Below are 138,669 nucleotides of genomic sequence, written 5' to 3'. Positions count from 1 at the left end.
GTTTCGTGTAAATCCATTCAGCCGTTCGAGCTAAAAGTGAGGCCAAACGCCCTATGGAAAAATTAATGGAAAAAACGCGTTTTGGGACCCCCCTTTTTTCTCGGCCCCCCCTTGACGAAACCCCCCCAAATTTTCAGGGGCTGCTCAGAAACAAAATGTGCCATTTTCCTGATAATTTCAGCCGATTCCGTCCACAAACGCCAAAGTTATTAGACATAGAATTTTCAAAAGTTCCATAGAGAAAAAATCCTAACTATATATACCTACTGGCGACCGCCAGTAGGTAATATATATATATATATATATATATATATATATATATATATATATATATATATATATATTTAAATGATAAAAACAAAGGTTAAACCTTTTGTTATAGTTAGGAAAACGTTATTTATTCTTTCTATGCGAACCAAACAAAATACACAAAGATTACAAATTCTAAAGTTATACCTCCTTAAATGTATGATTTTTTTTTGTCTTCATTCTGCAATAGTATGTGTAAGGAGTTGTCGGGGACCCCACCTTTATCTTTCCGACCCTTCACTGCCACATAGTTTCATGGCCCGACAGGGATGTCTCCCTTTGTTTTTGGTAGGTGTCCCTTTGTTTCCATTACCAATTCCAATAAATATTTTGAGGGAGGGGAGCTAGCCATCGTTCGTGGCTACTCAAACAGGCATTTTGCCACTTTATTTATTGCCATTGCATAATCATTGGACTTTGAACAACATGGAACATGCTATCGGGTGGAATACATTTACTGACTAGATCGACTGGACTGTTCCCAAATTTCCCAGAAGTTATATTTTTTACTTGGTTCCCCCTCCTGTCAAATTTGTTTATTCTATGGATTGAAGACATCCATTCCCAGTGCGTGGGGGGTACATGGCTAAGCCATTTGATGCATATTTCCCTTCTTGCCAGTAAAGATAACAGGAAGAGTAAATTCTCTTGTTTCTTAGTTAGCTTAACTAGACACTCCGACTGGTTCACCCCAAATATAACAAGATCAATACTTATATCAATTGGTCTTTCTAGGAAGGTGCCGAGGGTCTTACACACTTCCTGACAGAATTTATTGAACTGGTGCACTGCCGGAACATATGCAGGTTGTCTGCTGTCTCCTTACCACATTTTGGGAAGTACTTAGTTTTTGCCCCGCTGATCTTTCATAGCCTCTTCGGAGTCCAATAGACTCTGAGTGTCGGCAGATCTTTCACCCAGGTCGCTTCATGAATTGAGAAGTCCTCCTCACCAGCTGATGTAAGGGCCCAGTACCATTGTGAAACTTCTTTTTTTTTTAAAGGCGCATTTTCGTCTCCAATGCAATATTTCCTTTTTAGGGCTTGCCTGCTGATGCGCTTGCGCATAGCTGGTGAAGCTCTATAGTGGCTTATCCAGAGTTTAACCAAGCACGATTCCACTGGCGATTTCATGCAGTGCATGTGCTTTTTAGGTCATTGCACAAGCGCAAGCCCTAAAAAGTGCGTGCACAATGCCACCAGCCGCCTGCCTGCCTGCCTCACATTACCACATCAAAGGCAGCCCAGCCTCCCTCCCACAAGCCCCTAATTATTCTTTGATGCTTGTTAAGTCTTCTGTTTGACTTAAACCAATTGTCAAAATATCTAAAAATGTATTTGCATGTTTAATGCAGCTGTATGCTTAGCAAACTTTTAGAATGTTTTACTTTTTTAAAGAACCTGTTAAGCTGGAAGTAGAGGAGAAGTACGTCTCAACGGCAAACCAAAATATCTTGGATTCTTATTTATGTCGTTTCGAGGTTGGGTTTCAGGCCACCTTCCACTCAACTTCCCCGTGGTATCAATAACTCGATGTGGCGGCAGACCACTGGCGTTAGCTGAATGAGGAACCCACAGAGTAAGCTATTTTTAATCTGCTTTCCTCCAAAACAAAAGAAACGTTTTTCACATTTTACATGAGAAAACTGTACTTGGCTCATGAAAACCGAACTGTACAACGGCTAGGCTCTGAATAGTTGAACACTTAGATCTTTAGTTTATAAATCAATTTGCATAAAAATTATCCTGTCGCAGTAGTATCCACAAAAGCTGTTTGCTTGTGACGGATGACGTAACAAGCAGAGCAGTTCTGGTTTGGAGGAGAGGGAGGAGGAGGGGGGGTCCTCATAACAATTTATGTCCTTTAGCTTTCCTTGTGCCAAGGTCCCAGCTGACGTTATAAACGATTATCTTCTAGATTAGATAAAAAAAAACTTTTAAAAACGGTTTATATATTACATGGTCGCCATTCAGTTGTTTCATATCCTCAGCACTATTGCAGAGGATTACCGATGGCGATCCTTAATGGCGTTTTATTTTTAAACGGTGAGGTCATTTCCCCGCCCCTGTGTATATGTTTAATCCAATTAAAGACAATTAAAATATTTGACATTGCTGTGGGCGGGAGGGTTAAGTGAGTGGCATTAATGATGTCACCGTTGCCACGCTTGCAGACAGCGCAGTAATACAAGTGACAGCCTTTGCCTTAGCAGCAGCCCCCTTGCTTTTTATTTTTTTATAATTTAATTCTCTCAATAATCTTCATTGTTTGGCAGGAATCAGCTGTGAGAAATTAATGATTTTAGAAAGCCCCCGTTCTTGCCCTCAGTGTGTAGCCAGAACATGAAGTTCGAGGCTTGCACGCACGAAGCAAGACCAATTCATGTCTTTTATTTCTGTGACATTTCCCATTCATTTTTAGTTATTAAAAAGAATCTGGAATTTACAGCGATTCGTTTCATTCAGCTTAAATACAGTTGGAAATCATTTTGAGCATCTTTTGTTTGATATTTTAGTTGATTATAGACTGTGTGATATGCAGTTATGAATGTGTTAATTATTGGGCAATATATCTTTTTTTTCTGATGGAGGTAGCCAGTCTCGAATTGAAATATCATTTTAGAGTTGCACTGCGTTATTCTACTATTAACTAATGTTTTTCCTTTTTCAGTAATGAAGCACTTTTGCATACATTTTCTTTCTTCGCCCTTGTGAAAGTGAGACTAAAGAAAGCCAGCAGCTCCCATCCAGGAAGATTGAAGCACAATGGGGCCGTTACACACTGAAACTTTGTATGTTCATCATCTGAGATTGCAATGCTTTTCTCATGATGTCATCCTCTTTTGTGGTGTTTTCTAGTGGCATTCCCTTCTTCAGACGGGCCCTGCAGTTTTAATATTCCACTGGTGTCTAGCCACTGCACCCCCAGTTAAAAAACACTTGCCATACGCCTTGCAGTGTCCTCTTAGTGCGTCCGGGAAATATCGTCATTCGTTCCAGTAACCTACTTAAGTCGGTAACTTTCAGACCTAATGGACTACTCTCCCGCAAAAAGTCTTCCATCTCTGCTGTGTGTTGCCTTTATGGGGTGTGGTATCTGTTTGTGTTTTTCCACAGTCTCTAGACGAGATCTTTCTGTGCCTCAACTGAATGATGAACATGGTGTCCTTTTTAAGTGTGATTCCTTGTATTGGAGAAGCATCTGTTTTGTTTAGTTAAGAAACCTCTTTCTTTATTTGATGTCCAGCTTGAACCCTTGCATGCTTGTAATAGTGATCTACTTGCATTTTGCTTGTGACTTTTGCTTGCATTCCAAAGAGCTTTGCAAACAGAAAGTTCTTGTTAGTAAAGGAGAGCTAAATGCTTAGATCCAGATTGTAAATGTATGTGCACAGATCAGATCCCCCTGCTTGGTTTGTTTCTTGTGATATCCACAGAAGCGACATTGTGGTAATACAGGATTTGGAGGATGGTTTTGTTTCTGTTCACGTGCAGTTGGTTCTCACTGGGCCCTGCATTCTTGCAGGGATCTAACCTGTGACTCAAGGATTGCATAAATCCGATTATTAGTGCTTTTGGTACTGGGTCCTTTTCTCTCTTTATAAGTAGCTCTTTACATGTGGATTCCACATTTTGGTTATTTAATGTACTTTATACTATTGACGGGGACATGTTATGAACTGCACTAGAAAAAGCACGCTTTAGTTCCTGCAGACGTGATGTAGAGCCCTGCCATCATTGTAGAGTCTAAAAAGAGTATTGCATCCCTCATTGTGATTATTCTACAGCTATTCTCCTTAGATATTATTGTCACTGAAGTGTCTTGAAGATTTGGCTACACATACATTTAATCCTTTTTAGGGCTCGCCTGCTGATGCGCTTGCGCATAGCTGGCGAAGCTCTATAGTGGCTTATCCAGAGTTTAACCACTGGCGATTCCACTGGCGATTCCATGCAGTGCATGTGCTTTTTAGGTCATTGCGCAAGCGCAATGAGTTAAAATGCGCCTGCACAATATCAAATCGTCAGCTTGGTGCCGCCAGCAACTCTTTCCGCTCCGCTCACTGCTGCTTCACAGGCTTTGCGCTCTGCCTCAGCCCAGCCATTCTCCTCCCCTAATTGCCCCCAGCTGCATCAAAGGCTTTTCCACGGCCGGCTGCGCTTTCAGTTTCACGGCCGCCAGGCCGTGTTATATTGCAGCCTAAGCATCTCACACGCTGCTCTTGAAACAATAACCGTTGTTGGTCATGATATAATTAAACGCTCTAATTATTTTATCAGGGCCACACAGAATTTTATAAAGTCTTTTGCTGGCATTTTCGTTTTATGCTGATTGCTATTTTACACCTTTCACATGCTGGCGATTTGCTTCAAAGGAATACATTCATCCTGAATCCCGTTACTAGAGCTTTCTCCTCTTATGCTATATATGGGTTTAAGTTGAATTTCATTGATCTCTTTTACTAAAAAACACTGAACATAATCTTCACAAAAGTTTAAGCTATTGCCATTACAAATTAAATAAATTATTTAAGTATTAATTATTTTAAAAAATAAAAGCCATTGTTATTTGTAATATCAATACATCTAAGTCACGTAAATACAAAACATGTTGCATTACAAATGCTATAGGTGTCACATTTGCGAAAGTTATAACTATTGGCATTGTAAATGACAAAGCTATTAATTTAGCTATTTAAAAAAAAACACATAAATAAAAATAAATCATTTATAAGACCAATAGCTCAAACTTTCCTAAAGCGAGCCCTATTGCATTTCCAATGCTTGTTTGTTTTCTGTTAAAGTTTTTGCCCAACTAGAAATTTGCTAAAATTTGAATTTTGATAGGGAGTCGATTTTTACTATTGCCAATTGGTCCCAGTTAATAATGTTGTACTCAATCACCAGTTGGCTCCATTTGAGTACTCCAGATGTTCTCAACGGGACAGCAAGCCTGTTTTTGAGACAGTCCGGGGTGCCTGGTGAATCCCACATGGGGTTAAATTCGCTATAATATGGTATCTTCAAAGTGCTTCTAATGTGATACCATAGCTTTGCTGCTGACTTGAGGACCTTCAGTTTTACCTTTTTTTTAAATTTTGGATGACCAAATTTGTATAGAAAGTGTCCTTCTCTTCCAGTCATTATTTGTAGGTACGCAGGATAGAACTCATACCTTTTCAATAGAGCCCTCATATACTTAAATTGAAAGGCTCTATAGTATTCTAGCATGTCTGGACTAGCTATCCCACCTTGTTCTTTCTTCCTTCTTAGTTTTTTCCATGCTATTCTTGTCCCTTTTGATGACCATATAAAACTATTTAGTTCCCCTTGTAGTTTCTTTATTGATTCCCTCTTAAATTCTAATAGAATTGAGCTGAAAATGTAGGTAAATCTGGGTAGAATTGACATTTTAATTATTTTCGATCTCCCCAGAAAGGTCAGTGGTAGACCCATACTTTAAGTAGTTTCCTGACCTCACCAAATATTGTATTAAAATTTATCTGGGCTACTTTGTCCAAGTCTTTGACCAACTCTATGCCTAGATATTGTATCCTTTCCTTAACAAGATGGCTATTGCTATGAGTGTTCCATTCCATAATTTCTGTTTTTGCCTGATTAGTCAGGTATCCCGATACCCTCCCAAAATTTTCCAAGGTTTCTTCTATGGTATTCATAGACCCTGCAAAGTCACTCGTAAAGATCATTATGTTGTCTGCATAAAGAGCGACTTTTTTCTCCCTCCCTTGATAAGAGAAAGGGAAAAATGCCCAAATTATTTCTAAGGTTTTGTGCAAGGGGTTCGATGTATAGATTAAAAAGTAGGGGAGACAGGGGGCAACCCTGTCTCCTACCTCTCTTGATCTTTATATTTTCTGTGAGGTTCCCATTAGATAATATCTTGGCCCTTGGGTCTCTGTATAGTCTCTTAAGCATTTATTGGAAATTTCCCTCCAGTTTATATTTGTTCAAGACACTGTTCAAAAACGACCAGTTCACTCCATCGAGTGCCTTGGCTGCATCAAAGGTGATTATGAAAAGGGGCATTTTTCCTTGTATGGCTAAGTCTATTGCTCCAATTAATTCATGGGTCAGATCTTGAATCGGTCTCCCTTTCACAAACCCCTTCTGGTCAGTGTTGATTAGGGCTCCAGCTACTTTCCCTAGTCTTTTTGCCATGATCTGCATGAATGTCTTGTAGTCGCAGTTCTGTAGGGATATAGGCCGATACGACTCGCATTTGCCCAGATTTTTCCTGGTTTTAGTAAAATGTTGATTACTGCATCATTCCAAGAGTCTGGATATTCTCCTTTCTCCTAAATGTATGATTATGCATGATCTTTAAATTAATATAACTTTATATATCCTTTACCCACAAACCTCACAAAAAATAAAATAGATTTCTAATATTATATTTTTAACTTATTATCTACGCCTTCAAATTATTATAATTTCTCCAAGACGTGCACCACCCTCTTACTGTTATCGACTGTTTGTCGGCCTGGGACAAATCCAGCCTGATCAGCCTCAACTAGGCCCGGAAGATGTAGGGCCAGTCTAGACGCCAGAATTCCTGTGTATAGTTTAAGGTCAACATTCAGGAGGGATATAGGCCTGTACGAACCGCAGAGGGTCCGGTCCTTCCCTGGTTTCGGGATCACTGAGACCGTTGCCCTCAACAGGTCCGGCGGTATGGCCCCGGCGTGGAGAAGGAGTTAAATAGGCGGGTAAGAATAGGAGCCACAACCTGGCAAAAGGTTTTATAAAACAGGGACGTATAACCGTCCGGACCCGGGGCCTTCCCATGTTTGAGCCTGGATATAGCAGATATCACCTCCTCCACATGAATACTGCATTCCAGGTGCTCCGCCTAGGCTGGGTCCAGGGCCGGAAGGGCCACCGACTCCAAATAGTCCGCAGTATCCTGTGGCAAAGGGGGCTCCCCTGTGTAAAGCTCTTCATAGAACCTATGGAACACCTCCGCCACAGCCGCGTCGTCAGAGACTGCCACCCCATCAGAACCGCGCAGCTCCTTTACCACGTTACGCTGATGCGCTATACGAAGTCTATTCGCCAAGAGTTTGCCACACCTATCCCCTCCCGTGTAAAACGCGTGTTTCAGTCGCAGCGCCGCGTATTCCGCCCTATCCATGTCTAACGCCGATAAGAGTTTCCCAGCATGCTTCAGTTGTTTCCACACCCTAGGAGCCCCGGTACGGCGATGTACATGCTCCAGTTCTCGGACTTTGGAAGTCAGCTCCTCCCTCTTGCGTTGTCTCTCCCTATTCTCCGCCGAGGAGATGGAAATGAACTCCCCCCTCAGGACCGCCTTCAACGCCGCCCACTGCGTCGCTAGTGAGGTGTCTGAGTTATCGTTATGTGCTTGGTACTCCCGGATCGATTCCTCAATGTGTTTCACCACTGTTTTTTTATGTAAGAGGGTGCCTCTAAGTCGCCACACACCACGAGAGGGGGGGACCGGTGGAAGCGCAAATGTGCCCACAACCGGTGCATGATCAGATAATGATAGGACCCCAATGTCCGCCGCTGTAGCAGAGGCACACTTCGGTCCGCTGACCAACAAGTGGTCCAACCGCGCATATGTCCGGTGTGCATGTGAGTAGTAAGAATAGTCCCTACTCGTGGGGTGAAGTGTGCGCCAAAGATCATGTAGGTCCATATCAGCGAGTCGGGCCTTTCCTGCCTGTGAGAGCTCTCCAGTTTGCGGGTGTCGCTGCACGGACCTATCAAGTGTGGAGTCGAAAACTATATTCAAATCAACCCCCAGAATGACATGTCTGTCCGGACAGGCAGTCACGTCCACCAGCGCTGAGTCAAGAAAGCGTTCCTGGTGGTCGTTCGGGCTATACAAAGAGCCGATAGTGAACGTTGTGTCCCCCAGCTTGAGGCGATACGCCAACAGCCTCCCCTTTTGTTCTGCTAATTTGTACAGCACCTCCCCCTGAAGGAACTTGCTATCAAAATGGCCACCCCCGCTGTCTTAGATGCAGTAGAGGAGAAAAACTGTGTGGGAAACTTGCTAGAGCGCATCCTGTGACAATCCTGTGTTAGTAAATGGGTCTCCTGCAGGAGACATATGTCTGCTTGTGTCCCTTCCAACAAAGATAAGATTGCTCTCCGTTTAACCGGATTGTTCAGACCCTTAACATTAAGGGTCACTACTTTCAATGTCGCCATATCCCTGAAGGACTGTGTGCACTAAGCCGCGAGTGCCCAATCGGCGGGGGAGGGGCACGGGACGGCAGCGCAGGAGAAGCAAAATAAGACAATGCAATAATATGTAAGACACTGGACGATGTCCCCTCCAACCCCCAACAGTCCCCAACTTCCCTCGAATCAACCCCGTGGCAACTGGCCAACCCCCCACCCAAACCCAAACAACCCATTGTCCCAGTCATGTCCCAAAACGGACAAGTCCGTGGAAAGTACAAAAAGTGGACGTCCGGCCACTCGTTCTTCCCGCCTCCCCCCCGATCCCCTCTCCAACCCCCAAACCGGTCGTTGCAAAAGCTGTGTCCATCTCCCCCCGCAGCGATTCTACGCCGTCATGGCCACACCGTTCGTGGCAGCAGAGTCCATGGCTGCTTCTCTCAGCGCGCTAGCCATTTCTGCTCTGATGGTGGGTGAGTCCGGCCTCCCAGCACTAGCCATCGACCTCCGCCTCGCCGATCGCCGTCGTCCTCCTCGATCAGGGCGCCTCCGGCCCGGTGTCGCTTCACCCTCCTCCGTAGCCGTGAGGCCCAGGACTCCAAAGACATCCTGCAAGGAGCGCAGTTGGTGCAGTACGCCATTCCAGCGAAAAATAAGGCGAAAGGGATGTCCCCAAGAGTATGGTGTTTCATTCTCCCTTAGGAAGTCCGTCGCTATTTTGAAGGCCCTGCGCTTCTGCAGCGTGATGGCAGACAGGTCCTGAAACAGCGCTACGGGCCGTTCACGGAAGGTCAGCGGCTATTTCTTGCGGGCCTCCGCCATTATGCGTTCCTTCACTGGGAAATCCGGGAGATAGGCCAGAATGTCCGGAGGAGGCGCCGTCGATTGTCGCTGTCGGCCGACCCAATGGGCCCTATCGATCCGGATCGGGAAGTCCGCGGGCTCACCCAGGATCTCCCTGAACATGTCCCTCAGGTAGCCGGCCAAATCAGTTCCCTCTTCTGCGGACGGAACTCCCCGGACCCGAATGTTATTTCGTCTCGACCTGTTCTCCAGGTCTTCATTGTGTGCCCGGAGGTCGACATGCTGTTCCCTGAGGCGGAGTACATCTTGCTGTAGATGGACAATCTCCTCGTCCCTCCGCTGAGCCGCTGCCTCCACCGTTTCCATCCGTTCACCAAGGCCCTCCACCTCTCTGCGGACCTCACGCACCTCGCTGGCCACTTCTTGCTTTAGCGTCTGAAAGTCAGCCTTGAGTGAGCTGAACAGGTCCTCCATGAAGGATCTCGTGACTGGGGGCTCACCCCCAGCCGGTTCTCCTGTGTTTTTGGAAGAGCTCGGGGATGGTTGCGCCCTTTCGCGTTGCTGCTGGGCCCTGCTGAGCATGTCCGGGAGGGTGCGGTCACCTCTCTTCGTGCCCCTGTTCCCCGACATTTGTACACTATAGACCGCAGCACGCCGCTCAGCCAAAGAGGCGATACTGGGCTACTGGCAGCAGGTCTCGGTGTCGTTGAATCCCCACTTACGGGCAGGCACCTCCGAGGGTAGAGTCCGATGCAGCAGGCCCGCTGCGCGTTCCGTGCTTCCGAGAACAAAATGGTGGCCAGGCCCTGCCGCGCAGGCCGTCCCTCACCTCCAGTTGATGTCCAAACCGCTGACCACTACGAGGACCTCCCGGCCCGTGGTATCTCCTATGTCGGGAGTTCTGCTCAGGGCCGAGGGCGCAGGAGGTGCTCCAGGACGGCACCGCAGGGGATCTTCGCCACCGTCGCTGTGGGGACAAGATGGCGGCTGGGTGTAGCCAGGCCGACCCTCCGAGTCCGATGGTCACTGCCCGAACCGTGCAGAGAGTCAGGGCCGCAGCAATGAGTCCCCTCCGGGCCCTTCGAGCCGTAGGAGGGCCGAGTGTCCTGGCTCTCTAGTCTGAACTCCTTCCCAAACTGGCTACGGGGCCGAGGCATACGCAGTGTATCAGGCCACCGCCGTAGACCCGAGCGTCTCCGTGCTCAGGCAACAGCCGCCTCTCCTAGTGGCATCTCTCGGTAGCTAGTCATCCGGCGCATCAGCTTCCAAGGCACAGGCCGATGCGAGTAGGCAAGCAGACGCCACACCAAGCAGCCAGGCTCTGGCGCCGGGGCCCGCCCAGGCCTTCCGTCCAGCGGTCCGCTCCGATTCAATGGTGCTCCGCAGCCAGATCGTCGACGCCTGAGTGTGCTCCTGCAGAAGCGCTCGGGCCAAAGTTTAACACCGGTGTATGCACCAAGGTCTCCGCCACCTTTCCCTCGGCCGCTGAACTCCAGCGGGGGGAGAGAAGCTATCTAAAAAGGGCTCGGGCCTAGTCGAGCCGGAGGAGCTGCGGGAAGAAGCGTCCGCTCACCCCGCCATCTTGGCCACGCCCCCAATACGGCCTCTTTAGACCTATTCATAACTATTGACCGATCTTTCTGCTTCCTCTTTCTTTGGGAAAGATTACAGAACCAGTGGTGTTAACAGCTGAGCGAATTCCTGGGGAAAAAATAATTGTCTCTATATAGCTCAGTCTGGTATTAGAAAGGGTCTCAGCACAAAGACATTTCTTGTAAAAGCAAAAAAAGACACCCATACCGTGCTGGATGCGAGAAGTACAGTATACGTAACAAGGACAATCCTATATGCCCAAGGGACCAGGGTCAAAATTTGTTCACAAAATATTTGTCCTGCGAGACTCATTTAGAACAAGAAACCTCATCTATGTGTTAGAGGGATCCGCAACCTATTCAACCTAATATATTTTCAAACAATAGCAAATTTATATATAATCACGGGACAACCATAGTTACTGTGAGAACTGCACTATGCCGATTCATGTGCAGAAAAAAGTGACCGTAGTGAATATAGTGAACACAACGCAGTGTTCAAAAAGTGAATATTTTTACTAAATGTACATTACAAGACACCATACAATGCACACTTGTTCTATATATTATTCCATTCATTGAAAGCATGGGTAATTGTACAGATTCACAGTCCCATCCTATTATTTATGTATGGCAACCAAATGGGAAGGTTTGTCGCCATTTCGATCCCATTCAGCTTAAGAGATCGCCTAGGGGCGTAGTCATCAGACTATCACACCAGCACATGTAGGAAACAAAAGATATCCTAAGTCATCATGCTACATAAACATTCTATACTACCAGTGTCCAAAAGTTCATTATTACTCACCACCTTGAATGTGATCGGATCAATTGCAATGAATTTAACAATGTACCGCCAAACAATCTACAATAGACCAAATGATCCTAATTACTAGACCTATCTGTTCCAACAGTCAGTGTTAATCTTCATGCCTTCTTAATGCAAAAAGAATAAACGACAACTGCACCTCCTTGCAGGCAAGAATGAATGGTGGGTAGTAATCGTATCTCTACTGATAAGGTTCACTAAGTTACTTTAGTCCAAACAATGCACATCAATATATTGCGGCCCCACACCATGACAGTCAAAATATATCCATTCACCACCCCACCATCGTATAGGGAAGCTGCTTGAAAAAACTGTTCTAAGTGGACGATTTTGGTACTGCTGCCTGTTATTTGCAAGGCCCCTGCGCCAAAACCCCCTTCTCTGGGTAAATCGAGCACAATAACAGTGACCTGACAAATTAGACCTCTTATGTCTCCAAGTGTCCACAATATTTCAAATACAACCATTCTGTGTAACGGTGATATTCATAAGCTGCTAATCTTGTATATAGTCTTGTCCTATAACCGCTCGACAGATCCAAAAGTTGAAACAAAAAGGGGTTGATATCTTATCGAACTGTAGAATCCTCACCTTGTGAATATCCCTAGATACCAGACTGGATAAAGAAACCCAAAAAGCGGTGCTCCTGCACCGGCAGGTGGCTCAGTGCTGCTCTATGCTAACTTAGTTCCACAATGGAAACGACAAATGGAGATGCATATAAATTCCATCATTTGCACAGACTTCCGTTTCTTTCAGAAACCTGTCGACTCCCTGCGACACAGAGCCCGTCAGCAGTTTGGAATAACCACTGTGCATATTCCTAAATTGGGAAATGTTTCGATGAAAAGGAGTCCATTCCACAGAAAGGGGAGGTGGGAGGGCAGTGAGGAATCTTGGGTTAGATTTGAGTATCCACCAGAAAAAGTGTTACCAAAAGGAATTAGCTTGTTCTTCTGATGGATACTTCTAACCGTGCATTCCTCACCTTGTGAATAGATACCAAAGCAGTACCTCCCAAAGTGGTGGGTCTGTTGAATCGCTCAGATCAAAATGTCCTTCAGGACTGAACAAGAGAAATATCGTTCCCATCAGTCCTGTCAGGTAAGTAGTGTTTCTTAAATGTGTGCATTGATACCCACTTAGCAGTTTCAGAGATATCTAGGCAAGGCACTCTGCATGCCAACACAGTGGCAGCAGTCTTGGCTCTGGCAGAATGAGCCCTCTGTCCTTCTGGAAGCTGCTTCTTAGCCAATGTGTAGCAGATTTTAATGCAGAGAGCTTTTCATTGGGTGATGGTCCATTTTTAAACCGGCTTGCCCTTCTTTGCAACAGAGAACGCCACAGTGACAATATGTCACACTGACCTTCCTTGGTATGATCAGTGTAGAAGCTCCGTGCTCTCTTGAGGTCCAAGCAAATGTGTCACTGTTCCTCTTTTGACGGATGAGGTGGTGTAAAGAAGGCCACAAGAGGGTTGCCTTGCCCAATGTGAAAGGCAACACCACCTTCTGTAGGAATGCTGCTCAAGCCTGTAACACCAATTTGTCCAGAAAAACGGTGTTCGGAGGAGGCTGGACAGAGTAGGTCTGAAGCTCACGTTCTCAGCATTCCAATGTTATTGCATCCAGAAAAGGGGTCAGATTTATGAGTTCTGGCGCATCTCTGCAAATCAGCAGGGATGCGCCAGAACTGATGCGTCACACAATTCCCTCCTTGCAGCACCACAGATGCGCCGCATTTACAATGCGGCGCACCATGGTGCAAGGAAAGGCAGATGTGTGACGCATCTTGTGGTGTACGGGTGGCGCATTGCTGGATTAGCGTCGCAAATGCGACGCAACTCCTGTAATGTACAGAGGCCACCCATACATAACGTGGTGCGTCACTCCTTACGCCTGCTTCAAGCAGGCGTAAGGATTTGACCCAGCAGCGTCGTAAAACTGACTCAGTGAAATCTTGTAGATTTCACTGCGTCAGTTTTACGGGGCTTTCCTACGAGGGAACGCCCACCCTGCAACAGAACGCCCACATGAAACCTGACGCAGGTTTCATGTTGCGCAGGGCTTTACAACGTGACGCATCTGCCTAAGATGCGTCATGTTGTAAATAGGTCGCAGGGATGCGCCACGTTTCCGTGCCGTTGCGTGACCCACCTTTGAACCTACCCCATTCATGTATTGATACATTATTATCTACATTGTGGGATATAAAGTAGAGCCCTCTTTTCAATAACACCATGGGTTCTCTATTTATATAGAGGTAAAACACCCTGGAAAACTATGTAGAGCCTCCTAGTAATGTTAATACTTTGGTAATAATCTCTGATCCCATTTAATTTCTAGATAGGGATCCTAGATAGAGACGACTAATACAGTGACTCGCTGAATGGTATAGCCCCAATATTTCGAGGAATTTTAAATCATTGCGAGAGTCTAGTTACTAGTAGCGCTATCTACACCATTAACATTGCCTACATACTGCTCTAAGATGGCCGCGGTTGTCATACTACTTCCGCGTCCGTTCCGAAAGCCAGATAATTTTTCAGAACTACTATCATAATGAAATAGATGAAATGGGCCGTTACCTTTTTTAAAAAAAATACTGAGGCAAAACCGAATAATGTTCACATAATGGACATATAAATCATTTTAGACTCTAAGTTGAGAAATTGCCGAATCAAAAATACATCGCGCGACCATCGCCATATCCCCATAAAATATACATATCACACTCGTGACATTTAACATTTAGGCTTTAGAAATTGCCAAGCCTAAATAAACATCGTGAGAGTGCCGAGAGACTTCCATAAAACAGATACATTCTATGGGTTCGGGACTGTTTACAAATGGCTGCGATTGTCACATGACTACCGCAGCCAATCAGGGTCCTCGAAAATCGGCAAGTGAAAATCTAAATAGATCGGCTCAGCATTCTTCCGGTGTTCGAGTGCTGAGAAGACGCAGAACGACTATTCTCCACCTGTAACCCTTTGATGGACCAATTTGGTTGTGTTTTTAAGTAAAACAAGCAAGGTATAAGGACGCCCCTCGAGTATATAACTTTTGTTTGTTTGGCGTTTTCTTGTAGTAACAGAACCGAAGGGAGATAGGATCACGCTCACCTATGGGGGCTGCATTCCTGTTTTAATATTCCTCTTGGCTGGTATGAGAGGCAAGGCTAATTAAAGGGTAACTATTATCTAAAACAACATGGTTGTTTGACAGTGCAAAATGATTTATGTATATAATACAGGGGTGGACAGCAGGTAACCTCGTATATGTTTGTTTTTATTACAGCACGCAAAGCTCAGTGTCTTTGGCAGTGGCATTTAATTGAGTTGCCCTGAGGAAATTGCCTGATAGAAACCAAGGCAATGAAACATGTCGGCTGTAAGTAGGGTGTGAATCGATGGGTAGTATTCACACTCTCCTTTTTTATGTTTATGTGTATACTGATTGCAACAAAGAAAGGAACATGAGTAAAGTTTATTGTCCTGGTTGCACAGTAGCTTGTATGTTAAATGTTTAATGTTGTAAGTTTTTGTCACATATAAGTTGTGTCCACTGCACCACTCACTGTCCTTTCACTTTGGGTTTAAGACACGTTTCCGTTAAGGCTTGATGGCACCAATGATGAGAACAGGCCATCCTGGTGAGTACCAGCCAGGGGTCCCATTGGTGGTGCGCCCGTGAGGTGCCATCTCGCTCTCCACACTTTTTCTGTTGTCTTCTAAGGTGATTGTGGGTTTTGTGTTGTTCTAAATGTGTAGATCAGAGCTTGGCTGTTTTTTATAAAGGCAATAGACTGAGACAGCTTGATAATCTCTATAATAAGAGATTTCCTGGGGTGATTGATGCTTAACCAGTGATGTCTGCAGATCAATAGACGAGAATTGCCTCGAAAACTAGGTCCTTTGTTGCTTGATGACTTACTGAGTGGAGGGCGTCCTAGTTTGGTCTTTCCCTCTAGACTCCTATTCTGCTTTCGCGTCACTCCTTACGCCTGCTTCAAGCAGGCGTAAGGATTTGACCCAGCAGCGTCGTAAAACTGACTCAGTGAAATCTTGTAGATTTCACTGCGTCATTTTTACGGGGCTTTCCTATGAGGGAACGCCCACCCTGCGACAGAACGCCCACATGAAACCTGACGCAGGTTTCATGTGGCGCAGGGCTTTACAACGTGAAGCATCTGCCTAGATGCGTCATGTTGTAAATAGGTTGCAGGGATGCGCCACGTTTCCGTGCCGTTGCGTGACGCAACGGCGGCGTAAACGTGGCGCAAGTCCGACATAAATCTGCCCCAAATCATTTTAAAGGTGAGGTGGCGCAATTGACAACTGTGCATTGGCACAAAGGGGTTACACTTGCAGAAAGTGAGGATTACATTAAATTCCCACAGTGGCATCAAAACGGGCTTTGGCAGAAACAAATGCTGCAAACCTTTTAGAAAATGCATCCCAACTGGGGATTAGAACATGGAAAGTTCAGCCAGCAAGCGTAAAAAGGCTGACAAATAACCTTTAACAGTGCCCATAGCAAGTCCTTTGTGGGCCAAAAAAAGAACAAACCGCAATATGTCTGTCAGTTGGCTTCAATGAGTCCAAATGTTGGGCGAAGCACCAAGACATAAACTTATCCCAGCATTGAGCAAAAACTGATTTTGTGGATGGATGCCTGGCGGCCATGATCACATCAAGGACTTCATGTGGAAGATCAAATCAACTGCTGCTGCTCACTTTCCATGCATAGAGGTGCTTCATGCAAGATCCTGCCCTATTGCTACGGCCGAAGATCACCCTGAAGTGGCAGCCTCATCTAAGGAGAGATGGTCTGTCCAGGAGGTTCCGGGTACCACACTTTCTTGGCCAAATTCAAAGCCACTAAGATGAAGCTGGCCTAATGGTTCCAGGTCTTCTTCAGAACTCAGGGCAGAAGAGGTAGCTGCTAGAAGGTATACAGTAGACCTGTGTTCCACTACAAAGGCAGCACCTTCTCGGGACCTCCAGCACTAAGATTTCTTGACACTGTGTGTTCTCTGTGGTGGCAAAAATATCTGTGCCACCTTTAGGTGTAACCACCATTTGTGATCTGCTAGGTGTCGGCAGCTGTGCTTGTCTGTCCTAGCATTTAAAGTTCCTGTCAGGTAGTGTGTCACCAAGGAAATGTCCTGATGGCTCAGCACGTTCCATAGGTTAATGGTCTCTTGGCACAGTTACCAAAGCCCCACACCTCCCTGCTTGTTGCTGTACCACATGATGGTGGTGTTGTCAAAGAGAATCTGAAGCAGCCTGCTCTTGATGTTGGACAGAAAGCCCTTTAATAGCAAGCGAATAGCTTGCAGTACCAACAGATCTATGTTGAGGCAGGACTCAGAAATCAGAGTCCCCTTATTCCTACCTCTCCTATATGGCATGTCCAGCAATTATGTGTCCAACACATTCTGGCCTTTGCCTCCAAATTAAATTCCTCTGGACTGAGGCAATGCCCAGATCTCAATGTGGTGCAGCCAGTTCTCAATCTCTCAGACTAAAATACTTCTACCTCGCAGTAGCACACAGACAATACACCAACTTGTTGGCTCAGACTCCAAATAGAGGCAGCCATATGGAGACGACAATGAAGACAGCTCGTATATGGACCTACAGGATGCCAGTGGGTTGGATACCTCACCCGATACTGGGTTGTTTTCCCCCCTTGCACCAGCTAAGAATGAAACGCCATCTTTTGCCACTGTGATTCGAAGTGCTTCTGAGGTCTTTGATCTTCACCTCCCACTAGTCGGTGAAAACAGATGTCCTCACAAAGGTCCTTAAACATGGCCAGGCACTGACCAAACCTCTTCTGTTCTTCAAGGAGGCCCTCACGGCCACACTAGTGGGCCCTGGGGCAAAAGTGTTTAGGCCCTCTGGTTGTCAGGGTGCCCACCACCATAGACAAGCTCAAAGCGACCCAGACTTTTTAAGTCGACATCCAACCAGCAGGGTCAACCCAAACACCTTTCCAATGAATTCTCCTGACAAATAGTCCAACCGCATGGAAACATTTGTCAAACATATTCTCAGAATACCTACAGGCTTCCTTGGCTCAAACCATTTAGGGTGGCTGAGATACAGCCAAGTTCATCATACTCTTGGGCCAAGACAGCAAAGATTGTCTAGAAGGAGTTATTGGGGTCCTGTGAGCTGCCCTGGCACCACACATGGATGAATACACAGACTTTTCAGGGGATGTCCAGGCATCCTTAATAGACAAAACCCTTTGGCACCACCTGCCTGTCTAGCGAAAAGGCAGACTCAGCACTGTGAACTTTTTAAGAAGAGCCAAGCTCTGGCACGTTCCTTGGACCTTTCAGCACCAGTCCAGACTTCCTCTCAATAGTATTTCCACCCTTCTTGTTGATATGACAGGAGCTTGGCGTAATGACAGCGTCAGGCCCCACTGTCCTCACAACAGGCTTTCCATGTAGGTGCTGTGGGCCCCACAGACAATGGCCAGGCAATCATGGGCAGGGTACTTCCGAGGCCCCCTTGTACTGCAGCAACAAGGCCCAAACCTCTTTAGTAACACACAGCCATACCATAAGTGACAAGATCAGCCACCTCCGTTTGGGGTGGCAGAGTATTCCATTCAACAGTTGGGTCCTCTAAATCATCTAACGGGGCTACCCCTTGTTCTTCCTTTTTGACCCACCAAACATGCCACCATCAGAAGAGCTCTTGGAGGATCATCTGTACATTTTACGTCAGAAGGGTGCAGGCTGTTTTTGCTAAATTAGCTAGAGGGGGGGGGGGGTGGAGGGGGTGGGGGGGGGGGGGGGTTCTGGCCTCTGAAGTAGGGACTGGATGTTATTCCTTCTTCCTCCTGCTGAAGGACAGAGGACTTCATTCTATCTTAGATTTTTGCACTCTTACCGCCAGATTCATCATTCTCCCGTTTTGCGAGGCCCTAATAGCGATTCATAGCGAATCGCTATTAAGGACTCGCAAAACGGGATTCATGTAGGAATCGCAATATTTTTTGCGATTCCTACACATTCTTTATTTGCGATTAGCAAATTGCTAATCGCAAATAAGGAAAAACTCCCCATGCATTCCTATGGGCCAAAAGGCCCATAGGAATGAATGGTGAGTATTCCTTATTTGCGATTAGCAATTTGCTAATCGCAAATAAGATAGCGATTTGAAGGGTGCCAGGGGTGTACAAAGGACACCCTGTAGCACCCCTCAAATGATCTGTGACACAGGTGTTGCACACACACATGTCCAAAGGACATGTGTGTGTGTAACATGCAACTCAGAAAAATGCATTTAAATGCATTTTTCTGAGTTTTCGCAATTTACCGCGAGGTCTGACCTCGCGGTAAATTGCGCCTAGAAATTGCGAATTCGCAAATTTAAATAGGATGTTGAATTGCATTTAAGGAATCTCAAATAGAGCTTCCTTAATTGTCATTCCTCGCAAAATTGCGAGATCGCAATTAGCGATTTTTACATTTGGGATGCTGAATCCCAAATGCAATAATCGCTCTCGCAAAGGGCCGGATTCTCAGAATCTGGCCCTTTGCGAGCGCAAAAAAGCTTGATGAATCAGGCTGTTTATGTCTTCCTGTATCCAGGGTGAATTCAGGATGCTCACACTGGCTCCGGTTCTCTCTGCCCAGAATTCTGGAGACTAGATCCTGAAGCCGTCATTGGTGGTAGTGTGGATTCTAAGGCAGGCTGAAGGGGCACAGACTCCTTCATGACCCCTCGAAAGGTGTCAACCGGATGCGTTGTCGCTAGCAGACCCATGAACTCTCAGTGTATTGGGACCAGAGGTGAAATTAGCTCCTCGGCAGAACGGAAGTGAGACCTGGTGGCATGGTGATGCCCTTGCGCCGTCCCTGGGAAGTGGTGGTAAGGCGCAGAGTCCTGCTAGAGTTTTTTCTTTCTTTTCTCTTATGCATCAACTTTATTGATTTAATTGAAAGACAAACAAATACATACATACAGAGCAGTCTCAACCAGGAGATAACTAGAGGACATTTCACCAAATTCAATACATAATTCACTGACCAAGCCATAATATTCTCACTGTTTAACCCAGCTATTTGTGTTTGACCAGCATCCTCTAGCTTTATAGATGGGTTCTTCAATTGCTGCACATAGTTCCACCAACAGGTGGTGGCTAGGGATTTCTATTGCTGTGCTATGTCTCTTTTAGCCAGTACTGTGGGAATCCCAACCAAGGTGCATTAAACCCCCAACGTTTAAGAGAGGACCTGGCCTGGCAGTTCGGTCTGAACTGTTCCCATGGGGCACAGGGTCAAGACTGATTTGCATATGGCTGGAGGGGGGCTGGATCCAAACTGGGGTGGCATAGTGGGCAAAAGAACAATGGATTTAACCCAGATCTTTTGACTGGGGGAGAATTTTGCATTGTAAGCATTCAGTCCATCATTTGTTTGTTGTAACACTTTTCGCCCTAAGTGGGTTGGGTATGCCCAGACGTGGGTCCCTTGCTCACTGTGCCACTGGATTCAAGCTAGCCTGGCTGAAGAAGGATGACAATCCCTGAAACCGGTCCCAGGATGCTGGATTCCCGTCCAGAGAGGACCTGGCCTGGCAGTTTGGTCTGGACTGTTCCCATGGGGCACAGGGTCAAGACTGATTTGCATATGGCTGGGTCAAAACTGGGGTGGCGTAGTGGGTAAAAGAACGATGGATTTAACCCAGATCTTTTAACTGTGGAAGAATGTTTGCATTGTCAGCATTCCGTCCATCATTTGTTTGTTGTAACACTTCTTGAAGTTAGGTGCATGAGTTTGCAGGGGTTTCTAATTAGGAGTTGGCATACCAGGGCCACATGACAGATGCAGTGACAAGTTCTGCAGTTGGGCAATAATCCACACTGATCCAGATGGATTATCGAGTTTGACACGTAGGATCCTTTTTGCAAGGGCCTTCACATAACTCTTGACCTCAGTATTTATCACAAAAATGGGGTTCATAGGAGGTACACTGGTTCGTAAAACGGTCAGTCTTGTGAATGACCAAGATAGCGGCCAGATCTAGCTTGGGAGGAAAGGAGCTTCTCTCCTTAGATTAATTTTACATATCGTGTAATTGCGGAAATAGGTCCTCTAAACACTTATGGTAGTATTCGAGGAGGAGGACGACGATCCTGGCATTGTACCAGAATTCATCTCTTGCAGCCCCTCTGTGAGCTCTTCCAATGTATGAGGTTGATCCACTTCGACCCTATCTAGGTAGTTAGTAATGGTAGATCTGCAAGAAGGGGTCTACTGCGTTTCTGAGTGGTCTGCTCCATTCAGGTCCAGGAGTCGGCTGTGAATGCGGACGCAGTCTCTACTGTTTTATACACTCAGTGGCCATTTTGGTCCCCAATCTCTGAGATCACCCTGAAAGCTTCTTCCTTGGTGGGCAGCCAGTAAAGAAGCTTCCTTGTTTTGTTGTTCCATTCATAGAGACAAAGTGATGCTCACAGCTCTAATTGGCAATGGATTTTGGCTGACAGCCCTTCTAGGCACTGCCGCACAAGTGCCAGAATATTAGCTTCAAGAGTGTCAACCTAATGTTGTTTGCCATCCTCTTTATGTTTAAGGTAAGCCAATTCCTAGGAGTGTAGGTTTTCCGTCTGGCCATAGGGTACCTGCAGAGGTCACTGTAGCGTGGTTTAATTCAAAGTAGGACTTCAGTTCTGTCAGTAGGAACCCTGAGCATTGTTCACCTACCAGACACTATTCATTGACACGCAGGCACACCCACTAGACAGTTTCCACCTCTAAAGGTCTTTCAGCTACCCCAAATGCCCCACAGACCACTTCCTCCAAACATGTTCTTAATGGCTTCTCTCAAAAAGAGACTGGCAAGAAGTGGGCCGAAGGAGAAGCTATTAGTTGCATCTTATTTTAAATCTGCATTTGCCAACATTTACAAACTGCCTCATTTGATGATTTGTGGCCCCTCCAGTTGGGTCTGAGATTAGATTTAAATTTCTATTTTTACTTAGCTGTTCAATATCAAGTTAGCATGTATCGAATACTAACTCCGTAGAGATAAAAATCACAGATGTTTTGAACCAAAACCAATATCAAAATTGTATTGCTTTTTACAGGTGGAATATCTTCCCTATGCCCCTTTTATCTTCATATGTCACTATATCCTACACACTTAATTTTGTGTCCCTCCTTCCATTCAGATCCTTGCACTTCTATTCACGCCAGATCCCCTGCAATGTGTGTTTCCCAGCCCACTCCCTTGCACTAGTCTTGTTTCCAATCCTCTCCTTTCTCTTTTGACCCATATAGCCTTGCCCTCACAGCTGTTTACCTTCCCATTTCTCCTTGTATGCCTCTTCTCTCATAGTCCACTGCAATCTTTCTGGTGAAAACAGAAGTATGTTATGCATTATAAGCAACTCTTGAAGTAGATTTTCCTTTTTTAGGTTTAAAGTATTTTATTCGACATAACACATTGGGACAAGACATATCCTCAAAGAGCAATACGACAGGGCGGAAAGAACCCACAAAGTGCAAATGCATCTTCAGCCAAGATCAACCTAACGGGTCATGCCCCCATTGAATTATACATCATGTTTCGCCACAATATGAAATGACTTTCCCCACACAACCCCACCCCAAACCCCAACTACCCAACTCCCTCCCCCCCCCCCCACCCTTCGTCCAGTGCACTGTCCCAAAGCAAAAGGAGAATACAGCAAGCTATGCCTCACGTGGAGAAAAAGGGATCAATAGCAAAGCATTAGGCAGGCTCCATTGGGCCCGGAAGCCGCAGAAGACGGAGGTACCTAGGGCAGGTGAGTTCTCTAAATTCCGTGAGCAATAGGGAATGAAATGGCTGCCAGAGCTCTCTGAATTGGTTCACATCCCCCGCTACCGTGAGTGACATCCTCTCCATCCCCAACACATGCCAAAGCCTATGGAGCCAACTTGTGGTCGACGGAATTGTAGCTGTGTGCCAGTGTATTAAAATGTTCTGGACTGCAGAGCCTAGGGCTATCGCAATCTGTCTGCCCTTACTGGATCTGAGGGGGTACATCAAGCCGTTCGGAAGCCCCAACAAGGTGTAAGCAGGGAAGCGTGGTAATTCGATGTCGAAGTGTGTGTCAATATTATCCAGCACTTCTTTCCAGTAAGGCTCCAGCAGCGGGCATTCCCATAAAATGTGCGTGAGTGTCCTCCGGTGCCCGCACCCCCTCCAACATGTGTCTTCCTTGTTATGATCAAATTCGTGGACTCGTTCAGGTGTGTAATACCAGTAGGTGGAGACCTTGGTCAGAGTATCAGTGAGCCCCATGTGGTATGCCGAGTGCCGTGCCCTGTAAGATATGTGTTCCCATTCCTTAGGGCTTAAGGTCCTCCCCAGTTCCCTTTCCCAGCGCTCCCTCCCGGGGTGATAACTGTGTGTTGCAGGTGGTTGCAGAAGCTTGTAGAGATCTGTGATCAATTTGGCATCCGATGTGCGGGATAACAGCCATTTTTCGTAAGGAAGGAAAAGCCTATCAGCCGACTCTCTTACTTGCGGCTGAAGGGCCCAGTGGCGGGCCTGCATATAGTGGTATCTGTCGCTTTCCGGTAATGAAAACTCCTGACGAAATTGGGAGAAGGGGATCACCCCCTCCGGACCGTACAAATGACATAGGGCTCGACACCCCGCCTGCCTCCAATGTGTGAACGACCCCCTTTCTAGCCCTGGCGTGAAATCTGGGTTGTCTACTAGTGGCGTGAGTGGGGACGGGAACGTGGTGAGACCGTATAGGAGGTTAGTGGCGTCCCATACCCGTAGGGGAACTCTCGTAATAAAAGAAGCGTAGAGATTTTTAGGCCTATGGGGACGGCGCAAGAAAGGAATCTCTTGTAGGGGTCTCCCCGCCACCGCCTGGTCCTGGAAGAGCCAATGTTTATCGGACTCCCACCTACTCCATTCCACTAGATAACGGAGTTGCGCAGCCTGAAAATATTTGCGGAAATCCGGTATCCCCAAACCGCCTGCCTCAGGGGCCAGCAGCGAGAGGGCTCTGCGCATTCTGGGCTTCTTGCCTTGCCAAACAAAGCGTGAGACATCCGCCTGTAGTTGCGGTATCCACCCAACCGGCGGTTGGAGCGGCAGGGCCCTGAAAAGATAAAGTACTTGTGGCAAAATCGTCATTTTAACAGCAGCTATCCTGCCAAGCCACGAGAGCGTCCCACGATTCTACTGCCCTAATTCTTCCCTAATTTTTGTTCCAAGTGCTTGGTAGTTGGCCGAAACCATGGCCGGCAGAGTGGGCGCAATCTGAATCCCCAGATAAGGTACCGCACCCGAGGACCAAAGCATAGGAAAACTATGTTGTAAGTAGGCTCTGGTAGCCGGCCTGAGGGAGACATCTAAGGCCACCGACTTGCCCATATTCATTTTGAACCCCGCTACCGCGCCGAAGGAGTCCAGTTCCGCTATACATGCCGGTAGAGCCGTCCGGGGTTTATCAATGGACAGGATGACATCATCCGCGTAGAGGCTAATAGCGTGTGTGAAGCCCCCCATCCGGATACCGGCCACCGCAGGATTATCACGCACCCGTTGAGCGAATGGCTCCATATACAGAGCAAAGAGTAAAGGCGAGAGCGGGCAGCCCTGCCGGGTACCGCGTTCAATGTCAAAGGCCGCAGACGTAAACCCGAACTACCGCTGAAGGTTGCCTGTAACAGTTAAGAATCATGGATCTGAACTTGTCCCCTATCCCGGCTTTCATTAAAACTTGCTCCAGGAAGGGCCAGTGGACTCGATCAAAAGCCTTCTCGGCGTCCACCGCCAGCATCATTCGTTCTCCCAGGATCCGGGAAGCTTTCTCTAAAAGGTGGACAATCCGTTTCGTATTGTCCACTGTCTGTCTCCCATGGACAAACCATGCCTGGTCGGGGTCGATGAGACCGGGCAAGTGAAGAGCAAGGCGTGCGGCCAAAATCCCTGTGTATAGCTTCAAATCGATGTTCAAAAGAGAAATCGGTCGGTAGGACCCACAGAATTTCGGATCTTTCCCGGGCTTAGAGATAACTGTGACTGAGGCCCGGAGCAAATCAGGTGGAATAGCTCCGGAGTCTGCAAAGGAGTTGAAGAGATGTGTGAGCACCGGGGCCAGAGATGTGCAGAAGGTTTTATAATAAAGGGCCGTGAAGCCATCTGGGCCAGGCGCTTTGCCATGTTTAAGTCTAGCAATAGCAGAGATCACCTCCTCTATCCGGATGTCCCTATCCAAATACTCCGCCTGCGAAGAATCCAGGGATGGCAGCGTAACCGAATCCAGATAAGCAGTCGTAGCTGCCTCATCCGGGGGGGGTCTCCAGTGTAAAGATCCTTATAAAACTCACGGAAGACAGCTGCGATCCGAGCGTCCTCCGTCTCTACGTTCCCTGCTGGATCAGAGATTTCCTTGACTAGTTGATTCTGGCGTGTCACCCGAAGCTTGTGGGCCAGCAATTTGCCACAGCGGTCACCTCCAGTATAGAAGGTGTGACGCAACCGGAGTGCCGCATACTCCGCCCGATCAAGATCCAAGGCCGCCAAAAGCTTCCTCGCTTCCTTAAGCTGCCTCCAAATCCGGGGAGCCCCAGTCCTACGATGTATCTGTTCCAATTCTCTAACCCGACCTGTAAGTTCATCCCTCTTGGCCTGCCGTTCTTTGTTATCAGCCTCGGAGATCGCCAAGAATTCCCCTCGAATCACCTTCAGTGCCGCCCATTGCGTGGCCCGGCTAGTGTCGGCGTTGTCATTATGGGACTGATATTCTCGGATCGCCTCTTCAACACGGGCCACCACTTCCTTCCTGTGTAACAGCGTGTCACGTAGACGCCACGTTCTGGGCCGAGAAGCAGCTGGCGGCAAACGCAGCGTAGCCTCAACTGGGGCGTGGTCCGAGAGGGAGATCACACCTATCTCCGACCCCGACGTTAGCGCCTGTACTGGGGAGGTGACCAAAAGATGGTCCAGCCTCGCGTACGTCTTGTGCGCATGGGAATAGTATGAGTAGTCCCTACTCGTAGGGTGCATGTGTCGCCACAAATCCAGGAGGTCGACCTCTTCCAGCTGGGCCTTACGGTCCGCAGAGAGTTCCCCTACCTGCGGGGAGCGTTGCGCCGATCTATCTAATGCAGAGTTAAAGACCATGTCAAAATCACCGCCCAGTATAATGTAGCGGTCTTGGGAGGAAGTGGTGTCCTCGATCGCGGTCTTCAAAAAGCGGTCCTGCCTTTCATTAGGGCTATATAGGGATCCAATCGTAAACAGGAGGCCCCCTATCCTGAACCGATACGCAAGGAGCCTGCCTTTTTGTTCAGTAAACTTGTGGAGGACCTCTCCCCGAAAGTGTCTGGCCACTAGTATCGCCACCCCTGCCGTTTTAGTGGAACAAGAGGGAAAAAAACTGTGAAGGGAACTTATGAGAACGGAGTCTGTGCGTGTCTTACGAGAGGAGGTGCGTCTCCTGGAGGAGACAGATGTCCGCCTGGGTACTCTCCAGAAGGGAGAGCACAGCCCGCCTCTTGACTGGGTTATTCAGCCCCCGAACATTCAGAGTCACTACCTTGCACGTGTTAGGAGGCATGTAAAGGGTAATAGTGAAGAGCAGTGGGGCCCCACAGTACCAGGACAGCAGGGGCACAAGCGCTGTCGTGTGAAAAGGGTGACATAATAGGGAACAGAGCACTATCACGTGTGGTGCAGAAATGAACGTGCAAAACCAGAGGCCCAGCCAATGTCCGGATAGCCATAGGCAACAACAAGCACTGAACAACCCACCCCCTCCTTTTCTTCAGCAATGCAATCAGAAAGTCAAAACTGTAAGTGAGGCATGCAAATCTGAGCAAACCAAGAAGCATATACATTATCAGAATGACAAGGAACCCCATTGTGCACTGGACGACCCCCCCCCCCCACTACCGCCAACACCCGGATCCCTCCCCCTTGCCCATCCGCCCCATCCCAATCCCCCCAAGAACTGTTCCCCCCCCTCCTTCTCCCAAACGGACCCCAGTTCCCACCCGCAACTGGAACTGTCCCAACCACCCCAACTCCACCCCCGGAATTCCCCAACACCCCACCAGAAACCAGTGTCCAAGTCCGGTCCATGACGGACAGGCCTATGGAAAGTCAAAAAAGTGGACGTCCAGCCACTACGCACTCCCCTATCCCCCCCAAACCTGCGTTACTGACACAGCGATGTCAATCTCCCCCCGGAGTTTATTCAGGCAGTCAACGCAACTTCAGTTGGCGCAGCATCGGTAACTGTAGCTCGTGGTGCGTCACCCATGCCCGCGGCTGCAGTAGTGTTGAGGAGGCCGGTGACCGCCGGCCCGGGATCGTCTGCCAGCCATCCCTGGTGATACGGCGCTGGCGAGGAGTGAATGTTCCGTCGTCCGTAGCAGTGATACCCAGTACCCCACACGTATCTTGAAGGGACCGCAGCTGGTGTAGGGTCCCGTTCCACCGAAAGATGAGACGGAAAGGGTGCCCCCAGGAGTACTGAGTGCCATGCTCCCTAAGGAAATCCGTCGCTATTTTAAAGGCCTTGCGTTTTTGCAGGGTGGATGCTGCGAGGTCCTGGTAAAGCGCCACCCGATGACCCCTGAAGTCCATAGATGACCGCTTCCGTGCTTCACGAAGTATCCTTTCCTTCAAGGGATAGTCCGGCAGGAAGGCCAAGATGTCCGGGGGGGGGGCGCCGAGGCCCTGCGCTGTAGGCCGACTCTATGCGCTCTATCAATGCGGATAGGGAAATCATCCGATTCCCCCAGCACCTCTCTAAATAGGTCCCGCAGGTATGCAGCTACATCCTCCCCTTCTTCACGGGATGGAACACCCCGGACTCGGATGTTGTTCCGCCGAGAGCGGTTTTCAAGGTCCTCGGTATGTGACTGAAGATCAAGATTCTGGTCCCGGAGCCGTATAACCTCCTGCTGCAATTGCGTGATCTCCTCGTCCCTTGCATGGCCAGCGCCCTCCACCGTAGCCACTCTCTCTCCCAGGCCATCTACCTCCCGTCGACTTTCCCGGACCTCACCCGCCACCTCCTGTTTAAGGGTCTGGAAATAGTCCCGCACGGTGCCAAAAAGGTACTCAAAGAAAGATCTCGTTACTGGGGGCTCCCCTCCACTCGCTCCTTGGGAGCCGCCCGGGAGACTTGGAGACGGTTGCCCCCTGTCCTGTCTCGCGGCATTCCGGCCCAAAATGTCCAGCAGGGTGCGGTCCCCTTTCTTGGACCCTTTGTTGTTCGCCATCGAGGCTACTGGGGTGTCTTCTGGAATGTTCGGTGCAAGGCCGTCAGTCGAGCCACCGTAGGCCGCTACAGCCACGTGCACACTGCCAACCTCTGTGTGGGCCTCAGCCCGCACCTCCGGCAGGCCACATCCAACAATGGGGCGACTCACGATCCGGTCAACCCAGGAACTGGCGTCCCACCCGGGTCTCCCGGCCCGACCCGTCCGAGCCTGTGCCCCTGCTCTCCACCGCCTACACCACCGGCGGATTCACCGATTCCTCTTCAGATGGCCTCCACAAATCGGTCGGAGAAAGTCCTCTCAAACGTTACAGCGTGGGGCGGATTTCAAGTTTGTGCTGGGAAGTTTACACCCAACGCCTTCTTCCCCAGTCTTTCTAAGGCGATGAAGCGGCGGCAGCCGAGGAGGCAGTCGGGGATACAGGGATCCGATCTCCGCCAAATCTCTCCACCAGTGCGCCTCCGGGGTTCCCGGAGAGGTAGGCCGCAGTTTCGGCGCCACGTGCAAGATCCTCCTGGGCCACAGTATCGGGTCTCCGGCCTTTATCTCAGTGCTTGCAAGCCTGGTAATGCAGATCCACATCCAGAGGGCACCTCCGCTGGGTCGCCGGGCGAGTGTAACGCCTCTCAATTCCCCGCACCTCCGTCGTCCGGGGGACTAGGCCAAAGCCACGGCCTTGCGTAATGTCCATCCCCACGGCGTCCCCTTTCGACGCTCCGCCTCCGGGCACCAAGCTGCTCAGCTCCTCGGGGTGCGCCGCAGGGTAGGATGCTGCAGTGAAGGTCGGGGTCTGACGGGAGGCAGCGGCGGCTCCTCCCCAGTCCCCAAGTCGGGCGGTCTCCCACGCTAAACCGCGGCTCCACCTCCGTTCCGAACCAAAGGCCCTCTCAGCACCCGGCCATGGATCCGGGACCGATCTATGTCAGACGCCTGTGATTTCCGCCTTCACAGCCTCCACACCCATATCCAGCGCCTTTATCTCGCCAAATGCACGGTTCCGGGGGGGAAACCGGTGCTAAATTAGGAGGTTAAGGGCTCAGGTCCAGCGGAGCTCACAGCGAGTGCGACCGCTCAGCCCGCCATCTTGGCCACGCCCCCGATTTTCCTTTTTTAATTGGTATTCCAGTGACTGAATTGAATGCAAATTGTAATTCTTCTCCATTTTATTTATCCGTGGAAGACCTCACCTTCAACATCTCCCCCCGTTTTGAAAAAGGATTTCAAATCATAACTTGGCATGGGTTAGCAAAGAACTGTATTTAGGGTACAGGTTTCACATTTCTTTTGGATACCAGTATTCATCTTTCGAATCCAATCACATTACAATCCTGACACAATCTTGGGTTCAAAAGATTATATTGACTTCCCAATGTGTTAGTCTTTGTACTTCTCATTTAAAATGCACTTTTGGTGATATTAGCCCTGTAATCTGGAGCATAATTCTTCTCCTTACAAGAAAGAATAGACAGAGTAACATTTTTTGTTCACAGCCTTCGCTTATTTAATTAAAAGAGCATTGTCAAAGAACATAAATACTTGGTAGACCAGTCCATAAATTATTTATATGCATCTATTACCCCCCATTCAAATAGTACAGTGCACATATGGTTAAAAAAAGATAACTTATAAAGAAATAAGATTTAAAAAAAATTAAGACAAACCAGTGGTACAGAAGGCAAACCAAGGCAATTATCACCAAACAATGAACTGCATGCATCGCAGAACTTTTTGTACACGCAGGCCTAGAATTGATTTGGAAACTATAAAGACATGGCAGCAGGGTCGTCTGGAAAACCACAGAGGCGAGAAGGAGTGAGCAATAAAGAAAGAATATATTTTCTTCGGAATGTGGTTGTTTGAGTACCAGTGCAGTATAGGAGACATTCTCAAATAGACATGTAGCAACCTCCCCCTTTGGTCCCCTAAACAGAGCCGGAGTCACCGCCAGATAAAGGAGCACGTACTTTCTCAAAGAATCAGGTTCTCAAGTTGTCCCTCGACAGGTGTGACTAGTTCGTCCAATCCTTTTTCCCCCTCTTTGGATCCTTGAAAACTTTGCCCAGTCCAGAATGAAAGTAAAATTACAGATACCAGAAAGCAATGGAAAAAAAATGAGTGGATGAAGATACTCCCATTTGAGATCCTATAGTTTGACCTCTTTTGTCACATTTGCAGTCAAGTCTCCCGTGAAATCTTCCAACTAATGAGTTGCGTGGACAAAAGTTGACTTGTTAGAGAAGTAAATAAGGGCCAGCAGTACAATCAACAGTAGTTTCCCATTTACAGAGAGTAGTATATAAAACTGCACCAAAGCAGAAGAGCGAATTAAATGCATAGCCTTCTTTCCCCTTCCAAAGAGTCTTCTATCTGAGGAAAATGGGAACAAAATTATTTCTCATTACAGAATTATGTAACAGTTAACTGGTATATGCCATAGCTTTGTAAATTAAAGAAGAGATGCCACACACAATTCCAAAAGAATCTTAACATTGGCATAACAGTAGACCTCAGCCAAATATAATACTATTCTGAGTTATCGATTTGATTCCTATGATATACTGTAGGATATTTTTTCTGCCCCCTCCCCCATCCCAATAGAGGCGGTTACTTGATACAAATTAACATGGATATTGGGTGCACTTGGAAATAATGAATCGAAATGTAAGATGTGTTTTAAACAATTCTTCATTACAAACTTGAAGGACCCGTGCGCTTGGTTGCTCTTTTAGAGGTATTCTCAATAAATGGAAAGTTGACTACTGCTAACAAAGTATGCAGCTCCTGGCTTGTGATTGGCTCCTTGAGTAATGGAGACAGACAGAGGGGCGGGAATAAATGCTCAATATCTCGTGTCGAGGTAGACACCCACGAAAGAGTGTTTGCTGTTCCACTGCCAAACTCTGGTCGTCTGTGATGGAGCAAGATTCTTTCACCATCTAGGATGATGCATGCAGGACGCAGCTAGGATGATGCATACAGGACGCAGCAGTTTAGTTTCCTGTTGTGAAATCAAGGGATCCAGGAGAATGTTTAGGTGCTCGAGTTCTTTTTTTTTTTTTTTACAAGTAAGCATATTTCAGCAGCTGAAATGTAATCACATGGAAAGAATTTACATGTCTTCTATCTGTGCCATTTTTAATGGAAAGCGTTCTCAGTCTGTGACTGATGATCGGAGTGTCCGCTAAAACCCTTTTGTACTGAAGCACCCACCAATATTTAACTCTGATTAATAAACACACCTCAACTTCTGCGGTGTCCAGATGTATATCAAATATTGTGTTTGAACAGATACTGGAACAGAGTTCAGTGTAATGCCTTGGCATTTTGTACCTGAAGTTAAACCTCTGACAATAAACAAAATAACAATTCACTGCTAAGCAAAAGGGCAGCAAACATATTCTCCTTTTTTTTTGAGTGGTGAAGCAGGGATCGTCCAGAGGGTCAGCGTCGTCATCGCTTGATGGCATGGGGGTAATTGGCGGAGAGCAAAACCATACTATGTAACAATAGCGAAGCTTCAGGCTCTGAAAAATACAATCATACAATGAAATGAGGCACGTTTTGGGCATTGAGGTGTTCCTAATAGCTAATAAAATCAGAAGCATACTGAACGAAAAAAACAACAGTCTCTAAACAAGTATAAATCCATCATCACCTTTTACATCAAACCCATTACTCCAAATAAAAAACTGTGTTGGATTGCCTCAAAGAAGCTTGTGCTATGCATTTAAAGAACTCCATCTGTGGAAAACAGATAGTGAGCTTTGTCAGGAAAATAAATAAGAAGGGCAGCTGGTCGCTGGCTGGGAAACCAATTATCCGTGGTAAGTCCTACAAATATCTCAGCGTTTGGCTACAAGACCAGCAATCACATCAATTGCATCCGAGTTCACTGAAACCAAGACTCACCTCCCTAATCTCATCGTTCCAGAGAATATATCGGAAATTGCAAAGCCCAACCTTTCAGCCAATACTCGCTGCAATACAAGCCACATTTATTCCAACTCTTTGTTATGGTACTGTAGTATTCCCTGGAAAGTTCAGAACTTTTCTGAATTCAGCACAAAGTAGGTATTTAGACTTTTGTTCCAGCTTCCTCAGAGTGCATCTCCTCAGATCAGACTGGAATTTGGCTTGAAAAATCATTAACACAAACATGCTCATTGATCAAATATATGTTGTTATAAAGATACTCTGGTGAAACTACACTGCGTGCACTGATATGATAAGAAATTAAAAATATTACACATCAAAATGTGAACATCTGGGGGGGGCGTGGCTTGGCGGGCGAAGATGGCGGTCGCAGCCTTGTAGAGCTCCCGCCGGCCCGGACTTAATTCGATCATTTATCCTGACCCCCGAGCCCACTGTTGGTACCCAGTGATTGCTTTCGATCTAGTGAAGTCTCCTGTCTACTTTGGTGTGTCGATCCTGCATTTCTTCCCTTCCTGCGATCGGAGGGAGGCGGCGGCGGAGTGCGGCCTGGTGGCCGGCCTGAGACCGGGGTCCTCGAGTTTCGCGAAGCCTGGTGGCAGTTGCGACCTGGCGGGTGCGGGTGGCATCCGCTACGCCGCCCTTGGCTCATTTCTTTGGCCGCGACCGTCTGGAGATCGGGACGGTGCCAACAGCTCCTACCCATCGGCTCACCCCCCGGGTGACCAACGAGCGGAGGCGGTGAGGCGTGGCCCCGCGACAGTCCGGAGACGGGGTTCCTTGTGCCCCGAGGCGGCCGGTGCCGGACTAGTGGACGGTAGTGGCTGCCCACAGACCACGGACCCACGGATTCTTCCTTTTGTACCTTGGACGGCTGCTTGTGGGGACGAGTGCGGGTGCGGCCTGTCCCTCCGGGGTGACGCCGGGACCTCGATTTTCGCGACACCCGATCACGGCGGCCGGCCCACATTCCTCTCTGGGGCCTCATCTGGGCCGTCCCGCTCAGGACTTGTGACAGTGCCCGAAGGTTCGAGGGTGGTGTCCGCCCTGCCCAGCGCTTGCCATGACCAGGGACAGAGGAGGTGGCCCGCCTAAACATGGCCCCATCGATAAATTCACCGGGCCGAGTGGTGGCGCCGGGGCGGCCGGTGGCAGCGGCGGCCCCGGGCCGGACAATGCAGCTATACTGGCGGCCATCACCCAATCCCGAGACATGCTCGATGCCAAGATTGGAGCGGTTGGGGCGGATGTCACGCTCCTGCGCCAGGACCTCCGCAACGCGGTGGAGCGGATCGCTGGGGCTGAGGCCCGTATCACGGAGACTGAGGCGGACATTGGTGGCCTGAAGAAGCGACTGGCGGAGGTGGAGAGCGTCCAAAAGACACTGGCGGCCCGCGTGGAAGATGCAGAAGGGCGCGCGCGGCGCAACAACCTCCGCTTCATTGGCTTTCCAGAGCGGTGCGAGAAGGACAACATGGAGCGGTTCCTAACCGGGTGGCTGGAGAGCTGGCTCCCCGAAGGGGCACTGTCTACGTGCTTCGTGATTGAGAGGGCCCACAGGGCTCTGACCCAGCGGCCACCGGAGGGTGAGCGCCCACGGCCAGTTATCGCTCGCCTGCTGAACTATCATGACCGAGATGTTATCCTGCGGGAGGCGAGGAACAAGGGCTCGCTCGCCTTCGAGAATCATACTATCATGATTTTCCCGGACTACACGAAGATGGTGCAGCAACAGAGGCAATCCTTCATGGACGCTAAGGCTAAGCTTCGGGGCCTCAAGCTCCAATACTCGCTCCTGTATCCGGCTCGCCTGCGAGTAATATATCAGTCTCGGACCCATTTCTTCGATTCGCCGGAGGAGGTGTTCCGCTGGACCGATGAGGCGGTGCGACTCAGGCCCCATGCCCAGCCAGGGCTGGACCCGGGCAGGTCCCAGGGATCGTCGCCGGAGCAGACGGATCGCCCGAACAGGAAGGGCCGCCATCGGAGGTCTCGCTCCAAGAAAAGATCGGCTTCCGCCAGTGCATCGCAATCGGGTGGTGCCAGGGACTCGGAACACTCAGATGCGGGCAGCTGAACATTGCTGGGCCTACACGCACTTTGTATGCTGCATACTGAACTGCTCTGTTTTGGCTGGTGAGACTGTTTCATTCTGTCCTTGATGTGCCGGTCGGTTCCCATGTGAAGACTTCAGTTATTGCCATGGGGACGCAGTGGGGCTCGGAGGGTACCATTTGTGGGCCTCCGACCCTCACGGATGTGAGTGTTGTTGGGGGGGTGGTGTGTGTGTGTCATTGTGGGGTTGTTGGGATCCATTGGTATGGCGGGCCCTGGGTCCTCTGTTTTGGACCCAGGTCTCTCCATGCCGCGACAGATACTTCAATGTTTTCTGAGGTATAGGGGTGGTGGGTGTGGGGCGTGGGGGGGGGTTCTGGTGTTGCACTTGTTGGGGGGGTTCTGGGTTGGGAAGGGAGCGCTGAGTTTGCGGGCTGGGGGGGTGGGTCCACACATGTCTGAGGCTTTGATTCTTGTCGATTTGCGGGTTGCACCAGGGTGGGAGGGTGGGCCGGACTCTGGACTATGTATTGACAATGGCTGATACTGCGCTTACGTCTCCTTCAAAGACCCTGCGGGTGGTGACATGGAACGTGCGGGGTATCCTGGATAAGATCAAGCGTGGGGCTGTGCTGCGGTGGGGGAAGAGGGAGATGGTGGATGTACTCCTACTCCAGGAAACTCACATGCTGGGCTCCAAGGCCCTTAGCCTTCAGAGGTTCGGTTATCAACAGGTCTACCATGCTGGCTTTACGAGGGGATCACGGGGGGTGGCCATATTGATACATCGTAGGGTGGCCTATGTCCATGAGAAGCAATGGATTGATCCTCAGGGCAGGTTTGTCTTTGTTAAAGGCCTACTGGGTTCCGAGCCGGTGGTCTTTGGAAGTGTTTATGCCCCTCCCCCCCTGCAATGGGCATTGTCTGAGCGGCTGTTTGCGTTGTGGGACGAAATCCCCGAGGTCCTGACCGTAGTGGGGGGTGATTGGAATGAGGTCATGGATGTGGGCCGGGACCGCCTGAGGCGAGCGCATGTAGTGTCTGACCCCCCCCACCCGCGGCTGCTCCCACCCGATTGTGTGCGACTGTGCGTAGTCTGGGCTGGATTGATGTGTGGCGGCATTTTCATCCCGCATTGCAGGCCTTCACGTATGTATCGGCGGTGCATGGGTCCTTCTCGAGACTCGACTATCTGTTTGTACCGGGTGCCTGTCTGAGCCGTGTCAGGGACGCCACGATACTCCCCAGGGGCCTCTCGGATCATTCCCCTGTCCTGGCCACCGTGACCCTCCCCTCTAAACGGCAACCCTTTCGCTGGCGTATGTCCGCCTGGCAGCTGCAGCGGCCGGAGTACGTGACGCATTTGCGCGAAGAGATCGATCACTTCTGGCGCGAGAACTTGGTGGGGGGTGTCGATGCCATTGTTGTGTGGGAGGCGCTGAAGCCTACGATCCGGGGCATTGATATAGCTTGGTGTGCGGCCGCTCGGCGGGAGCGTCGGGAGGCCATTGTGACTGCCGCGGCCCGCGTGGAGGAGCTGGAGCAGCGTGGTCGACTCGGGGGTGACGAGGGCGTCGTGCGACGGCTCCTGCAGGCCCAGCAGACGTATTCCTCGGTCCTGTACGAGGAGGCCCGACAGGCGTGGCTCGCCACGCGCAGCAGGGTGTACCAGTGGGGCGATAAGTCCTGCACCATGTTACATAGGCTTTGCCAGGCGACTTTCCAGCCCCTAGAGCTGCCCGGCCTAACGGCGGAGGACGGCTCGGTCATGACCGACCCGGGTCGGTTGGCGGCTAGCTTTGCCCGCTACTACGAGGCACAATACGCTCCCCGTGACCCCTTGGTGGAGGGCGAGATTGCCTCATACTTGGACGACCTACTCCCGCAGGCAGTCCCGGAGGAGACTAAAACGGCCTTGGAGGCCCCGCTTACGTCCGAGGAACTTGGGGAGGCCCTTGGCCAGTTGAATACTGGGAAGGCGCCCGGCCCGAGCGGTTATCCTGCCGAATTTTATAAAAAGTTCCATGTCCAGCTGGGACCCCACTTTCGCAACGCCCTGGAGGCAGCGCGGACTAGAGGCGAGCTGCCACCTGCCTGGCGTCACGCCGAGATTGTAGTCTTTTTGAAGCCAGGCAGGGCGCCGGACCGGCACGACTCTTACAGGCCGATCTCCCTCCTCAACATCGAGGCCAAGATTTTGGCGAAAGCCCTGGCGAACCGCCTTCTGCCCCACATCGCCGACCTGGTCCACCCGGACCAGGCCGGGTTCATGCCGCGCAGGGCCACCCAGCATAATATCCGGCGGGCGCAGGCAGCGATCGACGCCATGGGTGCTAGGGATGAACAGGCCGCACTCCTCCTCGCGGACATGGACCGGGCCTTTGATTCGGTGAGTTGGGCGTATTTGTTCACCTTGTTGGCCCGCCTCAATCTAGGGCCTGTCTTCTTGTCCTATATCCGTCTCCTATACACCAATGTTACGGCGTCGGTCCGTGTAGCCGGTGCGGTCTCAGGGCGCTTCCAAATCGGTCGTGGTACTCGGCAGGGGTGCCCGCTGTCCCCCTATCTGTTCGCCCTGGCCATGGAGCCCCTGGCGTCGCGGATACGAATGGATGCCCATCTACGTGGCTTTGTCTGGAACGATACCCTAACGGATAGGATTGCACTCTATGCAGACAACGTCCTCCTGTTCCTTACCGATCTGCGGCGCTCGGGCCCTCGAGTTTTGGAGATCATGCGGGGGTTTGGCGAAGTCTCGGGGCTTCACCTTAATCTGTCTAAATCGACCCTGTGGATTTTACATGGCGGAGTGGTTGCCGACCCTTGGGCCGCCGACCTGCGCGTGGCGACGGACGGCCTGAAGTATCTGGGTGTCTTCCTCTCGACCTCGCGAGCCGTGGCCTGGACACGCAGTGTCTTGACGGTGTGGGAACGGGTCCAGGCTGATGTCAAAACATGGTCCAGGATGCCCCTTACAATATTTGGGAGGTCGGCCATCTTTAAGATGGTGGCGCTGCCGAGGCTGTTGTACCAACTCCAACACTTCCCACACCCTATTGGCATGGAGTGGTTCCGCCAGGTGAACTCTGTGCTGAGCCGCTTCCTGTGGGATGGCGGTGCAGCCAGGGTGGCCCTGAGGACGTGCTTTTTGTCCACATACTGTGGTGGTTTGGCCACATCCGACCTCCTCTCCTACTACCAGGCGTCACACCTACTTGTCCTCAATGATTGGTGGTACGGGGACAGGAGTGACCCGGCCTATGCCCTGGAGAGGCATCTCATGGGAGATTGTACGCTCCACACCATTCTTTATTCGGCCCGTATACGCCGTGGGTTGCCGTCGGTAACTAAAGTGGTCTTTGCAGTGTGGCGGCAGTCCCTGCGCCGCATGGGTTGGTGGGGCAAATTAACGGCTGAAACGCCGCTATGGCACAACGGCATGCTCCCGGAACTGGCGGCTCTGGCCGGGTTCGAGGGTTGGGAGGCTATTGGGATTACACAACTGGGCCAGGTCGTATCAGGCGCCACCCTCAAGTCCTTTGAGGAACTCCGTGTGGAGTTCCAGATGCCTCAGTCCCAGTTCTTCCGTTACCTACAGCTGAGGCATGCCCTTGCCCCGAGCATTGCCGGCCTCGACTCCCTGCCGGAGTTCAGTCAGATTGAGGCGAAAGTGTTTATGGGAGACTTGGGAGACAAGAAGGTCTCTAGGATCTATCAGTCACTTGTTACTCACTGCTCATCCACTCTCAGCTCCCTTCGGGAGGCGTGGGAGGTAGACGTGGGCGCCCTGGATGAGGACGATTGGAGGGAGGCGCTGGAGTCCCCGCGCGGCACCGCTATTGCGGTTCGGCTCCGCCTGATACAATTCAAATACCTGCATCGTGCCTATTATACACGTGAACGTCTGTGGAAGGCTGGTTTGATTGCGTCATCGGAGTGCCTGCGCTGTGGGGAAGTGCCTGGCTCCCTGATGCATACGGTGTGGTCGTGTGGTCGCCTGGCTGGATTCTGGAGGGGCGTATGGAGTTGCCTGGCTGAGGTCCTGGGCTGGGATCTTCCTCGAACCCACCGGCTAGGCCTGCTGCACATTATGGAAGGGGTTGGGGGCAACGTATATAAGCGTCATCTGTTGCTCCTGGGCCTGGTGGTTGCTAAGCGTGACCTGGCTCGGGCCTGGAAATCTGTGAGGGCCCCCCCCCTGTCTGCATGGAAGGCGGGGCTGGACTACTTTATGGGTCTTGAAAAACCGGTCTTTGAAGCGCGGGGCTGCCCACGCAAACATTTCAAGATCTGGAAGCGGTGGGCCGACTACCGTGGCCTGTCCTTGGAACCCCCGGCGGAGCAGGAGGAGGACATTTGATCGCAGTGACTCTTCTGGCCCGAATGGCAAATCCCTGGTTGCATTATACCTGCTTCTTCTATGTGTATCGTCTTTGTGTTGCTTCTGTACATGTGTGGCGGGGGGGGGGGTGTTGGGTACGGGTGGGGGTGTAGTTGGGGTTGGGGTGGGCTGTTAGGGCATTTTTAAAGCTGAGCTTCATTGACACTTGCTTCATGGAATACTATGTATGTCACCATTACATTGATACTGTTGTGGGGATCTTGGTGTGTGAAGATACCACATTCTTGATATTCTTTTGCTCAATAAAATTGGTTGTGAAAAAAAAAATGTGAACATCTGGACCTGAGCTTTTGACGCGGTTTAAAAAAAAATCTGAAGGCAAAAGAGCTATGGGATCTCGCACCTTTTTAGAAAGGAGGAACAGGATGTGTATTGTTTCATTTAATTTCTCTCAAGACTAAAGGTGACTTTCCAAGAATTTGATCACACCGTATTATGTCCAAGGCAGGAAAGATTGGATTTTAATGAACCAATAAAACAATTATATAAGACTAGATGAACATTTCAATATGCCAGTATTAGTAATTTTATATAGATAATTGTATGCCATTCTAATGTTAGAAATCAGTGCTTCCACATATTTAACAAACATTGCCCCAAGATCAAAATAAAGGTCAACAGTTGCCCTATAACCTTCATTATAGACAGTGGTGTATCGATTAACATCATGCCTGTCAAAAAGTGCAACAGCGTATCTCCTGTGCCACGTCTCAACCCGTCAAACACAAAAGTATACACACAGGCTGCTTCTAAACCATTGCAGTCAATGGTCATTCATTGCGAAATTAAAACATAAAGCAGTATCTGTGCAAGCGACAATTCACGTGCTTCAAGGAGCTTCGTCCAGTGCTTGCGTACTCAGCTTTGCCACTGCTGCCAACATGGTATTGATATCCCTCAATTACAACCTACACACTCAATTTGAAGTAGTGAGGCAGCTTCTGTCATTATTTCACAGCCTAGGCAGGCTCAAGACGATCAAAGTGCAACTTCACATCAATAAGGACATACGTCCTGTTGCTGAGTGGCACCGCAGAGTACTTTCTACTTACAAGGAGCTGTTGAGAAAGAACTAGAAATGCTATTTAAACACATCATTGAGCACATCACTGATCCCACGCCATGGGTATCGTCCATTGTAGTGGTGCCAAAAAAGGACAGTGAGGGTGCAGTGTGCACCTGCATTGATATGCGCCAGGCCAACAAAACGATTGATGGAGAAAGACATCCTGGTCCACACATAGTGGACAAAATCATGCAGTTGAATGGCAACAAAGTCTTCTCCCGTCTTTACCTGAAGAAGGGATACCATCCACTCGATTTTGTAGAGAATTACAGGTATATCACTACTTTTCAGACTCATATTGGTTTGCTCAGAAAAAAATGTTGAGTTTTGGAGTGTTGTCAGCTGCAGAAATATTTCAGGATGTTATACGTTGAATAATACACTGGTCATGAATGCTTTTAACTACAGTGATGATATACTGGTATTTGGAGCAATGGAAAAGGAGCATGACAAGGCTCTTACACAAGTATGCCAATTACTTGCTGCTGCAGATCTCACTCTGAATGCAGCAAAGTGTGAGTTTCACAAGCCCAGACTTAAATTCTTTGGACAAATATTTTCTGATGGGGGAACGACTCCTGATAAAGTGAAAGCAATATCCGCTACCTGCCCCCCACAAGATCTCACTATGTTGTAATCCTTCTTAGGCATGGCCAGCTATTGTTCAAGATACATTCGTGATTTTGCCACAGTGAGTGCTCCATTGAGAGAACTGACAAAACAAAATGTCCAGTTGAAATGGTCTGATGAATGTGATCAAAGCTTCAAAAGAATAAAACATGCAATTGAGAATGCAAGTGACATGGCCTTCTTAAACCCCAACCTACAGACTGAGATCACTGTAGATGTGAGCCTGGTAGGGCAGGCGGCAACCCTTGCTCCACATAACGGTCATCCGAATGCCCAGAGACACATTGTGGCCTATGCAAGTTGAAGCTGTCTGACCTATGGCTGTGCCTATTCTCAGCTGGATAAGGAGAGCCTAGCTGTAGTGTGGGCCTTTGAACATTTTCATGTTTTTCTATATGGAAAATGGTTCACTATCAAAACAGACCATCAAGCGCTGCTAACCATTTTTGGAAATCCAAAAGCCAAGTTGCCCCCTTGCATCAAGAGGTGGGGTTTAAGACTGCAAGAGTACATCTACATGATTGTACACTAGCTATTATTTTTCACGAGTACTGCTAAATCGTCACTGTTCAACATCCAAAAAGGCTGATGAGTACATTAACTTCATTGTGAGGTTCAGTACGCCAGCAGCCTTATCCACTGAACGGATTATTTCTGCTACCAGGGCTGACAAGAACATGCTTAGCCTCAAAGACCTCATTTCAACTCAAGCCTGGAGACGGGGTATTCGACCTCGAAGGTGATGTATTGGGAGGCTCATACCCGAGTGCCTAAGGCAACAGGTCAGTGAACTAGCCCATGAAGGACATTGTGGACTTGTAGATACCAAAAGAGCCATAATAGACCAAGTGTGGTCCCTGAACTTAGATGAGTGAGTTGAGAAGAAACTAAAGGAGTGCCATCTTTGCTACTGCCGTCCCCCAGAGTGACGCAACATCCATTGACATGGATAGGCCTGGGAAAGAATTGCAGTCGATTTCTTTGGGACCCTAGGAAACAGACATCTCATGGTAGTCATTGATGAGTATTCTCGTTGGTAGAGAGGTTATCATCAACATCCTATGACAAGGTCATTGAGCGGCCGGACAGCTCAGGTGTGGGGTATACCCGCCACCCTTAAATCGGACAATGGTCCGTTGTTTAACAGCAAAGAATTCAGAGAGTTTTTAGTCAGAATGAATATCAAGCATGAAAAGAGTACAACTCTGTGGCCCTAAGCAAATGTTGTTGTGGAACCATTCATGGGTATCCTCAAAAGGGTAATTTAGCAAGCATCAATGGAAAGCAAGCCCTGTGTGAAGCCCTCCATGCTTATCGTTCAACTCCTCACTCCACAACGGCTGAAAGTCACACCACCTTGCTATTTGAACCAAAGTGCCATAATGGAGAGTAGAGCGCTCTGTGAGTGCTGGTAAGGTTTGTGTCACTGACACTTCTCGAAAGTGCAAAATGAAGATGTACACCGATCTGCGTTAGAGGGCCTAAGACACCATCTTCAATAAAAGGTGGCTTAGCCCTGGCCAAGCAGAAGTGAAAGTGGAAACCAGACATTCCGTTTGCTGTTGATCCTCGGAGGTTTGTGACATGCAAAGGACTTACAGTGACATCCCATCATCCTGGATAGTCTATCACATGGAACTCATCACATTTTAAGTACCTACCCTTTTGATTGTCAGCTCCTGCACTTACCAAGGAGGCCGTCCCACCTGACAGTCCAGATCAAGCATTAGAACCTATACCATCGGTGTAGGAAAGTGCCCCTTTTTGACATGGTCACTCCCACTTTTTTGCCTGGAATTTTGACAGAAATGCACTTGGTTCCTGCTATCCAGGTCCCCAGTCCCTTTCCCTAAAACTGTACAATTGTTCCCCCAATTGGCAATACCTTTAGCACCCCCTTTAAGTCCCTAGTAAATGGTACTCCTGGTACCTAGGGCATGAAGTTTGAAGAGGGTCCCAAAGGGCTGCGGCATGTATTGTGGCACCCTAAGGGGTCCCTCACCAGCCATTGCAGGCTGTGTAACATGGTGCAGAGAAAAGTTAAGACACGACGTGGCACACCTCCTGTGTGCCATGCCTGCAGACACTGCAAGCAGTATAGGTAAGTCACCCCTACAACATGCCTTAGAGCCATAGACAGTGTGCACTATATTACATGTGTGGACATATATATGCCCCTGTGATGTCTAAGTCAGGTTCTAGATACAACAGGTGAACAGGGAAGCCAATTTAAGCACACGTGCTGTAGCCAGGGTTCTACAACCTTTTCTGTAACAAGAGCTACTTGTGTTCCTTGAAAATTATCCTGAGCTATTGTAAGTGATGTGATAGTCCATTCAAGACTGTCAGCAGTAATCCCGAGTGCATAAGGCAGGGTAGTCAGCAGAAAAATACAATCAATATGGAATGGATCTACATGGGTAATACTTAACAGCCATAGCTGTTATTTCTCGGCACAAAGGTAATAATATGGGTAATAAATGTCTCAAACTCAAATAATAGCTCTACATTTATTTTTGGAAATTGACCCATTTTTCTCCATACACTAGCATATGAGTTCTGGAAATACACACATTTTCGTCCCAAATACATGCTTTTTAATTTTGACATACAAATAATAATATAACCAAGCAAAGGCTTACATTTTAGTAATCTGAGATGCACACAAGTGAGCTACTCACAGGTTGCTGGAGAGCTACTGGCCGCTCACAAGCTACTCGTTTGAGATGCCACTGGTAATTACAAGTTCCTCAGCTACATGATGGCTTCAATGAAACCAAAGATGTTTGGTATCAAACATCTCACATTAATAAGGCCACACTGATTCCAGTAATGGATTTATTAATACATGATCCCAGAGGGCACCTTAGAGGTGCCTTCTGGGTGCATGTATTAATAAATCCGACTACTAGTGTACTGGCTGAATGGTGTAGACCAGCCTGCCACCACAGACAGGTTTCTGACCCCCTGCAGGTGAAAGCCCAAGCTCTCTTAGAACAAAAACAATTCCTGCTCCAGCTGGGGGTGTTGTCACCTTCTCCACGCAGGATGGCAAGTAATCAGCATATCAAGGCAGGAGGCTTCAAAGGCCTCTGCCGTCTTTGATATGCGACCTAGGCTTCCCCTAGACAGGGGAAAGACAACCCCTCCCATTTGCCACCAGGTCAAGTAGGAAAACTAGCTAATCAGGAGGCGTGTTCCCCATCAGGTTAGGTCCACCACTAAGGTGAGTTACCTGATGCGAACACGAAAACTAGAATTCCACCATCATGGTTTCTGGTGGAATTAGGCTCAATGGGTCAGGGTTATGCCCACTTCTCACAGGACGTAGTCATATAGAGGGTGTAGTCGCCCTAAAGGTAAATAGCCCATTGGCTACTACCTGTCACTCCCCTTAACACCCCAACTTTGAGTGTTTAAGGCCACCTCTGATACAAGGAACTTAGATTTTGATGGATCCAGAAGAAGAGGACAAAGAAGAGCCGTGAGAGAAGGACAATTGAAGACTGCTGTGGACTTTTGGCGCCAAACCCTGCCTGCCTGCACCAGTCTTGACAATCGTGACTGGATGACTCGTCCTGCAGCTGAGCAACTACCCAGAACCCCGAAAGACTGCTAGCCCTATGCAAATTGCCAGCAGTCTCCCTGCAGTCCGCAGGTACTGAAGAAGCAGAGTCTGCTTTACTGTGTTGCCGCTCCCCGGCCACCCTGACCCAGCAGCCCCATAGGAAGAGTTACCTGTGCTCCTGGTGGTCCGATCTGTGTCCCCCCTCCCCTCCCCCCCAATTGAGAGGACATCTTGGTTGACCGGAGTCGCACAGAACCAATACCCGGGGTACCGGATTCCTTGCTGCAAACAAAGCCTGTGAGAGTTTATCTTCTCTCCAACTACACCACGACTGAGCAGCAATCGAGGGACGTCAGCACTGCAGAGACCCACTTTCAGTGTGGACCAGCGGTTCTTTTTCTGCACCCTCAACAGGCAAGACCGACCGCCGCAAAGGGCTTGGATGCACAGAGCCCAGCTGACCTATCCACTCTGCACCAAGCGCCCCCTTGTTCCCAGGATTCTTGGGACTCGAGCCTCCCATTGGAAACTCCTGGACCGGTCCCCTTCTGCAGCCTGTTTTTAGGTGGCCTCCCTTGTTTTTCCATCTGCGAAACACACAAAGCTACCAACCCGACCAGCATCTCTGCACCAGGATGCCCCAGGGCAGGCAACGACTAACTGCTGGTGGTACTTTGGACCTTGGCCCCGTACGACCCTAAGTTTAGAAGGAGACCCCCGGAAACCTATTGTAAATAACTGTGAGCAACATATGCCTTTATTCCCAGTAGAAAAGCATTGCTGCATAAAGACGCATTTAAGTTAACATTTTACTTACCTGTAAAAATGGATTTTTAAAAAAAGTACTTACTTGATAACGAAGTTCTTGGTAACAACGCTTATATAAAAATGTGACTTATTTTTCTAAATTGGTCTCGGATTTATTCATGAGTGTTTGTCTCATTTATTGCCTCTGTGAGTACAACAAATGCTTAGCACTAGCCTCTGATAAGCCTTAACTGCACGCCCACATTACCACAAAAGAGCATTTATTGTTATAATTTCTGCCTCCGTAAACTAATAAGGTGCCTGGACTCTTTACACAGTGTACCTCATTTTGGTCCATTATATAGAGAACCAGCTTCCTGCAGTCAGTGCATGAACAGAGAGCACCTCAATCACTTCATGCCACTCGATCTGGTCAACTAGTGCGAGAGCCTCGACGACTTATCTTAGAAATATAATGTAACTGTTGTTTTTTATTTTTTTTATTTAACAAGGGGGAGATAGAGTGTCATGAGACTGTGTGTGCTAGGACCCTTGGGGTTCTGGGTGGACTCAACAGAGTAAGTAGGTAACTGGTTGGGAGGTGTTAAGGTGTGGTTTTTAACAGAGGAATAAAGACGTACATTCCAGAGCTCCGAGTGTGGAGTATTGATCTGCATGCTCCTGGGCTTGGGATAACGCTACAGCAGGCAAACTGACAAACCAAGAGCCAATAAATAACTCATACACACTAAAAAAACTTTCAACATGATGAGACCCATTTTTAAAAAAAGAAAGGGACACAAATATATAGAATGAATTGCTTACGATATACATATAAGCTGTGAAAAGAGCAGGACTGGGGATAGTTTATGTTTATGCCATGATGACAAAGGAGGTACCTTGCTGTCGACTTTAGTTTTTTTTTTTTTTTGGTAGACCTTTATTGCACATTATTCATATACACAGCGGTGTGCCTACAACCCACTGGCAGGGCCGGCCGCAATCAGTGTACCACAGAATGCATACGAGCTTTAATAACGAATTTCGGCGTCACAAGCGCCTGGTCAGACAATGCTTAGCTCATGAAGGCACAACAAATGAATTAGTCGCCGTGTATTAAGCACATCAGTGATTCCGGCCGTTCAGCCCCCATGTGATCTCGGTCTTTTTTTTCAATTGTTACAGCAACAAGTCAAACAGTAACCAACCCCAACTCCCCCCCACCCCTCCCGGTCCTGGTTCTAGTGAGTACTCCAAGTCCGACATATACATTGTCCAAGAGTTAGACGGTACAGTAGGCAGCTGGTAAAACCTCATTTGGCAGGCATCGTTATATAAATCTTTTATCGTTCAACAACCACAGTGTTACTCCAGAAGACGGGAATGTCTCATCTAGGTCCCAGATCAATGTGAAGACCCCAAAGAGCACCATCGCCCAAGCACACAGCACAGTACAGTCGACCCCTCCGCATTCGAATAGCACTCAAGCGGATTCCTGGCCTCCCCCTGACAAGTCAGCGGACGCACTCCTCTCACTATCAGTATCCGCCAGAGACAACATATAAAGCGTAAACGGCGCCCACACATCTCGCGGGCGGGACCGTTCAGGCAGTTCTTCAAAGTAACAGTTCAGCTGGTCCCTGCAGTAAGCCATATCATTCAGCCACAGCTGCACATCAGGTGCCCTCCTTCCCCCCCATCCTATAGCCACCCTCCTCTTGGCCAACTGTAGCGCTAGCACCACAAGCCGTCGCGATTGCGCCGGTATTCCAGAAGCAATACCCAACAGACATAGGCGCACGTCCAACTTAACATCAACTGACGTCATGACAGTCAGCCTCCCAGTCACTGCCTCCCAGAAGTCATACACACGCGGACAGCCCCAGGCCAGGTGTACAAAGTCGGCATCATCAGCACCACACCGGACACATTGAGCAGCAGCCCGCAGGCCATATCGAACCAGCTGAACCGGGGTGTAATACCACTGATGTAGAAATTTATAATGCAGAAGGCGGAAGTTGCCATTAATCACATACCCCCCAGTCATGTGACAACATTCATTCCATTCGTCATCAGTCAGAGGTTCTGGTAGGCTCCTATCCCATCGTGCTCTAGCCAAGACCGCCCCCCCCTCCCTCATCTTCCTGCGCAGCTTTGTATAGTCTAGAGAGCAATTTAGTCCTGTCTTTAGCTGTGTAAAGAAGCTGCAACGCCCCGAGTGCCAACGGCTCTGCCGGGTACGTTGGGTACAGATCTCTTATCGCTGCCCGCAAACGAGCATAGACAAAGGTAGACATACCTGTATTAGATGAGCGAGCTGTCATGGCCTGCAAAGAGAGAAATGACGCCCCTGGAAAGAGGTCCCCCATTGACTGTATACCAGCTTCCTTTAAAACCTGTAATCCTCCAGTCTCACCAGACACTGAAACATCGGAGTGATAGAGTAGTGGCATAGCCGGTGCATATAATGGCAACCTGGCAGCCCGTCTACCGAGGCCCTCCCAGGCGGTCACCGTGATCCTCACAGTATCAATCTCCCCCTTTTCGAAAACCGAATGTTTATTACCAATCATGGCCCTCAGTGGATATGGCAAAACCGCACTCGCCTCAAGTGCAACGTGTGGAGTATATGGTGGAGCATTCATCCAGTAACTCGCAAAATGCGCTTGTGCGCAGAGATAGTATAGCTTCATGTCCGGCAGGGCGAACCCTCCCAGTGCATACGACTTGATCAATATCTCCCAAGTCACACGTGGTTTCTTGCCGGCCCAGGTGAGAGATATCAAAAGAGACCTCAGTCTCGCAAAGAAATGTGACTTCAACGGGACAGGAATGTTCACAAAAAGATAAAGAAATTTCGGCAACACTACCATTTTAATTAAGGAGATTCGATCCGCCAGTGTCAGAGGAAGAAGAGTCCATCGCGCCACCTGATCTTCCAACTTAGAGATGGCAACGCCATAGTTAGCCCGTATGACTTCCTGACAATCCCTATGTACCCAGATGCCCAGGTATCGAACCGACTCCGTTGCCCATTCCAGAGGGAATTCCAGTGGGACTCGGTTAGTTGCGTCCGTGAGCGGTAACACTATAGACTTGTCCCAATTTATGGTCAGTCCTGAGTGCCGACCAAACTTAATGAATTCGCGGAGAATCTTGTCCAGATGGAGTACCGGGTCCCTGACATACAGGACCATGTCGTCAGCGTACATTGACACAGCCAGAGATCTAAGAGGAAATTTCAACGCCGCTTCTGCATATCTCTGCCTCAGAATACAGGCCAAAGGCTCCATCAAGATGGCAAATAGTAACGGTGACAGAGGGCAGCCCTGCCTCATCCCCCTCTGTATTGGAAATGAGGAAGACACGTGACCGTTAACCCTAACTCTGGCCGTGGGCGCAGTGTACAAGAGGGCAATAAGTGATGTAAAAAAGAATGGCACCCCCATCCGGTGTAGGACAGCCAACATATATTTCCACGCCACCGAATCGAAGGCCTTGGCCGCGTCGAGCAGGACTGCGGCGGCAGCCAGTTCTGGTTTAAGCAGGTGTAGTACAGCAAACAGTGCCCTCAAATTGTGCGTAGTGGATCTGAGGGGAATGAATCCCGATTGATCCGGCAGCACCATGACTGGCAGAAGTAAACGCAGTCTCGTGGCTAAGACTTTGGCAATGATTTTTACATCGGTATTCATAAGCGAAAGGGGACGATACGAATCGCACTTATTCAGTGGTTTCCCTGGTTTAGGCAGTGCCACCAACAGCGCCTCTCTCATAGTCGCAGGAAGTCGTCCACACTCAAACGCTTCCTCCAAGACCTGTGCCAGTTGCGGAATCAGCAAATCTGCATATGTTTTATAGAATTCGGAGGGCAGCCCATCCGTACCAGCCGCCTTTCCATTCGGGAGCGCAGCTATCGCTTCCCTAAATTCCGCTTCCGTAATATGATGCATTAAGAATTCCTGCTGCCCCCTGGACATCCACACCAAGGCGACACTCTCTAAGTACTGATTCACTTCCTCTTCGTCCGCCGTATCCCTATGTTCATAGAGGTGCGCATAATGCTTCGAGAAGCAGGCTAAAATACCCTCTGTATCAGTCACCACACGCCCCTGATCTTCTATCTCTTGCACTGTGCAGTGGCGTGCCCAAGGATCCCTGATTCGATCCGCAAGCCCCTTCCCCGGCCTACCTCCTTCGCCGTAATACCTAGCTGTAGCACGTTTGAACAGGAATTTCACCTCCTGCTCTGCCAATTCGTTATATTCAGTCACCTTTGATCGAATGTCTGCCAGTATCGTGCCCTCCGCACCCCCCTCCAGTCGCCGCTCCAGAGATAACAACTCTCTTTCTAATCTGGTCATAGAGTCCCTGATGGACGTGAGCACCCCTGACCTTAGACCAATACACGCTCCTCTTACCGTCACCTTGAAGGCCTCCCATACCGTACTCATGTTGTCAACGGACCCCACATTTTTCACAAAAAACTCCTCAATTATCTGTCGCAATCGCTCAGACAACACCTGGTCAGTCAGCACCCCAGGTGAGAGTCGCCAGGTGAAAGGGGCGGGGGTATGTGTTGGAAGCTGCAGTACCAGAGTGACAGGTGCATGATCAGAAATAGTACGAGGCAGATGTTCAGCACTCACCACCCAACCACTCACATCTCGAGTTGCCAGCCAGTAATCTAATCTCGACCATGTATCGTGTGCCGACGTGTAGCAAGTACCTTCCCGCTTGGTCGGATTACGTAATCTCCATACATCCAGGAGTTGTAGCCCATTAATACCCTCGCATACCGCATCCAACGCTTTCTTGCGCACTGTAGGTCTGTCTTGTTTCTTGTCTAAGTCTGAATCCAGCGTGACATTCCAGTCCCCCCCACAAAGGATAGCCGATGGTGCAAGCCGGTAAAGTTTGTTCCAGAGCGTAACATAGAAATCAGGATCATCGACATTAGGTCCGTACACATTGAGAAGAGTGAGCAGCGTACCACACAATTTACCCTGCACAATGACATATCTACCATCCTGGTCAATCTCTGCATGTTTCATTTCAAAGGGAATATTTCGTTTTATCAGAATCATCACCCCCCGTGCGTAGGAAGAGTACTTCGTCGCCAGTCGCACCCCCGCCCACTGTTTGCCCACCAGTTCAGCCGCCTTGCCCCGAAGATGCGTTTCTTGAAGAAACACTACCTGCGCACCATGCCTATTCAGAAAAGCAAGCATTAGCCTAGTCTTTTGCGGCCTATTGAGACCCCGCACATTCCAGGTAACACACGTGATCCTACCCCCCCTATCCATATCGCCAGCCCTCCGAGCCTCTCATGCACCAATAGACCTGCCCCTGCTCCCGTCTTATAGACCAACCCGCCGCAGTCCCCAACCCGGCAGTGACATGAAGTCCCCCGGAACAAAGGGTGAACCACAACCTGAAGTTCGAAACACAGTTAGTCAGCAGCTCAGATCCCACAACCTGGACCAGGAATAAGAACATTCTCCCAACAAACCCCAAGGTCCCATCCCCCACCCCTCCACCCACTTCAGCGTCCCCAATTTGCCAAAGCCATCCCGTAACCACCCCCTTCACAGACCCCAACAATTCGAACAACAGTGTGTGGGGATCTCCCATATTGGGGGGCGTAGCGGCACACTACTCTCGCCAGGAATGACGAGAGTGCAGACCAAACTCAAGAGCGACATCCTCGCCCCTGCAGCCCTGATCCCATGACCATGCCATCCAGTATTGAACAATCAAACAGCAGCACATCGCCAGGAGCGCCCCCGACGCTATCATGACCAGTGGAACAAAACATGCGTAGCTGAGAGTGCTACTAAAGAGTAGTGCAGCCCTGGCGCATTTTCCTCCAAGCCCAACTACCCCCTGCCATGTCTTCCACTGCACTCACGGGAGTAATAGTTCAGCAAATAGCAATTCGGCACCAGTCAAAAAGACCCCATCTGCCAACATGTCCCTCCCACCATAGCATACATGGTATGAGTTTAAGGCAATACAGGGACCACAGGTCCCCACAATCAGGCAACAACAACCAAATGTAGAACAGTGTAAGTGACACAGCGCAGTGTTCCGTGACGGCGCCCCTGCCGCGGTCAGCAGCACCTATCAGTTCAAGCAACCTCATCCTGCCTCTCTTCTCCATCATCCCGACGTCCGCTCGGCTCCTTAGCCCGTTTTTTCAGTTTTTTGGCGTAGTCCATAGCCGCCTTGGGGGAAGAAAAAATCTTATTGTCTGCAGGAGGACCGATCCGGAGGCGTGCGGGATACAACATGGCATATGCTACGTTCTCAGCTCTCAGCATCTGTTTTACCGTGGCAAATTCTTTACAAGCTGTCTGCACCGCCATGGTGAAGTCAGGATAGAACTCAAGTTTGTTACCCTGGTATTCAATGGAGCCCTTTTCCCTTGCAAGACGCAGGATAGTATCCCGGTCCCTATAATTCAGAATTCTGGCCACTATTGGACGCGGCGGCGCCCCAGGCGGTGGTCGTTTGGCCAAGGAGCGGTGGGCACGTTCCACTATAAAGACACGGGACAGGTGGTCAGCTCCGAATATGTCAATGAGCATTCGTTCCATGTAGTCCTCCATGCGTCCAACATTCGTGGATTCCGGCAGGCCCGTGACCCTTACGTTGTTCCTTCTGGACCTCCCTTCCAACTCCTCGTTCTTCGCTTGTATGACCGCCAACACCCTTTCCATACTAAACACTTTAGATGAGACTGTGGCTAGACCGTCCTCCGTGGCAGAGACTCTCTGTTCCACTTCCCCCATTCGCTCGTTTTGGCGGTCAAATTGCGTCGCCATCTGGTCGAGGCGGTGATTGACTGATTCCATGGTGCCTTCAATGGATTGTAGGGTCTTTTGCATGGCCACCAATGTGGATTCCAAATTCGGGGCACCCCCCCCCACAGCTCCCCCCTGGTCCGAGTCAGCGGGCGCCTGGGAAGATAGTAGCGCAGTTTTTTTGGCCTCAAATGTTATTTTTGGTTGGTTCCTCTCCGGTCTGCCCATGGTGATGTTCAGGACAACCCATTCAAAGGTGCAGATTTAAATGGCAGGTACACCAGATGCTGTTCTCAGGTTGGCACTAGTGCATATACTAGCTTTTCTACACCAGGTCCAACCGACCGCAGCGCTCTCTATCACAATGCCAGCAGTTCCTCTGCGTTCAGCGGGAAAGAATAAACCACCCCAGGGCGATCTCCAATGGTCTCACAGCTCTCCTCCAGCCCAGCAAGTCGGTTTGCGCTAAATATCAAAAGTTCACAACGCTAGTGACACTTGAGCACCCCTCTCACCAGCTCTCCTATGCAGGTCCGTGGCCGCTAGGCATAGATAGCACCATTCAGGGGTCGATGCATACTGCACCCAGGGCTCCAGCACTGTGAAATGGCGGGCGCCTTGTAGGCCATCAGGCATCTAGTGAAAGCAAAGTCCGCTGCAGCGTGCCAGCGATCAGGGCCACACAGCATTACTGCCCCAGGTGATTGCCCGCTCCACGGTAATTACAGCATCTCCGCTCCACCGCATTGCAGACCCCCTCGACCTGCCCCCACCAGCCTCGGCTCGCGCGGCCCAGCCAGGCCCGGCGCCACCTCCGCAGCCCCGGGCTTGCGTAGCGCCCCGCCCCACTCACCGATACCAGCAGGGCCGGGTCCAGGCCGTTTTCCGCTCCGCCGCTGCCTCAGGGACACGCCGCCAGCAGACTTCGCCGTTGTGGGGACCTCACAGGACCCAGTGTCCACTCCTTCAGGGCCGCTCTCGCGGGGATCAGCCGAGTTCCCAGACCGGGCCGGCTCCTCCAGCAACGGGGTGGCTCCTCCGCGGAGCGCGATATCTCTGCCAGCAGGTGCCCGGCCCAGCGTGGCTCCGTTCCAGGAGCGCTGAATGCAGCCTTATACGTCAGGAACAGAAGGTACCAGCGAGCCCCGGATGTCAGCGGGGCTCCCTCAGGCCAGGTACAGGGCGCAGGTATGCGAGTTTAAAGGATTAATAAGCGGATTTTTGCTGGTCTTTGACAGAGCCTCACGCAAGTGCGGCCATCTTGTCCGGCGCCCTCTAGCGCCCCCTCGCTGTCGACTTTAGTTGATCATATGGCATTGCGCCGAAACTGCAATCACCATAAAGCTCATGAGCAATGAGAGCCACATAGCTACGATCCATCTACTCTCATTGATAACACTGACAGAAAGTGATACATGAAGCAATTAAAACCTAAAAGAATCCAGTGCGATTTCTACTCTTACTGCAGTGCAAAAGCAGGCTCAAAGAACAATTTTAAAAACGGTGCAGATGAAGTACAGCTCGCTAAACACAGACTATATGATGGAAGTTAAAAGAAATGAACCACCACCACTTACCAAAGAAGACATGTTGAATTGCCTCGCTGTCCTGCAAGACACAAATTCTTTGCAGCTCAAAGTAGAAATAGCGTCTGCAGTGAATGATTGGCAAAGGAAATACATGTGACTAGTGAATGAGCAAGCCCAAATAAAGTTGTGATCTTGTTGAATTACAACACTGGATGCAATGCACTCATCCATCACAACGTTAAGTAAAGAAAAAGACAGGTATGATGGTCTTGCAGATCATTCAAGACAACAGAAGAAGAAATGTGGAAGGATCCATGGAAAGGAAAACCATTAAGAACTTTTGTTTCGTAACGACTACTATGCAGGTATAGTAAGAAGCCAAAGAGATAGGGCACTGAGGTCTTCACCAGGAGCTCACCAAGAAATCTTTTGGCAGTACTAGCTTCTTTTCCAATTAAAGAAAGGGCGCTGCAAGCCGCAAGAAGATCTAACACCATCAAGTTTACAGACTTTAAAATACCATGCTCTATCACAGTCTCAGAGTGATATCAAGACATCCCTGCAGGAGGTAATGAGAGAACTTAGAACACAACAGATTTGATACAAATCGGAAACTCCATTTGTTATTTGGTTTCAGTTAGATGGAAAACCTCACACAATCCTTGAGGAAAGAAAAAACACATATTCAGATTAGCTGAAAGATATGCCTCTGATGCTCATCACGAAGAAGAGCAGTAACCCAGAAATAGGGGTAGATGGAAGCAAGTTTGAAACAATTGGAGAAGAAGTGGTCGGAATTTGCCTGCTAGCTAAACCAGCCCTCTGGCACACCAGATTGGTAAATGCTCTAACAAAGAAAGAACCTAAGACTGCCAATTAATTCAAAGTTCCTCATCAGCTGGTCAAGAAGGCTGGCTATGGAAGTGAAGTCACTGTGAGAAGTTGGCCCGATATGCAGCGTTCGCTATTCTAGCGACCGCTATGTATCGTTCCAAACGACCCTTATGATGATTGGTTGTAAGTCAACCTAAAGACCAGCTATCCTAGTAGCGTGGATACGAGCAGTCTAAGGCTAAAGACTCGAGAGGGCGTGTTAAGCCAGCTGTTTACCACACATGTACCCCTTGAACACCAAGTGAAAGGACACCACACAAGTGTTATGAAAATAAACAGGATATTTATTAAGAATCACAACAGCCCTGTACTCTTTATGAGGACAGGGTACTAAGCACAAACCAAATCTCTTAGGAAAATACTTCAAGTGCACAATTAAAACAAGTGTTCGAGGACACGGAAAGTTTAAGGTCTCGGGCGGACCCGATAAGGCAAGTCGGAAGCGAGGGACTCAGGACCCTAGAGTAAAGAGGCTATGCAGGCACCGAAATGCCGAGTTACCTAGCCACGAGGGCTGCGGCTGCACAAGTCTTACAGGCGTCGGGGTCAGTGATGAATAGTTCGTAGAGATCCAAGCCTGGATCAGAGTTCGTTGATACCTGAAAGCAGAGGGGACCAAGTTCGTACTACTAGCCAGTAGTCAGAGGGTACCAGGAGGGCACCGGTTGGCCGTCACCTCGACCAGGTGAGTGGGCGACGCTAGGCTCTGCAGTCTCACGGACCAGGAGGCGTTGTCGGCGACCACGGTGGAGGTGCGAGCTGTCCCACGAAGGATGATGCTGTCGGCGTCGCTGGGCCCAGGATGGGGCAACAAGCCTTGGCAGATCTCAGGGCCACGTGATGGGCCTAAGATGGCGTCTTGAGTGGACCAGGAGGGTCCGGGGTGCTTCTCTCAAAGATGGAAGCAAGGGCCAGTCTGGAGCAACCAGACTAGCAGTGTTGATTGTCGGATGTCGTCACAGAAGGGCACAAGCCAGCGGCTAGTGACCAGACAACGTGCTGAGCAGCGAGCAGAAGGGCCCCACGCAGATCGTGGAGATGCTGGGAGACTGCACTTCGGTGCTGGAGCGGCTCAGGGTCGGGGCTTCTCGGACCCCAGAGCACTCACCAGGGAATTACTTCGATGGTCGTGCTGGTTAAGAAAGCGTGCAGGTTTTGATGATGGCCGGTCCCTCGAGGTCTCGTCGCACCCACAGATCACAGCTGAGCTGATGACGTGGGTAGAGGTCAGAGGTGCCAGGGAAGCCGGTTCTCGTCGAGCTGGGCCGTCGGATCCTTGAGGAAGGACTTGCAGCAAACCGCAGAGTTCTTAGATGGTGCCCGCTGATGCAGGGTGACTACTCCTTAGTCACAAGGGAGAAATCTTGAGAAGAGTCTTGAGTGTCCTTTCGTAGAAAGTAGTTCTTGATTCAAACATGATCTAATTTGGAAGGGTCCCCGCTCCGACCTTTATTCTAAAGAAAGGGGTGGGTACATGACTAGGTCCTGCCCTATGGGTGGGACCCGGAAGGGGGGTAGTTACACCCCTCTCCCCTGCCGGACTTTCCCCAGGCCAGGGCTGGCGCCCCTGGAACTGGTTCTGACCGGCAGATGCGTAGTGAGCACCGGGGTGCCACTCCGCAGTCACCTTCTCGCAAAAAGCCCTACCTACCCAGAATACACAAACCCTGTCTGGGACGGTGCGAACACCGCCCTCGACAGGAAACCCTTTGTCCAAGCGCTCCTCGCTGGAAGGACTCCCAGCAGCAGGAGGTCAGACTCGTGACTGTGGTGGCAGCATCCATTTTGTGGAGCTGAGGCTTTAGTTAACTTTAACCGGGGTTCACAGTTACGTACATGTTGTGTCCCTCTAGAAGGGCGGAATGCTAACCTCGTCGCCAGAGTTGGTGAGAGGGCAGCATCCCGATTCGTATGACACCTTACTCGACATGTCTTGATAACGCGACACCGAAGTTACCGATGTGGTCCGCGTTACCATGGAACAGCCATTGGGTCTTGGTTCCGCAAGCTGCAACCGGGCTCGGCTCGGGCCAGAGCCTAGTTCACACGAGCCCATGCACTCTGCCTTCAGGATTGTCAAGGCCTGCCATAGGAGTGACTGATAGGAACTCGGGTGTCCATTGTATGGTTAGATATAGAGCTACTATATCTAAAGCAAAGTGTGATTACACGACTTCGCCCCAGCTGTCATGCAGCCAGTTGTGTCAAATTTAGGAGGCCAGCCAGGGGTGGCATAATACATGCTGCAGCCCCTGGCGGCCCTGGGTACACCTATGCCCTGAGTTCCAGGGTCTGATAAGGTGGCCCAGTACCAATTGGTAAATGCACCTAGGGTACATGTCGTAATTTAGAAAGAGAACAGCCAGGCTGTGGGTCTGATTAGCAGGCCCACAGCCAGAGAAAGTCGTAAACCAGTGAAACAAAAGCAAAAAATCTGGGTGATCATAGGATTGCAGACCCTACTCTCCTACATGACCCCCCCCCAAACGTCGGAACAATAAGCTAACCTTGACCAGGTGAGTCTTCTTGTTCTAAGTGGAAATATCTGGAGAGCCCATCGGCATTGCCATGATCAGTACCAGGTCTATGTTCCACTGTAAAGTCCATCCCCTGTAGGGAAATGGACCACCTTAGCAGTTTGGGGTTTTCACCCTTCATCTGATTTAGCCACAAGAGGGGCTTATGGTCGGTCTGAATCTTGAAGTGAGTGCCAAACAAGTATGGCCTCAGCTTCTTCAGGGCCCAAACCACAGCAAAGGCCTCCCTCTCAATAGCTGACCAATTCTTCTCTCTAGGGGTCAGCCTTCTGCTTATAAAAGCAATGGGCTGGTCTTGACCATCAAAATTCAGTTGAGAAAGAACAGCTCCCACACCCAACTCAGAAGCATCTGTTTGGACAATGAATGGTTTGGAGTAGTCCGGACTCTTGAGGATAGGCGCCGTGCACATGGCCTGCTTTAGGTCATCGAATGCTTTTTGACAGCTCGCTGTCCACTGAACCTTTTTGGGCATTTTCTTGCTTGTCAGTTCGTTTAATGGTGTCACGATGGAACCATAGTTCCTGACAAACTTCCGGTAGTATCCAGTCAGGCCCAAGAAAGCTCGAACCTGAGTCTGGGTGGTTGGAGGAGCCCAGTCCCTGATTGACTGTATCTTGCTCTCCAGTGGCTGAACCTGGCCTCCACCTACAAGGTGGCCCAGGTATACAACCTGTGTCTGCCCTATCTGGCACTTGGTGGCCTTGATAGTGAGGCCTGCCGCTTGCAGAGCCTCTAACACTTTCCGCAGGTGGACCAGGTGATCCTCCCAGGTGGAGCTAAAGACAGCAATATCGTCAAGATACGCCGCACAGAAGTCATCCAGCCCAGTAAGGACTTGATTCACCAACCTTTGGAAGGTGGCAGGTGCATTTTTCAGACCAAAGGGCATCACCACGAACTGATAATGCCCACCAGGGGTCGAAAATGCGGTCTTAGGCTTGGCGTCCTCAGCTAACCTGATTTGCCAATACCCAGCTGTCAGGTCAAACGTACTTAAGTAGTTGGCCGAAGCCAATCTATCGATAAGCTCGTCTGCCCTTGGTATTGGGTGGGCGTCAGTCTTAGTGACTGCGTTGAGACCCCTGTAGTCTACGCAGAACCTCATCTCTTTCTTACCGCCCGGGGTGTGAGGTTTCGGCACTAGAACTACGGGACTAGCCCAAGGGCTGTCCGAGGGTTCAATGACTCCCAGCTCCAACATTTTCTGCACTTCACTCTTGATGCAGTCTCTAACGTGATCAGGCTGCCGGTAGATTTTACTCTTAACAGGCAAGCTGTCACCAGTGTCGACCTCATGGGTGCACCAATTGGTCTGACTGGGTGTTAGAGAAAACATATGTCTGAACGACTGAAGAACCTGTTTACAGTCGCTCTGTTGATGTTCGGAGAGGCTGCCACAAAAGACAACACCATCTACCGATCCATCGTCAGGATTCTGAGTGAGCAGGTCGGGGAGAGGGTCACTCTCCTCTTCCTGTCCCTCATCTAGGGCCATGAGCAAACTCATGTCCTTCCTGTCGACATATGCCTTGAGCCTGTTGACATGAAGCACCCTGTGGGGGCTCCGGGGAGTTCCCAGGTCGACCAGGTAGGTGACCTCTCCCTTTTTCTCCAGGATGGTGTAGGGCCCGGACCATTTGTCCTTGAGTGCTGCTGGGGCCACTGGCTCCAACACCCACACCTTCTGTCCGGGCTGATAAACAGTCAAGACAGCCTTTTGGTCATGCCAAGCTTTTTGGAGTTCTTGGCTGGCCTTAAGGTTTTCAGATGCCTTCTCCATGTATTCAGCCATCCGCGAGCGGAGGCCAAGCACATAGTCCACTATGTTGGCTGCAGGCTTTTTGAGAGGTCTCTCCCATCCTTCCTTCACCAAACACAGGGGTCCTCTTACAGGATGTCCGTACAAAAGTTCAAAAGGGCTGTAGCCAACCCCCTTCTGTGGGACTTCTCTGTAGGCGAACAAGAGGCAGGGGATCAGGACGTCCCATCTACGCCGAAGCTTTTCCGGTAGTCCATGAATCATCCCTTTCAGGGTCCTGTTGAATCTCTCAACAAGCCCATTGCATTGTGGATGATAGGGTGTAGTGAACTTGTAGTTGACACCACATTCCTTCCACATAGCAGTTAAGTAGCTCGACATAAAGTTTGCACCCCTGTCGGAGACGACCTCCTTAGGGAAGCCCACTCTGGAGAATACTCCAACTAGGGCTCTTGCCACAACAGGTGCTGTAGTGGTCCTAAGGGGAATAGCTTCAGGATACCTGGTGGCATGATCCACTACCACCAGTATAAACTTGTGCCCTGATGCTGTTGGTGGTTCCATGGGACCGACGATGTCGATCCCCACCCGTTCAAAGGGCACCCCCACCACAGGCATTGGTATAAGGGGGGCCTTTGTCGTGCCACCTGACTTACCACTGGCTTGGCAAGTGACACAGGAGCGGCAAAACTCCTTAGTATCTTCGTTCATGTGAGGCCAGTGAAAGTGCGAGACAAGCCTGTCCCACGTCTTCGTCTGGCCTAAGTGACCTGCTAAGGGAATCTCGTGGGCCAAGGTAAGTAGGAAACCTCGCTGAGACAAGGGTACAACCAGCCTCCTGGTCATGCCAGGCTTGGGGTCTCTTGACTCAGTGTACAGGAGTCCGTCTTCCCAGTATACCTTGTGGGTACCTGTGGCGTTCCCAGCAGCCTCAGCAGCAGCCTGCTGTCTGAGGGGTTCAAGAGAAGGGCAGTCTAACTGGTCCTTCCCCAGGTCTTCCCTTGAGGGTCCCCCTGAACCCAAGAATTCAACTTGATCAAGTTCGAACTCCCTAGGCTCAGTTTCCCTCAATTCTTGTAGGTCAGCCTCCTCTGAGACTTGATCCACGACCTGGGGCAAGGGGGAAGGCGCAGCCTTAACCCTACTGCTCTTTTTCTTGGGAGGTGTCTGGTCCGTTGTTCCAGGATCCAGCACCTGTTCAGTGGGGCATTTCCTGACCTGTGACCTGGTCACAGCGAACACATGTGCTGGCAAACCTAACATTTCCATGTGAGTCCGGTGCTCCACTTCTGACCATTGTGATGACTCCAAATCATTGCCCAACAAACAATCCACTGGGAGGTCTGAACTAACTACAACCTTCTTTTGGCCAGTTACCCCTCCCCAGGAGAAAGCTACAATTGCCATACTGTGATTGGTAGTGACATTGCTTGCATTGGTCACCAGGAATTCTGTACCTGGCATGATCTGTCCAGGGTCCACAAAGTTAGGCGTCACCATGGTGACGCTGGCACAAGTGTCCCTATAGGCCTGAGCCATCTTTCCATTTATGAAAGGCGTCTGTCGGTATTTGCCCAAAGTATTGGGACTTACGTCAGGGGACACGTCCACGTCCCCTGTACTGACAAGGACAGCCTGAGTGAGTGTGCCAACTAAGTTGTCACGCCCCTCAGAACCCAGGGTTAACCCTACTAAACCCTTGGGAGGTGCACTACCACTGCTGGCTGTACTAGGGGGCACAGGTGCCTAAGGGGCTGCAGTGGCAGGAGTCTGCCCTCCTCCTTTCTTGGTGCACTCACTAAACCAGTGAGATTTACTTTTGCAGTACTGGCACCATCTTTTGGATTGGCCTTCTTTCTTCTTTTGGGGAGCCTGACCCCCACCCTCTTTGGGTTGTTGGGGACCTGTCGAAGACTTCTGGTCATTTTGTTCCCCCTTAGAATCTTTACCCTTCTGGTCTGCTTTCTTCTGACCACCTTGATTCTGGCCCTGGTTCTGTTTAACTCTCGTGCGAACCCATCTGTCTGCCTTCTTTCCCAATTCTTGGGGAGAGGTCAGATCCGAGTCGACAAGATGCTGATGCAACAACTGGTTCTGACAATTGTTTAAAATTTGTTCTCTCATCATCAAATTATACAATCCTTTGTAATCAGTAACCTTACTGCCCAGCAACCAGCCCTCAAAAGCCTTAGTGGCACAATCGACAAAGTCAGACCAATCTTGAGACTGCGTTTTCTGGGTATCCCTGAACAGCACCCTGTACTGCTCAGTGGTTAGGCCAAACCCTTCAACGAGTGTATTCTTCAAGACGTGGTAATTATTGGCATCCTCTACCCTTGTGGTGAGGAGCTTGTCTCTTCCTTTACCCTCAAAGGAGAGCCACAAGATAGCTGCCCACTGACTCTGGGGAACACCTTGCACAGTGCAGGCCCTCTCCAAAGCAGTAATCCATTTGTGGATGTCGTCCCCTTGTTTAAAGGGGGGGCACTATCTTACCAAGGTGTTTCGTATCAAAACTCCTTTCCCTATTACTAGGTACAATGCTGCCACCAGTGGGGACTACCCCACTTAACTGTTGCTCTCTAGCAAAGGCAAGCCTTTCTTTGTCCAGGGCAAGTTCTTCCCTTTCGATCCTCAGATTAGCTGCCCTTTCCTTAGCTTCGTACACTCTCCGCTGAGGGGACGTCATCCCTCTTTGCGAAGAGTTGTGAGAGCCATTGGTTTGAAGGGATCTGCCAGAGTCTCTTGACAGAGATCTGGCTCGTCCATTCCCAATGTTAAGCTGACCTGATAGTGGCCCCAGGAGTCCCCCAGTACCACTGTCATGTTTGCTTAAGTTGGACCTGCTTAGTCTTACGACTTCTACCTGTCCCTTATCTGCCTCATCCCCAGAGGGATCCTCATTCTCATCGTCCTCTACTTCTTCAGTCTCAGTCGAGAGGTGGATGAGGTCAGGATCGCCTCTGGTTCCCTCGAGGGGAGGCATGTCTCCTTCTGGATTAGAAGAGCTGGGACGGGTCTCAGCTTTTCTGGCATCATAAGTCTCCAAGAGACCAATCAGAAAGGACGTTGTGGGGTTAGACCCCTGCTTGATCTTCCTGGAGTGACACACTTGTCTTAACTCCTTGAAGCTCAGCACAGTATATCTCGAAGGGATGACCTGTGGAGGGTCAACTGACACCAGGGGAGACTCAGAGTTTCCTCCTTTGTCCGACATACTGTTTCTAGTGTGGTGTAAGTGATGCACCTACCTACACTATGTGTTTACCTACTGTTCCCTTGCTAAGAGTTGCAGCCAAGGTGTGCTAAGCCTTGAGGAGCTGCAACAGCTGGTTCAGTAGAACTCAGTATTCTAAGCTTTAGTTATATGTACTAACAGTACTTGTGTGATCTTTCAACAAGATATTCTTAGGATACGTGTGGTAAAACAACAGCAAGCTCAAATCCCACCGCTGCCACCAATGTGAGAAGTTGGCCCGATATGCAGCGTTCGCTATTCTAGCGACCGCTATGTATCGTTCCAAACGACCCTTATGATGATTGGTTGTAAGTCAACCTAAAGACCAGCTATCCTAGTAGCGTGGATACGAGCAGTCTAAGGCTAAAGACTCGAGAGGGCGTGTTAAGCCAGCTGTTTACCACACATGTACCCCTTGAACACCAAGTGAAAGGACACCACACAAGTGTTATGAAAATAAACAGGATATTTATTAAGAATCACAACAGCCCTGTACTCTTTATGAGGACAGGGTACTAAGCACAAACCAAATCTCTTAGGAAAATACTTCAAGTGCACAATTAAAACAAGTGTCCGAGGACACGGAAAGTTTAAGGTCTCGGGCGGACCCGATAAGGCAAGTCGGAAGCGAGGGACTCAGGACCCTAGAGTAAAGAGGCTATGCAGGCACCGAAATGCCGAGTTACCTAGCCACGAGGGCTGCGGCTGCACAAGTCTTACAGGCATCGGGGTCTTCGCTGACGAGCCAGGAGCCGGAAGAAAAGAGTTGCTGGCCGGCGACCAGTGATGAATAGTTCGTAGAGATCCAAGCCTGGATCAGAGTTCGTTGATACCTGAAAGCAGAGGGGACCAAGTTCGTACTACTAGCCAGTAGTCAGAGGGTACCAGGAGGGCACCGGTTGGCCGTCACCTCGACCAGGTGAGTGGGCGACGCTAGGCTCTGCAGTCTCACGGACCAGGAGGTGTTGTCGGCGACCACGGTGGAGGTGCGAGCTGTCCCACGAAGGATGATGCTGTCGGCGTCGCTGGGCCCAGGATGGGGCAACAAGCCTTGGCAGATCTCAGGGCCACGTGATGGGCCTAAGATGGCGTCTTGAGTGGACCAGGAGGGTCCGGGGTGCTTCTCTCAAAGATGGAAGCAAGGGCCAGTCTGGAGCAACCAGACTAGCAGTGTTGATTGTCGGATGTCGTCACAGAAGGGCACAAGCCAGCGGCTAGTGACCAGACAACGTGCTGAGCAGCGAGCAGAAGGGCCCCACGCAGATCGTGGAGATGCTGGGAGACTGCACTTCGGTGCTGGAGCGGCTCAGGGTCGGGGCTTCTCGGACCCCAGAGCACTCACCAGGGAATTACTTCGATGGTCGTGCTGGTTAAGAAAGCGTGCAGGTTTTGATGATGGCCGGTCCCTCGAGGTCTCGTCGCACCCACAGATCACAGCTGAGCTGATGACGTGGGTAGAGGTCAGAGGTGCCAGGGAAGCCGGTTCTCGTCGAGCTGGGCCGTCGGATCCTTGAGGAAGGACTTGCAGCAAACCGCAGAGTTCTTAGATGGTGCCCGCTGATGCAGGGTGACTACTCCTTAGTCACAAGGGAGAAATCTTGAGAAGAGTCTTGAGTGTCCTTTCGTAGAAAGTAGTTCTTGATTCAAAGATGATCTAATTTGGAAGGGTCCCCGCTCCGACCTTTATTCTAAAGAAAGGGGTGGGTACATGACTAGGTCCTGCCCTAAGGGTGGGACCCGGAAGGGGGGTAGTTACACCCCTCTCCCCTGCCGGACTTTCCCCAGGCCAGGGCTGGCGCCCCTGGAACTGGTTCTGACCGGCAGATGCGTAGTGAGCACCGGGGTGCCACTCCGCAGTCACCTTCTCGCAAAAAGCCCTACCTACCCAGAATACACAAACCCTGTCTGGGACGGTGCGAACACCGCCCTCGACAGGAAACCCTTTGTCCAAGCGCTCCTCGCTGGAAGGACTCCCAGCAGCAGGAGGTCAGACTCGTGTCTGTGGTGGCAGCATCCATTTTGTGGAGCTGAGGCTTTAGTTAACTTTAACCGGGGTTCACAGTTACGTACATGTCGTGTCCCTCTAGAAGGGCGGAATGCTAACCTCGTCGCCAGAGTTGGTGAGAGGGCAGCATCCCGATTCGTATGACACCTTACTCGACATGTCTTGATAACGCGACACCGAAGTTACCGATGTGGTCCGCGTTACCATGGAACAGCCATTGGGTCTTGGTTCCGCAAGCTGCAACCGGGCTCGGCTCGGGCCAGAGCCTAGTTCACACGAGCCCATGCACTCTGCCTTCAGGATTGTCAAGGCCTGCCATAGGAGTGACTGATAGGAACTCGGGTGTCCATTGTATGGTTAGATATAGGGCTACTATATCTAAAGCAAAGTGTGATTACACGACTTCGCCCCAGCTGTCATGCAGCCAGTTGTGTCAAATTTAGGAGGCCAGCCAGGGGTGGCATAATACATGCTGCAGCCCCTGGCGGCCCTGGGTACACCTATGCCCTGAGTTACAGGGTCTGATAAGGTGGCCCAGTACCAATTGGTAAATGCACCTAGGGTACATGTCGTTATTTAGAAAGAGAACAGCCAGGCTGTGGGTCTGATTAGCAGGCCCACAGCCAGAGAAAGTCGTAAACCAGTGAAACAAAAGCAAAAAATCTGGGTGATCATAGGATTGCAGACCCTACTCTCCTACAGTCACCACCATGTTTACAGTAATACCAGTCATGTACTGTAAGTTGTTGGAATATATATGTTAATGCAAGCTGAATTTCCATAGAGGGGAATGTCAGGAAAGAGTGGGAGGGTAAAATGACTATCCATGCGAAAAGGAAACAATTAATATCACAATCAACCCCCCTGACCCAATGGTCTATTTTATTAAACAAAATATATGGACGCCAAAGACCTTGATTTAGCACCTTAAGATGTAGGGAGATTGGATGTGAGATACCCCAGATACAATATGTACACAGGGAACCCACCGTCTTTTTAAAGATAGCAGGCTAATGAATAAACTTATATTTGACCCAGTTTTAAAATTCGGCCAAACAAAAAGGTACACAGAGTAATATTTGCAATGCATAAAAAGCTATCCTTCGAAGAGCTAAATGTAATTGGGATAAAAAAGAAAGGAAAATATGCGATGACTGTGGGAAAAATAGAGAGTAAAACCATAACACAAGTTGCTTCCTCTACCCTATACGCAAATCAAGAGCAATTTGAACACTCTAAAACTAACATGATAAGGGAGTGAAAGAATGATGGGTGAACCAATAGGTTTTGGTGTCTTCAATTTAATATATACCCTTCTATTAACAGACATCTAATGGACGAGTACCCAAGTTGTGGAATGTCTCAGATTAATTTGTAACTAACTGTAAAATCAAAAAGAGCATCCCTTCGAATTAAACAAATGTTATATTAAAAAAGCAGGTAAACTTTTAGAGCTAGATAGATATACAAAGCCTTTTAGCTGTCGCAAATCCTAAAATTTGCAAAAATCACACTGTTTGCAAATGAAAAATGGTTTTCCACTCCAAATTGCATTTAGGTATAGGCGTGAAAGTGATTGCAATGACCTGTATCAAACCACTGATCAGTCACCGACAAATGAAAGGAAGTGGTAACTGATTCGCAATGGAGAAGGTGTCCTTTTAGGACACATTTCCCTTTGTGAATTGCATTAGCAGCTTCAGGCAGAGTAGGAAGCGGTACAGGGTGGGGGTTACTGCCTGCTCTCTAACCCTGATGATTTCACAAACAGCCAACGTTTTTGTTTTGAAAGCAGCACCATCCCCTTAAGGAACACATGCTGCTTTAAAAAATAAAAATCCTGTTTGGGAATGGAAACACAAGAACTGTTTTCTGCTGCTACTTGAGGACCACCACCTCTGTGTTTGTAACAAACAATGGGGGTAAATCAGATATAGTCACCTGCCTAATTAATATTAATTAGGCAGGTGGTTCTTGGATAGACCCAGATCAGTCAGGAATCATAGAAAACACAAGCAAACCTTCGGAAATATAAAACCAGTACTCCATTTGATTGACAAATCACACTAGCGGATTATACAAAGCTTATTAGACATATCGGTTTAAAGAAATTTAACAAGATCTTCACAGATTGCAATCTCTTTAAATCCTGGATGAGTAGAAAAACTGTCCTAAAAAGAATATTCTCCAAAGGTTACTGTGTATGTTGCAAGCAGTGTTGGTGTTAACTCCTAGACCAGAAATGTTGAGCGTCCAATCAGCTTGTGATGCATTTGCATTGAAGAGGAAAAAAATAGGTTACCAAGAAAGCTAACACAGCGGGACTAGGGCTACTGAACTCTATTAAACTGTCAATAGAGTAGAATTTGAATGGTCCTTATGTGCCGCAGAGAAACAATGGCCCCCACATACACGCATACTAAAAGGCAAATGGACTTAGGACTTCGCGTTGCTTCCTAAACAACACAAACCAATTACAGCATATGTATCTGAAGTAACACCCATTCATTGACAGACGTGACAAATGATCGAAAAACCCACCATGCATGTCTCCCTTCAACCAAATACATTGAAACCTGGATTTTAGCACAGCACTACTTCATGATATATAAGGCAGGATACTGTCATATGTTGAGGCCCTATTTAATCAAGGACAGTTCAAAAGGTGTGAATCTTTTAGGAGGGACTATACACTTGAGGAAGAGGAAAGGCTTCCATAAATACAACTGGGGCATAGGAAAGTTTTCCTAATTAATAAACAGGTAGGACAGAGGTCTCACGACATTTGAGAATCTGTTCACAATTCAGGAATCTTGTAAGGGCCTTAACCTTAATATATTAGCTATAATTATTACTGTGTAAGGTATTCCTAATTGGCAGATTATGATCATATGGAAAATGTTTTAGGAAGAGTAATTACTCTAGAACAATGGGAACAATTGTGGGGGCACTTGCCAAAAATCATATATAGTGTGTAGAATCAGGAAACTCAGTATAAAATAATGTATGAGTTATATATCACACCTAACAAATTTTTAACATGTATTTTGGTACTGGTGATTGTGTTGGAGGGAATGCAAGATAAAGAAGGGTGAAAGACATATGATGGCCACATACACTATTACAAACATATTGGAATGAAGTGATGAGTCCCATCTAAAAATCTTTAGGATATCTGATACCAAATGAACTCTATAACAATATTGGGCATACGCCCGACAACAATGAGAGGCGTGTCAAGAAGTGATTAGGCACTCAGATTATACATGCTGTTGGCAAGTAAGAAACAGCAACAAATTGGAAAAGGGTATTTTCTCCCTCCATAAATAGTTGGCTGAAGAGAATATAAACAATCACAATGATGGAAATGCAAGCACACAATCTGAGAAACTAACATAACAGATTGAGCACCATGTGGAAATTGGTACAACAAGGAAACCCTAACTTGGCAAGTGCAATAATAATATATCGGGACCCATACTAAGCGGCAAAATTGCAGGGACACTGCTTGCAAACGTAGATGTCTTGAATAGATTTGTACCAAGTAACATTAGGCAAACGGAGATGCATGCATAACAAGATGTAATAAGCTTTTTCATCTCAATCTTTTCGGTTGAATTGGGCGAACGGGGAGGGAAGATGTTGGTTACCAGCTATGAAAAGAAGCTGTCTAAAGTCAATGGGATAACTCTGAAGCGTTATGTTTCTGGATGCTAAATTTATGTTACTGTTAAAATCAATACGTCTTTAAAAAAAGATACCCTTGAAGAAAACGATGACAAGCGAAAATTGGCAGTATGTGGAGTCCTGTAGTATTAAAGAGCCAATCCTCTACACATAGAAATCGTGCGCTTATATGCCATTTTCTCCAAAGCTTCAACTTCTTGGTATCTATGTACAAACCAGAGAAGGCAAACATTCCAGACTTCATATGTAATATCGAACTTTCTTGGGACTCCAAGGACTAATGCAAGTAAAATGGAGTCCAGATTTATGAACAGTTAAAACTTGAAATTTATGCTCCCTATGATGTACATAGTTTTCAAAGGAAAATGCTCTATGAGTATTTTACAACTTTTCCTGTAGAAGAGACAGTAACTCCTACATCTTGGTACTCCCAGCAGAATTATCATGTCAATGGTTAAATACCATTAGAAGAGCAGACTGAATTAGGGGTACATAAGTAAAGCATGTAACATGTTGCCCTGCCAGGAGGAAATCTAAGAGTGCTTAAGTCCATCTCACCTCCTACTCCTCAAACTACCTGTCAAACTCACCACATGCTAAGATTAGATTTAAACATTAAAGTAACTCTGTAACTACTCCCTCCCGTCGGTGCGCCTCAAGGGAGGACTTGTGTGGTTAAGATTATGTAAACTATTAAAAAACAAACTCTGTTGCCTCTGCACTACAACAAGTTAAAGCGAGCTATGTAACAGCAGTGTAAATTTTACTATAAGACAAATAATGTATGCATCATTCTTTAAGCAGGTTAAGAAACTCTTTGAGAAAATCACAGATCATTCCGTCGACTGTGCGACAATTAGGAAAGTCTTTTCTTGAAGTCGCACTTCTGTTTATTTGTTCCAAATGTCAGCCGACATGTGTTTCATCGCAGGGAACACACACACTGCGAATCTTCAGGGCTGAATGTAAAAACAAGTGTATACATGGAACGTTGTGTTTAAATAAACTAATTATATACATCAAAGGTGTGACAATTGTGCTGCCTTTAATATGGTGAGAAGGGCATGCCACTCACGATTAATAAATTCTATGGCATGAGTTAGGAAAAGAAAAAGAAAAATCCCCATCCATGCAAGAAAAACGAACCAAGACTAACCGGTTAAGAAAAAGGTGACTGAATGGACGAACCCGGCTGGGTCGTGTCCTATCATTATCATTATTTTATACCTTTCAGCAACGAGGGTGAGTTCATATTTAGGTGCATTTTAGATTTCGTAGGTTATTTTACCTACGTCGGAGCAATGAGTGATTTTAATTCCATTTCTTCACGCCCTCGATCGAGGTTGATATGGGATTTAGATACGTACTAAATCCACCCTTCCTGTTTTTGTCTTTCTACGTTTTCTCTTACCAAAAACATACAGGCACAAGACCTCACAGTGCCACTAACCGGATGTTATGCAAGTTATCTGGTGTGATCGATAGACAATAGACCTACAAACGATTGAAAGTTAGATACTCATCCTAGAACAAGTTATTTACTTTAAAACCTTGGCGACACTGCAACACTCGAGGGTTGTAAGGTGGTACAAACTGCTGCACATTAATGGCACTGATCCATTAGCAATAAGCCAAAGATACTTTGCATTATCGTGCATTTTGGAGTATGCACGATAATGAGGTACCACCCTTCACCACCTATAAGCCTTTTCCTTCTTCTCAAGAGCACTCTTTATAAGCACTATGGAATCACAAAACGTATTGGACAATTGATTCTTGTCCATTCAGTTACCTTTTTCTTAACCGGTTAGTCTTGGTTCGTTTTTCTTGCATGGATGGGTATTTTTCTTTTTCTTTTCCTCACTCATGCCATAGAATTTATTAATCGTGAGTGGCATGCCCTTCTCACCATATTAAAGGCAGCACAATATCACACCTTTGATGTATATAATTAGTTTATTTAAACACAACGTTCCATGTATACACTTTGTTTTTACATTCAGCCCTGAAGATTCGCAGTGTGTTTGTTCCCTGCGATGAAACACGTGTCGCCTGATATTTGGAAAAAATAAACAGAAGTGGGACTTCAAGAAAAGACTTTCCTAGTTGTCGCACATGTTGACGGAATGATCTGTGATTTTCTCAAAGAGTTTCTTAACCTGCTTAAAGAATGATGCATACATTATTTGTCTTATAGTAAAATTTACACTGCTGTTACATAGCTCTCTTTAACTTGTTGTAGTGCAGAGGCAACAGAGTTTGTTTTTGTCCAGTAGACTACCTTGCTAGTCCATGCTGAGCGGTTCAGAGGTATTTTCCGCTTGCCTCATTGCCCAACTGATTACTATCATTTGTTACTACTCATGCGAATTACAGGATAGTGCTCCCAGTAATTTTGGAACAATCTAAAAAACCTCATAGTCGTATATCTGTAAACTATTCAAAGCTTGTGTATTCTATTCAATGAAAGAGAGCAGCTGGTGGAGGTGTCTAGAGGTGGATCCTGTCTACCTCACGTTTCATGGAGTGACGCTTATAGCATCATCATCTGAAGGGCAAAATCTTTGAATTACTACTCGAGTGCGAACACGGTAAAGAGCTATTAGTTAAAATCAACTTTCTTCACTCAAATACAGAAAATACATTATAGAACATAGGCTCATCATTACTTTTTTAACCCCTTCACTGCGGCGGCTATTCCGCCGCAGTGCTAAGGGGGTGGGGCGGCCGCGCGGCGGCCGCATGCTGGTGACGGAACCGCTCCGTCACCAGCGTCGGTGGCGCTGTGCTTATGACGGAGCGGTTCCGTCATGGCCCGCCCCGCTCAATGGAACGCTCAGCGCAGGCGCGGAATTCGCGCCGTGCAGGCGCTCCGAGCGGGCCATGACGGAACCGCTCCGTCATCAGCACAGCGCCACCGTAGCTGATGACGGAGCGGTTCCGTCATCAGCAGGCAACGGGTTAAGTGATCTGTTCTTGGAATTCAGATTTCGAAGAATAGTCACGTTCCCTTGACTTTTTGGCTAAATTACTGTAACGATGGGAGCCTCTATAAGCCTTTTCCCTTGATCTTAACCACAGTATGCTAATCTAAGATTATTCTTCTGCAAATAATACTATTACAGATAAGCAATTTTACCTTTAAGTTTGTTGGAGAGTTTCAGCCACTGAGTCAACCAAGTTCTGCATTCTGCTGAGCTCATTTCCACTGAGTTCAGTCCACGGATATAACAAGCCTGAGGAGTACATTAAACAAGCAAGTAAGATCATATAAAGAACCATATTTGTTTCACTGCAGTAAACAGATAGCTTTTTTCATCCCCCATCTGTGGCCACAAGTGACCAGTACTTCTGAATTGAAAGCAATTTAACATGTGGTGAGCCTATACTTTTCAAAAGCATTAGTTGTTTTGATATGGTCAATGGTAAGGGACTCCCTGGAAATGGTGTTTCGGAAGATGCCCAGTGAAACATATGCTGCCAATCAAAACATCTCATTCATCTTAAACACTGCAGATCCTCAGCATTGCCATTGTTACAGTGCGAGTCACTGGGTGGGTAACAGCATTAATGGCGAGGGAGAAGCATTCATAGTCGGCCCTGCTGTATTAGCTAGCAGCACTGTGAAAGCTCTGACCGTTAGGATCTTGTGTGTAAGGGTGGTGAAGGTAAACCAATACATCTACATCACTTAGGTGGAGTGATAAAGAACACATAATGGCCTGCAAAAGTCTCTCTCTACAATCTTCCTACCAGTGTCCTTGCATCGGTTTAACTTTTTATATTATGTTCATATGCCTAATCCTACAGTTGGCAGCTTTCTGGAAAAGAGCTTCTAAAAATATAAGTCACATCCTCTGGCTCATAGAAGGGAACGGTTCTGACAAAACTAGAAGGACGCAGAGGAGACTCTTTAAGGAAATTAAAGCTATGGCAAGAAGAAAAGCAGGATCTTCTCACACGCAGTGTTTCCAATTTACACTTTAGAGCTGCCTTTATTATTTCATGTAATTATAAATGTGGGTTTTTGGAAACCAACACTTTCAACTTCAAACCAAGGACTCTCAAAAAGCCTGTGATTTACCCTTAAAATCTGCCTTTTCTCCAACGCAGAGACTCAATACTCATTAATCATGGCAGCATGGGGATGTCAGATCATGATGTGGCACGCGTGCAAGCAAGGTCAACACACCTACCAGATACAACACTGTTGATCCACCATCATCCAATAGTGAACTCATGTATGAGGAAAAATACAGTCAGACTTCACAATGTATCAAATTGGAATGAAGTAATAGGTGGGCATGACATAAGACAATTAGCCACAAGACAATTTCATTTGTAGTACGAAAAACAATTAAAAAGCTACCCGCAAATTTTGCTGACAATGAAGTTAATAAGCAATATGGTTTGAAAACACAGAGGAATCCATAAGAAATTGAATAGGTTATTTAGACAAGCTCTTACATTTCGTAATTCTTCTTCGGATAACTCCTTCACTCCTATTTTCAGCAGAGCCACATCCAGCTGGTGAAGTTCATAGGTATGACTCCGAATCCGCCGTCTTAGAATGAAGCTCGGATAGCGAGGGGTAAGAAACATCACCCGGCTCAAAGCTTTCTAAACTTGCCAAACAAAAAGAGAGGAGTTGATTAGGACAATGAGAAAGGAAAAATCCCTCCACTCAACACTAGCCCACAGCTGTAAAGGATGCTGCCTGCAAAACTGATCATCTCCTTAGGTAGTTTGATTTAAAAAAAAACATTTCCAAGAGAACAGTCACTATGACTCCTAATGAGGAATCAATCCTGGAATATTAGCAGAAAAATATGTCCCATTAAATCTGACAGATCTAGTTATTTTTCAACCACTAAGCAATGATCCACACATGGAAACAAACATGGGCTTCTATGAAATGGTCCTACATGGCTCACTTCCTTCCTCACCAACTGCCATCAGTTCATTTAGATAAGAATATTAAGAAGTTAGAGTCTCGTCTTCAGCTGCAGAATACCCCAAAGATCCCCGTTTGTCACCACAGTATATTCAACTCTACATGCTAGCCCGTGAAACGTTGCTCACTGACAGCAACATTAAGATGCATCAATACTTTGAAGAAACACTCGCTATTCATGACATTGAGTGACTCAAAATCCGCCTCTGGCCCATTTAGAACTTGATGCTTAGCTCCTCCCTAACGCTCAATGAAACTAATAGAGTTCCTTTACTTCACTAACAACAGCAAACTAGAAAACCCAGCCAGGAATTTCAGAATAAAAGAGACATAGTCACCCACTAGTTGACATCCAAAGCAAAAACACCAGTATTCACTTTTGATACAAACTTCTCCATCTTTTAAATCCTAGCTAAAAAACAAACAGCATGGTACTATCTCTACCTACAAAATGATATTCAGAATAAAGTTCTCTGAATGAAGGAAACCCTCTGCTCAGCAAGGTTTACAACACTAAAGTCATGCTGCAGCAAGTCTCATCATAGGGTTGTTGCAGAAGCGAGCCAGAGATTTCACTGGTCACCAAAAGTTGAAGCACAAATTTCTGACTTAGCAGCTCAAACAGCCAACTGTTCAAATATAGTCATAGACAACAATTGTTAAACTCCTGAAGTATATTTGCAGTTTATAGTATCAAAGATAGCTCTACCTGACTAATCCTATTCTGGATCAATAATGTCATGTCTTACGGCTAAACCTAGCCCTTCCTTCACAGAATAGAGATCCAACCTGAAGTACAAGCCTTTAATAGTTTGCTCATCTTTGATGTAAGCTAGGATGCTCTTTTGCTGCATGGCCACAAGCTGGCCACCTGTGGGAGGTTTCAGGCCACATTGAAGTAGCACTTACCATTTGCTGAGTCGTAAGATGTCTCATGCTAAGAGGAGATACTGTAAATGCTGGTGCCACTTCCAGAAGATGTGCAATCTCAGGATGAGAACCCTGCTGAAACTGAAAAGAGAAAGTTTCTTTATTCAAACTAAAAATATTTCCTTTTGTATACACTGTTGTCGCGGATAACAGTGCTGCAGCTCAAAATGGTGGCGGGCTTCAAGTACGTGGAGTCCCCAAAATGCCAGAGACAGCCCAAGTGACTACACACCCCCTTTGAAACTTTTCTAGAGTTGGAGACTCAACAACTTCCCCACGTACATCATAATTGCATAACATTCCAAATCCTATCACCAGCTTTACTACAGCTTTGCACCTTTAAACAGACAACATTACTACATACACTGGAAATGTTCTCCCGGTCTCCTTCACTAGGGGTGCTAGGGAGCAGATTACCACCATTGAAGAATTATCCAAAGAAAAACGAGTTACAACTTAACAGTCTTAAAGGTATGCATAAAAGCAGGCTACCAGAGGGGGAAATTACTCACAGGAGGCTCGTGCCAGTTTGCATACTGATCTTCTATTATGACACATCACACATGAGCAATCCTTACCCCCTTCCATTTCAAGGCATTAGACTACACAAGCTGGTCATAGAAGTGATTGGCACACACTTGGAACCTCCAGCTCATCCATTAAGGAGTGCAACTACAGGAAATGGAAAGTGAAAATCTTACTCACCAGGTCATTCCCCCGCTGCTAATAAACTGAGTGAGTGATTGTCATAATACAGTTATCTGTCCACTAAAAACTCAGTAGTCTGATGAAATCCAAGTAAGGAAATGTGAAGTACCTTTGCCAATAGCTGCTGAAGTCGCTCTTGATCTGTCTTCTCTGTTGCACTGGGCACGGCCTTCAACAAGCCATTCAAGATTTCTGGGTAAGCCTCTACCCGCATACCGTGGTACACCTTGAGGAATTCGGTGAGCTGGTTGGGGTTCCAAAATTGCCGTATCAACATCTGCCGTGGAAAATAGTACCTTTAAAACAGAAACCAGAAAAGAGACTCATGGGTCAGCCCATACTTTTTGGGTTTTGCTCCACTCTTCTTCAAAGCCTGCATTTTCAGCACCGGCCTTAACAAAGGAAGAGCAAAGGGATCGATGTTTTTGGGTATAGCATCGATCCAGAGTTGGCCTTCCTTTTGCCAACAATGGTCATCTGATACTTGGGTAAAATTAGTGCAAACCGAGTGAATGAAAAATACAGACTCCCAGAATGCACAGGATTAAAAAATAAAGCTCCAAGAGTAGAAATGAGCTACTCCTAGTGATATGGATTTATTTCACAATTGCACCAAAAAACATACATGCTAACAATTATTTGATTTATCCCTACACCTGGGTTTACGAAAGTAGCTATTTAACAAAAATCAAGATCTAACACCTGAGAGAAGACAAAAGCAGTCAAGCTTAACACAAAATAGCTTGCTATGTTTTTAAGTGTATGTAAAATCTCTGATATAATTAATAGTGCTGAATAAACAGACTAAGGCATAGAATTATTTATATTTGGAAACAAACTTTTCTGACATTCATGATCCACAAGTGACAGGATTGGAAGATTTTTTATTAAATGCTTTGACAAATGGCGATTACACACACTTTTTCTCCAATTTACTCTTTTCCTCTTTTTTCACTAGAATGTGGAGTATGCATCAGAGATTGAGAGTGGATGATTGTATCAGGAATGCCTGAGCCCTCACCAATCACTTCCTTTTTCTTACTCTTTTTACGCTTCGTTGTACATATCATTATACATACATTGGAGCTCTCCTTGTAATTAAACCCAATCATGTTTTTCATAATTTAACTGTAAAATATATCAAAAAGTTTGAAAAAAGAAGAAACAAATACAAATAAATTCATTTGATGAACCAGTGTAGACTGAACGGCTAGTCTTTGCAGGACAGTATTTTGCTTATTGTTTGCTGCAAAAAACTTTTGAACTAATCAGGCAGAATTGGCAATTGTTTTGTTTAACGAATAAACAGACAAAGGCATAGAATTATTTATAGTTGGAAACAAACTTTTCTGACATTCATGATCCACAAGTGACAGGATTGGAAGATTTTTTATTAAATGCTTTGACAAATGGCGATTCGCGCTGACGTTGAAATCATGGAATGACTAAAAAAATCCCAGCATGGCTGAAAGGTTATAGACCGAATAAAAGCAGATAGCTTATGGGATTTTTTATGGACTAAGGCATAGGGCTGGTTTGAGGACAATGTAGAATGGTTAAAAAATCACTCTTAGTTCCACTGAAGCCATTGGGGGGCTGTAGGTCATGTGAGACGTGTTCACACTTGCAAGCCGAAGACACCACATGCAGGGATGCTCAAATATCAATTTACTGGCTATTCCCACAATCCAAAGTGGCGACGGATGTCATATGTCGGTTCTGATTGATGGCAAGTGCTGGTGCTTGCCGGAAGGTAAGTAAGGGCATGACTTCCACTTAAACTCCTCCAGAGTATTAAACTCAGTACAAGAGACTACCCTTTTTAAGCCACAAGAGTGGGCAGTTTGAAACCCGATTCATTAGTCATCCAAGTCTCACTTCTGAGAGCTACTTACTGAAATGCGAGGAGGGACTAAAACCTACCAAGTTACTCGATCCGAGAGTGACTGTGCTAACAAGGTTTTGTTTTACATTGAGCAATATTTCAAAGATGCTTTTACTAAGCAAGTTTTTTAACTTTATTTACCTTTTAACATACAGTTGACAAACCATAGGGTCATGGCAGATATAGTCCATACCGAGTACATTTCAGATAGAATTTATGACAATTCTTTAAACTATTATCAACATTGGCATTTTATAAATTTTGCAACATCAGTTAATTTTGTACCCTACACATGAGCACATATCGGCTAAGATCGGAAATGTGTTCATCTGTAGAGGCAAGGGTTCCATGCACCTGTCTAGTTGAATCACCAAATCGGGAATGTGGTCAGAGTCGTCTTGTGTTTCTAGAAGGTATGTTTGGAGTGGTTGCCAAATGTCTCTCAGGCGTGAGGTAGGTGGTTGAGGTTGTGAATATGTGTCGCTATTGATACTACAAAATATCAAGCTAGCAGTCCAGCACTTCAGTGTGGGTGGGTGTTTCACGCCCCAGCGTATTGCAATTTCACGTTTTGATAACAACAGAGCTAATGCCACATAACTAGGCACTGCTTTTGGGACATAGTAAACATTCCCAAGCAATGCTTGTAATGGGTTAGGTGTGAGTGCCTGGTTTATCATGCGTGATAATTCAATGTATACAGCTGTCCAAAAAATGGCTATTTTAGTGCAAGAGCAGGTTATGTTTAATAGCATGCTCAATATTTGAAATGCTTTTGCTGTGCGTTTTGCTGCAGATTGCAAAAGTGTGTTTGTATCTGCAGGTTTCACAGCATCCATCACAGCAGGAGAAAGGCAGGACTGACGATAGGTGCAAAAGATAACTCTTGCAGGAGGTCACTTAAAAATAGTGTTTCGGGCTTCTTGTTATCACAAGCCATATAATGAGCATAAGGGATCCCCTGACCAGGTAGATCCTGAGGTGGTAGACAGATTCTTAGATGCGCACCCATTGCCATGCATAGCGGCAACTGATAAAGACACCCTAGACTTAAAAATTACCTCAACGGATGTGACGCAACCAATACAAACCCTAGCCACGAACAAAGCCCCAGGTCTAGATGGCCTACCACTAGAATTCTACCGCACATTCTCCACCCTGTTAGCCCCACGACTGGTAGATATGTATAAAACAGTGCTGGAAGAGGGGCACTCCCACAATCCTGAGAATCAATAATTGTCTCTTTCCTAAAACCAGAACGAGACCCCCGCCACCTGGGATCATATTGACCCATTGCCCTGTTGTGCGCAGACTACAAAAACTTTGGCAAAATATTAGCAGAGTGTTGCGCTTCGATTCTTCCAGCATTAATGCACCCAGATCAATGCGGGTTTGTCCCGTGAAGAAGTACCTCCCATAACGTCCGGCAGCTCTTCCATGTACAGGATCAGGTCCAGGGGGGATTCCCCCACACCGCGTGCCTGGTCCTGGAAAAGCCCTTCAATATGCTGTCATGGCCATACCTATTTGCTGTGCTCCGAGCATGCACTGACATACACAAGGCCGACATCCAGGGTCAGGTTAGGCAGCACGTGTCATCCTCTTTCATAGTGTTGAGAGGCACAAGGCAGGGCTGCCCATTCTCCCTGCTGCTCTTCGCCCTGGCAATGGAACCACTGTCAGTCCGTCTCTGAGAGGAGGGCGAGCAGTGGGGATCCCGCTGGCGGGAACCACACATAGCATTTCAATGTATGCAGATGAACTGTTCCTCTACGTGCAGGACATTACCTCAGACCTCACTCCAATCTTTGCCACCCTGGCAGACTTTGATAAAGTAGCTGTCCTGAAAGTCAACTGGGCCAAGTCCACAATATATCCTATATCTGCTGACCTCTCTCCACAAATGGTGTGCGTCGGAGGAATCTACCTCGCATTGAGTACACAGGCACCACAGTATTTAGGCGTACACCTGTATCACTCCCCACAAGATGTCTACGAGAGTAACCACCTGAAAGTACTGACAGGCATTCGCTCCTCTGTTAGTTTCTGGAAAACCCTCCCCTTAACCCCTATCGGAAGAATAGCAGTAGCCAAAATGGTTGTTGTCCCACAACTGCTCTACCATTTTGCTAATCTCCCGAAAGTCATTCCTCAATCCTTCTTTCATGAACTAGACTCCCTCCTCTGCATCCTAATATGGGGTGATGGTCGTAGGCGGGTAGCCCTGGCCAAAATGCAGCTACCAGTGAACCAGGGTGGACTAGGAGCCCCTTCATTTGAGGCATACTTCCTAGCGGCCCAACTACAGTGGATATCACGATGGACCGCAAAACGCTTATTAGGAGAGATCCACACAATCACCAGGCCAATATGAGTCCCAGAAATCCGATGTATGTTGCTACCGGGATTCAAACCTGCGTCAACCTATCCACTGCATGTGACAGTGACGCACACCTGCAGAAAACGCATACACTGGATGTCACGGACAACCCCACTTTATTCCCCTCTTCTGCCATGAATAGGTCTTCCCCGAGACCGTGAACACTGCACTGCATGGGCCCTAAATACCTAAACGGACCACTCACTTAAGGGAGGCGGGATCACTGTTCGCAGACGGTCACCTGCTCCCCTTTACAGAACTGACAGCCATTTCTGGCCTTCCCAGAGGTCAGTTCCTCATGTTAAGGCGGTTGGTAGCGGATTTCTGCTGAACCTGGCATATATCTGATAGTTAACCAGCAACACACCCAGTCTTCCATGCTATCCTGCAAATGGGCCCAGGACATCACATAGTGATATGGATATACAAAGCAATCTGAGAACTCAATGCAGTAACACTCGCCCCCTGCGGGGAAATTGGGAGGTTGAGCTTCAGAGGCCACCTCATGACAAAGAATGGGAACAAGCATTAGAGTATCCCAAAAAAGTATCCCGAAACCACAGATTTACAAACATACAGTATTTTATCTTACATCATGCATATTTGATGCCAGAAAATCTTCAACAATGCTACCCTAACCCGCCATTCTCATGCCATAGATGTCAAGAACCCAGCGCGCCCATTTTCCAATGTTTTGGAGCTGCCCAACTCTACATGCCTCCTAGAATATAATACACACCACACTGCATGAGGTAAAGGGGCTCATAGGCATCGCAATATGAGAAGCCAGTGTATTAGGCATATTCAAGCATCGCAAACAACACAAAGTCGAAATGAGGTTTGCGTCTCTGGCACTCCTATTGGCCAAACGGAGCATTGCCATGCACTGGAGAACCTTGGCGGGCCCCCTTTGGCCACCTGGAAAGGAGCAGTTGCAAAATGAGAGGCATCGAAGGAAGATGCTCAATGATACGAGGAAGTTCGAGGCATCCGTAAACGCTGCATCTCCATGCAGTGGGCGACACACTTACACACCTTCACGCATACAACAGAACACGCTTGGTCCCCTCGGTGATCACCAAATTCCCCACAACGCCCCTCTGGAAGAGCTTAACCCAGGGCATGAACAAGCTAGCCACCTCAGCGAGCACAGCGTATAGGATGGGAATGCAGGGCGGATATGAACCCCATAGCCCAACTTCACTGACACACGTCCCCTTGATGCCCTCTCAACGTAAACACAAACAAGAACTCTCAGTAATGCTTATCCACATCTAATACTATGCACCTTCCCATACATAGTATAGTCCCAGTTCAGTTTAATTACAGTTATTTTTTTCCCTGCATAATTGATTCTTACATTTTTCAATGCCAGGGATAGAGATCAGTCACAGCTGCAATATACAACCCGAAGCTGCATCCTCCACCTGGGAGTAGAATAAGGGCAGAACACCAAAGCAGAACATTAGACTGTACAAATGTCAACAGATAATATGGTAATGTATCCAACTGCATGTATAAGCTCTTCTGTAAACCTTAATTGATAATATTGTCCTTCGCATGTATATAATGAAAACTAAATAAAAAGAACTTCCCCAAAAAAAATTCATGAGGGATAGTCCATCAAGTACATAGGGAACAGCTATATATGGGAGAGAGAGAGAGGAGAGAGAGGAGAGAGAGAGAGAGAGAGAGAGAGACACGCCAAAAACATTAGCAGGATTTTAGTCCTCAATAATTCGGATCTAATCCTTCTTCAATAAAAGTACACAACACATCATTTTGACTTTCAAGGAGCAGTCTTTAAGAACAACCACACAGGCTCTACTTACATCAATACAAACACGAGGTAGTTGGCAAATGGTGGTAGCGAAAGCAGGATCACTGGGGCTGCCTTAATGACATCTCTGCGGAACTGAGAAAGGGTGCAGCAATTAATGTCAGGGCATTAGAGGTTTACTTAGAATACATTTAGGATGCTGAGCTCTGTCCCATCTGAAGTAAGCCCTACCCTGCCCTAAGCATTTTAAGTGTGAAGATCTCAAACCCTCCACTGCCCACAACACTGGAAAACACCCTGTCCTGCTGCACTTGCAAGCAGGTCACTGGAGCATCATGGCGAGTTTCATGTCAGAAGAGTGCAAGTGTGCTGTCTCATGGTGACATGCTTCAAACTACAGTATTCCCAGAATAGATAAGTAATCATAGCAGGTTGCATCGTTGTAAGACGTAACTTGTGTTAATCGCCAAAATAATGACACGTATCAAAGGAGGGAGGTTGCTGATATATACTTTCATCTTGATGTACTGATACCTGAAGATTCATAATGAAATAACCAAGCACCCATCTTTTCTTATCAGCACCAGTACCTGCCAGTCTACTCTCCAGCTGCCTAGTTCCCAGACAAATAGGGCCTTTCTTTGGGTCCTGGTCACTTATTAAAACAAGCAACATCCCCCAGCTCGTAGCCAAACCCCCACTGCCCCTACTATGGTCAGACCATTTTGTAGTACCATTTTCGTGGGAATTCTATAATGAAAAAACCAAGGCCTCCTGTCCCCGCATACTTCAAAGGCCATGGCCAAGGCTGTCAGTAGAGAATTTGACAATTGCTCTCGAACAATCGACACCTCCCGCAGAATCCGACGTCCTACAAGCAGATATAAATTTTCACGACTGGCTTACTAAGTCCCTGGATTCGGTTCTGCCCCTTAAACCTAGCACTAAAAAGAGCAATACTTTCAAATCCCCCTGGTTCTCGCCCGAACTAAGAGAACTTAGAAAAGATTGTAAAAGAGCGGAGCGCGTGTGGCGGAAAGACTGGGCATCTATTAATAAAGCTGCATATAAAGCCGCCCTAAAACTTTACAAATCGGCACGGCAAAAATCCAAAGCTGTCTTTTTTGAAGAAAAAATTCGACTTTCAGCCAATTCTGCCAGAGAAACATTTAAAATTGTTAACCAGCTCCTTAAAGTCCCGGCTCCCACTCTGGTTCATAATGACCCTGTATTGAAATGCAACCAGTTAGCAGAATTTTTCGATACTAAAATACGGAAAATCCTGGACAGCCTTCCTCAATCCTCCACCATTGGACCCATCGAGATCCCTTCTTCTGACCCCGCCCGCCCTCAATTTGAGGCATTCAGCCTTATATCCAAGGAAGACTTTTGCAACATCTTATCCAATATAAAAAGTGGCTCCCCCTCAGACCCAATCCCGATGCACATCCTAAAACAAACCCTGAATACCATTGCCCCTGTAGCCACCGAGCTACTGAATACGTCACTATCTACGGGCATAGTGCCCCCGAGCTGGAAGCAGGCCAGAGTCAAAACGCTCCTAAAGAAACCGGGATTAGACACCTCCGATCTGGCCAACTTTAGCCCAATCTCCCTTCTACATGGATTGAGCAAAGTGGCCGAAAAAGTGGTGAATAGGCAGATCTCAGAGTTCCTGGAGTCTAAACACCTCCTAAGTGACTCTCAAACTGGCTTTCGCCCTGGTCAGGGCACAGACACCGCCCTTTTGGCGGTGACTGAAGAGGTAAGATGCATCTTGGATTCAGGGGGATCGGTAGCTCTGATCCTCCTGGATCTAAGCGCTGCATTCGATACCGTAGATCATGTAGTTCTGGCCCAACGCCTGGCCATGCTGATCAGCCCTTAAATGGTTGCAGTCCTACTTGGATGAGAGATCCTTCAGGATTTGGGAAAATGGGTCCATGTCTAATGCCACCCCTCTCCAGTGTGGGGTGCCGCAGGGCTCCTCCCTCAGCCCCACACTGTTTAATGTCTACATGGCCCCGTTAGAGAAGGTAGTAGCCCCATTTGGGATTAAATCCATCAGCTACGCAGACGACACCCAGCTCGCCGTCTCGCTGTCACAACAAGGGGGCCGCCCGGTCGACCTCCCGGATTGTCTCACAGCCATTTCCTCCTGGATGTCTAGTTCAAAACTCAAGCTGAACGGAACTAAGACCGAGATCATGTTCTTAGGCAATCAACTCACCTCCCTGCCCCCTGAGCTGTGGCCCCCCTGTATGGGGGACCTTCCTCCCCCCAAGGAACAAATTAAAAGCCTGGGGATCTGGTTCGAACCCCAACTAACCTTCAAGACCCATGTGCAGAAGGTTGCAGGAGGTTGCTTTGGCCTGTTACGAGCAGCCCGGAAGGTTCTCCCCCTCCTTCCGTTTCAATCCAGAAAGCTGCTAATCCAGGGCCTGATCCTGTCCAAACTGGATTATGGCAACGCCCTTTTCCTCGCTGCCCCCCATGCTACTATCAATACTCTCCAGCGAGCCCAGAACGCTGCAGCCAGGCTGCTTATGGGGGCGCCGAGACGGGCATCAGCCAAACCACTGCTAAAGGCCCTGCACTGGCTCCCCATCCAAGAGCGGATTACTTTTAAGTCACTCTGTATCGCCCATAAAACTCTGCAGGGCAAAGGCCCTCCGGCCTTGAGAGGACTGATTCGCCCCTACAAGTCGACCAGGGCCCTCCGCTCAGATAGGGAAAATCTGGCCATCATCCCAAGAGTGAGGAAGGCACGCACAGGAGGCCGCCGGTTCTCGCTGAATGTGTCAAACAAATGGAATGCCCTTCCTAGAGAGCTCCGGATGGAACCTGTTCACCTTAAATTTAGGAAAGCACTTAAAACCTTTCTCTTCCCTACCATCCCTTAATTCCGTCCCTCGCTTGAGTTCACCAGGTTCAGGTTAGGATCAGCGCTGGGACGCTCCAGGGCCGCCATGCGCTCTATAAATCCAAATCTAATCTAATCTAATCTAATCTAATCTAAGTGTAGTAAACAGACCTCTTCTTTTTTTTCTTGAACACATTTTTATTGTTTTTTAACAATAATAAGCCGAGCGATTCAGACCAAAGACCAAATTACAATTAGAAATAATGTTTGTTACACCTTTGCTTCAGCTCAATTATAGACAGTACTTGTCAAAAATAATGGTTCGCACAACATATTGACAGGAATACAACCGGTCTCTAACACAGTTGGGTAAACTGTCCTACCCCTTGTCCCCTTTACCTGCCCAATCCCTGCCTCATACCAAATTCAGGAACGCATTACAGTTTATCTCCCTCTCGATGTAGAGGGCCACAACTCATGCCATCTCAGAGGAGCATACAATCCAAGGCATCTCGCATTCATACCCAACAAAGTTCAGACTTCTCCTAGATCGTGGTCAGAAAGTAGGGAACGGTCAGCGGAATCGGTGTCAGGCTCTTTCAGGCATTCCACCAAGGCGTCCCAAGCTCTGGCTTTATCTATCCTGCTATGACCCCCTCCTCACCTCTTGAAACAACACTGCGCTTTCGTATCCAGCCCAAAGGAGGAGTCCCTGCCTCCATTTATTCACCTGGGGTAAATGGTGGCCTTCCATTGCATCGTAATCTCTCGCTTCGTGAGTACTAGTGCAAGGTCTACAAATTTAGTGGTCACTTTGTGTTTACCTGGTCGTAGGAATCCACGCCAGTGGAGTGCATGGAATTGTTCTCTCAGTGACTTCATTGATACTTGCCACTACTCCCTCCCAAAAGTCTTTCTAAAGCAGGGTAGGACCATACCATGTGGATAATTTCTGCTGCCTGTTCTACAGCTCTGGGGCATGCTAGAGCAAGTGGTCCAAACGTTTGCTTCATTTTCCCTGGGGTAAGGTTTACCCTATGCGAAAAATAAAAGATGATCAACTTAAATCTGGCATTGCGAGAAACGGCGCAGGTGTTAGCTAGCATTGTAGTCCAGTCTGTGATAGGGAGTGCCCAGTTTTCCTCCAATTTCAGGTGCAGTTCCTCCAGAGATGTATTTATATATGCACCTGATCTAGGACCGTGATTACTCAGGCCTTACCAGTTGTTGTGCAGAAGACAAGGCTACTTTCATGGACTGGGGTTAAGCTCTCCTGGCTCTCCAGTGGTTCCGCAAGGACGCCACAGCCGCTTGGGGCAATAAAACGGTCCATGGGGCAGCTCAAACTCCTCGGAAAGGTCTTCAAACGACAATAGTTTTCTGTCTCTGTAAAGGTCCCCAACTCGGGTTATGCCAAATGCTGCCCAATCCGGCAAGTAACTCAAAGCCACAGTCTTGTTTGAGATTTCCTAACCTTGCAGTGGTACAACTGGAAAGTAGGGTAGGTGGTCTAAGGTATGCTACAAACAGCATTGCCAGCAGAGCTGAGTGGCCTGCAGCTCCATAGATCCCACTAGGACGTGGCATTTGGGAGTCAAGAGGACGCCGAGCAGCATGTGGAGATTAGGGTTCCACCAGAGGCATCTCCCCCAGGGTGCAATTGTGACCATAGGCATTGATTTTAGCAATGGATTTGGGCCGCAAAATAGTAGGCTTCGAGGTCTGGTGCCGCATCAGATGTAGGTCTGCGCAACTTGGTCATCGCCACCATACACCTACCTGCTCCCCAGGTAATGTCAACCAGTAAGGAGTCAAACTATGCGAACATTTTGGGTGAATGATAAATCGGCGGGCTGGGACGTGCCACCATTTTTACTATTGCAGGTCTTGGGCTCAGTGGGTATATTGGGTCTCAACCCTATTGTGGTTTTGGGGGCGGGGGATGTAGGGGGGAGCGAGATTGGTGAGTGTCGCTCGGGATGGGCGACAAAACCCGAGCTCGCACAGAAGCGACATAATCTTGCATCTTACTTCAGTGAGTTCAAGCCCCCTCTCCCTTAAACAGACCTCTTGTTAAGCCATGCATGCTTAAAGAACATGAGTTGGACCTAGTAGCATTAGGCTTTCATTAACTTTTTTTAAACTTGCTGTTGTGTTGGGTTCAAACTGCATTGCCTGACATGTAAGAGCATTCATGGTCTCCCCAATACTTCAGGGAAAAGAGACAGACAGCAGTCTGGGTCTCCTCTGTGTTGCTACGGGCAATTTTAAGTAAAGAGACAATTAGATCTTCACTGTGCTCGAACATGCTGCCAAGATTATTAGATCAAAGACTAATAGCCTCTATCTTTTAGAAAAGCATTGAAAACCTTTTGCTTTACCAAATGGGAACTAGAAGGATTTATCCTTCACTCTTAACTTGCATTGCTTCCATTCTTGTTCTTTGTCTTTTATTAGTTCCAACATGGAGGAGGGTCACTGGCGGTATAGTTTGAGGTCTAGGATTATAATTAGTTTTAACTACGTTTCCAGAGTTAAATAAGCCATGAAAAAAATCTTGTACTCAAAAATGTACAAGTATGCTGTTTTTCCATTAATTTTGCACAGCCATCAACCCCAACTTTAACCTCTTTTTCCCGTCCACAGCCTAAACTGAGTATAGAAGAAAAGGTGCCACACTAGCTCCATATTCAAACAAAAACATTTGCAGACCCCTGTACCAGCTGCACAAGTCACTTACATAAACGAAATCAAGGACCTGGCTAGAGGCATCTCCGATCACTCGCCAGTATAGGTCCACATGATCCTTAACCATAGCAAAGTAGGAAGATTAGCCCCAATTAACCCTTGGCACCCCCGCAACTCTAAAATTCGTAAGGACTTATCAAAGCCATGGACGAATATTTCTCCGACAATGTGGGGTCCGTGTCCTCTTCCGAGACCCTATGGGAAGCATTCAAGACTGTAATTTGGGGGCAAGCTTTGTCAGTGATCTCTGGCTCCAAAAAAGATAAACAAAAAGAAGTTCTAGAAATCGAAACCGAAATTTATAGACTGGAGAGTGACCAGGAATCTGGGGTGAAGCCAGAGAAGCTCCATTTACTGAGCCTAAAGCAATAAGACTACAAGGCTCTAGTCACCAATAGGGCCAAGTAGGGAACAACAAGGTAGGATCTATGACCTGGGTGATGAAGCAGGGAAGCTCATAGCGTGGCTGCACAGGAGGAAGTGGGCGAGCAGGCTGGTCCCAGATCTTAAGGTGGGAGGGGAATCTCTATTACGGAGCCGCAGGAAATAGTGGACAGGTTTGCCAGTCATTTCCAGCGTGTTTATACGACGGTGACTTCACACACGGAGATGGACTCTCAGGAATTGCTGCGAGACATTAAGCTTCCCCGCCGCTCCCTTGAAGACAGTCTTTATATGGACAATACCTTGACAATGGATGAGATAGCACAAGCGATCCGCTCCTTAAACTCGGGGATAGCCCTAGGTCCCAATTGAACTATACAAACTACAACCAGATAAACTCGCCCCATATTTGAAATCTATGTTTGAGGAATCCAGGGAGGCAGGAATATTGCCCAGGGAGTAGAGGATAGCTACCATTGTCACTATTCATAAAGAAGGAAAACCCAAAACAGACTGTGCCTCATACAGACCAATCTCCCTCCTAAACGCTGAGCCTAAAATATTAACCAGACTCTTAGCCAATCGCTTGGTTAAAGTGATAAGTGGTTTAATGCATCCAGATCAATCCGGCTTCATGCCACATAGAAACACTGCCCTGAATCTGCGCAGAGTCCATGGAGTACTAGACAGAGCCCATACCCTTCGAGAGCCAGCAGTGATCGTGTCCTTGGACGTGACCGTGGCCTTTGATACCATTGAGTGGCCTTACTTCTGGGCAGTTTTGGCAAAGATGGGATTCGGCCCCAAATACAGCCAATGGGTACGTCTCTTATTTACTGAACCTCTGGCTCAAGTGGTGGTAAATAACAAATTATCAGCTACATTCCTGCTTAGTCGGGGAACTCGTCAAGGTTACCCGCTGTCCCCTCTCCTTTTCTCCCTAGCCCTGGAACCGCTTGCAGCCTAGATCTGTTGGGATCCGATGATACGGGGATTGCGATGGTCCCCAGGGTAGGACCGCATCTTATTCTATGCGGACGACATTTTGCTTTATTTGGCCTCCCCTAAGAAATCCCTTGTAGTGATATTGGACATTCTCGCAGTGTTCGGTAGACTCTCAGGATTTTCCGTCAATTGGGGAAATCCCTGTTATTTGTTTTGAGGGGAGACCCACCCGTCCCTCCGAGAAACTGCCCAATACAAATCAACACCATTGGGTTTATATATCTGGGGATTATTATCGCACTTGAACCCTCGGTCCGTTATGCCCAAAACCTCCTTCCCCCTCTCCGCAAATTAGAAAATTAGATTGCCAGTTGGAAGTCGCTTCCCCTCTCCCTCTTGGGCAGGACCGCCCTGTTCAAAATGATGTCCTTACCGAGGGTCCTCTATGCCCTACAGAACACCCTTGACCAAGTTCCAGCACACTATTTTAAGGAGATTGAAGGCCTACAGAGGGACCTGCTATGGTAAACCTCAAATCACCCAGAGTACGTTGACACTACATTGGTATGACGGAGGCATTAGCCTCCCGGATATCAAAAAATAATATTGGGCATCTCATCTTGCAGCCGTCAACTATGGCACATATGGTCGCGCTGATGACCCCGGCTTCGCCATGGATAGATGGCTTCTTCCATGTGGCAACTACAATAGAACATTTTAGTCCCGACCTAAACGATTAACTTTAACTGGCCCCACTAAATACTCCATTCACATTTGGCACGACGCCACAAATTCTTTTGGATGGAGACAAAGATTAACAGTAGCCACCCCACTTTGGGAATCTGAAAAACTGGGTGATTTGTGGAAAACAAAGGGGTTCAAAGGGTGGGACCTTATTGGCATCTCGTATATTAAAGACGTCTGGGGAGGTGGAGGGATTAAGTCCTTCAACACGCTTCAGACTGAATATGAGCTGGCAGACACAGAACACTTCTGTTATGCACAGGTCCTACACTCTCTCCAGTCTTCTCTTCCTAATGGGACTGTTCTCCAGAGGCTTCTCCCATGGAGGACAGAATTTTAGACAGTCACCTTCCCAACAAAACTAGTTCCTCAATTTATAAAAAGTTAATCAACATCATGACGGACCCCCTTCTAAACACTGTGGAATAAGTGGGTGCAAGATGGGGTTGAACTAGATGACGAGGACTGGCAAATAGCAGTGTTTTCCCCGGAGTTGTTGCTATCCCAGCGCGCCTGCAGTTGGTACAGCTTAAAATCCTTCATAGGATATACATCACGGGGCACCGATTAGTACACATGGGGTGGTCAGACAATGGAGAATGCAAGCGGCGCAGTGGCCTTATGGGAATGTTCATGCACATTATATGGGAATGTAAACATATCAGCTCTTTCTGGCTCAAGATACACAACACAATCAATGAGGTGTTACATGTCTGTCTCCGGCCGGAGGCAAGGCGATGCCTCCTAAATATCTGGGAACCCACAGACCTAAACACTCACCAGACACAGTGGGTCACGCTAGGGTTCATGCTGGTGAACAGAAATATCACCCAACTACAGGGGGCAACACACTCACCCACACTAGAAGTCTGGGAAACGAACCTTGATTGGTGCATGTTTAGAGAGAAGATAGTGTACTTGGCAAGGGGATGCCCCAAAAAGTGGTTCCGTATATGGGGCCCGTGGAATACCTACCGAGGAGAGATCTGTGCACCACCCCGATGTAATGAACAAGATGACCCACCCTCCTCGTAACGTTCCTCTCTTATGTAATGACTGTATACTTTTCCTCTCGTGCTTATTGCAATGTATAAACTGACTGATCCTCTGTATTGTCCTATTTATACCGATGTCTGTTTAATAAAAAGATTTATAAAAAATAAAAATTAAAACATTTGCAGACCCCAATATTATGAGTTAAGATCGCAGCACACACACACACTACATTTTTTTGCAGCCAAGCTCATTTTTGTTTCAAGGAAAAAAGTCTGAACAGGGGTTGTAATTAGGATTAAGTTCCTTTTCCATTTAGAACATGCTCCTTTCAAAATAAAGGCATGCTTGTAGTACCTGACTGCTAAACTTCAACAAATGACATGTAAAAAAAATCTGCAGCGTTGCCTCTATCTTCATAGTTCCCCTGGCATTTATTGTCCAGTATGTAGGTATGTATGTAAGTATGTAGGTGCCTTCCACATCTCTAATGCATCGTCTCCAGAAGGTCTCCAGTACCTGTCAAGAACTGTGATTCAGGAGTGCTTGTGCTCCACCTGGTCACACAGGTTTGGGGCCCTCTAGGGTTTGCACGTCCCCATACCTGTCTCACTTTCTCCATTTCTCTGTAAGGCAGCTCGTAAAACTGAAGGTTTTCCTGTGCCATTTTGACCTTTATTCGTCCCACTTCTTTGGCTTCTGACATTAGCAATCGAAAACCTGTGTTGAGAGTGCAAAACAGAGAAAATACATTATTACTGTTTCTGACACCAAAGACCTGGAGACAAGATATAAATTGTCACGCGGGCAGGCGAGGGCCTAAATCTAATTGGACAGCATCTAATCTAAAGACATACAACAAAACAGGTAAGTCTACTGGGGTGGGAAAGGGGACTTAAGAACACTAACAGCTTCCATAAATAAAGGAGAAAGTTGACCTAAGTCAAAGCTAAGATATAACCCAGTATAAATCGGCAAGCAGGAGAAAAGGCGATACAGCTTTTTTTATGTAACCCCAAAAAGTGGGGAAACTGCAGATGCAAGAAAGCTGTCCTGTCCCTCCTCTTGTAGAGGTTTCATGGTTCAGATGTGCTGCCAGTCCACAATCTCTCCAAGACCACTGACATGGCACTGAAGACAATGTACTAATGTATTATGGTCAGTTGGAATTTGTTCAATCATGATGCAACACTGGATTCTGTTCAGCTTTTTTGAAACGGGTAACCAGCTTTGTGAAACGTTAACCTACATAGATACTTATTGGTGTTTTGCAATCGAAGGCATATTTACGGACCTGTCATACTCTAAAAGCAGCAAGTACAGATAAATCCATACTAATATAATAAAGAGAGAGCCCAAACCATTGAGGTGGGAAATCTCAGGAACCACAGCACCAATCACAACACCCAATACAGCGTTGGAAAGGGCAGTTGCAGCAGAAGGACATAGGCTATGCAGACGCCCACCCTATACATTTAAAAGGTCAAGGAACCGTGCCAGCAAAGTAGTTCCTTGTGGGCGTGTCTGCATTGTGCTGGGGGCGTGACAAACGCTGGGGGCGTGTGGTACGTTCCGCCCTTCATGCCATGTCTCATATTGTGTGCTAATCCCACTGTGCTCCCTTTAAATACCCCTGCACCCCATATTCATAACCCACCCTTACTCCTTAAAATACCCCAACAACCTTAAACACTTACCCATCTTAACCCTATAAATATACTCTGTACCCCAAAACCCAAACCTATCTCTAAACCCTAAAAATACTCCTGTACCCCAAAACTCAAACCTAGCCCTGAACCCTATAAATACCCCTGTACCTCAAAACCCAAACCTACCCCTGAACCCTAAAAATACCCCTGTACCCCAAAACCCAAACCTAGCCCTGAACCCTAAAATACCCCTGTACCCCTAAACCTTGCCCTGAACCCTTAAAATACCCCTGTAACCCCAAACCTACCCCTGAACCCTAAAAATGCCCCTGTACCCCAAAACCCAACCTAGCCCTGAATCCTAAAAATAACCCTGTACCCCCAAACCTACCCCTGAACCCTAAAATTCCCCTGTACCCCAAAACCCAAACCTAGCCCTGAACCCTAAAAATATCCCTGTACCCCAAAACCCAAACCTACACCTGAACCCTAAAAATGCCACTATACCCCAACACCCTAACCTAGCCCTGAACCCTAAAAATACCCCTGTACCCCAAAACCCATACCTATCCCTAAACCCTAAAACTACCCCTGTACCCCATAACCCAAAACTATATTAGAACCCTTAAAATACCCTAACACCCCAAAACATATACCTCAGTACCCCAAAACATATTCCCCTATACCCATACTTACCTTATCAAAACATTAAAAAAACATGCTTTTACCATTCATGCATTTACAACGAATTTCGTTGTAAATGTATGCGTGGTAAAAGCATATAAAATGTAATGCCATGCGTTATAATGGCATTGCGGAGTCATGGTACTTTCGTAATGAAAGTATGCGGAGTGATGGTATGCGGAAAGAAAGTTGCGGAATAATGGGTGTTTACCCTCCCGCGGTTAGTACATTGGTGGCACGGCGGCCCACATCTCCAGCAACATACTCATATTTTTACCACCCATTTGAAAAATGCACAGGTCTCTCTCATTGATGGCCAGCACCGACATACACTTTTAGACACACCTCCCGCCACAAGTTCTAGAATTGCGAACTTTAGAGCTGGGGAGCTACGCTCGAATCTCAGCATCAGCTCAACATCCTGTGATTCCAGGCACTTCGCTTTGTCTCCCCGTGCCTACCACAAATGAATGTGTTCTTCTGTAATGTAAATTATGCTTATGCCATGTTGTCGAGTTCGCGCTATATAATATTGCAAGGAAAAATAAAGTAGGGAAACCAGAGTTCACACTCTACTGAACGTGCACTCTTAAGTGCATCAGCAGTGCACTGTGAATCGGAGCGTTTCACAGGCCTGTCACAGATAAGAAATGCTATCAAAACGATATCCTACAAAACAATATACTACTGGCCGGTAGCAATTCATACCCGGACAACGTCGGGACGGGCTGATAGTACTGTATAACTTAACAGCTATGGTGGCCCTAGGATGACAAATGAGCTTCAACTGCTATGAACCTGCGATTCTAATAGACGTTAAGTCACCTCTCTCACCCCGATGGAGTTATGTTAAACCTTAAACACTGGTAAATACTCAAATTTGGCATATGTTGGAATTGCAACACTTGAAAGACTAAAAGAGTAATATAAATTCCCATCCCATGAACTGTTCTGTTGATCTCCATGTCGCCTTGCACCCACTTCAGAGCACAATGAATGCAGAACAAGTGCTGCATAAATACAAGACAGCCATGCTCAGCAAATTTCTAGTTTCTTATCTTCTGTAGCAATTATCAACAGGGAATACAGCCTGCCAAAATAAAGTTTTTTGTGAGCAAACCTAGAAGGCTGGCAGCGCATTATCACAAATTAAATGTGTGAAAATTAAAGGGACACAAGTTGCAGCTATTTCCAACATAATATAGTCTTGCCTAGTTCTGAATATTATAAGCTATGCTTTCAATGGTGGTCCACAACTCAGTTGGTAATTATATGCACTGTAATTAAATGCATTGCATATGGATTTTCTACAATCTTCTATAGCATTTGTCCAAATGGAAAAACAATGTACACCCCTGATCTAAAGCAAGTAGATTTTGGCAACATAAACAACATGACTGTGATGGATCGACCAATCACAAGAAAGATATGACACTAGCCAAAGCAAACAAGATCAGCAATTCCATTTTTCACCATGGGTGATTTTCAATAATCTCCCAACACAAAAATAAATATACAACAGCAAAAAATACCATTGGGTTTATCAATGACCTAGTCACAGACAGCAGTTGTGTGGGTATGGAGGAATCACTGCGGTTTTTACTGGTTGGGAAGATGTCCACAAACGTGAACATCAGTAAGTACTATGCCAATATTGTTGCATCAGATCAGCTATAGGGGGGCATACAAATCGAAAATTTCATTAGTCAAGGAGAGCCCTAAATCATTTAAAAGTCACTCCAGGCATTTTATCATCAAGAACAGTATAGTGCATCTTACCATGAAATCGCATTCCAGGGGTGTATTACAGCATATTGCACAATGGCACATGTACATATTTGCTTATTCAAGGATACAAACATCAACAGCCTCCTTTTGAGTATCCTGTTGGATGCCAAATTAGATGCAAATGATGGTTGAATCTAATTTGATTTTCTGAGTTCATCAACATTTGCACCAAAATATGGGGCAGGAAAGAAAAGAACGACAACGTGTAGTTTTCTCATTCTGTAAAACCCATCTGCAAGCAAGCCTTTATTCTCAGCAGTGACTCAAGAGGTGAAACCATGCAGTGGAAAACTACAAGATGCAGCAACATTATTTCCCATGGCTGTTTTATGTGCTAACATTTCAGACCAGTGCGAACGAAGGGCCTAGAAATCAATTCATGCTTACCTTTCATGAAAGTAGAATACAACAAGTAAATCCTGGGAAAATTCCGCTCAAGAAACCGCTGGTATTTCTCATTGACATATCTAGCTTTTCCGGCAATGGCGGAGAACAGGCCCCTGGACCTTGTGCTGGTGGAGAACAGGCATGAAGGATGTTTGTTGAGCAGACATGACTGAAGGCTGAGGAGCAAAAACACAGAATTTGTATTTAAACTAGAAAGAGGATGGTCAACAGAATGTCAGCTCTAAGGAGGCCGACCGAAAACTATCTTGGGTAATAAAGTTTGTTTTTAAAAAAGTTGTAAAATGAGGACTTGTGAAGACAAGGTAGGAATACAAATCATTACCGAAAACCCAGTGCATTAAAAAACCTCTCAACTCTCTCTTCAGTTTGATAGGAGGGTAGTCTGGAGGAAAATGCACTCCCTTGGGGTACCTTTGCTTTCAATATCAATTCAACATTCTTTACTAGTACAGGATTCTACTTTAGATAATAGGAAATTTGGAAGTGTTAGTTAACAGGAGAGATCTTAGGAGATGCAGGGCTTTGAGGGCAGTACTGAATGTTGGCAGTGAGAAGACTTCCAACTGAAGGAAAGTATGGGAGATTCAAAAGGTTTCAGTGCCAGAGGTCCAAAAGTGTGAATACTCTGAACCGAAATGAGACACCAAGGGATTTCTAGACACTGAATAGGTGCTGTAATACACACCCTAGAGATTGCGTTGCATGCGTTGCTGTTAAATTTACCATATGGAGTTTGAACAAAGCTCTGTATTTAACCAGCAGCCATTCAGCTTGATGCTGGTGTCGCAATTAGGTTTGCAAAGAGGAATATTGGAAAAAGGCCTTGGTGGTTAATTAAAACTTTGCCAGAGGTTGCCAGGGGGAGTAGGGGTAGACGACTGGGCTGTTCCTGTATTCTACCTTGCTCATCCTCAGGGCGTTAATTAGTGATTTAGTGTGAGAGCAGATGTTATGGATGTTGAATAGCAGAAACCTGGAAGGGGCTGCTGTAATGGAGTTCAATGACTACAGTTGCATCTTGTTGTTAAAGGGTTCTCCTATATGTCTTACTACCTGCTGAGCATTGGAAGAGCAAGTCAATAAAAGTATTATGAGACTGGGCTGGACGATGGGGAACCAGGAAGTGAAGAGAGAGACTACTTCTGTTTTGGAGGTGCTAAGCATAAAAGCTTTACCGGATGGCAATTTGGCACCGAAGACTAAAGGTGAGAGTGAAAAGATAAATAGAATAAAACAATTTGGGTGAGAGTAGTATCAAGGAGCAGGGAGCTCAGGACGAAGCCTTGGCCTGGGAACACTTACAGATAGGAGAGAAGGTGTGGATGAAATGAGCACGGACAAAGCCAATACACATCGCCTCTGAAAGGCTGGTGCTAATCTTTTATCTATGCCGATGCGTCTTGCTGATGCGGAACAAAATCGGGAAAACAAACAAAACGGCCAGATACAGTGTGAGAGTGTATATGCACATCTGTCGCCATGGATGCAAGCATATATGGTATGGCACTGTGGTAGCTTCTTCTTCCTTTGCTGATGCTGAATAGCACTGGCAAAAAGAAGTTAAATGTTGATGCTATCACCATGAATGAGCATATGTGTCACGACGTTGCGGTGGCCTTTTTTGTTTTACTTTTAATTTACTGTCCCAGGGTGGCACACACCTCTCTTGAAGCAGTACATTAAAACAAATATGCAATAAGGAGAAAGGAACAAACCGGAAGCACCTGCTTGGGGCTCCTTCCTCCTCTCCCCCCACTGCTCCCCAAAATAAAGAAGAAAGGGAAAGCAAAGTAAGAAAATGCAGAGTTAGTGAAGGGGGCCAACTCAACTTCACTGGGAAGCAACGCAAGGTGTAATGGGGGAACAATGGAGAAGCTAATGTTGCAGGGTTAGAGGAAACATGTTTATATAATAAAGCTGAGTGGGATCGGAAGGGGTAGCAATAAATGAGCTAGAGGCAAGCAATGGAGAGTGTAGTTTGCTGGTGGCAGGGATGGGAGGGTGGAAGCAGCACAGAGAAAAGATAGCAAGAAAACACATGCACTCCTTTGGAGGGTTAAAATAAAAATGTGAAGAAAATAGTCCTCAATTTTAAGCTGCGAAAGGATGGATACAAGTCAACCAATCAAAAGGATGGTAAGGAAGCTATGATCCACATGGCAGGAAAAACACAAGAAAGGGGAAGAAAGCCACTGAATAAGAAGTAAGCATATGAAATTGACAGGGATGTCAACCAATAATAACAAATGGGCAGACACAATATTGTTTAAAATAGCTCTCTTAAAAATAGACAACTAAGGCTGTTTGTAGGTGATACACTTACAAATAAGTAGTAGCTATGTAAATAAATGTACCTATGAACAGCAAAGATTGCACGACATAGAGAGAGGTACAAGTTGCAAAGTATGCTAATGTAAATTTTAAAAGCTATACAATACGGTGAAAGAGCAGTGATAGTGGTGATGAAATTAGAAACGGATTGCTGACAAGGTGATAGTGAAATGAATTAAACAAAACAAAGCTTTGGCAAAATATTGGTATATTATAGGTCAGATAAATAAACACATTAAATGAATACAAAGTACTATAAGTGAGTGTAAAAGAAAATTCAAGAAACGGGAGAAAGTCGTTATTCTGAAGATGAGGGGGTCATTTCTTGTTTAGATTGTCAAATAGTGCATGATCCAAAGTCATCCACAGCAAAGCAATGTGAAGTGACCATTATGAATTAGGTGTCAACAAAGGGCTTCTGTCTGGAAACCACCAAGTGCATACTGTAGCAGAAGTGTGCATAATAGTAGGCTTTAAGAGAGACTGATTAAAGTATATGCAAAAAGACAGCATTCTAATGGTAGGTATAAGGGGGAGTTTTTTAGGTAAAAGCATAGTTTACGTGATCATCACTGTAGTTTTGTGGCAACACTGTATAGGAGGGATCAACAGAAGACATATGTAATGTAAAACTTTGTGGGGGTGGGGGGGCTTAAAAGTTGACTAAGGGCATTTGGGAAGACTAAAATGTATAGCTCAATCAGCAACTACTTTTCACACACATTTGTAACAAACATTTCAAATTACCCAGGTCCATGCATGAACAGCTTATCTAGTCAAGGTTTTTGCCTTTCTTTCCGGGACTTGTAGTTCTATGTACCCCTTGATAAAAATCTGGATAGACTACAAGTGCTAGAACCAAGTCATTGATTGGATAGCTACTCACGCATGGAATTGGAAATTCTGTAATGTAAAATTTTTGTCATATTGCATTGCTCTGAACCAAGACTCCAGATTATAGGTCAGCCTTCAAAGTCATTATCTCTCCCAGATCTCACTTACATACTCAACTTTCTTAAAGCTTCTTCTTATGAAGATGATGTTTTACAATCGTTCTTCATCAAAACTCTCTCAGAGTATGCTGCCTTATCCCCTACTTACCACTGTCAATGCACCGTTTACTCAAGGCATCTTCCTAGAAGCTCTCAAGACAGGCCAAATCCTCCCACTCCTAAAGAAATCCAAACTAGACCCGGATGACCTAGTCATCTACTGGCATGTCAATCGCCTATCATTTATCGGCAAGATCACTGATAAAGTAGTCTATGTTAAACTTCAAGACCATATCAATGATAACTACGACTTGAACGACTACTAGTTTGACATCAGATCATAGCGCATCATGCATCACGTTACACATTTTAGACAATGCTCTTTGAGAACAGATGAAGATGACCCCTGCCTTCTGATATTGCTGGACTTCTCAGCTGCCTTCAACACTGTAGACCATCCCACTCCTCATACGCACCAAGAAGTCTTTAATAAGAACACCCAGCAATATCCTTCACTGGTTTTCCTCCTACCTTTCCAATCGAATTCAGTTTTTATACATGGACACTTCCATACGGATTCCTGTCTTCAACCTCTACATGGTGCTCTACTCATAGATAACTGTCAAACAAGGGGGGTAGCCTGAACCGGTTTTATTTTCTGATTGGCGTCTTTTAATTAAGGCTAGATCAAACAATTTATTTTCGTTTGAGCAGGTACTTTATTTATACCTTTTCTTTAAACTTCTTTTAGGTTTTTTTTTATACTTGGACCCAGAAGGAGAGAGTCAAGTCTATAGAGAAAAAAAATTGATATGTACATTTTGAATACAAAAAAACATTAAACGACAACAATGTGTTTTAAATACACAATATGAAAAAACATAAATGAGAAAAAATCATAAATAGACAAACATCCAATATATTGGAGATCTTATTAGCAACAACATCTAAGTATTCATTTCTAAACAACCTGAAGATGTTATATGCATCAAGATTTCAATAAAGAAAAATTGAGAAACCCAGGGAACCAACTAATGCCTAATGCATGGGATTTTTCCTCTATATATAGACAAAAATGAATTTATAATTCCTCCGTGTTTCAATCATACATTATCATAAGCTAACACATGGTGCTCTACTCATAGATAACAGCATCAAGATTCACCAGTATGTGAGGACACAATCTACTAAAAGGTATCTTTAGCTTCAGACATCCAGTGCCTCAAACACTGCTTGCGCATCATTAAGACCTGGATATCCAGCACCTCCTGGAAGCTCAGCCCAACAAATAAAACATTCCTGGTGTTTGTCAAGAACAAACATGATAAAGAGTACAAACATGGCTCAATAACATTAACCGTGGCAATTTCAAACCGCAACTTTCACCAAATGTAAAATCACTTGGAATCGCCCCCTCAAGGCACACACAAAAACAAAGATGTAACAAAAGTAAAAGCGTTTCTTCCAGAAAGCAACATAAGAACTGCTGTTCAAGTCCCCGTACTCTTGCATCTGGATGGTTGTAATACCCTATTCCATGGCCTCCCAGACTCCACAGTGGCATCCCTTTGGAGCAGCAAGTCTTTTTAAAACCAATATTCAGACTATGTGCACAGTCTCATCACAAAAGCATTGCAATATTGCATAACACATATTTCATACCAGAAAAGGAATTGCTCTGAATTATATAGTCACAGAACTAACAATGACCATATTTTCACAAAGAATATAAATGTCATCACAAGTTGTTGACGTAGCATTTCGATTGTATTACGTTGATTCAGCCCACCTTCTTCTGGTCATAATATTTTTAAAACATATGTATATCTTAAAACCAAAGGACTTAAGTAGAGCACCATGTACCTCTTTTCTTTCATTATGTTCCTCACTCACATTATGAGGGAATCTAGCCAGTTTTATCCTCTAAGTGTGGTACTGATCTTTTTGTATTCCATTATACGTTTAATAACAGTCCCTGTTATTTTAGCTGGATATTACTCTTCCTCTCTCTTCTGCCGGCTTATCATTAGGTCAAACGTTTTAGTTTATCTATATTGGAATACAATGAAGAAGAGTTCTCTTTTTTGCCCTTATTCTTTCTATTTGGGGGGCCTCCCTTTAATCTTCCAATCTGTTCTCTTCTCGATAATACGTGGGGCTTCTATTTAGCATCCTCCCACGCGTTCTTCTATTGCATAGCCCAATCGCCAAGGGAGAGAGTGAGACACAAAAGGGATTTATTTATTTATAAAGTTTTCCTTTCTTGTTTTAAGCACACTTGCTTATCTTCCAAACTCACAGTCACTAGTGGTTCTCAGGACACCATCAGACTACACACTAAGTGTTGTTGAAAAAACAAGGCCACAGACCTTTTCCTTCTATTTTACTAAGCGCTGGAACAACATACCCGTATTCACCAGCATGGCTCCAATGCTACTCCAATTAGGAAATCGTTGAAAGCCCACTTCTGTAAATCACAATACAATAACCACCCACAACCTAGCTTTCTCTACTATTACTTGTTGCTTGTCTTTGTCTATATATGGCACTCTGCTACCTTTAGGCTAGGTTGCTGCTACATAAATATCATATACATACAACTCCCACCAAGCATTAGTTCAGGACTTAAAAGTTGGGGGAGGGCGAAATTGATCTCAAAGGGGGAATGAAGCAAGGCACTATCCAAGGAGAGCATCATGCTGATGACAATCCAGTGTTTTTAGTTTTAAAAAAAAACAGAGTGGAAGTGAGCCGCTCTGTAATGGGCCTTTTGTAACATTTGTTGACACTCATGTCCTGGCTGGAAGTAGGTGTCAAAGGGGTGGGGCATGCAAATAAACCACAAAATCCCACCACTATTTCCGATAAAGAACCACATTGTCTATACTTCTAAGCTTTAGAGAGACCAGGAAACTCATAGCTGTTTTCAAGCATGTATTTCTTGTATTTTTTAAAGGGATGGCTGAACATAACTACAATGTGTGAACTATTAGATATGTTTAGTGATGCCGACTTTATAGTAGAATTGTTAAAATGTTTGTCAATCTGGGGGGCGATTATTCTTTTTTTTTTTTAAAAACAGAGTTCTGGTAATGCACGGCATTAAAATGTTTGAAGATCATTACATTAGGATGCCAAAAGGAAAACGGACATCTCAGTGATCTGTAGTCATTTGGTAACCAAACTTTGGATCGACGGTGGGAAAATTCTGAGAGATTCTTGTACTATTAGGCAGTATACTTTCGGTCCAACCTCAACGGGCTTCTAAGGGTATGGACACGAATACCTTGGAATTATAATATGTTATTGAGCAATCTGCTGATCAAAACCTCGATTTTATTTGGCGCACGTGTTGTTACCGATGTTTCCACTACGGTATTTCTGCTGCGCTCTAAACCGCCTAGCAACCTCCACACCCTATGCCTTCCACTGTGCAGTGTTCCTGGGCTCACCTGAGGCCACCTCTCCCCGCCCCGCTGCCCAGCAGCAGAAGCCGGGAGCAACGGTGCCACCCGGTCACAACCGCCATCTTACAGGAAGAGCGGTCGGCAAGGTTACAGGGGTCAAAGGTCACGAGCTGTCAACCGCAGTCTACCTCTCCCGCAAGGGCAAGGAGCATCTGAGGTGTCTGTCCCACGAGCGCCACTGAAACAGAAGCTCTAAGCTTAGCGCAGCCTCTTCCTACACTGGAACTTAACCGACGTCACCGGCCATCTTGGATAGGAGGTGGATGTTCAACAATGTATGTACTACGACATTCATTGCCATAATATAAAAATGAGTAGATAAAACTGATGTCAATTTACCTTTCATAGCTGAAAGCCTATTAATTATATATAAAATGTTGCTATGTTATTTTTTTTAAAAGGTGATTTTTTTTGAGAACTATAAATATAGATATTCGGGTAAAACATCTTTGATACACTGACTTTATTACGCTTGACAATCGCCCCTTTTTCTTTGAAATTAGCCCAGGGAATAGAATCTAGCACCATTCAAACATGGCTTCAGCAATTGCTTGATGGAGTTTTGCGGAGGTAGTCCTACTTTTATGTTGACCATTTATCCCTCGACAGCAACAAATGAGAGAGAGGGTTAGGTCAGGCAAGCGAACAAGCATTTGCAATGCAATAGGTCTCGCATTAGGAAAGTTTGAGGTATTGGTATTGTAAATGACAAATATTTTATTTATGTGTTGGTATCGAAAATAGCGAAATTACTAGCTTTGTCATTTACAATGCCAATATTTTTAACTTTCGCAAACGTGACACCTATAGCATTCTAATGCAATATGTGTTGTATTTACATAACTTTGAAGTATTAATATTACAAATAACAATGGCTTTTATTTGTTTTAATAATTAATACTTAAATAAAAGTTATTGTAATGTATAATGGCAATAGCTTAAACTTTTGTAAATAACTTATGGGAAGATTATGTTCAGTGTATTTTACTGTGATGAAAATCCAAGAACAGAAGTGAAATATTAACATTTTTTTGTGACATTTCTAATAAAGCTTGAAACATTCAGAGAACATATTAGAACCAGTTGTTGTTGATCGGTTGCAAAGAGTGATGCTGTGGCGTTCAGTGATGCTGTGGCCTTCAGTGGTGCTGAGTGATGCTGTGGCCTTCAGTGGTGCTGAGTGATGCTGTGGCCTTCAGTGTTGTGGAGTGATGCTGTGGCATTAAGTGTTGCTGTGGCGTTGAGTAGTGCTGTGGCGTTGAGTGGCGTTGAGTGATGCGGTGGTGTTGAGTGATGCGGTGGCGTTGAGTGGTGCTGTGGCGTTGAGTGGTGCTGTGGCGTTGAGTGGAGCTGTGGTGTTGAGTGGTTGTGTGGCATTGAGTGGTGCTGTGGGATTGAGTGGGCTGTGGCGTTGATTGGTGCTATGGCGTTGAGTGGTGCTGTGGCGTTGAGTGGTGCTGTGGCGTTGAGTGGTGCTGTGGCATTGAGTCATGCTGTGGCATTGAGTGGTGCTGTGACATTGAGTGGTGCTGTGGCGTTGTGGGGTGCTGTGGCGTTGTGGGGTGCTGTGGCATTGAGTGGTGCTGTGGCGTTGAGTGGTGCTGTGGCATTGAGTGGTGCTGTGGCGTTGAGTGGTGCTGCGGCGTTGAGTGGTGCTGTTGTGTTGAGTGGTGCTGTTGTGTTGAGTGCTGCTGTGGCGTTGAGTGGTGCTGTGGCGTTGAGTGGTGTTGTGGCGTTAAGTGGTGCTGTGGCGTTGAGTGGTGCTGTGGTGTTGTGGGGTGCTGTGGCATTGAGTGGTGCTGTGGCATTGAGTGGTGAAGTGGCATTGGGGGGTGGAGTTGGAGGTTGGAGTTGGAGGTTGGAGTTGGAGGGTGGAGTTGGAGGGTGGAGTTGGAGGGTGGAATTGGAGGGTGGAGTTGGAGGGTGGAGTTGGAATGTGGAGTTGGAATGTGGAGTTGGAATGTGGTGTTGGAATGTGGATTTGGAATGTGGAGTTGGAATGTGGAGTTGGAATATGGAGTTGGAATGTGGAGTTGGAATGTGGAGTAGGAGGGTGGAGTTGGAGGGTGGAGTTGGAGGGTGGAGTTGGAGGGTGGAGTTGGAGGGTGGAGTTTGATGGTGGAGTTTGAGGGTGGAGTTGGAGGGTGGAGTTAGAGGGTGGAGTTGTAGGGTGGAGTTTGATTTTGAGGGTGGAGTTGGGTTCCGTAGTTGTAATTTGCGGGTGGATTTGGAGGCTGGATTTGGAGGCTGGAGTTGTAGTTGGAAGGTGGATTTGTAGGGTGGATTTGGATGTTGGAGTTGGAGGTTGTATTTGGAGGTTGGAGTTGGAGGGTGGAGTTGGAGGGTTGAGTTGTAGGGTGGAGTTGTAGGGTGGAGTTTGAGTATTGTGAGGGTGAGTGAGGGCATGTGAGGATGAGGGTGTGACGGTGTGTGAGGGTGAGTGGATGTGAGGATGAGGGGGTGTGAGGGTGAGGGGGTGTGAGGGTGTGTGAGGGTGACTGAGGGTGAGGGTGTGAGGGTGAGTGAGGGTGTGAGTGTTGTGAGGGGGGTAAGGGTGTGAGGGTGAGTGAGGGTGTGTGAGGACGTGGGTGTGATGGTGAGGGATGGCGTGTGAGGGTGAGGGGGTGAGGTGTGAGGGTGAGTGAGGATGTGAGGGTGTGTGAGGGTGATAGGGTGAGTGAGGTTGTGTGAGGGTGTGTGAGGGTGATTGGGTGTGTGAGGGGGTGTGAGAGCTTGTGATGGTGTGTGATGGTGAGTGAGGGTGAGGGTGTTAGGGTGAGTGAGGGTGAGGGTGTGAGTGTTGTGAGGGTGAAGGGGATGAGGGTGTGAGGGTGAGTGAGGGTGTGTGAGGATGAGTGGGTATGGTGAGGGGGTGTGAGGGTGTGAAGGTGAGTGAGGGGTGTGAGGGTGTTTGAGGGTGGTTGAGGGTGAGGATGTGAGGGTGTGTGATGTTGAGGAGGTGTGAGGGTGAGGGTGAGTGAGGGTGGTTAGGGTGTGAGGGTGAGTGTGGGTGTGTGAGGGTGAGTGATGGTGTGTGAGGATGAGGGGGTGATGGTGAGTAATGGTGTGTGAGGGTGAGTGGGTGAGGGTGAGTGAGGGTATGTGAGGGTGTGAGGGTGTGTGAGGGGTTGAGGGTGTTTGAGTGGGTGTGGGTGTAAGTTTGTTGTGATGATGTGTGAGGGTGAGTGAGGGTGAGGGTTGTGATGGTGAGGGTGTGAGGGTGAGTGAGGGTGTGTGAGGATGAGGGTGTGACGGTGTGAAAGTGTGTGAGGGTGAGGGGGTGTGAGGGTGAGGTGTTGTGAGGGGTTGAGGGGGTGTGAGGGTGAGTGAGGGTGAAGGGGTGTGAGGGTGAGGGGGTGATGGTGAGTGATGGTGTGTGAGGGTGAGTGGGTGAGGGTGAGTGAGGGTGTGTGAGGGTGAGAGTGTGAGGGTCTGTGAGGGGGTGAGTGTGAGTGGGTGTGAGTGTAAGTGTGTTGTAAGTGTGTGTTGTTGTGAGCTTGTGTGTGTGTGTCTGTGTATGTTTGTATGTGTGTGCGTTCTGAGTACGGATATTGGCCTAGTATTAGAATTAGTCCATGTTCTCTGTTTTTGACTGTTTCCCTGTCCGTAAAAATGGCGGGCGGTACCCTGGGCCATAATGCTACCGAAGTTTTTAGGTTAGTGTTCTATTTTTTTTCCCTTATTTACCTTGCATTTTGATTGACGTCTATTCCGTCCAATCAAATTGCAATGTTGTCTTACGTAGCGTTGCAATTGCGTCACGTCAATTGTGAAATTTCCAGATCTTCGCGAGCCGGCGTTTGTGGAAGGCATGTCGTGCTTCCTGTGCTGTAGCTGCGTCGTTTGACATGTAAGTTTTTCAATTTTATCTTATTTTTAGTTTACCTAGAGTTTCTCTAGTATAGATATATTTTCCTTTTTTAAATGTTTTGTAATGTTTGTTTAAGTTATTTTTTGCGATCGTATTTGGCTGGTGTATGTATATATTGTATTGCCGTGGAATGTTTATAAATTTCTATATTTAATGTATTTTTGCTTAATTTTATTTAATATATGGCTAATTTTGTTTTTGTTTTTGAGGTACTCTTTCCACATGTTACTATGTTCGTTTTGTTGACAATGTGTTATTGTAACGGTACTCTTTTGTATTAAACCTTGTGCTTTAGTGTTGCTTAAATCTTATTTCTGCTGTTCTTGTTTTTGTTTTTCATACGTCTACTTTGTGATTTTCTACCATATTTAAATATTAATAATTATAGTAATGGAACCTAGAAGCAATATTTTCTGTTTAGTTTGAAACCTACAGGTTTTGATGCGTATGAGCTGCAATCCCTTCCTTATGTTGTTAGAAATAAATAAAAATTCAAAAGCAATACTTATGGAGTTTAAGCTTATAGGTGAATCCGTGTTCTTTAGATGGCTTTGTCCCCCTTTAAATTGTTCTATTACTGGCTGTGTATTTTGTTTTTTTCCTATTTTGTTTGCAGTTATTGTTTTCTTCTTTTAAAATGTTTGATTTGACAACTCCTTCCTGCATCTTAATGTATTAATTGCTGCACTATTCTTGCGATGCATTAATTTTGCATTTTTTAATACATACAAGTGTGTAATGTGATGTTCAGTCATTGAAATAAATGTCGCCTAACGCTATTTACGTGTGGATTTGGAGGGTGGAGTTGGAGGGTGTATTTGGAGGGTGTAGTTGTAGTGGTGTTTTTTAATTAACCCCTTGCGTGCGGGGCGTATTCCCCGCCTGTGCTGACTCCGCCTTGCACGGGCGGAGTCATGACGGAACGGTTCCGTCATCAGCACAGCTCAACCGACGCTGATGACGGAACCGTTCTGTCATCAGCACGCAAGGGGTTAAGATAGGGCGTAGTTTTTTTCGTATTTGAGGTACTCTTTCCTTATGTTGCTAAAATGTTTTACTTGACAATGTTTTATTTTGATGGTACTGTTTTGTATTAGTCACTGTGTTTTTGTGTTCCTTAACTCTTTTTGCTCCTGTGTTTGCTAGTTGTTTTATACGTATACTTTCTGATTTTATTTCATTATTAAATATTAATACTTATTGTAATGGTACGTAGAACCTAATTATTCTCGTAAAGTTGTAAACCTACATGTTTAAATGCGTATGAGCTGAAATCCCTTAATTGTCTGGTTTGAAAAATGTTGTTTTCCAAATGCGAAACTTATGTAGTAGAAGCTTATATGTGTTAAAAAATGTATTTATTAAACTAAAAGAAACATGAGGTTCTCCATACCATTAGAATGGTTATTAAGTAGTATGTATGATATGGAATTACAAAGTATAAGTATGAAACAACCTTTATTAAATTTTTAATTTTTGGCTTAGTGTTTGAGCTAAATACACATTTGTAGTTTTTGAATAATTCCAATTAGGCTGTGAAGTCTCGTGCTCTTGTGATTACGCACCTGGTTAGACTTTCTTTATTTTGTGTGCAGGGAAGGGGGTCTGTGAGGTGTGGCAAAGTGGTGTGACCTGTGTGTGCGTTAGCGGGTAGCAGCGGAGGAGGGACGAGAGGCTGTGGAGCAGGGGCAGATTGTGTGTTGAGCTGCATGGAAGTGGGTCTGTGAGGTGTGGCGAAGTGGTGTGAGCTGTGTGTGCATTATTGGGGTGGTTGTGTACCGGAGTGTCGTGGTTGTGATGGTGTGCCTCAGTGAGTGATGTGGTGTCCCTGAGTGATGTGTTTGTGCCCCTGAGTGATGTGTTGGTTGATAATATGTATTAAAGAGTAAATAGGTTGTCCTAAAAGTACGTAGAAACTAAAGCAGGGTCAGATTGTGTGTTGAGCTGCAGGGAAGGGGGTCTGTGAGGTGTGGCGAAGTGGTGTGAGCTGTGCAAGTGTGATGAAGTGGTGTGAGATGTGTGTGCGTTAGAGGGGAGCAGCGGAGGATGGACGTGAGACTGTGGAGCAGGGGCAGATTGTGTGTTGAGCTGCATTGAACCAATGGCTTTTTCCCACTATGTTGTACATGTGCGCTTTAAAGCCGATCACTTGTCCCCAGTTTGACCTTCTTTTTGCCAGACCCCAATCTGCAGCTAGCTTCTTCTGATGCTGTGGGTGGAGAGCAGACCTCAATTGAGCAGCCAGACACACTCTCCAAGCAACTTTCAGTAAATTACAAACACAGGCAGCTGACAACACCAATAGTCGTGACTTGTTGTTATGATGTACTTGTTGTATCATATATCTGGATGCTATGACAGAAACATGACTAGTAATTGAGTTTTGTTAATGAATGCAGCCACTGAGCTGCTCTGACAGAGAGAAGAATACCAGAATGACCAGTTTACTTTAGATTTACTGCAAGTCATTTCACGCTAGTCTGGGGCATTATAATGGGACAAAAGTCCTCTTTGACTCAGGGGACGTTTCACATCCAAACAAACGAAGAGATGTCTGAAGCATTTCATGAGTGATGTGGGGCTTCTTTAGAGAACACTTAAGTAGATCGCCTGTATGCTGAAGTCACTCGAGCATGCGCAGACTGCTGTAGGCATCTCCAGGGTGCACCAGCGAAAGTGTTTGAGTGTTTATTGCTAAAGCACTCTGAAAAGCTGTGCTTCACTGTGAATATTAGGGAAGAAGGGCCAAATGTAGAATAAGTAAAAACACGTTAATGGTGTTAAATTTGACATAGCACTGTTGGACATTGTGATACGTGATTTAGGGTTTAAAGCCACAACAGAAACTCCAAAACTTTACTTTAGCCTATTGATTCAAAAACCAAAAAACCACAAGTGTTACGTGGAGTGATGCAAGTGTGGTGCGTTTTTGTATGTGTTGTGATGAGTGTTGCAGGTGTTGGGATGAATGCTGCTGTATTTGCGCTTAGTGGTGCATGTGTTGTGCTTATTGATGCTGTGGTGTTGTAGAGTTGTGTTGTGGCGGAGGCTCCCTGATGTATAGTGTTTCTGTAGTGGTGTTGTGGTGTTTGTTAATGATGCTTTGCTGGTGGCGTATGAGTGTATTGTAGTGTTGCTATTGTTAGTGTGTTATGTGTCTTTTTGCTGATGCGATGTTGTCTTAGTGTTTTTAGTAGCGTGTTATAAATGTATAGTGTATGTTAATATGTGTGTTTATTTGTGTGTGTGTTGTATTATTTTGTGTGTGGCGTGTGTGCTAATGTTGTGTAAATTTGTGTAATATATATTTTTTAATTTCGTTATTAAAAAAAATGGCGGACGCAATGCGTCCCCTTGACGCTATTTACGTATAGTAAGTTAGCGGTCTAGTTATTTATCTTCCGCTTGTACTTCCGTGCCCACGTTTAGATTGACGTTTGGTTTATCCAATCGTAGCGCTACGTTTTTGACGTAGCGTTGCGATTGGCGTGCGTCATCTGGGAATTTCCCAGTTGATTGAGAATCGTGGTGCGCGGAAGGCGTGTTCGTGTTCCTGTGCTGTTGCTGCGTTGTTTGACAGGTAAGAGTTTATTTCTATGTGTATTTTTAAGTTAATCGAATGTACTGTTGCTATTGTGTACAAAGGAAGTAATGTTTATTATTATTTTTTGAAAAATTCTTAGTTTTTTGTTCGCAACTGTATATTTCCGTACACATTTTGTATTTTCCCTTCGATTCAGTATGTACTTTGAATTTATTTATATTTGATTTGGATGTGCTCTTTTGTAATGAATTTTATAATGAGTTTATTACATTATTGTAATTGTTGGCATTGTATTTGATCCATATTGTGACATGTATTTATTGCGCATATGTAATTATTGTTTTATTGTGATATTTATTTATATGAAGGTGTGCAATGTTTATTTTATTGAATGTATAATGTTCTTATTTTACTGTGAATAGAAATTTGAGAATAATGTTAGGCAATATATTTTAAATGCGCAAATGTTGTTGTTCCTTTGAGTTTGCATTTCCGTTTTAGTTGTATGTTCACTTTCTTTCTATTTATCCTGCAATCTTTTTGTGTAGTTTGTTTAGCGAAGATTTACATTTTTGGTGAGTGTTACTTAAAGGTGACATGTATGTACGTAGTATTGGTTGGTTTTTTGATTTTTTGCTAGTGTAGTTTTGATTTACTTTGTGAGTCAAAGATCATGATGTATTTAGTGTTTTATAGAAGGTTACTTGCGACATTCACTAAGTAATGTTATGTTTGTGGTTTGGCTTTATTTTTGTTTGTTGTTGTTTGCATCGGCCCAAAAACGATAACGTTGACCATAGCTTTAAATGTTAATGATGTTACATTTTTAGAAACGTGTCGAGAAATATTGCTACATGTTATAGAAGAAAGAGAGCTGTTTATTTAACAAACTTATTTTTTCCTTTCTTATTAAAATGTGTATTCCATATCATTCCGATTCTAGTTAGCTAACAAATGTGTTCTAATTTATGATTAAATGGTAGTGTTGTTATAACAAGGTAGTAGGAGAAGCATGAAAGCAACTGATTATTTTTGTGAAATGTAAAATGTATTATTAAAAGTAAGAAATGTTTATGGAGAGTTTTTGAGAGTTGTGCATACACTGATGGATGTGCAGGGGTAGATCATATGATTTTCGGCTTTATGGGAAATCACATTTCCAGAACGTATTGTGATAGCTCATACTAATTTTACTCCCTAGACATATCACTGGGACTGTAGTTAAACTGCTGTTGATCAAGGTGCCTTAGATCACAGTCGGTACATTCCCGGACCTTGAGGTATACTTGTCTATGTTAGAGGACGAAGATGGACAGTTGTAGAAAGGATATACGTTTGAGAAAACCTAACATGGAGGTAGACTGAGACACACTGGGAAAGTAGCAGATTGAGGGATACGATAAGATTGTAAAATAGCATTATGAAGCAATGAAGTGGCACATATTATTGTGAGGGAGATGTGCAGGGGTGTGTCTATAATTTTCAAAATTGTAAATATTGATATTTTGCAATTAACTGTAGAGTGCACTATACAGAATGTGGGCGTCCGTAATTGTTTTAGAGCATCCTCATGTCACTGTAGCGTAGAGTATAAACAATTACTTAAAAAGTCATGCATGCCTGCAGTCACAGTCCTATGCCATGCAAGTCCAACTCGTTGGACAGTGCAAGTTTACCAAAGTCCTTTGAAGTGCTTTTTTGTATGGATGGCAGATTTGATGCAACCTCGTTTCTGTATGTGAAACTATGTGCTACAGAATCTAAGTTTCCACAAGATCCTGCCCACATAATACATTGCACTTTGAAATACAGTTATTGTAAGTGCCAATTAAACTTGTCTAGCAGCCATATTTTACAGGATTTTACATGGACCTACCAGCTGCAAAGCAAAGCTAAAGGTATGCCAACGCACTGTCATTAATGCCTACTACCTATAGAACAATTTAAGAGAACCCTGCACACTGGGACACAAACTGTGATGTTCCTAAAAATCTTTTCAAAGTAGCCCTACATGAACGTTAGAGCTGTATTTATAATTGCCCTGCTTCCACAGAAGCTCAGCAGCCGACGATTGGACAAGATTTCATAAAACACGGACCACTTAGTTTCTACTTTTTGGCGTGTGTTTTTGATAGGCATATCTTTAGCAATGTTCATTTTTTTATAGCATCTTTGGGTATGTCATGCCACAGTATGGATCATAGTGTCATAGGAGTGCCACTGGCATATATTGTGATCTGTACGTTAACAACTAGGGCTGACTTCATTTGCAATATGAAAGACAAATGCTTATATGCCTGCCATGGACATCTGCAGTGTGACCTATTTGTCTCAATTCCTAGAGCACTGATGACAATACTATGGTCAATTTGTAACACAGGCCACTTATTTTTGCTGGGTGTTTATTTATAGAAGTTTGTGGCGTGACCATGTAACTACCACGCAAACCCTAGTTTACTTTGCTAGGCTTTTTTTTTCTTTCTGTAAAGGTAGGTATTAATATCATAATTCCATGATCCTGATACGTTGCTAAGAGACAGTAAGCAAGTTAGATTAATACCCTACCTTGTTAAAAAGAAATCTCCAGTTCAGACAGCGATTTGCAGACAGCCGTTCCCATTACGGGTGGCCACCGCTCCTTTCTTCTATTTACCTGCTAGTTAGGTGTTGCTAACTGCTGTTTTTTGCTGCCTTCAGGACTCTTTTTGGCCTTATTTGCATGTTTCTGCTGTACAAAATATTTGCCGGATGTTATCTGCATTGTCACAGCGGCTATTTTTTTGATTTTGCTAACACGTTGCTGCAATTGTTTATATTTTTTGCTAAGGTCTGGTTCTCTGCTTTCCTGTAAGCTTTTTCCTCTGCCTCTCTCTAACTCCTAATTGCTAGTCACAGTGCTGTTTTCTTGACAGCTGTGTGCATTATTGCGAATGTACTCATTAATTACTGTGACTAGCGTGTCCCACATGTGCATGTTGTCTGCTCCACCTTCATCAGGTGTTGGTATTTATTTTTTGTTTTAATCTGCTTGTCTTCGTCTTTAGTGGGCATCCGTTGCTCCTAAAACAATTTTTAAAAATTCTCATACACTATCGACGATTCCCATCCAAAAGAAGGAATTCTATGAGTGTTAAACAGCTCTACGTTGAGGGATGATGGTGTTGTGCTAAGTGATGGCTGAGTTGCGCTGAATGATGCAGTTGTAAGTTTGAGTGATACAGCGTTTGTGGTGAGTGAGGCTGTTGTTACGTTGAGTCATGCTGTAGTTGTGTTGAGTGATGCAGGAGTAGTGCTGAGTGATGTTGGTGTTGCGTTTATTGATGCATTAATTGTGCTGAGTGATACAGTAGTAGCACTGGTGATGCCGGTGTTGCGCTGATTAATTCTGGATGTATTTTGAGTGTTGTTGGGGTACCACTTACCACCACCACAGCATTACTCTGTACCACCACAGCAGTAATTTCTAAAACAACAGCATCATTCAGCAACACCACTGCACCACTCTGCACCACCACAGTACCACTTAGCATTACCATATCAAGACTCAGCATCAGTAAGCATTTCCACAGCATTAGTAACTACCAACACAGCATTAGTTAGCACCACCACAGCACCAATCTGTACCACTATGAAATCATGCATTTACGGCTGGTATTGTGAGTGCTTTGTTGAAACATGTACTAATGCCTAGTGTTGTGTGTTTATGTTTTTGAAAGTAATGCATTGTTGGCTGTAAGTTTGTGTGCCTGCCGGAAGCATGCTGCCACAGCTGGTGGTATGTGTGATGATGTTGTGCTTGTTAAGAGTTATTGTAAGAGAATCAATCGTCCCCAAATCAACTCACCATACAAGTTAATTGTAAACAATTTCTATATTTATTTTTACCAAACCAAACAGTTATTTATTTATTAACTTTGTACTTAAAAATGTGAATGTTTAATCAAATGTGTCAATCTGAACTTATTTCTTCCTCTGTTTTCTCTTTTACAATTTTAATAATCTTCCCATTACAAAAAATCACTTCACATGTTTGTGGTAAATAATGAATAAGTGCTTCGCCAATGTCGTCCACCTCTTCATCCAGCATAAACCACTGAATAAGTGTTTCATTTAGAATGTTCATTGATTGAAATATGTCTGTGTTAGTTATTTGTGTTGTTATTGTACTTGAATCACCATTTGTGTTCTCTACTCCATGTATTTCCAAGTCAAGTATTTCCTCTGGTGCTGTTGTTACCTCTAGTATAAAAAATAGACATAATTAATATTGAAAATTTGTGTCTGAGAGAGAGATTGTGTGAGAGATTGTGTGAGAGAGATTGTGTGAGAGAGAGTGTGTGTGAGAGAGAGTGTGTGTGTGAGAGAGAGTGTGTGTGAGAGAGAGAGAGTGTGTGTGTGATAGAGATTGTGTGTGTGATAGAGATTATGTGTGTGATAGAGATTGTGTGTGTGATAGAGAGTGTGTGTGTGATAGAGAGTGTGTGATAGAGAGTGTGTGTGAGAGAGTGTGTGTGAGAGAGTGTGTGTGAGAGAGAGAGGGAGTGTGTGAGAGAGAGAGAGTGTGTGAGAGAGAGAGTGTGTGAGAGAGAGAGAGAGTGTGTGAGAGAGAGAGAGTGTGTGTGAGAGAGAGAGAGTGTGTGTGTGAGAGAGAGAGTGTGTGGGAGAGAGAGAGTGTGTGTGTGAGAGAGAGAGAGAGTGTGAGAGAGAGAGAGTGTGTTGTGTGAGAGAGAGTGTGTGAGAGAGAGAGAGAGTGTGTGAGAGAGAGAGAGTGTGTGTGAGAGAGAGAGTGTGTGAGAGAGAGAGAGTGTGTGTATGAGAGAGAGTGAGAGTGAGAGAGAGAGTGTGTGTGAGAGAGAGAGTGTGTGTGAGAGAGTGTGTGTGAGAGAGATCGTGTGTGAGAGAGAGAGTGTGTGAGAGAGAGAGTGTGTGAGAGAGACAGTGTGTGAGAGAGACAGTGTGTGAGAGATTGTGTGAGAGAGAGAGATTGTGTGTGTGAGAGAGAGAGTGTGTGGGAGAGAGAGAGTGTGTGTGAGAGAGAGAGAGAGAGTGTGAGAGAGAGAGAGTGTGTTGTGTGAGAGAGAGTGTGTGTGAGAGAGAGAGAGTGTGTGAGAGAGAGAGTGTGTGTGAGAGAGAGAGTGTGTGTGAGAGAGAGAGAGTGTGTGTATGAGAGAGAGTGAGAGTGAGAGAGAGAGAGTGTGTGAGAGAGAGAGTGTGTGTGAGAGAGTGTGTGTGAGAGAGATAGTGTGTGAGAGAGAGAGTGTGTGAGAGAGAGAGTGTGTGAGAGAGACAGTGTGTGAGAGAGACAGTGTGTGAGAGATTGTGTGTGAGAGAGAGATTGTGTGGAAGAGAGAGAGTGTTGTGGGAGAGCTAGAGTGTTGTGGGAGAGAGAGAGTGTTGTGGAAGAGAGAGAGTGTAGTGGGAGAAAGAGAGTGTAGTGGGAGAGAGAGAGTGTTGTGTGTGAGAGAGAGAGTTGTGGGAGAGAGAGCGAGTGTGTTGGAGAGAGAGAGTGTTGGAGAGAGTGTGTGTGAAAGAGTGTGTGGGAGAGAGTGTGTGAGTGAGTGTGTGAGGATTGGGGGATGGATGGATGGGATGGATGGATGGATGGAGGGAGTGCGATGGATGGATGGATTGGGATGGCTTGATGGATTGAGTGTTGGACGGATGGATGGAGTGGGATGGATGGTTGAATGGATGGAGTGGTGAGATGGATGGATGGAGTGGGGGATGGATGGATGTATGGATCGGGGGATGGACGGATGGAGTGAGGGGATGGAAGGATGGAGTGGAAAGGATGGATGGATGGAGTGGCATGGATGTATGGATGGATTAGGGGGATGATTATTTTTTCCCTTACTTGTATTTTGGTGTTCCTTGTCGTGTTTAAGATCTTCTGTCCATTAAATTCATGCACTGTCACATGAGTCAACATTACATATTCGCCAATATGTATCTTGAATAGAGTTGCTTCCCTCCCCAATGTGACTTTGATGTCATCCGTTGAATCTTTTAACCCCTTAACTGCTGCCGTCGGCCAACGGTCGTCACGAGCACTACCTCCCCAGTGCTGCGCACGACCGTTGGCGGACGGGCCAGCATTCGTTCTTCGAACGTTCAGCACTGGGCGCTGAACGTTCGACGCTCTGATGAGGTTAATGTAATGGATTTCAGTGGTGTATTTTGTCCGTTGATAAACACAGTTTTATGTTCCTCTTTCTAACATATACATTTTTTAAAATTAGTAAAGCATTGAAGATACAGTTAAGAGGTGAAGGATATCTTGTCCTTTTCAAGGTAACCTATTGTTTTCCAAGCATGGTTAAAACACCACAAGTCCCACAATAATGCAATAAACTGCAATGACATACACATCAACCCAAAAGTACCTGACAGCATGCAATAACATGGGCAACAGCATACACACATGGACATATACAACAACACACACAATACCATCAACACACACAAGCACACACTAATGAACACACACCCAAAGACCTATACAAACATAAAACACTCAATGAGAATGCTACAGAAAACACCACACACACCACCAGACAACACAAGCTGCAACACACACAGTATAACATAGATATACTTCTAAAATTGTCCCACAAACTGTCATAAGTGTTTTTACAGTTGCACGCTTGATGTCCTTAATTCGAGAAGCAGATGGTGCAGGCGGCTGCAAAATGTTTTCTGCTTCTTGAATTAGAAATTGATTTATAGGCATTGCAGGATATTTTGTAACTTTACTTTGCTTTGTAATGAGAAGTATTTTGTTTTTTACCAAAAAAATTCTGATTAGTAGGCCACAATTGTTTTTTGTCTGTTGGTATAATTCTTCTTGGTAGCACGTAGTTTTAATTGTTCCAGTTTTATCAGCTAGAGTCAAATGATAGAGAACTTTATTTTCCTGTTTTGCATTTTTATAATTAATTTTGCCTGAGCACTTGATAACATTGACCCTGATGGGTTTCTGATAAGGTTTGTTTTCATCACTGTTAAGGTTAATGATTTCTTCAATAGTCATCATCTGAAATAGAAAGATTTGTCACAAATAATGTTAAATACAAACCCATAGTGCTTTATGATCACTGTAAAAGCATTCTAAAGTACCATAATTTTGTAGTATGTCATTAGTATATATATGATCTAAGATAGTCTGGTAGTCAGTTGTTTAACTGTGTATGAGTTGTTTACATTGTAACTTTGTTTCAAAGAAGCCAATTAGTTTGTTAGTGTGTGAATTGGCTAGAGATACATTCACATTGAAATCACCCATAATGATGAGTGTGTGTTGTGGGTAAAAATTAGTGGTAATTGTGATGAATTCCAAAAGAGAAGTAATAAGTCTATGTGGTGGTTTGTATACTAAAATAATAAGGTAATCGGTGCTATTTATATGTAATGTAAAATGTAAAATGTCGATTCCTTGGTGTGTTTCATACATAGGTAATATAAAAAGATTTTTTTTGTAGTACAGTATCATCCCATGGTTAGTGTTGTAGTTATGAAATGTATCAAATATAATATGATGATATTGTTCTACTGTAAAATCTGTTTCAGTTGCCTTCCTTGTAGTGTTGATCTCAGTTAAGCAAATAATATCTGCTTGCATCATGTTACTATCAGCTATCATTGATGTGAAATGCTTCTGAAGTGATCGTATATTGTGTGTGATAAGATTGAAATGTGCAGTGTATCTATGTAATTGTGGTATAGTTATTTCAAGTTGCATTTCTGTCCGTAATCTTTCCATTTCCTCGTTAACTCTTGGGTGTATTATAATTTTATCCTCATCAAAATTTTGGACATATACGTTCTGTATACTTTTTGCTCTGCTTATAGCAACATAATGCAAATGATGAGTTTTGCTGTTATTAAAGTGTATATAAAGTGGTTCTACAGTGTCCCCTTGTGTGCGATGTATAGTACGTGCTGCTGATTGTCGCAAAGGAAATTGTTTGTGTATAACTGTAATACATTTTTTTGTGTATTGGAAATGTCTAGGTATAGCATGTATTGGTGTCCATGATTTGTCAATATGTGAATGATATAAATGCTTATATTCTTGCCTTGTTTTTTGTCCAACACTATTATTGTCAAATGCTACCCAAACAATAAAAGGAGTATTGTTAATCATTTCAGCAAATTGTACTATACCAGTTGCGCCATTAGTTAAACCATCATTAACATTCACATTAGAACTTAAATCATAACGTAGTTGTAAAGCTATGTGTAATGTATGTGCAAGTCCCAAAGTTTTTGCTGGATCCTTTGGCAATTGCTTAAGTATAGTTTGTTTTACATTTTCTGACACATCTGAACTCACGGTATCGTTAGCCACTGTTACGTACACTGGATATTCGTTGCTATGTTTCTCTAAAACAAGCCTGTTAATTTCATTAACTTAAATTAGTAGACATGATATATGCTATTGTTTCCAATAGACTGTCATCTGGTGGCATTTCTCTGCTTAATTTGTAAAATATCTTGCTTAGTATGCTTCCCCTCTCTTAATCTGTTTAGTAGTTCAGCAAATTGATGATCTTCTTTTTGGCGCATAATCTTAGTTAATTCAAATAGTTTAAAATGTTCTTTCCATAAGTTAGTACTTAAAGGGCCATACAAATTTGGAGAATCCTGGAAAATGTATCAGTCAAAAACAGGCTTCAATTGGTAAAAGTCACCAATAGCTAAAATTGAAATTCCTCCAAAAGGTTGATTTGAGGATTTTATTTCTTGTAGCCTGTTATGTATGAAATTGAACATATTTTGACCCACCATTGAAATTTCATCTATAATAACAACTCTAACATGCATCATTTGAATTTGTAGAGAAGTTCTATTTTCATGAGTTAGTGGTTTATAATTTAAACTTTGCGACACAGGTATTTTGAAAGTACTATGCAATGTTTTCCCATTAATATTATGGGCTGCTTTTCCTGTTGGAGCAGTAAGTAAGACATATATATTATCTGGATTTTCACCTGCCTTAGTATTATAGTAGCGTAGTAATGTTTGATATAGTGCAGTTATTAGAAAGCTTTTACCAACACCAGCCCCTCCTGTGCAAAAAGTATAGCATGGAGTGTTTTTAGTTTTTAACAAATGCAAGTGATGGTAAACAAAATTGAGTTGTTCTTCCGTTAAGTTTTGCATTCTTTTTTGGTATTCATCATCAGGTAAAATAGAGTTAGTTAAGCTTTCTTCTTCTGTTATTGTTCTAATTCCTAAATCTATGACAAATCATATAGATGTTGATTTTCTTTATTGTTTCCTCTATCGGACCTATTTTCTGTTGGTATTAACAGAGGTGATAGAGGGGGGATATTAGATTTTCATCACACTGTTCATTAGTATTGTTTGTAACCTCCCCGTGATGATGGTTATATATTTTAAGTTGTGCATCAACAACATTTTTAACTTGGAAATACCTAGTATAGTAAGTATCCTTGTTTAATGTAATTTTATGTTCTTCCCTCCATGGATAGTGCAACATTATTATTTCTCTATAATATTCTTCTGGCTCATTGTTTTTGTTAAATCTGCAATAGCGTATTATTTTGCTCCGTTTGCGCTTACTTAAAGAATATTTGTTTTTATTATTGATTATTTCTCCCTCCTCTTCAGTACATTCTATTTCTATTTCTTCCTCATATGAGCTGTAAAAGTTTGTTTCTGCAAGTAAATCTTCACAATAATTTATTTCTGTGGTATATTTGTTTTTGCCATAGTTAAAATTAGCTTCACAATCAGCTAAAGTACACATCTCTAATGCTTTTGGCCTTTTGCAGTACTTAGCAATAATATTTTCACATTGAATGTTAGTTGAATATTCTGGCAAAGCATTAATAGTTTCCATATCCTGCATTAAATAAGTTCTTTTTTCTGGAGGGCTAGTATTAATAAATACAAATGCACGTGAACTTTTATGTAATGGGATCTGAAGAATGAGATATGCAGCTTCTTGTGCACTAATTTTTGTGCAGTTGAGGAATTTGTTTCCTATGTGTTTAAGTTGTTCCTTGACATTACTGTTGCTTTTCACCTCTTTAGCAGCTTGTGCTATTACTCTACTAATTCCTCTTTGCGATTTACTGATATATGAAATAATGTAGACCGCACAAGCATAAGCATCTAGTATAAACTGTAAGTCTATGTTTGCTCGCCAAGCTTTTGAGATAGTACTAGTGTAGTTATTAATGAAGCATTCTTCTGGGCTTCTTTTTAAAAAGATTGTTGGTTTTTCTAAAGTCGTTTGTATTGAAGTTATATATTCTTTATCATCCATTTTAAGTATGTCTAAAAACTCCCCAAAAGACAGTGTATTAAAATTTGTAGTATTCATTGCTTCATGGATACGTTTTATATTATCTTTCCATTGCCTATCTGTCCCCTCAAGTGTTAAAGGCTCTAAGATGAGAGTATTTGACATTGGATATTTTAAGTATTGATATTTGCAAGTTCTTCTTTCTTTATGCCAGCAATTTTTAGTGTGTCCATGCCTTTGTAAATTAATTAAAGGCTGTAAAACTGTGTCATCTGACTTCTTACATGTAATATATTTGTCAATAAAATTATTGACTTCCTCAACTGGTGATACACCATAGAGGGGTGTATTTTTGATCCATAGTAATGCATGTATATGTGATGAACCTCTCTGTTGGAATTCGACTCTGTAAAAGTAGCCTACTATTTCCCCAATTGGATTATTCCCATCCATCAATACACAATTAAACAATTGTCTAACTTGATAATCAAACTGTCTTGCACATGTAATTGGATCTTCTTGTATTAATCTACATTTTGTTTCGCAAGACATGTTATTGAATTCTCCCGCTGTGCATTCATGTAATTTTTTAATGCGCAAAAGTATATTGATTAAATGGTGCCATTTTGTTTCAGCAGCAGATAAACAATAAGTTGGTATGCCAAGTTGTCTTATCATAGCAAAAATGTATTTTTTGCAACTTTCCCAATATGGAGGTGAACTGCGTATAGTTTTTTTTTTCAGAACAATTTTTATTTCGTTGACAACTGGTAAATAGGACACTGTCCCTCAAAACACCGAAGGACCAGTGAGCAAGTATCAAGGCATTGCATACATTTCAGTTTATCAACATTTTTGAAGTAATACAACCCACCCAACCCCCACCCCCTACCCCCAACCCCTGGTCCAACCCCCCACCCTTCACAGTGTCTACAGAGTCCAACAGCCCAAGAAAAAAAAAGATCATGTCACAACTAGTGGGTACTCCCATTCACCCGGGCACTAAAAGTTGTTCGGCATCAGCGTCCTGTTGCGCAGGTGGGTCCAACCACAACCCCCTGTAGTCTGCCCATCGCCTCCATATTTTAAGATGTTTCCGGGGGCAGCCCCTGGCCTTAAACACTGGACACTCCAACCCCATGCAAAAATCCAACCCCCTCTTCCACACCTCCAGCAAAGGGGGCCTGGGGTCCTTCCAGGCTCGAGCAATGTCTCTTTTGGCTACAGTGAGGCCTAGGACCAGTAAGTGACGCTTATATATGTTTCCTCAAACTTGTTCCATAATATGCAACAGGCCCAGCTGCGGCGTGCGAGGAAGGTCCCAGCCCAGCACCTCAGACAGGCAATTCCACACTCCCACCCAAAATCTCGACAATTTCTCGCATGACCATACTGTATGGAAAAACGTGCCCACCGCTCTCTCGCACCTCAAACACTCAGGGGAGGCAATCAATCCAGCTCTCCACAATCGATCCCTGGTGTAGTAAGCCCTGTGTAGATATTTGAATTGGATGAAATGTAAGCGCACTGCTATTGCCGCTCCCCTCGGGGCTTCTAGGGCTCCCGCCAGTCCTCCTCCTCGAACTCCCCGATATCACTCTCCCAGACGGTACGCAATTTATCGAATGGAGAGGAGCAATGAGTGACCAGCGTTTGGTATATGTTGGATATTTTCTTTCCTTCTAGCTCCCCCATGAACACCTTAGCCTCTAAAGGGCTAAATTCAGGCAGCGAGTCCAGGCCCACCAGGGAAGGGGACAGGGAGTGTTGCAGCTGCAAATACCTAAAAAACTGGGGGCATGGCATATTCCTCACTCAATGCCTGGAACGATTTAAGTGTCGTGCCTTTCATAACATGCCCCAATGTGGAAATGCCGATGGCGTTCCAACCCTGAAACCCCTCCAAAGAGACCAGGGCTGGCAATTGTCCATTCTGCCACAGCGGAGTCTCTCTCGTCAATTTGTTCCACCACCCCATACGGCGCAGAGCTCCCCGCCACACTTGGAAGACCACCTGGGTCACCACCGAAAGCCTCTTCCTAATGGGAGCGGAATACAGGATGGTATGCAGCGAGTATGGGTCCATTATATAGCGCTCGAGGGCATAGACTGGGTCGCCCCGGTCTCCGTACCACCAGTCGTTGAGCACCAGCAGGTGAGACGCCGGATAATAAGACAAGATATCCGAGGTGGCTAGACCCCCACAATACGTAGATAAGAAGCAAGTATGAAGGGCCACCCTCGCCGTGCCACCAGCCCAGAGGAACTGGCTTAGCACCGAGTTCACCTGACGGAACCACTGCGGCGCAACGGGGTATGGAAAGTTTTGCAGCTGATACAGGAGGCGCGGGAGGGCCACCATCTTGAAAATTGCCGATCGACCGTAGATGTTCAGGGGCATTCTGGACCATGTCTTAATATCCGATCGTACGCGGTCCCAAACAGGAACCACGTTGCGCGCCCACGCCACTCCCGGGACATCAGTCAGGAAAACACCAAGATACTTAATACCACCCGCCGCCTCCTGAAGCGCGGACGCCCAGGGCCTCCCCATGGTGCGTCCCCCCAACACCGACAACGTAGATTTCCGCGCGTTCAAATGTAGGCCCGAGACTTCCCCAAAGATTCGCATTATCTCCAGAACCCTAGGCCCTGACCTGTCTATATCCGTAGCGGGCGGGCGGGCGCAGCGGGCGCGCCGAAGGCGCGCCAAAGGCGGGCCCGTCTGCGCCCGTCCGCGCCTGGCCCGGGCCGAGGGCCAGTCCCCCATGTCTTTTTGACCCGTGTGACCCTGATCGTCCAGGTTCATACACGTCCAGTATGCTTAGGGGTCTACGGCCTGCAATACAGCAGTCTTGTATTATGTTAGACCTGACACATCTTGATGTGGCCTCACCCCTAACCTGCCCTTGCTGCCAACTGCAGATACTTATTCCTCATAAACCCTATTTAAACAAACCCAAGACTCGCCCCTACAAACCTTTTCAATTTGCACTCATAAATGTCCGTTCGTTGGGCAAACATCGCCAGGACATATCCGACCTAATGGAAGATAACAACTTAGATATGCTGTTCACGACAGAAACATGGATGGACAACTCATCTGACCCAGATATTGTCATCGCGGTCCCTAAGGGATTTTCTATCCACAGATTGGATAGACCACGAGGGAGAGGTGGGGGGATAGCTTTTGTTGTACGTGACTCTTTCACGGTTAGAACCAACACCATTCCCTTGCCATCATGTGAAGCTTTGCAATTTTCTGTCAAATTGACCCCCTCTGACAACTTCAAAGGGATCCTTCTGTACCGTCCTCCGGGATTAAGAACAGGATTTATCACTGAGCTAAGATCCATCTTGGAATCATGCGCTCTTGACAGCTCTGTTACTGTCCTTGGAGATTTTAATTTCCATTTTGATAAACCAGAAGATAAGGATACTGCTATGTTCCTTGGGGATATGACTACTTTTGGTCTATCTCTTATGGTTAAATCTCCTACACATGATAGGGGCCATACTCTGGATGGCACATTTTCCAATTCCAATGACTTCTTTGTAAACCAAACCTTTCCGGTCACTTGGTTAGACCATTATGTCATCATGGCTTCATTTAACCCTCATCAATCAGCTGTCCCCCCGAAATTCATCAATACAAATCAAACTTTCAAGGCATGGAACGATATAGATAGCCTCAACTTTAAAACCTCTTTAGTAGCTTCCATGCCTTCCTTTTCACAGGACCCAAATACAGCTACTTCTCAATTCTATGACTGGGTTGATGCAGCTGCATCCTCGCTGGTTCCCACTAAGCAAATATCCCGTAACAGATCTACTCCCTCAGCCCCCTGGTACTCAGCTGCCTTAAGACAGCAGAAACAACGATGCAGGCAGAAAGAAAGGCTTTGGCGGAAAGATTATGCCGAAGAGGCTAAAACCAAATATAAGGAAACGGTGGCCAAATACAAACAAATGATTGACGAAGCCAAGAAATCATTTTTTAGTCATAAAATTGAAACTGCAAAAAACTCTCATAAAATCCTGTATGAGACTGCAAAACAACTAGCCGGTCACTCCCCCAACTTGACCCCACCCCCATCGCAACTTCTTTGTGACACATTGGCCAATTTTTTCTTTAGCAAAGTTAATGACATATATGCTGCTTTTGCCACCAGAATTAAAAAATCTTCTGAGAGCACACTTAATACACAGGCTGGTCCCACGCTCACGCAATTTGTTGAAATTTCAGAAGCTCAGGCCATGGACATAATTATTACCATCAGATCAGGTTCAGCACTTGATCCCTGTCCTTTCAAAGTTCTAGTGCCAGTCTTAGAGGAGATTACCCCGGCCATAACCTCTATATGCAATGCCATGTTTAAAACAGGTATCTACCCTGAAAGTTTTAAAAAAACCATTATAAAACCTCTGTTAAAGAAATCACATTTGGATAAGGACGAACCCAAAAGCTACCGACCTATAGCCAATCTACCGGTCCTGGCCAAAATAGCTGAAAAAGCTATGAATAAACAACTATCCGCGTTTTTGGAACAACACCAGCTACTTGACGAAACTCAGTTTGGGTTCCGCCAGTGTCATGGGACTGAGACAGTCTGATTAAAGCAGCTGATGACATCAGACTCATCCGTGACACTGGGGGTACAGCAGTTCTGATACTACTTGATCTGTCTGCAGCCTTCGACACGGTCGATCATACCACCTTGATTGACCGTGTCGAGGGCCTGGGTGTACAAGGGACTGCCAGCAAACTTCTGGCCTCCTTTCTAGCGGATAGAACTCAGGTAGTTACAACGGGACCATTTCACTCGTCCACCATGTCATTGCCATGTGGAGTACCTCAAGGCTCATCCCTAAGCTCGACACTTTTTAACATCTACGTGTCGGGCTTAGCCAATGTCATTCGGGCTTATGGAATGAGCCTCACGTCCTACGCTGATGATACCCAGCTGGTTCTAGCCATCAAGAACAATGGCTATAAAGTGGCAGGTGACCTTAGGGCTGGCATGATGGCAATAGGAAATTGGATGGCCTCCAATTGCCTTAAGTTAAACTCAGATAAAACAGAGGTAGTCATCTTTGGACAATTAACACCTGAGTGGTCATCCAATTGGTGGCCTTCCTCCTTAGGCTCTCCCCCCGAGCCTGTCAGTAAAGTGAGGAATCTGGGAGTCATCTTTGATCACCGCCTCACGTTCCACCCACATGCCAACCAGATTACCTCTTCAGCCTTTTATAAGCTGAAGCTAATCAAAAAAATCCTCCCTTTCCTTCCTGATAAAGCCGGAAAAACTCTTGTCACCTCCCTTGTGCTGCCCACCTTGGATTACTGCAATGCCCTGTTCCTCAATGCACAGGAAGGAGTCTTGAATAAATTACAAACCATACAAAACTCTGCTGCGAGGCTCTTGGGAAATATCCCTAAACATCACTCTGCCTCTAAGACCATCAAAGAGCTGCATTGGTTATCCATCAAAAACAGGATAAAGTTCAAGACCCTGTGCATTGTGTATTAAGCGTTGCACAACCAAGGACCAGCACATCTTGTCCGCAATCTGACCCTTATCGTCCGCTTAGAACACTACGGTCATCTTGTTCAGGAGATCTTGTTATACCCCGGACAAAAACGGTCTCATGGGGCGATAGAAGATTCCTGGTGTCAGCCCCCAAGCTGTGGAACACTCTGCCACCAACGATTAAAGCCAGTCCATCTTTATGGTCTTTTCGTAAACAACTTAAGACCTGGCTCTTTAATCAATAAATCATCCATTATTTCCTAGGGTAAACACTCAGATACTTAGCGCCGAGACGCCCATGGGCCATTGCATGCGCTCTACAAATATCATAAATAAATAAATAAAATAATAAATAAATAAGAAAGAAGAGGACGTCGTCCGCGTAGAGTGCGATGCGATCCGACGGACCGGACTCCCACTCGAGCCCTCGCAACTGCGCGTCCATCCGCACCCAAGCCGCAAGCGGCTCCATGGCCAATGCAAATAAGTAGGGTGAAAGGGGCCAGCCCTGCCTGGTGCCCCTGCCGATGGAGAAAGGGTCCAACACCACCCCAGCCACTCTCACTGACGCCGTCAAATCTGAGTACAGTAAATGCAGATAGGAGAGGAACCTAGGCCCAAGATTTAGACGGGAGAGGAGCGCTCGGAGATAGACCCAGCTAAGAGAGTCAAAGGCTCTGTCTATGTCGGCCAACAAAAGCGCCGCCGGGATTCCTGCGGCCCGGGCCACCTCTACCACTACCTGGGCACGGCGGATGTTATGTCTCGTCGTCCTGTGGGGCATAAATCCTGCCTGATCTGGATGAACGAGGTCCGTTATGTAGGGGAGAAGGTGATTGGCCAGGGCTTTCGCCAGGAGTTTTGCCTCGAAATTTAGGAGCGAAATCGGTCTATATGAGGAGTGAAGTTCGGGGGGCCTCCTATGTTTGCAGAAAACCACAATTTCGGCGTGTCGCCAGTCCGCCGGAAGGCGTCCTCGCTCCCTGGCTGCCTCTAACGCCTTACTATACTGACCCCCAAAAGAGATGAAAGGTTTTCATAAACTCACATGGGAATCCATTAGGTCCGGGGGCCTTTCCGGTGTTAAGCTCCCCAAGCGCCGTACCCAGCTCCTCCAGCGATAACGGGAGCTCCAGCCGATCTCGACCCTCATCTGGGAGAGCGCGAGGCGGGAGGTCGGCCAAGAATTTATCTACATCCTCCACGGGGAGAACTTCCTGAGGGGCATAAAGGGCTGCATAGTACTGTGCGAAGCTGGCTGCAATATCCTCCGGGGTCGTCACCGGATCTCCCCGCTCGTCCCGGAGCCCCAGCAAGGACTGCGCATGGAAGGTATTGTGGCAGAGTCTATAAAGCATGGAACAAGACTTATCTCCCCACTGGTAGATTCGACTCTGCGTGGCTAACCACAATTGGCGCGCCTCGTCTAGCAACAGGGAATAATAGGATTGCTGTGCCAATAGCAGCTGCCCCACAGCCTCAGGCGCATCCGCAGTATTGCTCTCCCCCTCCAACTCTCGAACTCGCCCCACCGCTTCCTCTACGGCCAGTCTATGGGTCCTATGGGCTCTCGCACACCAGGCGATGTCGACTCCCCGGATCACGGGCTTTAGAGACTCCCACAAGATGGAGGCGTCCATGTCGGGCCCATCATTATCCTCCCAATAATGAGAGATGGCCTCTCGGATGTGTGACTGATAGTCTTCTTGTTGTAAGTGCCACGCAGACAGGCGCCACCCAAAGGGCTGACGCTTCCTGTCAAGGTTTAAGTTCAGCGTCACAGGGGAATGATCGGAAAGACCACGTGGAAGAACAGACGTGGAATCCACTCTCCCTATCCATGGCGAGGGACCGAACAGGTAGTCCAACCTAGAAAAGGACCGGTGCACCACGGACACGTAGGAGTATTCGCAACCCAGAGTATGTTGGTATCTCCACGCATCAACCCATCCCATTCCCTGCACCATGCCGCTCAGTTTCGTGGGGGCGTCAGCTGGGGGCCCCCCACCGGGCCTGTAGCAATCCATCCGTCCATCCATCGCATCGTTCCAGTCGCCACCCACAACCGCATAGTTTTTAATACTTTATAACCTTCATTAAACTGGAATAAGTTTTCAATCTTATATTTTATGTCTTTAGCAGTAATAGTTTTACCATTTGTATAATTTTTCCTTATTGAAATACTAGCAGCCCGTCCCGACCTTGTCCGGGAGCATTCAGGCTTCCCCTACCCCCGCCTGTCCCGACATTGCCCAGCAGCCCGTGCCCTCACCCGCCCGGTCCCCCGCCTGCCCGACCCCCGGCTGCCCCAGTGTAAGGTGCGTTCACCTGTCTTCGTGGTGGGGTCTACTACCAAGTAGATTCTGACAGTGAATGGGAAGACAGATGAGGTGGTGATTGTTATGCCCCCGAGACTCTGACTTTCGCCTCTGTGCTCCGTAAAGACACACATGCATCTATTCATTATTAAAGCGTGTTGCAGTAACCCAAAATGGTAGCAGGAGTATCTGTACATCCCAACATCTCGTCCCCCGCCTGGCCCGACATACTACAGCGTGTTGCAGTAACCCCAAATGGTAGCAGGAGTATCTGTGCATCTTGTGAACTTTCCTCAGCCGATCCCCGTCCCCCGCCTGGCCCGACACCCGCCTGCCCCGACATTGTCCCTGGAGGCTTACCTGATCCGCCTCTCCTCAGTTTACCGCTCCTCGCCTCTCTGCTCCTCACCGCTGCCCGACACCCGCCTGCCCCGACATTGTCCCCGAAGGCTTAACTGATCCGCCGCTCCTCAGTTTACCGCTCCTTGCCTCTCTGCTCCTCACCGCCATGTCCGCCTCTCCGCTGCTCGCACCGCCGCTGGCCTGTCCGCTGCTCCTCAGGTCACCGCTCCTCCCCCGCACCATGTCCGTCGCTTCTCGGACGCCGCTCCTCCCAGTGCTCCTGACGTGAGCACGCACGTCGCGGCCGGCGCTACTTTGGAGGGACTACTTTTTTTTAATATAAATTTTCGAAATAACGTTTATTTTTTAAATTTATATAGCCTATGTCCTTCTGCTTGCCCTGACGTTTTCAAACATGTATTGGGTGTTTGGATTGGTGGTGTACTTTTCGAGTTTACCTGGCTCAAAGGACACAGTTCTCTCTTTATAATAGTAGTATATATATATATATATATATATATATATATATATATATATATATATATATATATATATATATATATATATATATATATATATATATATATATATATATATATATATAATATACATATATATATATATATATATATATATATATATATATATATATATATATATATGCACAAGCAAATAATAATGAAACACTCACAAGGTCAAAATGTATGAGATTAAACACAAGCTGCCAATAATGGTAAAATACATGCAAATAATAGTAATGAAACACTCGCAAATCAAATAATAATAGTAAGTAAGTAGTTTTATTTGTACATGATTAATTAAAATCTTTACAAAACAATAAAACCATGGATAAAAATTGTTAAAAGTTCACTGTACGCGGTTCCTCAGTATTACAAATTTGATTGATATCAGTGTCGTAGTTGCCCATAAATGTTTAACAACCTTCAAGAACTCTTATGTCTTTTTTCAACTAATTCAAAAAACTTTACGACTCGACAATTTCATTTTATGTTAACGGGGTTAAAACAAAATTTGACCGCCTGCCGTATGTCCAACCGCCGTGTGATTTGAAGGAGGGTTGTAATAGGTTGTGCCTCAAGTCTTTTAATTTAGGACAAATACACATCACATGGACGATGTTTTCCTTGTCAGCTTTACACAGACGGCACTGCTGTGAGAAGTTTTGTCTTACCCACGGTGACAGATGTGGGACTATCGGAATTGCGCCCAGGCGTAATTTTAAAAACTTTTCTTTTGTTTTTAAAACTATTCCAATGTTAAAATATGGTTGCGGTTGCATTCTTCCATAATCACCGAACGTGATCCAGCCGTGCCCTCTTTTTGCTAATGAGTCCTTATCCTCAATAGAGGAGATGATGCGGCTGATTTTTTTGCAATTTTTTAAAAGACAAGAGGTCTGTTTGCATGTCCCAAAGGTCGGAGATACCCAGGACTTGAAGTGAGTCGGATAGATAGTCTCTAGCTGAGGATTTACGATGTCGGAGTGGCTCTTCCCATACGTTGGAGTTTAGAGAACCAGACTGAGCGCTGTGAATTTTGTGCCAGCTGATAACATACGCACTGCGCCTTCCTAGTGTTTGTTTCAGAATCCCAAATTCTAACCGAATTTGTGCAGGCGAGATGCATCTTGACAGGTTGAAAATAGCCCTGTATGAGTTAGCTATTACTTTGTCCAATACTGCAGCGTTTTTCCCTTGAAGGGATTCACTCCCATATGTGAGAGTTGGTTGTAGCTTTGCACGCAAAACCTGAAGAAGAGGGTTGAGCATTAGGTCAGGGAGTTTGGCCTTGAGAGATTTTATGGCCAGATAAGTCATGGTTCCCTTCCCTCGTAACGAGTCCAATTGAGGTTTGAACGAGGTCTTGGAGTCCAGAATTACTCCCAAATATTTGTAGGTCGTCACTAGGTCCAACCCTTCTCCGTTTATGTGCCACTTGATTTTCCTTTTTTTTTTGTAATTCACTGCCATGACCTTGGATTTGTTGAAGTTTATTTGCAGGGCATTCCTTTCTGAAAAGGAGTAGGCTACATTTAGAAGGTGCTGGAGGCCTATTGGTGTCCGGCTTATCAGTACCAAGTCATCCGCATACAGCAGATTTGACAGTGGGATTTTCCCTAGTTTCGGGGCGTGACAGAGGCATTTATTGAGTTGCCCTGGCAGGTCGGCAAGAAAGAGGTTGAATAAAATTGGTGTTAGGACCCATCCTTGTTTTAACCCTTTTGTTGTTGGAATGGGTTTAGAGAGGTGTGTGCCCGCTCCTAGTTTAACTTTAATCCAGGTGTTTGAGTGGAGTAAGATCAGCGCGTCTAGGAGATGTTTGGGTATTCCCCAGTTGTCCAATTTCTGCCAAAGTTTGTTGCGATCCACATGGTCGAATGCAGCAGTATAATCAATAAAGGAGAGAAAAAGGTTTTTTTAATCTCTTTTGCTGCTTCCATCAGCAGGGTCTGTGCCATGATGTTGGTTGTGGTCCATTGACCCCTGCAGAACCCTGTTTGATTGATCGGAAATATTGAGTTTTCAGATGCCCATTGCATCAGGTCCTCCAGTATGGTTCCTGCAAAATACTTAGCCTCCACATCTATGAGGACAATAAGCCGATAATTATTTAAGTGTTTCTTGTTGCCTTGTTTGAAAATTGGACTGATTATTGAGCCGTGCCAGAAATCAGGTAGAGTCAGAGTGTCCTTTATGTTGTTGAATATCGGTGTTAATGCTGTGCTCCAGAATTCCGCGTCCTATTTGTACAGCCTAGGTGGAATGCCGTTTGGCCCGGGGCTCCTGTCGGTCTTCCCCTGGCTATTTGCCTTTTTTTTTTAACATAAGATTTTATTAAAGAGAAAAACAGAGTCAAAGAATCAGTCACAATAAAAACGATACATTTGAGTCAAGGTACAAATCAAGCAGAAAAATAAATTAGCATACAATTCGTCCTATGGGTCCAGCTCGGACCATGGCTAGCTCAATTGCCGGGGATTCGCAGAGTTCACCTCAATACTTGTTCCAATGTCCCCATTTCTTGTCCCATTTCTTGGGGCAGCCTCTTATTTTGTACACCGTCTTTTCGACAATCATGCAACGGTCCATCTCAGCCATCCAGCCCACCACCAGGGGCTTTTCTTGGGAGCCCCATCTCATCGCAATGGAGTGTTTAGCTAGTAGAAAGCCGAACGCCGCCCACTGCAGTTCCAGTTCATTCAGGTCTGTGGCCCCCCCATATATTAAGAACACATTCTTTTGGCGACGGTAGGAGTGGCTTACCCAGGGAACTGCTCATTTTATGGATCGTTCCACCCCAAAAGTGTTGCACCACTGGGCACTCCCATAAGATATGATAGAAGGTGCCAGGTAAGCCGCAGCCCAGCAGACACAATGCGTCAGGGCGTCTACCAATTTTGGCCAGTGTAGGAGTGGACATGTAGGCTCTATGTAAAACCTTCAGTTGGGTTAATCTGAACCTATGGCAGATAGCCGATTCTCTAGGGGACATTAGGGCCGGCCGCCAATCCTCATCATCTAGGGGACCCAAGTCTTCCTCCCATTTGTTCCGCAAGGGCTGGAAGGGATCGGGGAGATTGTTACAAAGCTTGCGGTAAGTGTAGGAGATGGCTTTCGCAGGGAGGGGTTCTGATAGTAGTCTATCCTCCAAGGGGGGAAGTCTCAGGTATGGATGTGAGGTCTGGGATGGCGGCGAGGATGGCGTGTTTGATTTGCAGATAGCGGAAAGATTCTGTCAATGCAAGGGAATATTTGGCCTGAAGACCTGTAAATGTCAATAGCTTACCCCTATGAACAAGGTCTCCCACCGTCGAAATCCCTATCGTGTCCCATTTGTCGAATCCCTGAAGGAAGCGGAGGGAGCCCAGGCGTTGCGACGACCATAGGGGTGTCGCCTCAGTGAGTTTATCTGACCACCCCAAACTCTTGTTGGCCCTATGCCATATTGCGACTGTGTGTGCCATGGGTCCGACATACCTATTCCTGGATGGTTTGCTGTAGAGGGCCCCCAGGAAGCCCTCCCGTCCAATCTGACATCTGTCAAGGAGGGAGGCCCGATTCAGGGTTGAACCATGAATCCAGTGATTGACAACCACCAATTGCGACGCCCAATAGTAGAGGCGGAGATTGGGTAAGGCATTGCCTCCGTCGTACCATCCTTGGAAAAGTTTGTGAAGGGCAATACGGTCTGCCCCGCCATCCCACAACAGAAGACGGATTTCAATTTCCACAGAGCTAAAATAGGAGTTCGGGATCATAAAGGGACAGTTTTGCAGAGCGTACAGGAAACTCGGGACGCCAGCATTTTACACAAGGCCGCCCTGCCGGGGAGGGAAAGTGGAAGGGACCGCCAGTGGGCCACGTCACTGTGCAGTCTGCGCAGGGGACCCAACAGGTTGAGATCATGGAACACCTTGGGGTCTGACGTGACATAAATACCAAGGTATTTAAATCCATGTGGAGCCACTGCGATGGAAAATACCCGGGGTAGACGGGGCGGGGGGCCATGTAGCATGTACAATGTTGATTTAGTCCAATTGATCGAGTAGCACGAGTATTTCCCAAAGTTAGTGAGGACATAGAATAAACTGTTAAAAGAGGACCGGGGGAAGCTACATATACCAGGATGTCATCGGCATAGAGGGAAATTTTGTCCGTTATCTCGTCATTCCATTGGAGGCCTCTGATGGAGACGTCCGTGCGGACCCAGTGTGCTAGGGGTTCGAGGGTGAGGGCGAACAACAAGGGAGACAAGGGGAATCCCTGTCGGGTTCCCCTGTGGAGGCGAAACTGCCGAGACGTGTGGTTGTTGACCCAGACTTGGCCCAGTAGGTCTGTGTACAGGAGCCGCACCCAGCTAATGAAATTGGGCCCGAAGCCAAATCGAAGCAGGACCTCGAAAAGATACGACCATTCGATCGAGTCGAATGCCATCGTGGCATCAAGGGATAAAATGGCAGCGTCTTGTTGTAGTAGATTTAGTGCCGTGTTACGTCCCGGGAGGAAACCGGACTGGTCTTCGTGTATTAGAGAGGGAAGCACGAGAAGAAGGTGGTTTGCCAGGAGCTTAGCCAGGACCTTTGCCTCCGCACTAATCAGGGAAATCGGTCTATAAGAGCTGCAGTCAGTGGGTGGTTTATTCGGCTTGAGGATGACCGCAATGGAGGCTAGTCGTTGATCGAGTGGTAGGGTACCACTTTCACGGCTTTCTTCAAACATGTTTTTGAGATGGGGGACGATTGCCGGAACCATGCCCTTCAGGAATTCAATGGGGACCCCGTTGGGGCCCATAGCTTTGCCGGAATTTACGGAAAAGAGCGCCGTAGTGAGCTCCTCTGCCATAATGTCGCCATCTAGGGTCTCCTTATCAGCGTCTGAGATGGTAGGTAGGCGCATCTCATCCAGAAGTTGTCTGGACTCCTCGGAAGTATAGCATGTTCCAGAGGTATAAATGAGTTCCAGATGGTCGGCCAAGGCCTCCGCTATTTCTTGTGGATCCACAACTTTGAACCCATCCGGTCTTATTATGGATGATACCCATCTAGAACCCTCGTCACGCCGTTCCAGCCATGCAAGCATCTTACCCGCACTGTCACCGAACTCATACACGCGGTGGCGCGTGTGGAGCAATCGAGCTTGCGCCTTTTCCTGTGCTAATGCTTTGTAGGCCATTTGCTGGGCTCGGAGACGGCGAGCCGTGTCTTCCGAGGGGGCAGCATTGTGGGACGTTTTGAGGCTAAGAAGGTCAGATTCGGCCTGAAGAATCTGTTCGTTGTGCTTACGTAAGTACCCCATCTTAAGTGCCAGTGTCTCGCCCTTCACAACCGCTAGTCATGCCTCCCAAAGCGTGACAGCCGAGTTCACAGAACCAACGTTTTCCGCAAAATAAAATTCAGTTCGCTCAATCAGGCTGTCTTTGATGTCCGGGATCTGCATGAGCCAGGGGTTAATAATAATGGGACAGCGTATAAATTGGCGGTGATAGGTTAGGCCCACGCTAAGGGGTGAGTGATCAGAGATGCCTCGGGGAAGACCTTTCGGGCGGGTGAAGCAGCCAATGTCTGTGGTGGGACAGAATAAATAATCAATTCGGGACATGCTGTTGTGTGCGTTAGAATAATGTGTGAAGTAAGGTGTGTCTGGATAGTGATGACGCCATATGTCCTCAAGCCCCATAGCATGCACGAAGTCGGACAGATCTGAACTCTGCCGATGAGAGCTGCGCTTAGGTCGGCGGTCTAATTCGTCACACATTGTCATGTTGAAATCCCCCCCGATTAGGAGTGTGCCAGTGGGGAGGCCTAGCAGTCGGGCGCCCAGCTCCCTGAGGGAGTCGCAAACTATGGTCAGTGGAAGGTATGCAGAGATAATGTTTAGGGGACGTCCCTCCCAAGCGGCCTCAACTAGTGCAAAGCGGCCCAGAGGGTCAGCCCACGTCTTCGTGTGAGTGAGTGCGAGACTCTTTTTAACAAGAATCCCCGTGCCACGGGATCTAGAGGTGAACCCCGCATGTACCAGTAGTTTGTAGCTGCCTCTCCAAGTGTGTCTCCTGCAACAAGACGATGTCAGGGGAGTGGCGCCGTAAGTATTGAAGGACTATGCCTCGTTTTATTTTGTGCCCCAACCCGTTAACATTCCATGACATTATCGTGAGGGTTCTAGAGATGGGCTGTGACATGGTGGTGGATAATGTGGGATCTATGGAAGGAGAAATGGAAGAGAGGCCGCTTGGGCCGCCGGTCTATCGGAACAGGATGGGACACAGGATAAGGAGGCCTCCGATCCTCTCGGGGACAAGGTGATACCCAAGGTGTCCAGCCCGCCATATTTGGACCCTGAAGGAGAAGTGAAGTGTGACAAAGAAAGACTCTGTTGAGAACACAAAAGAAGAAAAAAAACAGAACACCCTAGAACCCCCCTCCCTGCCCCCCTGCCCATGGACTTGAAACTATCCACTCCCCAACTAGGCAGAGTGCCTGTCGCCCTCCCAAACATTGACGGGGTAAGTGGAGAGCCATGGGTGCCCTTGCTCTGAGTTAACGGAATTGCAGAGTCTAGTGCACCTTTAAGACAAAGTACATCAGCAATGGCATTCACTCATTAATATAATGAAGGAAACAACATGGATGATCCATAATGTCCGGACCAGAAAAGGATACGTGGAGACTATCGGTGGGCGCCAACCAGCAGACACCCGGCTGGCCAATAGTAGAGGGCCTCAACAATACAAGGCTGGTCACGGGGCAAAGTCCTGGAGTAATAGCAGAAAAGAAATGGACAGCTGAAAAAGTTACTGGTCTCCTTGAGTGCCTTCGGTGAACAAGTCCTGACTTTCCGGGAGCGAGCTTGAATCAATGCGTGCGAGCGATCCCCGGCGATGAGTTGGAGCGGTCTTCGATGGACGCCATCCCTCCATCCAGTCCCAGACAACTTCAGGGGACACAAAGAACCAGATCTTGCCCTCCGACTCCACACGCAGTTTAGCGGGAAATAGCATGGCGTATTTTATGTCTTTGGCACGGAGTGCTCTTTTGACTTCAAGGAAACTGCGTCGACGGGCCTGGACTTTCACGGTGAAGTCAGGAAAGAGCGTGATTTGAGCGTTCTCCAGGCGTAGGGGTGGCGCCGTTCGGGCCGTTTGAAGGATGACATCATGGTCACAAAAATTGAATACCCGGGCAATGATGGGGCGGGGGGGTCGCCTGGCTTCGGTCTACCCCCCGGGACCCTGTGTGCCCGCTCAATTGAGAATTAGTTAGATAGTTGTTTTGGCTGGAGATGTTTAAATTCTCGACAAAGAGGTCGGTAGTCGGCCCCTCCATTCGCTCCGGAACCCCCAGGACACGGATGTTGTTGCGCCTTGCGCGTCCTTCATAGTCGTCGAGGAGCTCTCCCATCTGTAGCTGTTGTTTCTGGAGCTGTGCCACTTGTTGCTGGAGAGTGGTGGTGTCGTCTATGAGCGATGTGGTTTTGACCTCTATGTCTCGCACTTTGGAGTCCATCTTGCGGAGGTCAGCTCTCAACAGGGTGACCTCTATGTTCACCGAGTCTATCCGGGTCTCCAACGAGCAGCGGACCCCGGCTATCGCCTCCATCACGTCTTCCAGCGTGGGGGTTCGATTTGGCGGAGCAGGAGTCGCAGTTTTAGGTGCAGGTTCTGGGTTCCCCTCCTTGGAGTCTCCCTTAGATCCCCAGGAGAGTTTATTAATCTGCCTTTGGTTAGGCGGCCTGTTGCCTTTGTTGGAAGCCATCGGGAAAGCCAACCCTCATAGTGTAGTACAATGGAGCGAGTCGGGGCACAGTCAAGAAGGAGTGGGCTCTCACACTCTCAGTGCGGTCCACCCGCCACCACCTCCAAATGGTCGGCGCAGCTAGAGAGTTTAGGGCTCCGGCAGGAGCGAGAGAGTGGAGCAGAGCAACAGCGAAGTATAGGGGAGCGTAAAAGCACCACCCCAGTGAAGTGGGTGACCAGTCGTGTGTTGAAGCGCCCCACTCAGGAGATTTTCCAGCTAGGTAGTCCAGGAGGAGAGTGGGGGGGACGCCCCCGGGTCCAAGCGACGGTTTAGGTCTCTGCAAGGAGGGGTAGAGCCCCAGCCGGTCGGGCGTGGTACTATGGAACGTAGAGTTGGCCCTCCAATGCGAGCATGGGCCCAGGGTGGGAAACAGATCACCGCGATCTGGCCGCGACGTCGGGGAAGCACCCTCAGGGCAAGGAGGCAGGGTCCTGTGCAGAGTAATCACTCCTATCTCTGTGCTATTCTGGGTCAAGGACGCAGTGGTGTTCGCGTGGGCCTGGAGGGCCAGGGTGCGCGGGCCCCTCCTGCCGCAACAAGAACGGGTCACTTTATGTCTGCGAGGTGTTGGTTGGTCTGGGCGGCCTCGCCGAGCACCCCCCCAGCAAGCACGGCCCCCGCTGCACTCCGCCGTGGCCAAGGGGAATTCAGGCAGCCACCGCTGCAGGTCACAGGAGCGGGTGTATTAGGTAACGCAAGTCAGCAGTGGGCGGTCCCCGGCAGCAGGCCCAAAGCCGGGAACTCACGTAGACCGGATCCCGGGTAGCAGGGGGAGTCCGCAGATGGCAGCACAGGGCAGCACTCACCGGTGCTAGTAGAACAGGGTCCCCACAGGGCCGCTTCCAGTCGACTCCTCAAGCTCCGACGCCGTCCGCAGCTCCTCCCAGCAGCACCAGGACTATAGAATCAGGCCCGAAGTCAGGCCCCGCAGCCAGCAGTGATCTCGGTCGCCATCTTGAGGTCTAGGGACCGCAGGGATTAGGGAGCCTGTAGTGGCCACCGGAACCCGGAGGCGGCCAGGAAGCAGGCAACAAGGGCCAGGCTGTCGCGCGATCGTTACCCCTAGGTGTAGGGGGGGAATCAGGCGCACTGGCTGAGAATTAGGAGCCGATAAACGAGCGAGGGCCGAGGAGCCGCTTTAGAACGCGACCATGCCCCTCGGCTGCAGACCACGCCCCCGCCGGCTATTTGCCTTTTGACGTCAGCTGGCGTGTTGGCCAAATGTCCAGACCTGATTTGGCAAGAGGAACTAGGGTCGGGCATTGGTTTATCCATTCGAAGAAATAGTGTGACTCCATTCGTGTGGATTTCTTGGGTTGTAGCTGTTATGCAGGGATTGTCTGTTGTTTCCCTCTGAGCTTCTTCGCAGGGTTTTCTTGTCATCGCTTCTTCGTGGCTGTCCTCAGTGTGGAAGTGCTTATGTAGGTATTTTGTCCATACTTCCTCCGATATGTTTGAGTTTAGGCCGAGTTGGCCTGGATTCTTTATTCTTTTAATCATTTGCCAGAACCTTGAGCTGTTCTTCCGTTTTACTTCAAAAAGAAGTTTCGGCCATAGCTCATCATTTTTTTGTTTTTGTTTTTCCCATTTCAACCGTTTTAAAAGTTTTTTCACTCTCCTCAGGATTGTTTGCAAGTCATGGTTCGCTGTGTCCTTTCGTATCTGTCTCAGTGTTTGGTTTATTAACCTTTTTTGGATTTTCATTTCTGGGTTGAGTTGTAATTTGGTTGATGTTTCCTGTCCTTGGCGTGGCCTGTTTGGCGGGCCTTTTAGCAATTTCGCACTGGCGTTTAGAAGAAAGTTTTGCCATACTTCTGTCAGCTTTGTGGAACTTGGCGTCTGAGTAAAAAGAGTTTTTGTTGCAAGGCTTATGGAGTCGATGTTAGAGGGATTGCACCTTAGCCGCCTTAGATTTGAGGTCACTTCAATATCGATGCCTGTGTGTGGTTCAGTCTCCAGAAGTGAATCGACTTTTATTGTGGCTTCTTAGGGCAGGATTGCTTATCGGAATGAAAGGTCGCGACAGGTGGATCGTCTTCAGCGTAGCGCCCATTCAAGGCTCTTAAGTTGAAATGTTCTAGTTGGCGAAGTAGATTTTTTGAGCAATTTGTAGATTCATTGATTTTTGCGAAGCCCTGTCTTGGGACTCCCCATGCAGCACTGAGTTCTTGGTTAAGGTCGTCCTCTGAATCCGAGCTAATGAGGAACATGTTAAAGTCCCCTGATAGGATGAATAAGTCGGAGTCCTCTTCGTCCATTATTTTTTTCAAGGCTTTTATCAGTTCATTGCCAGCTTGTCGTTTATGTTTGGGGTGGATGTAAGTATTGATTATTATCACGTCTTGAGGCTGGTTATTTAACTGAAGTGAGATCTTTTCCACCTGTATTGCACTTGGCGGGGGTATTTGAGATTATATAGTCCTAATCTCGCCTATTGTAGCAATTGAGGCAGAAATCATTAGGCCTCCTGATCTGCGGCCGAAGATGGAACTTTTGCTTGCTGGAAGGCAACAAGATGTGAACCCTTGAAGCTCAATTAACTTTTCCTCCCAAGTTTCTTGAAGTAGTAGCAGGTCAAATGAGTTCAAGTATTGTAAGAACTCAGGGTTGTTGCTTTTGCTAGCTAGGCCGTTGATGTTTCAAGTACATACACTAAATTGCCTGGACTTTTCCTAGGGAATAAACAGAGTTATTACCCCTTTCTCAATTTGTACGGTTGACTGTGTTGATGGTGCGTTGGATCGACTTCCAGTTCGAAGGAATGGTCGACAAGGCACAGCCATTGTGCCTTGGTTGTTGTCCAGAGAAAAATATTTTTGTGTCTTGGGGTGCGCTCTTGGAGAGGTACTCCTTGCTCCTTTTAATACTGAGTTGATGTTTTTCCGTGTTGGTGACCTGGTAGGGGGCAAAAAAGGTGTCGGATAGGGAGGTTGCTTTTCAAGTCTCAGGTTAATCCCCCATTGTTTGAACGTTGCTTCTTCCTTGAGACTTTTCTCGGCTGTCTTGATGGATTTCCAAGTTGCTTTGGTTGTTTCTGAGCTTTGTGGATCATTACTTGCCATAAACTCTATTTGAAGGAGATCCGGGGAGCTTATGTTTCCTAGGCTTGTAATCGAATGTAAAAGTCTTAATATGTTTCCCCTGTTCAGTGTATCATCCCTCCCTGCCTCAGGACGTGTATTCTGGAGTGAAGAGGATGATAGTCGGACTGTCCTGGTTATGCTCTATTGCTGGTTTTGTTGGTGGGCTATCGTGGTCAAGATCACAGGGCTGGGGGGAACGACTTGGGCTGCCAGTGACTGGGCAGGTTAGTAGCACACTTTGATCGATATCTCTCCCGAGATCTCTTGTGTTGTTAGTCAGACCTCGTGTTGGTTGCTGGGGTGGCTCCGGGTTACTAGTCTTGATATTGTCCTTGGTTTCTATAGGTACGATGTGTGCGGATATTATTGGGTCAGTGCTATGTGCAGGTTGGGTAGGATTTGCTTCAGGAAGTCTCCGCTTGCTTTTGCTAGATCGAGATTTCTCGGTAACGTCCCCGGGTGGTTTTTTCAAAGCTGCTAGGGGGGCAACATTGGGCGATGTTGGAGGACTCTCTAGACCCTCTTGGGATGGTAGTAGCCCAGGTTGTTCCATGTCCGTGGCTTTTCGGCAATGGGTGATGGGTAATTGAGATGGATTTAATTGCGGTTCTATACGAGGTCTTGTGTCAGTTAGAAGTCTGTTTCTTCCTTTTCTTTTTTTCTTTCTGCAGGTCTTACAGGAGACCTGGGTACTAACTAATGCAGAGTTGACTGCATTTGCATTGTGGTTCGTGAGTTCAGCTTCCTTGTCCTCTGACGGTGATGGTGGAGCTTCTCTACCCTCTGGAAGTGGATTGCTGGTTGCCGTCTGTTCGACCGCAGGATAATTCTCTAGCGTTGTTATGGTTGCTGGAAGTTCTATCTTGAGGTCCAAGATTTGTGGAGTTACTGATTTTAAGTCGCTTATGAGGTCACCTAACATAGTTGGTAAGGTTGATAATTTGTCTAGGATCGTTTCACAGGAGCATGATGGTGGTATTGTTTGGACCACGTATGCCGCTTCTTGGCCCCTCTTAATGAGGCCGTTTAGTTCTGATATCTTCCGGTCAATTCCTGAAATTGAGTCATCCATTGTCTGTAAGACTGAAAGCTGCAAGTCCATTTTGTGCGATTGGAATTCTAGGGATGTGGCTGAGTCTTGCAGGGAATTTAGGATTGTTGTACAGATTCCGGGAATGAATTCCCAGTATTATTACCTTTCTCCAATATTGGGGGGTTATTTGCTTCGCTAGGTGAATTTGCATGAGCTGGTTTAAGGTTGTAGGAAGCAACTAGCTTTTCCCATTCCTGCGTGGCTATAAAGGTCATGTTGTTGTTCGTAGAGTGGGAATCCTTGTATGGAAGTAAAGTGCGACGCACAGAGGAGGTGTGTAATGCCGATGTTCCATATGATGATATCGGATCCCAAGTATCTACTTGAGTTGTTTGGGGTGTCTTAGTTTGAGTGGGGAAACTGGTGGTTGGCTGGGGAAATGTTTTGCGTTTTTTCTTTCAAGCAATCCTGTTCATTTATCATTGTTGATTTTGTCTGTATGACTCGGATTGTCTTTGTTGAAATTAGGGAACTGTTGTACAAATGGGCGATAAGTGATTCTTGTCCATTTCCGGTATTATGGATCTGAACCTTGATTTTGGCAGATAATCTAGATTTTCCAGGTTTTCCAGGTGCGGTATGCTGAGATTGCTTGGATGTGTTTCAACACCACCGGCTAAGATCGTGTGGATCGCTATCTCAGCGGATTCAACCGCCTTTGGTGGGGTCCGTAAGATGTTGTTGGTGAGCCCTTTTCTGGAGTGTAGCAGGTCCAGATTGTCCCTGCTTTGGCTGTTCTGGCTATTGGCTCCTTTACCTGTTATGTTGATGGATTCTGCCACTCTTCTGGCTCCAGTTGATGTAAGTGCTACAGATGCTGCCTCGGCA

The 138,669-nt window shown here is 46.5% G+C and overlaps 1 protein-coding gene across 1 annotated transcript; it reads right to left on the bottom strand.

Annotated features, from left to right (window-relative positions):
• Positions 1 to 29,456: 29,456 nt before the first annotated feature.
• LETMD1 (LETM1 domain containing 1) lies at positions 29,457 to 99,733 on the bottom strand. Its single transcript, XM_086965788.1, has 9 exons — positions 99,458 to 99,733; positions 92,662 to 92,837; positions 88,758 to 88,873; positions 79,529 to 79,611; positions 73,541 to 73,727; positions 72,703 to 72,804; positions 71,307 to 71,459; positions 69,979 to 70,075; positions 29,457 to 31,504 (listed from the first exon to the last, which is right to left on the bottom strand). Exons 1-9 carry the CDS (start codon positions 99,532 to 99,534, stop codon positions 31,431 to 31,433), a joined length of 1,065 nt encoding a protein of 354 aa, XP_086821914.1. The 5' UTR covers positions 99,535 to 99,733; the 3' UTR covers positions 29,457 to 31,430.
• Between the last annotated feature and the right edge of the window lie 38,936 nt (positions 99,734 to 138,669).

The sequence above is a fragment of the Lissotriton vulgaris genome, chromosome 1_1 (genome assembly GCF_964263255.1).
Source record: "Lissotriton vulgaris chromosome 1_1, aLisVul1.2, whole genome shotgun sequence".
Classification (NCBI taxonomy): Eukaryota; Metazoa; Chordata; class Amphibia; order Caudata; family Salamandridae; genus Lissotriton; species Lissotriton vulgaris.
This window is presented reverse-complemented; position numbering and strand designations above follow the sequence as displayed.

Excerpts from the sequence above, each read along its gene's own strand:
- LETMD1 (XM_086965788.1), bottom strand. The coding sequence starts at position 99,534 with ATGGCGGTTGTGACCGGGTGGCACCGTTGCTCCCGGCTTCTGCTGCTG. Across the intron at positions 72,805-73,540 it reads TTCAGCAGCTATTGGCAAAG|TTTCAGCAGGGTTCTCATCC; the intron begins GTACTTCACATT and ends TTCTCTTTTCAG. Across the intron at positions 70,076-71,306 it reads CCGAAGAAGAATTACGAAAT|GCTTGTTATATCCGTGGACT; the intron begins GTAAGAGCTTGT and ends TGTACTCCTCAG.